Here is a 143729-nt window from a genome sequence, read left to right as displayed (position 1 = left end):
TTTGTCATTGGATTTAGGGACTACCTGGATAATCCAAGATTATGTCATCTCAAGATCCTTAATTACATTTGCAAAGAATCTTTTTTCCCAAATAATGTTACATTCATGGGTTCTGGGATGTAGTCATATCTCTTGCAGGACCTACCGTTCAACACACCATAGGACATATAATAGGCAGTTCAACCTGACCACAATGTGTAGTTGTCCTATCTGGGCGGTAAGTAATGACAGAGGCTACCAGACTATTGCAAAGTGGTAGGCAGTGATGCTCTGAAATAATTCTGTGACATAAAACAAGATGAAGAAAAGAGACTGACCTCAAGACACATTTATTAAGTAAAAAGTAGCATAATTTGAGGATCCATCCACTTCACAAGTTTTATTTCCTTTGGAAATTTTTTTATTTTATAATTGGCACCCACTAATCCTTCACCCTGCTATGAATGGCAGCAATGAGAGCAAACCTGGACAACTGGACGGAATGTAAAAAGTTTAGAAAAGAGTATCAGACAACCAGCACCACCAAAACCAGTCCATAGGTTTAGTCATATAAAAAATGTTTAAGATTGATGTTTCTTCTCTAGTCTACCTTCAGGCTACATGTCCATTAGTATATATTCCTTGCATAAACCCATTGTTTCATTTGTTTTTACATAGCATCACTTTTTGCTGTTATGAAAGCCCCTCGTTTATATTGAAGAAAATTTCATGAATACCAAAATGTTAAAAAGAAATAGCAGCATTAATATTACAGTCCCCAGAATGAACCAATATTTTTATTTATAAAAGTTAAAAGGAGGGGTATTTGAGTGGCTCAGTTGGTTAAGTGTCTGACTCTTGATTTTGGTTCAGGTCATGACCTAATTGTTCATGAATTTGAAGCCCACTTCAGACTCTGCACTGTCAGTTCAGCTTGGAATTCTCTCTTTCCCTCTCTCTCTGTCCCTCCCTGCTCACACTTTCTCTCTTTCTTTCAAAATAAATAAATAAACTTAAAAAAAAAAGGTAAGAAGGTAGTCAGTCTCTGTCCGTTATCTCTATTATCACACCATGCAAAAATGGCTGTAGAAATGGCACCAAACTTTAACTATTAGGGCATGTGTGAAATACATTGTGAGCCCCTCATGGCTAGGCCTTACCTTTCGGAGGCAAAAATTCATATACGATGAGGATGCTACACATTGTCAACCAAGAGAGACACCATTCAGAAGCCATAGAGAGGGGCGCCTGGGTGGCTCAGTTGGTTAAGTGGCCGACTTCAGCCGAGGTCATGATCTCATGGTCTGTGAGTTTGAGCCCTGCATCGGGCTCTGTGCTGATAGCTCAGAGCCTGGAGCCTGCTTCAGATTCCGTGTCTCCCTCTCTCTCTGCCCTTCCCTCACTCACGTTCTGTCTCTATCAAAAAATGAATAAACGTTAAAAATTTAAAAAAAGAAGCCATAGAGAAAATAAATATTTTATTTTTTTTTAATTTTATTGTAGAGAAAGAATGAGCAGGGAAGGAGGGAGATAGAGAGAGAGAGAGAGAGAGAGAGAGAAAGAGAAAGAGAGAGAGAATCTTAAGTAGGCTTCACTCTCAGCACAGACCCCAGTGTGGAGCTCAATCCACGGCCCAGGATCATTACCTGAACCAAAATCAAGAGTCCGACACTCCACTGACTGAGCCACACAATCACCCCAAGAAAATAGATGTTTTTAAAACATTGCTTTAAAATATATTCTGCATTTAATTCACCTGCCTTTGAATATGGGCTGGACTTAGTTGCTAATTTCCAATGAATAGAGTGCAGAAAAGGAAAAATAATAACTTTATAGTAGAGAAACCTGAATGCATCACCTTAACCATTGCCAGTAGTAAGTCATGTTGACTCCGTGTACTCCTTGATATCATGTAGTGAGCAGGGCACTTCTCCTCTGTAGAAGTCTTGCAACAAACAACAAACCTCAAAAACAAACGAAACAAAAAAGTAAATACCCTCAGTCTAATTATAAGGAAATACCACACAAACCTAAATTTAGAAACATTACAAAATGCCAGGACAGCGTTCTTCAAAAGTGTCAAGGTCATGAAAACCAGGAAAACATAGTACTGTCAAGACCGGAGTAGACAGAAGAAATACATTAAAAAAAAAAAATTGCAACTAAGTGCAATATGGTATCCTGGACCAGAAAAAGGACATGGGGGGGGGGGGGGCGGGGACCTAATGAAATCCAAATAAAATATGTAGTTTATTTAAATAGTGTTTTACCAATAATTTCTTCCTTTTGATAAGCGTGCCATCATTACATAAGATGTCCATATTAGGGGGATCTAGATGTAGGGTATATAAGAATTATTTGTATCTCATCTAAAATTATATCAAAATAAAAAGTTTAAAAAATTACATGTTTTCCACTTCCGTGTACAAAAATAGGACCTCAGACTTGTGAGTGTACATTTTCAGTTGAGCTGTTTTTTCTAATTGACTACTTAATGAAGTTTATATGCCAGGGTGACAAACTGTAGGAATTTTTAAATTTAAAATGTTTCTTGATTCTTTAAGGCAATTCTGGACAGAATAACTTTTTTTAATGTTTTACTTACTTTTGAGAGAGAGAGAGAGAGAGAGTGCACAAATGGCGTGGGGGCCAGAGAGAGAGGGAGACACAGAATCCCAAGCAAGCTCCAGGCTCTGAGCTGTCAGCACAGAGCCTGACACAGGGCTTGAATCCAGGAACCACAAGATCATGACCTGAGCCAAAGTAAGATGCCTCAGATACCTAACTGACTGGGCCAGCCAGACGCCCTCAGAATATTTATTTTGGATGTATCTCCTTTCATATCTATATTTATGTCTATCGATTTTTATCTTTCCATTGAGCATACTGAAAGTGTTTTCCATGTCATTAAATGTTCATACCATCTTGATAGCAGAAGAACATTCCACTGTTCATTAGATTATGATTATTTAATTCTGTTAACTTTGATGCATATTCATATTATTTCAGTTTGCGCTTGTCCTGGGAATTAGATGAAGTTTGTTTTTCTTTGTTATGATTTATTGGGAAGCAACAATTTACAGAGAGGAGTGATGTTGCTGTCTTGGATGTAGAATCTTCAAGGGTTTATCAGCACTCAGACTCTGTAAAAGGAAATAACCAACTAAGTCACACGGGAATAGACATGACATTGTCACAGTTGTTACCATTTACACTTTATAGAGCAGAGACGTGATAATTTAGAAAAATAGGTCACAAGGGACTGGTGTATCTGCAGAGCGTCTTTGGCGAAACAATAAAGGAAAGAATTCACTAATAATGAACCATAGTGTGAAACTCCATAATCTGCAAAGCATCCCTATACCTAATTTTAAAAACAACTATCATTCATATAGCTCTTTAGAATGTCTTCACATATCATTCATTTATTTAAAGTCAATATATATTCTTTAAAGAGAATCTTTAGGTTGAGAGAAAAATTGAATAGAAAGAATAGAAAGGTCCCAAATACCCCCTTCCTCCATTTCAAAGTATTACTGACATCCTGGGCAACTAATGTAGTACATTTGTTGCAATTTGTGAACCAATGTTGATACATTGTTATTAACTGGCATCCATAGTTTACATTAGAATTCACTCTTTGTGTTGCATAGTTCTATGGGTTTTGACAAATGTATTGTTCATTATTTGCCCCATAGAATAGAATAGAATAGAATAGAATAGAATAGAAGTCAAATGTGCTATCCACAAAGATAAAGATGCAGGAGTACAAGACTGAAAAACTCCTTGAGCAGTTATGCAGTAGGATACAGGATAGAATTCTCTTAATTACAGAGCTAAAGAAGATTGAAAATCACAATATTACAGACTTTGCCTCTAAAGCAGTATTACTATGGCATCCAGGAAGTCTATGGACTTCATTCTTCATGGAATGACTCCAAAATGTAGATAATCTAGACAAATAATGAAGTAGGAATAACAGCAATTTTTAATTGATGAATCTATGAATTTAGTATTATTAAAGAATAACTTTCCAATTCAGTGATTTAAGAACTTGATTCCATAAATACTGGTCCAGTTGGTTCCATGTTAGTGTAAACAAAATCTTGTTTTAAAAAATCTTGATTTTTTAATCTTGATTTAAAAAAAAATCAGTTTATTTTGCTACCTCATTCTATACAACCAAATAACTTCTGAATTGGTTAGAGAAGTTAATTATTAGAAGGTAGTTCAATTATAAAATAAGCTAACCAATTCTTTACAAACTCTTCCAAAAATAGAGGACTAGGGAACAGTTAGTTCCCAACTAATTGCATTAGTTGGTCAGTATTACCTTGATACCAAAGCCACATAATGCCATCACAAGAAAATTGAAGACCACTATCTCTTACAAATATTGATATAAAAATCCTCAACAAAATCCAGAAATATTAATACAGGTAGATAGTATAGTACACCATGACCAAATGAGTTTTGCTCTGATAGATTGGTTTAACATCTTGAACATCAATTAATGTGATACACCACATCAATAGAATAAAAGACAAAAATCACATGACTATATCAGGAAACACAAAAAAACACTTGAAAAATTCAGCATCCTTCATGAAAAAAATAAACAGGCTATTATGCCATAAGGGAACTTTCTCACCTGATAAACTGAATTCACAAAGACCCACAGGAGTTAATTTCAAACGAAATGATGAAAGACTGACTGTTTTTTCTCTAAGTGTCTCTCACAACATCTATACCACAATGTATTAGTAGTTCTAGTCAGGGCAGTTCAGCATAAAAATGAAATAAAAGGCATCCAGATTAGAAAAAAAAAAAAAAAAACTTTCCTTATTTGCAAGTAATATGACCTTGCATTTTAAAAAGTCCAAAGGAATATATTTAAAAATTATTAGATATAATGAGGTTAGAAAGGTCACTAGAATATATAGTCAACAAAAACAGGAAAGAATTGAGATCCAGAAGGAAACCCACACACTTAATAGTCCGTTGAATTTCTATAGGAGTATCCAGACAAATAAATGGAAAAAGAATGCTTTTTCAACAAATGGTATTGGAAAATAGATATCCACTATTGAAGGAATGAGGCTTGAACCTCTACCTCACACCATCTACAAAACAAAACAACAAAAATGGCTTCAAAATGGATCAAAAGCCTAAATGTATAAAACCCTTAGTAGAAAATGTAGGCATAAATTTCCGTAGTCCTAGATTAGCCAGTTTCTTAGATAAGACAATAAAAGAACAAGCAACACAAGAAACAATCAAAAAGATATCATCAAAATAATTTTTTAATTTTATTTTTATTATTTATTTATTTATTTATTTATTTATTTATTTATTTATAAATATGAAATTTATTGTCAAGTTGGTTTCCATACAACACCCAGTGCTCATCCCAACAGGTGCCCTCCTCAATACCCATCACCCATCCTCCCTTCCCTCCCACCCCCCATCAACCCTCAGTTTGTTCTCAGTTTTTAAGAGTCTCTTATGTTTTGGCTCCCTCCCTCTCTAACCTCTTTTTTTTTCCTTCCCCTCCCCCATGGTCTTCTGTTAAGTTTCTCAGGATCCACAGAAGAGTGAAAACATATGGTATCTGTCTTTCTCTGTATGACTTATTTCACTTAGCATAACACTCTCCAGTTCCATCCACATTGCTACAAAGGACCATATTTCATTCTTTCTCATTACCAAGTAGTATACCATTCTGTATATAAACCACAATGTCTTTATCCATTCATCAGTTGATGGACATTTAGACTCTTTCCATAATTTGGCTACTGTTGAAAGTGCTGCTGTAAACATTGGGGTACAAGTGCCCCTATGCATCAGCACTCCTGTATCCCTTGGGTAAATTCCTAGCAGTGCTATTGCTGGGTCATAGGGTAGATCTTTTTTTAATTTTTTGAGGAACCTCCACACTGTTTTCCAGAGTGGCTGCACCAATTTGCATTCCCACCAACAGTGCAAGAGGGTTCTCATTTCTCCACATCCTCTCCAGCATCTATAGTCTCCTGATTTGTTCATTTTGGCCACTCTGACTGGTGTGAGGTGGTATCTGAGTGTGGTTTTGATTTGTATTTCCCTGATGAAGAGCGACATTGAGCATCTTTTCATGTGCCTGTTGGCCATCTGGATGTCCTCTTTAGAGAAGTGTCTAGAGGAGAAAGCAAGAAAAAACCTCTCTGACCTCAGCTGCAGTAATTTCTTACTTGACACATCCCCAAAGGCAAGGGAATTAAAAGCAAAAATGAGCTATTGGGACCTCATGAAGATAAAAAGCTTCTGCACTGCAAAGGAAACAACCAACAAAACTAAAAGGCAACCAACGGAATGGGAAAAGATATTTGCAAATGACATACTGGACAAAGGGCTAGTATCCAAAATCTATAAAGAGCTCACCAAACCCCACACCCCCCCAAAAAAAAAATAATCCAGTGAAGAAATGGGAAGAAATCATCAAGATAATTTTTAAAAGGCTTTGTTCTTCAGAAGACAACATCAAGAAAGTGAAAAGACAATGCCCAGAATGGAAGAAAATTTTTGGAAAGTATCTATCTGATAAGGGACTTGTATCTATAAATAAAGCACTTTCACAAGCCAGTAATAAAGGTAAGTAATCTAATAAGAAAGATAAACAAAAAAGGAGCATGAAAGCATACTATGATTAAAATGTTCATAAAATGAAGTTCAATATTATTAGCTATAAAGAATGCAAATCAGAATATCACTATGATATACTTTCAGATCCATTAAGGTGGCTATAGTAAAAAATACAGAGAATAAGAAGTGTTGGCAAGAATGTGGAAATATTGGACCCTTTGCTCACTGATAGTGGGACTATAAAATGGTGCAGGTGCCTTGGAAAAATAGTCTGGATATTGCTTAAATGATTAAACATACAGTTACCATATGACTTAGTAATTCCACTCTGAGGTGTGTATCCAAGAGAACTGAAAACAAGCCATGTATATTTATAGAACTATAATTGTACATGGATGTTTATAGAACCGTTATTCATAACAGCTCAAAAAAGAAAACAATTCAGATACTCATCAACTGATGAACGGATAAGTAAAATGTGTGTTATTTATACGCATTGTGAAAAAATGCTCTAAGATTTTAAGCATTGAGGTGGGGTAGGAGGCTGGTTCATTTAGAACTAACTTTCCAAGTATTTTAAATGAAATGGACTTAATGCAGGGAGTTAGGTGCATATATAATGGTTACGAGGACTAGGGAAGCAAGTGTGAGGCACCTATTACTGGCTTTCAGTCACAGATGCAACTGTGATCCAGAAAATAGTGAAGCTACTGCCACTAGAGGTCAGGAAAATGCAAAAAATGACTGTTAGTGTCTCAGCTGCCCCCACACCCCCAAAGTGGATGATTGAAATGGATTCAGACTGCCCTTGTAAGAACTCCTATCTGCCAGAGCCTTTGTGGCTTTCACCTCTGGCAAAGAAAAATTGGGCTCTATGTTTTATCTTTCAAGTTACATACAAGACCATATTATTGGTAGAATCTAAACCATATCCAGAAACATGGAAACATGCTATATCCATTAAATAAACACTAGATAGATAGATAGATAGATAGATAGACAGATAGACAGAGTAAATTAAATAAGGCACTTGTCTAAAGGTCAGGATAGCACAGATGCCAGCAGAACTGTATATGGTAATTTAATTCCAAATTGAACTAAGACTATATTCATTTGAGTTATTCACAGCCTTGTCAGAGGATTACAAGCTAATTTTTCTGGGGCACAAAAGCCCTAGCTGCAATCTGGGAATGTCTTACTCCTGTTTTAGAAGAATGGATTTAAATGTCATTAATTTCCCCTGATGACTCAGAGTTGATTTTATTTAGGTCTCAGTTAGTGCTAAACAAACATCCACACTTTCCTCAAATCTGTTAGTCATGATTTGCATTGCTTTAAGTGGTGTTATCACCTGCAGTAAACTATTCTTTTTACTTCCTTGTGATGCCTGGGGGTGTTTGTGTCCCAGCTGCCATCTGGCAGCCATTGCTAAGCCGGTGGCCCCTTTTACTTTTCTTAGATTAGTCATCATAGGAAAGTGCAGTGTTCATATGAATGTCTGTTCTATAAATGAATGAAGAGGAGCCAGCTATGCTCAAAGTCAAAGATTTGAAAATAAATGAGATTATTTTCAGAAGAATTGAATAGGATTTGAATTGAAGAAGTTCTAGACTTACACATAACTTTCCAAGTTTTACGTAATCACCAGATTCCATGTGTGCTGTTTTATTTTCATTGCCTTTAGGTAATTCACTGGCTCTGAGTCACTTGATTTCTATTTACTTATTTCCTTTAATCACTTACCCCTCCACCCTCTGACCTCCCTTTTTTTATGTATCTCCTTCCTACTTGGGCACGTTTGGCTTGCCTATGTGGCTCTAATCTTCAGTAAGTGGATGATTTTCTCAATAGGATGCTTTTTAGTATTTCCCTGGCATTGTTTAGCATCCTATCCAGAGTGTCAGCTTGCATCCTCATAGCTCTAATACACAATAGAATATACTCTTAGGTGAAGTGGAAAGGAAACTCTTGTCTGGTAGGCAGAGACATAAATACCAGGGCAGACTTAAGGGTGGTTATGGAAGATAAGTAACTGGTGCGGCTTTTGATCCTACCTGTTTATGTCAGGAGGATCTTAAGACAAAAGAATGAGCAGAAGGAAAGTCAGAGTGAACTTTGTTTGTGAAGAGGTGTTAATTAATGGTTTCCTGAGTAGAGAAGAGGCACGCAAAACTTTTGATCTTGGCAGATCCTAAGAGTGGCACTGTGAATTAAAGTTTCAGTTTGTAAGCATCTGAACAACAAGAGCTACATCTGTGCAACTGGCTTTGTACAGCCTTAGTAATGCAGTAAAGGGCTTCTGGTAGACTCTAAGACTGCATCCAATGAGACCAATATCTGTGATGATTAGACAATGTGCTAGGTTTCTCTCTTTCAACCTGGGAGCAGGTGATGCTGTTTATATTTATGTAAAAATTTACTTATAACCTTCAATATACTTAAATAATAAATAAAAAATAAATTAAAAATTTTTTATTTATGAGATTAACATTAATAGGAATGATTCAAGCTGTTGCCCACATCCCAGTGACTAAAAATATTAATGGTAATAAAGAAAACCAAGAGGGGTGCCTGGGTGGTTCAGTCGGTTAAGTGTCTGACTTCGGCTCAGGTCATGATCTCATGGTTTGTGGGTTCGAGCCCCACATCAGGCTCTGAGCTGACAGCCTAGAGCCTGCAGCCTGCTTCAGATTCTGTGTCTCCCTCTCTGTCTGCCCCTCCCCCACTTGTGCTCTGTCTCCCTCTGCCTCAAAAATAAATAAACATTAAAAAAAAAGAAAAAGAAAACCAAGAAATTATTTGGGGATGGAAGTGGACCAAAATATTATGAGAAAAAGATTTTCCACTTGCTTATCCTATTCTTCCAACCCTGATTTATTTGTTCAGTGCCACATACTATTTTTGTTATGTACTTGCCAATCTCCCCTGCAAAACTGGAAACAACTCTACGTTGGAGGAAACTAGATCCAAATGCTACCATAATGACTAGGGCATTTTGACTAGAGTAGACTATTTTAAACATAACCTATGCCTAATACTAGTCGTGGGTCCACAGCAGGGAGCAGAACAGTGACAGGAATTTTGGATAGGACACATAGTTCATGCAGGGATTTGGTAACAGAGAAATCCACAGGAAACAGTCCCCAGTCTCTTTATCTTCATTTTTCTTCTGATTCTTACTTGCTTCAGCATTACTTCCAACATGCTGAACTCTTGAAGATAGGTCGTGAACAGTAGATAGGATTTTAACAGGCAGAAACAAAGCTGGAATGTTTTCAAGGGAACAGCCTGAATAAAATGAGGATTATGATTGGTGAAGTAGACTCAGTGAAGGAAAATATGCCTCTGACACAAAAATCATTTTGAGCTGAAGACAATAAGAAGGAAAAAATGCAGGGAAAGCTCTCTCTACCTTCCCCTTTCCTGCCTAAAAGCAGAATATAGTTTTTCTTTTTACTGGAGACAAACTCTTAGCAGCACAGAGGTACCAGAGGATATGCAAACAAACTTTACTCCATTACTCCCCTCCCACAATTGGCTGCTCTTGGAAGCATGAAACTTTCTTTTCTGCTTTCTTTTCTTCTTTTCTACTGTCATTTTCTACAAGTATGTTGTGTTTTTTTTTGTTTTTTTTGAAGATGCTATATAAGCTGGAGTTCTGACCACCACTCTGAGTTACTTTTGTCAAGATTTCTTCTGTGATTTGCATAGCATATATTAATAAACTGTTTTTCTCTTGTCAATCTTACTTTTTGTTAAAGAGCCCAGCTAAAAACCTAAGATGGGTAAAGTTTCCCTCCCTTAGAATGGTCGGAGGACAGAATATGTAAGCAAGAAGGGAAAGAGGTATAACCTTGGTAAAAGGTTGTGGGCTATGTTATGGGGAGGAAGTAAGTGATAGATTAATTTATCAGTTGAAGAGTTTAAGCTTAATTCAGTATGCAGTGAGAAATCATTAAAGGTTTTAATTGTAGGGAAGTGACTAGAAAGAGTTGTGCTTTAAGAAGTTTACTCTGGGGGCACCTGGGTGACTCAATTGGAGTCTTGATTTCAGCTCAGGTCATGATCTCACCATTTGCGGGATCAAGCCCCACATTGGGCTCTGTACTGACAGTGCAGAGCCTGCTTGGGATTCTCTCTTCCTCTCTCTCTGCTCTTCACCCACTCATTCTCTCTCTCTCTCTCTCTCTCTCTCTCTCTCTCTCTCTCTCTCAATATAAATAAACTTAAAAAAAATTTTTTTTAAAGTGTACTGTGGTATTGGTGTTCACTCACATATATTTACTAGCCAATTATTTTCATAATAATGAAATATACATTAAATGCCATGAGAAATAAAAAGGATAGCATGATAAACCTTCTACTTCAACAAGCATACAATTTAGAGACCCATTATAAAATGCACATTGGAGCTGTGCTACCTAACACCAGTAATAAATATCTTAAATGTATGGAAGAAATTGAGAGGAGGGACAAACTGCTTCTGGCCATTGGAAAGATCAATAAGGAGGATAAAACAAGAGGCCAAGCAAGAGGAATTTGAAATTTTAAACCGCCAAATAAATTGCAGTCAGAATAGAGAGTGCATAGAGAAGGAATGCTGTAAAAGTACTCAAGAGACTTGGCCACCATTTTGATTAGTGAGGTAGTAGGAAGAAGAGTTAAAAATGACTGAATTTCTCAAGCTTAGATAAGCAGGATTCATCCATTCATTTTCTCATTCATTAATTTGGCACATATTTATATACCAAGGACCATGTGCCAGCATTTTTTTAGTTGTTCGGAGAGCGGGATGAACAAACTAGTCCTCATGGAACTTACTGTTTAGTAGGGGGATGATAACATGAACAGAGAAACAGTGTTGAATGATCAAAACTGGAAACTAGAAGGAGAGGTTGATTTGGAAGGAAATTTCATTTATAATATTTTGTGTTTGAAGAGCTGATGAGGTATGAGTTTAGAAAAAGGGGAGGGCCGGAGAGATAGATGGTTATTGATTTGTTCAGTGGAAATAGTTCAAACCTTAAGGATAAAAGGACTCATCAAAGCAAATCACAGAAAGCAAAAATAGTGTTTAGCGTAGAAACTTAGGAAATACCAATCCTTAGGACACCGAACACTTGAATAAGAGTCAATTAAAGAGACAAAAAGAGGGATGGAAATTTTGGCAGCGGCAGCACATGCCACAAATATCAAAGAAGAAATGAACAAACAAACAAAAACAAGGAGCTCACACTGTTCAGTTGAACAGGGAGTGTGAGAATATAGACTGTCTAACATGGCAATTACAATATAGTAGTCAGGGCAGAGGCCAGGTGTTAAGTCAGTCTTCTGTGTGAAAGGAAGCAGAGACTGGATAAGAACTTAAGAGAGGAGTAAATTATGAGAAAGTTGTTTTATGACTATTGGTCATGCATGGTCACAAATAAAGGAATAGGAATTTTTAGAGCCAGAAAGAAGGAGAAAGCAACATGAGAAAACAGGTACCAGTGAAGAAGGAAGTGTGAGAAAATGAGATTGAGTACGCACACAGGGCCTTGGCAAGGAAGACGGGAACCTCTTCCTCAGAAGTGTGTCAGGCATGCAGAGATGGTAAGTCTAAAGTACGGGTGCACTGAGAGGGAACTCTGAGGAAACTGCTGTCAAATAGTCCTGATATTCTTGATAGCTTTGAGAGAGAGAGAGTGATTTGGAGGGTGTTGGATTAAGCATCTAAACATGAAAAATAGAGACAGTTTGAAATAACTACAGTAGCAAATGAAATTATGACTCAATGAATGATGGATCAAAGGATTACTCCCTAGCCAAGACGATCAGTTGAAATTAGAGAGTGTTTGTGTGGAATGGACTAATGTATATGATTTTATGATTTCTTTCAGTAAGCATTGGCTGCCTGGTGGCAGAAAAAAAGGTCTGGGTGATCCTAATTCCCCTTTCTCATATTCTACCAATCTTGCTATTGGCAGGGACTAGGGTGATCCATCTGGTGTCAGATGAGATACAAAGGGTTTTTCTCTTCATGTTCTCCATGGTTTGTTTTACTTCTTTGATGAAAAGACGCTGTATGCCAAAGTGAAGAAAGCAAAGTCACCAAAACATAAGCCCACTCATCTATCACTGACAGTGTTTCAGACTTATTTAGCCCAGTTGTCGTGCTGATGAGTTGGGATAGAATTGCCAGAAACCTGAGGAGAAAAGTTCTCAGAAAGTTAAACCAAGTGGGAGTAATTCATTTTCTCAAACATGGAGTGAAATGTCTCTCCAGTAGCAGTAGGAGATCACACTCCACCTTCAGAAACTCTCTGCATTGCATAGCAGGAACCCCGAGTACTTTCTGTCGCATTTCTAACTCCTCCTGTGGGAGCCTGGAAGACTTGTTGCCAGTCAATGTAGCTGATCCTTATGGACATTTCCACCTCCAGCATTCTGAAAATTTATATAATATAAAGATGTTGAGCTTTAATATGCATAATTGTGACTCACATCTTAAGCTCAACCTGAGAATCCAACTGGGAACGGGGTAAATATAGTTTCTGATCATCACAAGTGAATGAGTCAAAAATATGTAATGCACATAATAATAAAGACAGTAAAATAGCCCGGGAAAATAGTTTTTTTTTTTTTTTTTGAACTTTAAAGGAGACCATTTTGATAATACAGGCCTGAAGGGAGGCACATATTCATTGTAATCCATCCACTGAAAATTAGGAGAAATCTCTCACCAGAGAATTTTTAAACTACTCTAGTCTCTCTTTTCACAATTAATTTTGCTAATGGTCAAGTTCCTAAGTGAGGCAATATCATCCAAGTTCAGCTCTATTCTTTCCCAAGCAAAGGGTCTGTTGAAAGGATGCCGTAATAGAGCAAAGATAGGGCTTCTTTGTGCCTTTTGATGGAGTGAGACAGAATGGCATCAGATTGGGGATAACTTTAAGCACTATCACTGCTACATGAGGAGATAAAACAGAAAGCAGTCAGTGTCTCTGAGTTGTTTTGAAGCAGAAGCCCTGTACTTGAGCAAGGGATAGTTGTAACTAGAACCGGCTGTAGTCTGAACTAAGAACTGCTGTTGGCTGTGAGTAATGAATTCTGTGCCTGAGGTCTGTGTTATTACTTCTGTTATCCAATATCTTGCTTCCAAGGTATATGCTATTGGACTTGGGCACATTTATGAAAGAACAGCATAGTATAAATTTCTAGAACTGATGGAGACAAGGAAAAGGAAGGACTGCAGTATTAAGCACTCTCAGCGACTTCCCCGGAAGGGAGGAAAGGAAGCAATCTAATATGTATTAATGTCTTTTTATGTGGCTGGCTCTTTTTAATATATTATATCACCACCACTCAGCAACTTAAGTATATTAAGCTCATTTTTAAAATGACACTAAGGCTAAGTATTTAAGAACCTTGCTCACACAGCTGAACAGAACAAACCCAGTGATTAGACTTGTCAAATTTATCATTGCTTAGTGTGTCTCAAAGTATGGACTTTGGACCAGCAACATTAGCATCACCTGGAAACTTATTGGAAATGAAAATTCTCAGGCCCCCCAAAAAACCCAAAAAACGAAAGAAATAAAATAAAATTCTCAGGCCTTATGCCAGACCTACTGAATCAGAAACCCTGAGAGTGGGGCTCAGCAGCCTGTGGTTTAACAAGCTCTCTAAGTGATTCGGATAAATACTGAAGTTTGAGATCCACTGAACTAGTAAAAAGTCAGAGTTCCCTCCCAGTTTGCCACTCTATCCCCACTACATGAGAATTTTAAAAATTGGGATATTAAACCGGTATGTATCCATACTATGTGTCCATAGCTCCGTCATCCACTTGGATGCATTTACTTATGCACTCACTCATTCATTCATTCATTCCTTCAACAAGTACTATATAAAGTATTCAATACTGATAACAGATAAAGAAGTTAAGACAAATTATGTGGTGTTAGAGAAATATGGCGGGCACACATGAAACAGTTATATAACAACAAGAGGTAATATCCAGTAGCTGACAGAATGCAGAATTCAGAGAATTCCTCAAGATTTGGGATGAGAAGGATGTGATGGAACTGTCACAATAGACCTCATGGAGAATATAGGACTGCAGGATGATCTTGGGAGAATGAGAATATTAAAAGATAGTGGTGATGCTAGGGTGGTAGTGGGATATTTCATTGCTTAGAAAAATAATCTCTTTTCCTAGAAAAATATTTTTCATAATACCCAGAGCAATATCCTGTTCTCCTAGGTAAGGATAATTGCCACACTGTTTAAAGCATTCACAAGAGGAAGCTGAGGTATAAAGAGTCTTGGAACCTGAATGAAGAGACCTGGGTTCTATCCTCTCACAGCCAATGGCATTTGGCAAACTTTCCATTTCCTTATGTGTAAAACAGGAGTTTCTGCACAGCACTTGTTGACAGAATTGTTGTAAAGAGTAGAGGAGATAATACCCATCAGGGTTTCCCAGTGTGGCTTTTATGTATGTACTAGGAAAAAAAGTTCAATTTTCAAGTAAGTAATTTTGGAGAACAAGGAGTTAAATTATAAGTTCAAGAGATAATGACTCTCCTAGGGGAGAAATCGGTATGTGCTACACCCCAAACTAAGTGTTCTATAGAATTCCTTTATTTGAGGAGAACCTTTTAGCATCTTCTAGGTCAAATATTTCAGAGAGTATAGTCTGAAAAATGGTCACCCTTATGATAGTATCTGGGCACAGAGTGGTGATCCCTGAATGTTAATTTAACTAGATTTTATGCAGACCAGTTATAGTTCATCTTTGATCTCATCGTACAGTAATGGAAATGACGCAGGAATATGAACACATGGCCAGCCATTCTAAAGTCCCGTGACTATAGGTCAGCATAGACTCTCTGTATCTTAAGACTTTTGCCGACTTAAATTTTACACAGAATATATCGGTATCTGAAAGTGTTCAGCCTTTTAATATTTTGAAGCCTGAAAGATGCGATGACATTGCCAAAAAGTACTTTTCATGGTTGATATAATTTATAAATGTAACCTGAAGGTTTTATATGTAATAAGTATTTACATAGAAAAATTATATGCATATGCAATTATACGTATATATGTATACACACATAATATGTTTTATATGGGCAACTATATCCAAGTAAGTGTTGTGATTGGTGTACATAAATAGGACAGAAGTTACATATTGTATTTTATAGTCATCACATATTTTCCATTCCCACTCGGTATGTCAAACAGTGGGCAGGTAAGTTTGAAAAGCATGACAGAACATTTCCCACAAGATATTCGTGAACTGGTGGATATTCGTGAACACAGCAATGCCCATGTGTACTGTAGTGCTAAGAGAGGGGCAAACATCCCATGGAAGTCAGAAGAGAAAACAATTAATTCTGTTGGGAAGGAGCAACAATGGGAAGTTTCATCAAGAAGGCAATTCTTGACCTGGGCCTCAAAGAATTATTTTAATATGTTCAGGACAGAAAAAGGGGTAGGTTCCAGGGAGAAAAAAAAATGGTAATAATTTGGAGAAAGTACAAGAGTATCAAAGTGCAAGTCCCATTCAGAAATAATAAATAAATTGGTATAATGAGATAATAACATGAGAGTCAGCAGCAGGGGCTTTGGCTGGGCATCCAGGTCAAAGCAAAATTGTGAGGATTGATAGCGACAAGTTCAGGAATTAAGATTTATTCTGAAGAACACAAGGTGGTATCAGAAAGATTTGTAACAAGAAAAATCTTTACTTTTAAAAGATAAGTCAGTCAGTTGAGCATCTGCCTCTTGATTTCAGCTCAGGTCCTGATCCCAGGGTTGTGGGATCGAGCCCTGCATCAGGCTTTGCACTGAACGTGGAACCTGCTCAAGATTCTCTCTGTCCTTCGCCCCTCTCCCTCACTCGTGTTCTCTTTCTCTCTCTTCCTATCTCTCTCTCTCAAATAAAAAATAAACAAATTAAAAAATAAAAAGGTGTTTCTGACTTCTCAGGGAAATATTCTAGGTGAATCCAATATTTAAATGTAAGGGATAATAATAGTAAAATACCTATCTAGAGAGCACTCGTAATATGCTGGGCATATCACATTACTCCATGCCAAGTATTTCATAAATTTCTTTGCTTTAATACTATCATAACAAAAGGTAGAAATTCTCTTCCTCATTTTAGACATAAAGTAATGTGCTTAAATTCACATGGTTTAAAATTAAAGAGCAGAACTGAAATCCAAATTTGTGCAAATCGGTGTCCTTAACAACTCTTCTATGTCTCGTTAAAAAAATAATAAAATAAGTAGAAGGAAATATAGTGAAAGTTTTTTTTTAACTTCTTGAGTGTAAAAAAAGACTTTCTAAACTTATAACAAAGTCATAAAGATAAGTGATTAAGAAAAAAATAAGAGATGTGATTATATAAACATTGATTCCTTTTACATAGAATAATTATAAAAAGGTAGAAACATAAGCAACAAACTAGGAAAATGCTTGCAACTTTTATGACAGAAAAATAATTTTATAATATATAAATATCAAGTATTTCTAAAACATAAGTAAGAAAAATATGGGCTCCCCTTACAGAAAAACAGGCAAGGACAAAAACATAAACAAGGAATACTTAGAGATAGAATGTGAGGAAATAAGCACATTCATGCAAAATTGGTTGGGGTATGACTTTTTCCTCTTTTTGGAATAAGGTTTGACAATGTGCATCATAATGTAAAATGCATATTCTTTGACCTGATAATTTCATTTCAAGATATTTTTCTTAAATAAAGAAGAAGATACAGTTAGATAAATAGAGACAAAATAAACTACTTGGGAGAAGAGACTTTGCAGGATTAAATAAAAATCTTATGGACGTGACATAGCAATCCTGTTCCAAATATGTTTTTTTCTTTTAAATGTACTGAACGGACTCTGTGGACCTCGTTTTTCTTCTGAAATGGAACAAACTTCCAAGGAGAAGATGGGTATTATAGAGAACAATAGGCTAATGAGGGACCTTTGTAAAATTTGGCTTGGAGACGGAATTCAAAGTCATGGCCCCCTTTTCATATGGGATATATTCTGCAACCCTCGACTACTCAAAATGTTGAAGACTGCTTGGGACTGTAAAACTGCATGCATTTTTAAAATACCATCCTCGCCTACATTCAATGTTATTAACCCAAGGTCAGAACTTTGAAATTCAGATTTTTGGATGCATTTGTTTTCATTTCACAATTTAATGTTACAAGCATTAAAACTTTCAGTATGAAACTATTCAATAGCAAATACCAGATACTCAGTACCTGGTTTCCTGAATTTCAGCAACCAACTTGCTACATGAGTAGATATCCATCTAGCCATGTCACCTAGCCATCACTGTGAAATTTCAGAACTCTCTGGTCTTTTCTCAAAGACACAACTAAACAAAAAGTGAAGTCAAGAGATCCAAAGTATTTGAACTTGAAAGGAGTTAGAGTTTACAACCCCTATGGTGAAGGAGGTTGAGGAGCAAAGGCATTTAAATAACTGGAAATGTTTCATTCTCTTAAAACGCTATCTCAGTTGTTAAAAAATAAACACAACAAACACTTCTCCATAATTTAACATCCTTTTACTGTATCTCTTAGCATAATGTTCCCACTCTTTTGAATTTCTGCCAGTCACTGTCTTTGGCTCCTCATCTTTTCTATTGAACCAAGAGAAACTTGTAATCTTCGCTTTTCTCCAAGAAATACGAATATTGCACGATGGTTGTGTTTCCTCTGTATAGAGGATAGGGAACAAGGAGTCAGCAGTAAATACTTCTAATTAAAGCTTTACTCTGACATATAGGAAGCAGCCCTTTCCTGACTGTGTATCCAGAGTCATTTTTATCCAGACAAGACTGTAACCAAAATCTCATCAAGAATCTAATACAGATATCTACTCCCTACCTGAATCAGAGATGGTATTTTGGGTTTGGACATTTTAGATCCGGGCACTGTTGGACTGTGTTTGGAAGGCAAAAACTAAAATGAGAAAATATTAATAATATGAATGTACAACGTTCCTTTTTGTTTCAGTTTTGTGTTTTTAGTTCTAGAATGTCTCTTTCAAACAAAACAGATTAGTCAGGAATTACTTCGTGGAAACATAATTTAACTACTTCTTACTACCGGGAACTAACACAGGACACCAACCCAATTCAGAATCTTAACAGTTAATTCTGAGAAGTGTCAGGGGTGGCTCCTATATTCTCACCGACACGTCTGGTCAGCTGCCATATGGCTTCTACTGTTTCTTTCCTCTTTCTTTTGTCCAGATCACTTTTCCCTGGGAGAAGTTGTCACCACCGAAATGTTGCTACTTTTGCCATCTCTACTGGGCATCATTATTTTTTCGAACAAGATCTGCCATCCAATATTTATTTTCTTTTACTGTATATCAGCTTGTCTTTGAATCTTTACATCTTCTCTTTGAGCTTTTATTTCAAAGAGGAAACAGTTCCTCTCATTTCACAGAGAATGTACAGTCAAAAATTTAATCTATTTCATGAAGAATTTCCTCTTGTTTTCTCCTATTTCCTATGTCTCTCATCGTTGTTGTTTTTCTTTGCTTCTTGTTATATATGTTTTTTTTTGACATGTTTGCTTATAAGTCCCATTATCAATGTTTCTAGTATTCTGACTGTGACATTTATGGATTTTATTACAGGAACACCTATTGACTGGCAAAGAGCTAGTCCAGTAGAAAGCTTGGATATAGAGCTTTTGTCTCAGAATACTTCCTCATTAACTTTACTTGGCAATGTGGAGTAAAGATTTCTCAATGTAAGCAGATAGATGGATGCATGGCATATAGTAAAGCCAAGAATGCTACAAGTCCTTCTTGGAGAGATTTAGTGTTTACTTCCTTTTAGAAACTTTGGAAATTGTTCTCATGTACAATCACTCCTTTATCCTGCCTCACTAATAGTCTGCTTGTTGCAAAATGCTTCTCTGAATGAATAAATGAACAATGGTCCCTTGAGGATGGCAGTTTGATATATTCTTCACAGATACGGTTCTCTATTGTATTTCTCCTAATCTTTCAGTATTTATCTTGTCATTTTCTAACCTAAAGAGGCACCATATTTGTACCCCACCCAGTGTGGAAACTTTTAAACCTCATGTATTGCAAATTTAAAAACAAAACTTAAAAAGAACATGGAGCCACAGCAGCTTAAAGTAAAGGGGAAATGTTATTTGCCAAGATTTTTACCATTTTGACCATCTTGTATGGTTTAGGTTTTTCCATTAGCTACATGAGACGTTGCTAGGTCCTGTGTTCACATAGTCCATCAATAAGCATATTGAGTAACCTGAAACAAAACCTGAAACTTTGAATTCTAATTCAAATAAGAATCGCTAACATGTACAGAGTTTACTGCATGCCAGGCACCCAGCAAGTGCTTTAGGGGAGTTATCTTAATTTAATTCCCACAACAATTTTACAAATGGATATAATATGGAAAACTAAACTAAATGTCTAAGCCAGTAAGTGGTGAAGAACATAATTCCAGCTCAAGCAGTTTGATTACAGAGAAGTACCACATAGACCATTATAATATGGTACCTTAAGATGTTAAAAATAAGGACATTGGCCTCGTGCTAAGTAACAAATTTTCTAACAATACCTTGCATAGACCTGCAAGTTTTCCATACCTATAGTCAACTTTTCCTGGTTTATTTAGAGGCCTTTGTTTATGCTTACATTCCTTTATTAAATCATTTGTAAAGCATTATTTCAGACACACATCAACTAGCTTAATACCTATATTCAGGAGTAAATGTAACCATTAGATAATCTTTACCCAGTGCACATATTTTTACATTAAGAAAAGTAAGATAATACCAAAAAAAAAAAAAGTCCTTTCTGTGTCTAACATTTCAGTTTTGCCTCGTTAGTGTAGCCAGGGAATCACATACCTGAGTACATTTGGGCTCAGAATACTGTTTTAGTTAAATACCAGCAGTGTCCAACATTCACTTAAGACTAACTATGTGGAAAACGATGTATGAGGTATTATGAGAGAAAGAACTGTACTATGACTTGCCTTGTCATGCTCATACTCAGTCAAGAAAGACAGGCACATAGACAGACACAATACGACCTCATGTGATGTAGCCCTGTGACTCTTAAGTGTACTCCATGCCAGGAAGGTTCAGTCATGAAGGAAAGGATTTGTGCTATCTGGGCGTTGGTTCAGGGAAAGATTTTTAGGGGGGGGGATTTTGAGTTGGGCTAGGAGGAAGAATAGGAGTTTTAAAAGCACAGGGGTGCCTGGGTGGCTCAGTCGGTTAAGCATCTGACTTGGGCTCAGGTCATGATCTTGTGGTTCATGAGTTCAAGACCCACATCAGCTCTGTGCTGATGTTTTGGAGCCTGGAGCTTGCTTTGGATTCTGTGTCTCCCTTTCTCTCTGCCCCTCCCCTGATAGCGCATTCTCTCTCTCTCTCTCTCTCTCTCTCTCTCTCACTTTTTCCCTCTCTCTCTCTCTCTCTCACACACACACACACACAAATAAATAAAAACATTTAAAAAAACACAAAAGGAAAGTATTCTGAGTCCCCTTATGAAACACATTATTATATGAATTAGAATCACCTATTAGAAAATATGCCTTTAAACATAGCTATGTTGAGAAAAAGTTAGGTAAAACACAATTAAAAAATTGATTTATTAAGTTTATAAAACCTCTGTATTATTGTACCTGGTTGAACATTACTAGGTTTTCTTTTATTTTGATAAAACAATTGTTAAGTAGGAACCAATGTATAACTGTTCAGAGCACTATTCTAGAACCAGAGGGAGATGGCTTCACTTAAATCTTGGCTCTGTTACTTAAGTAGTAGTTGGGTGAGGTTATATAAATTGATTAATTTCTTTGAGTCTCTGTTTCTTCCATCATAAAAATTGGAGAATAATACTTGTCCTAGTGCATTGCTTTGTACATGCTTTGACATGATTTTGGTTCTCAAAATATATAAATTAATTATATTATTAATTGTTGATATATTAATTGGATTATAGTTATATATAGTTATATATTATATATAATATGTGAATATATATATAATTAGCTTACTAACTACCTAGCAGATATTTAGAATCTTCAAAATAGGGAAATATCTCACATTTTTCTAACCTCACTATACATAACAAAATTGTCAAAGAGTATTTGGTGTAAGAATAAATGAGTGCATAAATGAATAGAAGGCATGAAGGAGGGAGTGAATTTGGCAGTGCTTGAATTCTTCCAGTTATCTCCTTCAAAAAAGGAAAGCTGCCCTTCGAGTATTTCTATATAGTAAAATCAAAAATTTATTTTGGGAGCATTACATTTTTCTGTGCTGTAGCAGTGTGATATTATTCTGATACTATGAAAACATTTGGCCAAATGATCAGAACTACACAGATCCTGCCCTGCCCTGTCTGTTCTCTTTTGGATCTCCCTGAAATTTTACTATACTTGACTTTCTATGTCAAGAAAGTATACTATACTTTCTATGTATACTTGAATATACATAGAAATTAGAAGAATATTTTTCTTTAAAACTTTATATGGATTTAAAATGAGAAGGCAGTGAATGAAAATGAAAGGTGACATTTTGGGACAAAATTAGGCAACATTCTAAAGTGGCATATATTGGGGTGCCTGGGTGGCTCAGTTAGTTGAGCATCTGGCTCTTGATTTTGGCTCAGAGCATAATCCCAGGGTTGTGGGATCGAGCCCTGCATTAGGGTCATGTTGAGCACAGAGCCTGCTTGAGATTCTCTCTCTCTCTTCTTCTGCTCCTCTCCCCCACTAGCAGTGTTCTTTCTGTAAAATAAAAATAAAAATAAAAAATATATAAATAAATAAAGTGGCATATATATAAAAAAACATAATCTGTATTAGGACATTGAATCTGACAAAAGTCCCCCCCACACACACTCAAGGAAAAAGTGGAAAATTGCTTGTAGGGAACATAGCTGATACCTGGAAAGGCTCTTCTATAAATAGTCCTAAAACATAATTTTACAGTGTTTCCCAAGAAGCATTGAAATATTTGGATTAAGGTGTATAACTTCAGTGGAGAGCTTACGTTTATATTGTGCGTTTTGCTGTTATATATTATCTCTTTTTTAACCTTAGTGGTTCCCCCAACTCCAGGCACAAGCACGCGTGCGTGTGCGCGCGCGTGCGCACGCACACACACGCACACACGCGCGCGCGTGCACACACACACACACACACACACACACACATATCCCTTTCTCATTCCTATTGAAAGGAATGTAAGATAAGACTGATTCTATAAGCACCAGAGAGAAAGATAATGGGGAGAATATTGGCAGGAATGATAGGGCATAAGATTGATACTGAATATAAAGCTGCTTTCAAGAGGAAGATTAGAGCAGCTGTGGATTCCTTTAAGAAGAAAGTAACTAAAAGAATTAAAGATGTATGAAAATTAACGAAGTTAAAAGAGTGCAGAAATTGGTTAAAGAGACTATTCACAGAGGGGGTACTGAGTTTAGAATTGAAGGGAATAAGTGCAGATTTAGGTGACTGTGGAAAAATATTATGTTATAATGGGGGTAAATGTGGAGCCCTGGAAGAAAGGGCCAAGACTTGGAATTTATCTATAAATCAGGCCCGAAAACAAACTTGCCAAAATGAGAGCAGAAAAACAGACCATTAGCATTAAGCTTTGCCTGTGGAATTCAGTGAGTAAACCAGGCCTATAAAATTAACTTATTTGTATGAAGCATACACTGTAAAATTAAAAGTGCTTTAGCTGAATATATTTTGCCACCTAAAGAGTACGTGATATGCTGATGACACTTCCAAACCTGGATAACGTGTAAGAGTATGTGACTGTGCTGCCTTTGAAGCAATAGTGAATGAGTTCTTACCAAGGGTCAGTATCCTTCTACATGCTTTATATGTATTCTTGCATTTTCTCCCGGTTACAAACCTATGTCTCAGGCGCTATTATTTCCCCATTTTGCAGATAAAAATTGAATAACCAAGTTAAACATCCTAGCTATTTAGCTAAAGAGCTTATCTGATTCCAGGCTTCAGTTACCTTAACCACCAGCACAATGACTTTAAAGGGCTACCTCTCGAAGACAGCACAGCTCTCCTTTCATTTTTGTGGAATAAGAGACTGATCTTTGTACATTAATAAGGGTATCTACTTGTGCATGTGTGCAAATGAATGTGAACTCAGGACTTTTCTCTATGTTTTTTTTGTTTTTTAATCTAAAAGGAAGGCCATGACCCAATTATCCAGTGCCCAAAGCCAGAGAAGTAGCAGTCTTTGTAGATACCCTCCCTCTCAAATTTTTACATTCAATACATTACCAAATCTGATCAACATCACTTTCGATCTGAATCCACCCACTTCTGTTTCCACAGCCTCAAGAGACTTTTTTCTCACTAAGACTTCTGCAATAGCTTTTCTGTTTGTCTTTATTTTTTTCTCACCTAATTCTTTCTCACTCAGCCCAATATATTCTCCACTTTGCACACAAAAATCTTTTCAAAATGTTGATTTGATCATATATCTCTCCATGTAAAAATCTTTTAAAAACTTCCCATTACTTGTGATATCAGAACCAAATTCCCTAACATTGGTTAGGTTAAGCAATCTTAGCAAAGATCCCTCCAACTTTCAATGACTTAAAGCTGAAGTTTGTCCTTCTTCAATGTGACAATTGAGGATAGGGGCTCCGGGTTGGTAAAGGATCTTCCGCAAGCAATCATTTAGGGTCCTAGACCGAGAGTAGTACAACAGCCTCTATCACAGAGCTTCCAAAGTCACCCTGCTGTTACCATTGGAGCCCAGAGGATGGGAGGTGAGCATGTGGAGGAAGTGCACCCATTGACTTAAAATCCTGTCTGAGATATAGGGACATCACTTCTACTTGCATGCCATCAGAGAGAGATGTATCTTGTGGCTACCGTTAATGGAAAGGATAATGACAAGTGCAGTTTCTGGTTGGGCAGCTCCATGCTCTTAGTCTGGGGAGGAGAACAGATTGTGGCACCCTCTGGCCCACCTTTCCCCCAGTTTCATTCTCTACCATCATCCACGTTGCACTCTCTACTCCAGACACAACTTTGTATTTGCACATGAGCACATTATCTGTCCCTAATTTTCTCCTGCTCATCCTGCAGGTGTCAGTCAGGTCATATATTACTTTGTCAGAGAAATCATTTCTCAACTGGAGATTAGGTTACGTTCCCCCCATACATCACATGGCTCATGATCCTTCCTCTACCAGCACTTATCACCATCTTAATTTTTTTTCATCTTATATGTGGTTGCTTATTTAATGTATTTATATGGCACATGGATAGTAAGAGTGTGGTAAGAAACAGAAAAATGTGGTCCTTGATCTGAAAGGTTTTATTTTGTAGTTTGGGAAAAACACAAAAAGTCTTTGAATATAAGACACTTGAAGAAAAAAAAAAATGTTGCAGACTAGCATACGATTAAATGCTGAATGAGAATTATTGACAAAGTGTTATATAATCTCAGGTCAGCTGAGTGAGGGCTGCTGTATGGGTGGAAAATTTCCTGGAGGAAGTAAGGAATGGAGCTAGACCTTCACCTGTCATGCAAGAACAGTGCCCAGACATTTTGAATAAATGCGAGTCTTTGAAGATACTAGTTGGAGATACTCTCTGGAGCCTGAGCTAGTCTGCTATTTTCCAGTAAGTTCTTAGGCGTCAGTAGAGTCCTTAGGGAACATCCTTTACCCTCCTGTGACCTCTGCTAGGAAGCAGCTCAAAGTTTGGACTAGAGACAGGAAACACCAATTGTTCTGGCCTGTGCCCAAGTAATTGGATGCAGGATGGTTGGCATTCTGTGCTGTGTAGCTCAGAGGCCCACCCTCTTGGCCTTCGTGAGATATAAAATCTCCACAGTTTAGTGGATTTGTTATAACTTGGCCAAAGTCTGCAGCTCAAAGGAGCTTACATCAACATAAAAATGTCTGAAGTTTTTCAGACTCTGGAGGAAGATTTGTGGCAAGTGAAATTGCTGGAGAGTGAGAAAAAATGCAACACACAGATGGTGAAAACACAGATGTGCTCATATGAGTAAGTATACACCCAAAGAATGAAAATAAATAAATAAATAAATAAAGCTCTCACTCCATCAAACCAAGATTTAGAAAATAGATCACTAATTTTCCTTTCTCATAAAGGCTAATTGTGATGGAACTTGGTTGCTCACAATAGACCTATCCCCATGACTCCCCTCCATCTCTCCTGGCAGAACCCAACTCCCAGTTTAGAGGCTGAAAATGCCAGGCACAGACCCCGGGAAAGCTTACAGCAATGGTATGCCATGTGACCAATGCTGACCACACAATTAGCCTTTATGAGAAAGGAAAATTAGTTATCTATTTTCTAAATCTTGGTTTGATGGAGTGAGATCTTTATTTCTTAGTAACAAAAACAGAGACCCTGGAAGGGATCATCTCTTTGTCCTTCACTAGAGGGGTCATGTGCCTCATGGAACTATCACTGCTATATTGAAATCATGATGGGGGATGACGCAAACATGCTGACAATGGCAGGGAATTCAGATGAAAAAATGATAATGGCATCAGTGTGCCAGACCTACATCACTATGCTGTCCAGCCCCATCTGGAACTCTGTTAATGTGAGGTCACAAATGCTTATTATGATACGTATCATTTTCACTTGGGTGTCCTCGTACCGGTAGCCCAAAGCATCATATTTGATTATCTAGTGCATAAAATTTAGTTAGATAAAGATAAAAGGTAGTATAACAACAAAAGTAAAGCTTATAAACCTGATTTACAGAAACATCTATTTCACATTGTGTTTGCTTGTACACTAAGTTAAATCTATCCAATAGCCAACCATCAGAGGCTGACAGATTGCAATTATGGTTTTCTTCAACGATCTGAGCAACTGAAGTAAATATTCAGAAACTGTGTTGAATTTCAGTTTGCAGCATTTCAAGATTGTTTGACCAGTTTTCCTTATGAAATGCATTAAAATACCCTTTTCAGTTTTCTAGACATTTAGTTGATATGTCATATGCCCTCTTCACATTGAATGTAGAAATTTGGCCTCCATAGAGCTGGCAAGAAAGTGTTCCACCTACAAAATCTGTCAGTAATGCTGCAGTGACCCAAGTAGTCATCTGCCATCTTTATTAAAAAATTATCATTCATATTCTTTATGCAATTTGAAAAGGAATCAAAACTACAAATGCCAAATCAGGTACAGGGTCTTGTAAGGGCCAAAGTGAGGCAAACTAAAGTTTCAGCTGTTAATATTAGCTTCAGGGTATGTCTAACTCAGATAAGTTTTGAATGAAAAAAAAAATCAAAACTGTCAATCTAGGTCTTTAGATATTGATATCAAAATTCACATATTAGATTCCAGTCCCCCCCCAAACAGAATAAACATCATTAACCTCAAAACCTGATCTGCAGGAAAAGGCTATTAGGTGAAACAGACTCAAGGCAATCTTTCTTCTTTTTCTAAAACTCTGTGCCCCTAATTTTTCTTTCTACAATGTCTTCTGTCTGAAGTAGAGTCATAAAATCTGCTCCCAACAGAGGAGAAAAATGAAGACATAATGGTATGATCTGTGCTTCCTGCCAAGGTCGCCACTTCTGCGATGGAGGCGCTTTGTACCCTGTTGGTTATTGGATTACAGCCTCTGTTCCTGTCCGCATCCACCAGGGAACCCAGTGCCCTGCCTTTATTTCGTGACCTTTCTGTTTACACTATTTCCCCCTCTGTGCTATGTTTTCCTCTGAGCTATCAAATACTTCTAATTCCTATCCGCAGCCTCTGTGCTTCCTGCCAACTCCCAGAGGTAGCCAGGACACTCCTCACTTCTTTGGCTCTGAACGCCATACTTCCTGCTCAGCATTTAACTGTTTATATGTGTGCATAGAGAGAGAGATAGAGATCTCTATATCTCTATATCTTTCTCTCTGTATATTATATGCAATTTCTGTGTAACTACATAGGCTGTCTCTTCTAACATTGAGAAGCTTTGAAACCATGAAACGATTATCCTTTCTCTTAATTACAGAAGCCACCTCATTCTTCTCTCTCTCTCTCTCTCTCTCTTTTTAAATGCAACATCTTTTAATTCATCTAGAGCTAGCCTTGGTATCTGTATTCCTCCAACATGATTCATTTCAGAGTGGAAAGTTTTCAGGAAGCCCGGGTTTTACCTTCATATAAATTTAAACCTTACATTTTATTCATTTGGAATGGACTTCTACAAAATGAGGAGTTACTAATGTATTAGGCTGAAAGTGATTCAAACAACTATGTTTTTTCTGTTTGCTCCCCTAGAATCCCATGGATTTGTCACACTGTGTGTGAATTTCCGTTTTCTCACCTGTCATCCCACTAGAGTAGGTTCTTAGGACAGGACCAGGATCTGTGTACCTTACTTAGTACATGCTTAGTGCCTGGCCCAGGGGCTATAGCAGAGTCAATTCTTGATAATTCCTTGTGTTAGGAATGAAAAAATTACCCAGTTAAAATTGTTTTCTTAATTTTTAGAGCAATTCATATTATAGAGAAATTCTAAAAATATAGAAAATTTAAATCTGCATAATCAAAACTGTTATTTCTTCCATATATGATATCTGAAGCCATAAATATATTTTTAAACATGAGTTTAAATATTTTCTTTCATTTACTATCTAACATGTGTGAAATGCCGATGGCTCACTTTTACTAAGTTTTACTATCTTGGTTACTTTGTAAGTAAAATGCCAATTTATTTATTATGTCAGAGAGGTGGCAATTAATTTATGATTTAAATTTTCTTCTTTACATTTCTTTCTACACTTCCCCAATGCCTCTGCTCTTTTCTTTCTTCTCCTTTTAATTTTTATTACTAATATCACAGCATTGAAATAAAAGATAGGCATTTCTTCTTTCCAGCAAGTATCACTTGATGCATATTTAATTATTAAATTCAGTTCTAAGTAAAAAAGAGAATAGAGGCAAATAATGAATCTTTACTGTTTTTACATACACATCCATTATGAATGTCATTAAGGTAATTGATAAGCAGAGTAAGATAGTACGTTCCACACATGCCTTCTAAGACAGAGAGGAAGTGGAAAGTTTAAACACACTTGGCTTCAAATCCAGCTCTGACATTTTTTAGCTGGATGATGTGATGTTCAGCAGTTACTGCTTTGAACTTTAGTTTCCTCATTAGGAAAATGGACCATGTGAAGACCTCAGTTGGTGACTGAGAGGGCTAATGGTATTAAAATATATAAAGTGCCTAAGACATAGTCGATGATATTTTGTTATTAATTCCCTACTCTTCATTGCATGGAGTTTCGTTGTTTCTTTTTAAGTCAGACAGACAACTGACTGTAAACACTAGAACTTGATTTTAACATCAAAAAGGAAGCTATATTTAAATAATCTGTTTCAAATGGTTTGTTTGCCTATGAATATAGGATACTAAGACTGTTCACAACTTCGTGTTTTTGTGATAAAGTTTGGTATTTTACAGATAAAAAGTGAAACATACATGTTCTTGTGTGCATTAAGGTATTATTTCTATTTACAAAGGAATTTGTAAAACTGAGGAAAAGACTTAGGGAAAGCCAAAGGGAGAAATGCACTTCTACTTGCATTGGATAGATGGTACAGGAATAACCAAATCTAAGCGTAATCAGAACAGGCAGCGTCCGATACAGTATCTTTGAAGTTCTAGACAACTCGGATATTTTAGAAGAATTTTGCTCACACTATTGCTTTAAATTTGAGCCCGGATAATTGCGTTTTTACTTATGATATTTCAGTTCCATGAGTGTGGCCGGAACTATGGCCTGACTGTTCCAAAGCCATTTGAAATCTCTTTCTTACGTTCTGTTACTATGGAAGCTCCAAAGCTGGAGTTCAAATAGTCCTGTTCCCACACTCACTTCCAGTTAGGAATGACTGTGTGAACCAGTTCTACACAAAAAGATGAGTTTGAGGGGCGCCTGGGTGGCTCAGCCAGTTAAACATCTGACTTAGGCTTAGGTCATGATCTCACAGTTCCCAAGTTTGAGCTCTGTGCTGACAGCTCAGAGGCTGGAGCCTGCTTCAGATTCTGTGTCTCCCTCTCTCTCTTCCCCTCCCCCATTCTCTCTCTCTCTCTCTTCAAAAAATAAATAAATATTAAAAAAAAATTTTTTAAGTTAAAAAAAAAAAGATTAGTTTGAAGTCACTGTGCTTACCTGCCAAGAAACTTTTAAAAAGGGACATTTATAAACTGAGCTATCGTTTGGCTTTTCCTTACCCATATTTCTTCCTGCTTCCACCTGGAAAGCAGATGCGAGCTTGCTGAGGCAGCTGTCACAACTTAGAGACAACATCTGTAAGCACCTACCTGTACATGCTGAGAATAACTGAAGGAAAAAAAAGGTGAAAGTTCTTTGGAGCACTGAACTACTAAGCCCTGACTTCTGGCTGTCTGAAATAAGTAACCCTTATTTGTCTAAGTCCCTGAATAGACTTTTGGTTGCTTAAATCTGAATTCATTCCTAAATAATACAAGCTTCTACTTGAACACAGAAGACAAAAAGTGATTTAAAGACTATTTTTCTCAGTTCTCTCAAGGAAGGTGCATAACTAGCACATTCTAGAGATATTGAAGTGAATACATAATGGATAATTAGGTCATTAGGACATAAATGGATGATTAAGGCATTAGGACAGACTTCTCCTCCAGATCTAGTTGAGAAAGACTGCACAGAACACTTCTTACATGAGATATCATCTGCAGACCAACAGCATAAGCATCATCTGATAACTTATTTGAAATATAGGGTCTCAGAATTCTTCCTCTCCACCAATTCGGAATCTCCATTTTAATCATGATCCCCATGTGATTCATATGTATGTTCAAGTTTTAAAACTGTTGTATAAATTGGAATGAAAAGAACACTCTTTAAAAAAAAATTATTTTTATCTTTTATATCTCTAATTCCTAGTATAGTATCTAAATAGAATATAATAAGGTCAGCCAAATATTTGATGAATGACACATAATACTGGCTCAGTGTCAATCGTTAAATTTTATTATAGATTTGGTTATCAGAAATCTAACCATTTTTTGCAAAGCAGAGCTTATGGCTATGAGGAAATGAGTAATGGGACAAACATGATGTAAAACAGGAAAACTGGTTGAAAATTTACAAAGCTTAAGATGAAAAAAAAACAATAGGCTCTAGTTTTGCACTGAAATTAAAAGTTTTAAAGAATATAGGCACCTCTAAGAGAAAAAGTTAAAGGTAGAATATTGAGGAGCAAGTCATGGAGAGATGTCCTTGCCAACATTCATTATTTTTCCTTGAACCATCTTGATTTAGCTAATCTAGTCAGTGGTTCTCCTATTTGGAAGGATGATGAATCACTTCACTCTGAAGAAAGCTAGGAATTCTGTCCCAGGAAAATACATTTATGCACACACACAGACACACACACACACAAACACGCTTCATACAGTTTTAAGAAGTGCACAGAATATTCTGAAGTCTATCCATCAGAGGTACAGTGGACTTCAGATACACAGCCCTTCATGGAGTTTGAATTTTCTACATAACCAATTAGGTAGAATGATCTATTAAATCTAGAAAAAGGCTTAGAAAAATAGCTTGAGACTACCTCCTCACATATCCTAAATTTTAAATTAGTTTTCAGTTTAACTTTTGGCTAAATGGAAGCATGATCCTTCTACTAGATTCTGCCAGCTTTTTTCTGCAGGCCTATTGTCACTAAATGAATAAGCCAAGATTGTGTAATAAATGCTTGTAGATAACACTTACATGTTGGACCAAGGAACACTTAGACTCTGGCACAAATGAAGTGTAATCATTTTAAAAACTTATACAAGGATATGTTAGGGACTTACTTTTATTATTATAAGGATTTTAATGTTTGTGAGTATTATGGGTTGAATTGTGTCCCTCTCAAAATATATTAAAGTCACAAACCCTAGTTAGTACACAGAAGGTGACCTTATCTGGAAATAGAAATAGGGTTGATGTAGATGTAGGTGCACTTGAGTGGAGTGGGCCCTTAATCTTGTATGACTTATAAGAATTACAGAAGCTATAAGAGGGGAGAACATAACATGACTACAGGGCCGGGGATTTCAATCAGCCGCAAATAGCTGCAAGCTAAGGAATGCCTGGGGCTACCAGAATTTGGAAGATAAGGAAGGATCCTCTTCCAGAGGTTTAGGAGGGAGCTTGGCCCTGGTAATACCTTAGTTTCTGACTTCCAGCCTCCAGAACTAGGAGAGAGTAAATTTGTTGTTTCAAGCCATTCAAGTTTTGAAAATTTCTTATAGAAGCGCTAGGATACTATTAGAGTGGGAAAACCAAATGCTAAGTTATAAAAATCTATTTCAAAATGTCTGTCATGGTTATTAAGGAAAGAATTTATGCAGCAAGTATTCATTGATCTTCACTATGTGTAAGACACTTTGCCATTTAGGATATCAAAATAAATAAGAAATAGACTCTATGCATTTTTTTTTAAATCAATCATAAGCATGCTGGCTGTTCCTTTAAAAATCCTTGAAAGTATGTTTCTCTCTGGAGTTTAAATAAGGTCAAAACTACTCTTTCATATATGCACATGTGAGTGCATACTTACCTTCATTGTAGTACACTTAGATAAATATAGTCTATTTTTATTTAAAAGTTACTTAGCCAATGTGGGTCTCAGTTATTTCATCAATAGAATGGACATTAAATATTAAATGTCAAAATTTTCGCTGAGTTTTTTTTTTTTTAAGTTTACCTATTTATTTTGAGAGAGCGTAAGAGAATCCCAAGCAGGGATTCAAACACATGAACCACGAGATCATGACCTGAGCCAAAGTCGAAGGCTTAACCCACTGAGCCACCCAGGCACCCCTCTCTGAGTTTTAAATTTCTGTCAGGTTATAGATCATAAATGATTGGTACTTTATTTACTAGGGAATCATCTAAAATGGATTGTAGTATTTAACCTAAAGAAGAGAAAACTCAGGGGGAAAATAGCTCTTTTTAAATACCTGAAAAGCAATAAATTGCAAGTCATTGCTGTGTGTGGCTTCTTATAATAAATGGGGACCGGTAGAGATGGAGTTGGATTTCAATATATGAAAGAACTTGTTAACAGTTTTAGCTTAAATGCTATATTCTGATCCTTAAATTAATAAATTCTTTGCCATAGAATCGTTCACCTTAAAATTATACAGTGCTGTGTGTCAATTATATCTCAATGAAACTGGAAAAAAAAAATTAAGACCATATTTAAAAAAATAAATCATTTGCCAAAACAGCTTTAGGCCATTTCAAGCATTGCAAGTTTGTGGGCGGTTTCCTGGATCATTTTCCCCTGATACCAGAGGATCCAGAAGGGTGTATTTGAAAGATCATTTACTCTGGAGGTGGAATGGAATTCAAACTCTGTGTCTCTCCCTTAGTAACTGTGTAAACTTCGTTTTTGAATCTCATCTTCCCTGCCTATAAAATACAGATTATGAATACCCATACTAATGAAATAATTCTGAATTGCAAGTAAAATAATGCATATAAAGTATCTATCTAGTCACTAGTTAGCATTTAGTCCACACTGGTCTTTCCTTTGCTCTGTAACTCATTTGCTACTGTTCACTATTTTAGGATACAAAATAAACTCTTAAATAAAATGAGACCAACATTAAAAATATGTTTTTACAAATTATTAAAAAAAACAAATCTTATACACACACACATGCACACATACAATGGAATATTACTCAGCCATCAAAAAGAATGAAATTATGCCATTTGCAACAACATGGATGGAGCTAGAGTGTATTATGCTAAGCAAAATAAGCCAGTTACAGGAAGACAGATACCATATGATTTCACTTTTATGTGTAATTTAAGAAATAAAACAGATGAACATATGGGAGGGAAAAAAAAAGGGAGAAAAACCATGAGAAACTCTTATATATAGAGAACAAACTGAAGGCTGATGGAAGGAGGTGGGTGAGGCATGGGCCAGGTGAGTGATAGGCATTAACGAGGGCACTTGTTATGATGAGCCTTGGGTGTTGTAAGTGATGAATCACTGAATTCTACTCCTAAAACCAATATTGCATTGTGTGATAGCCAACTAGAATTGAAATAAAGATTTGAAAAGAAAAAAATAAGAAAGACAAGTAATAAAGTATAGTCTGCCACATGTTAATGTATCTAGTTGTAGAAATATAGAAGTTTGCCACCAGTCATTCAAATTTGCTCTACATTTCATCCTTAAAAGGAACTACAGGATTTACCAAAGCATTTATAATGATAAATCCCAACTAATCATTTGGGAGACTGGGAAAAAGAGCAAAGGCGAAAAAATATTGTGAAGTTCTGCTCCCGTGAGGTACTAAGAAGTTCAGAACAATTTAAGAGTAAAAATAGCCTCTGATTATTCTATCTTTCAAGGAAGTTACTTCTTCATGAAAATTATTCAAATATTAAATTTAAATAAACATTGTCTTCCTAGTGAGAATATCTGGAATGATATATTGAACCTCTTCAGGTTAACTACTATATGGTATAATTCCATAGCTATTTCATTTTCAGCTATCATGTTCCTGACACGGGTGTTTCTTTAAAATATTTTGCATTTCTTTGTTAGAGTTAGAATGCTTGTCTACACATTCCTGAAAGCAAAGTGAAAAAAATAAATTAAATGAAATTCCAATGAGGCTTCTTTGCAATATTTGCATATTTTCCCATCACTTTCCCTATGTAAAATAATGCCAATAGTAAAATCGTTTAAAAATCATTTTGACTCTTCTGAGAGTTTGTTTTATTTTGGTATAGTTACTAGAACCTTCTAATTAAACATATTTCCAGTATTGATTTAATAAGCTTTAATTTTCCTGTTACTATAACATTGACTTGAAAATAAGTTATTCCATAGTGAGTTTGTGAAAAGTGAAAGGAACATTGATTCAAAATCTTAAGATATGTGTTCAAACTTTAGCTCTCTAATGTACTAGTAGTGTGACTCTAGACAAATCACATTAATTCTCTGAACTTTTGTTTTCTTTTTTATAAAAAGGAAATTATATGTACTTTCTGCAAATCTGAGAGTGGTGAAATTCAAATTAAGCAAAAGACATTATTATTTACTGTGTTATTATATCTTGATCACCAACTACCATATTTGTATTTTTCTCCTATGCCTGTCTTTTCCATTTCTTACTTAGCACCTCTTACAGTATTAGACTTGGTCTATTTTATATTTGGCTCGTTGCCATTTTGATAGCCTAAAGAAAAGACCCCTTTTCCCCAAAAGAGAGCATCTACTTCATATTCAACAAATGCATTAATGCAACAAATAGCCATTAACTCCTAACTATGTTGCAAGAACTTTTCTACACCTTGGGTCCACAACAGTAGAAAATACAGACCAATTTTTTGCGCTAATTTACCTTATGTTCTACTGGATGAGATATAAAATAAACAATACAAATAAGTAAAACATTGCATGTGAGATGATGATAAAAGTTAAGGTGTAAAAGTAGAGCCTGAGTTTGTGCTTATGGATCTTATGCAGTCTTACATCAGATGACCAGGAAGGTCTCTCCAGCAAGGTCATAGTTGAGTAAAGATCTGACTGATGAAGTAAGTGTAGACAACCTACACACTTACCTGGAGCAGCAGGGTTACAGGCAGAAGGAACGGTGAGTACAGAAGCTCCAAGATAGGAATATATTGGCACATTAGAAGAAGAGAGGTGGCAAGTGTAGCTGGATAGAGCGAGTGAGAGAACAACAGGAGATGAGTTTGGAGAGGTAAATGGGGGAGGCAGATGATCCATAGGATGCGAGCCATCATAAGAATTTTGACTTCCTTGTGAGATGTGAGGTCATTGCGTGCTTTGGTGTAAAGGAAAAATATGATCTGACCTTTGTTTTAACATAATCCCATTTGGCCATTGTGTTGGGAACAGAGTAAAGAAGATCAAGGTGAGACAAAGATAAAGGGTAGGAGCCCATTCCAAAAATTATTGGCTTGGATGAAGTATGAGATATGGAAGTAGTAAATTGGTCAGATTCTGAATATGTTTTCAAGGTTTGCTGATAGACTAGGCATGCAGTGCAACATAAAGAATCAAGAATAGCTTTAAGAATCCTGACCTGAACAATCACAAGAATGGGGTTGCCATATTCTAAGAGATAACATGGGAGAAGACTGTTTTAGAGAAAGATCAGTCTTTGTTTTGGAATTAAAACTGATTATTAGACATCAATATCCACCCACCTCCTCCTGAGTTTTCATTATGAACCTAGAAATAAACATTCTGGTGAATTCTAATGAGTAGGAGAATTCTCAAAGCAATCCCAAATATTTTGCTGTAAGCCCAGGCTTTCACCTTTCACCATATGAATAATAATGTCAAAAATGATAGTTATTCCCTTCTCAAGCCTTCAACATACATTCTCTGACAACAGGAAGGATATTGCCAAAACCAACTATTCACATCCTTTGAGCCCAATACTTAATACCTCTAAGTCACTGATTTGAGGTAATCTTGGAAAAGTCATAAGATTCTCTGATCTCCTACTGTAAAGTAGAAACAATAACACTTACTATGATCACCTGCCTTTCTTACAGAAATATTGCAAGGACAAACTCAGATAAAGTATGCAATATAATATATGTGCAAAGTAACTATGCCTCTGTTTAATAACAAAGCCATAAGTAAGAAACTGTTTTGTTGCAAGTGGATTCTTTTCAACTATAGATGATAGAATTGGAAGAATGTAAGGTGTTTTGTAACATCAGACAATGAACAACTCCAAATAAGTTATTTTTACATAGTAAAGCCAAAGACAACTGATAACCTTTTCCCACTGCATAGAAGACATTAATAAGATGAACATCGCTGGGCAGCAGAACAATATGGTATTCAAGGATGTCTGCAGTGCATACATCTAGGCAAGTAGCAAATGGAAATCAAACAGCAAGAGCAAGAAAAACGTTTGCATGATATCTGTCCACCTGAACTTGGAGGACATGTGAAGAGGTTGAACTAACTGCAAGAGATATCAACCACAAAACAAGGAATAATATAGTCTCCTGTGGAGACTCCTCCTCCTCCCATTGTGTATCAGGGATATGTGAAAGTGTAGATTCATTGGACACATAGAAACTTATGGAAGTGGTGGGAGAGACACAAGATTGAGGTGAGGAAGGAAGAGCTTTTGGCCTTGGGGACTTATCCACAAGGGACTCATGTATTATATCAGCTTCCAAATAAAAAGGAATTTGTGGTAAATGTTAGAAACATAGGCAGAGGTATGTGTGGGTCGTGTGTGTGTGTATATGCATATACTGTATAGCACTGGTTCTTAGCCCCATCTAATATTGCTAGACACGTCATTCCTACAAGTGCCAAGTATTCAACATGTCCCCAGGAATGTTTCACTGGAATATAAATACATCATTCAGCTGATTCATAGCACCAGACGTTCTTTCCTGCTCTCCAGATATGGCCGTGTCACACTGTATCTTCTGGGAGCTGCTTCCACCTGTGCTGGTGTCCCCAGTAATCATGCCTGGTGTTTCTACCTCTGTCGTGCAGAATAGCCCCTCTTTGTGGATATTACTACGTCCACAGTTTAGCCTCCCCAACCTGCCACTGCCGTTCCTGTTGGGAGGGCTTGAAATAAGCAAGGTAGCAATTTTTCCACTGCATCTAAAGTGTTGTTTTCAAGATGGCAAGACAAGACTTTTCCAGAATCTCCATGTGATAAAATTGTACCACATTCTATGTAAAAGTAGCAGAGATGCCTCTAGGTCTGTCTTCTCATTCAAAGAACGAAATACTACAATTCACAAAATAGCGTTTGATGCAGTTCGCTTCAACTTCAATGATTTGCGCATCTCATAAAGTAAATCAAGGAAGAGATAGCATATAAATTAATCAAGCTCAAACTGGATGTTGAATTTTTTTTTTTAATGCTAGGAATTACCAAGCAATATAATATTACTATCTCCCATATTTATTTCTAACATCATAAAACATGAAAATAAAGTTTATAGTCAAGTCACAAGCTTTTAATAAATTCAGACTACATTTCAGAGTGCCACTGTGAGCGGGCTGCACCAGCTGTTTTACAGCTGCAATGAATTTGACATGCTCTGGAATCACCATGGAATGCTCCAAATCCTTTGGAGATAACCGAGTAAAGCCGAAGGAATAAAAATTGTAGTCTGCCGTGGTGGACAAAATAAAGGAAGACATATTTTAGAGAGTATGTGTGTATAATTATTTTAGAGAATTCCAAATATGAGTAGCCATAGTATTTAGAAGATATAATTTCGTGCATATGTATATATATCATACATGCTAATGATACCATTTTACAATGACTTATTACAACATTTTTCAAGTAGAGAAAAATTGAAATAATTTTACAGTGAGTACCTGTATATTTGTCACCTACTACTGACATCTTACTATACTTGCTTTATCACATCTTTCTATCAGTCCATCAATTTATCTTATTTTCTATATACTTTTGATACTTTTACACAATATGGAAACATATGATTTTAGAGTCCAGTGTATATCCCAGAATATAACTGTTAGTTCCCAATCTGAGTTATGGATATTTAATACTGGAAGAGACCTTTAAAACCCCTTTATTGTAAGCACCTTATTTTTCAGCTATAGAAATTCAGGCATACTGATTTGAAAGAGTTTGAGTAAGAACATCCATCTAATCACCTAATTAGTAACTAAACCAAGCTAGAATCCTTACTTTGTATTTTACATAAGCATGTACTTGGATAGTAAGAGAAAGCTGTGAAGTGTTAGTAAGATGAGGAGGATCATTGAAGTGTGCTCTTTGTTAGAAAATTGAAGCGATTTTAAATTAATAGACCAATGCCCAGTTGAATTAGCAGGGAGATTTCAGGAGGAAGTAGAGTTAAGAGCTGAACATCTATGAAAATCCTCCCATTGTGTTTAAAAAAAAAAAAAAAAAAAAGCCCTGCTAAAACAGCTGTATTCTAGCATCAATCTTATGTGTGTGCCCAGTTCTCAAAGTGATGGAATGTCATGGGGATGAAGGATTAAAGGCTAACTGAGTATTGGAAGCACAGAATTTGAGTGGGAGACAGGATCTGCTGCTTCAGTCCAGTTTGGCAAACTCACAGACTGTCACAACAGGAACAGTTTAGAGAGCAAGGAGGAACATGAACTGTAGCTTACACACCCTCTTGAATCCATTGCTGGAAGAGTGTTCAAAATTAACTTCCATATTACCCACAATCAATCTGCATTGTGTTCAGGCACATGCTGGCCTGAGTTGCAACTCTGTTTAGAGAATGAACGGGTCGCAGATTAACCTCTTTGTTGCTTTTATGTTTTGTGTTTTGACATAATTTTTTTATTTTTATTTATTTTTAGCATTTATTTATTATTGAGAGACAGAGAGACACAGAGTGTGAGCAGGGGAGGGATGGAGGGAGGGAGAGACACAGAATCTGAAGTAGGCTCCAGGCTCCGAGTTGTCAGCACAGAGCCCGACGCGGGGCTCGAACTCACAAACTGCAAGATCATGACCTGAGCCGAAGTCGGTCGGTTAACCAACTGAACCACCCAGGTGCCCCATGAAATAAATTTTTTAAAGGAAATTTGAGATCAGTGGGTGAACAAATGTTAGAAAATTGTTAACATTTAGAAAAGGTAAAGTTCTTTGCATTTCAATTCATACTTCAATGTTAGTAGAGCATCAAATGCCTCTCTCTCTTTTTCCCCCCTTCTTCCTTTTTCATCCTTTCAAACGTTTCTTCTCCAGGACTATTTCCTCAGGTTTCAGCTAAGTGACTAACACATTTTCCCCAAGACCACAGTTTTAGTGATTTAGAATGCTTAAGAATTTATTGGGAAACACATAAAATTTAGCTTGAGCTCTATCCTAAAAGATACTAGTGTTCTGTACTTTTTAAAGTTTATTTATTTTGAGAGAGAGAGAGAAAGAACAAGCAGGAGCAGGGGAAGGGCAGAGAGAGAGGGAGAGAGAGAATCTCAAACAGGCTCCACACTGTCCACACAGAGCCCTGTGTGGGGCTCAAACCCACAAACTGTGAGATCATGACCTGAGCTGAAACCAAGAGTCAGATGCTTAACTGACTGAGCTACCCAGGTGCCCCTCCAACCTTCTATATTTTTAACAAACTTTCTGGGTAATTCCTTAGGTGATCAACAATTAAAAACTACCAGTATGAAGAATTCTGTATTAGAAGTTAAGAGGTCTGACTTCTAGTTCTGGTGCTATAATAATTATTGATTTATTGAGTGGTCTTATGTAAATCACTTACATCTAGAATTTTTTCCCTGGGAAAATATTCCCTGGGAATATAAAACAAAATTGATGGAACTCTTCTTTAGCACTACAAATAATACAATAATGATCTTGTAGGACACTGGAAACATTTAAATCAAGTCATGTATTTAGAAACCTAATATACTATCTAATGCTTAGCAGTGCTTAATAAATGATAGTTATCATCATAATTATAAGAATTCTTTTTCAAGTATTTACTTAACTTCCAGTTAGTTAATATACAGTATAATATTAGCTTCAGGTATAGAATTTAGTAAGAATTTTTTATATTACTAAGAAACAGGCATTAAACTCATCTGCTATTCAAGACTGGCCACCTAAAGTGCTGAATTGATTAAAATATGTATGAATAGCAGGGTCATCCTCTCTCTAAATGTTCCATTGATCATAGTTTTAGACACAGTTTTGGGTATCATAAAGGAAGGGCATGTGGTCTACATAAGGAAAAAAAAAAGGTAGCAAAGAAAATGTTTGGGTTATAGGCACAGGAAAAAGACCACAGGAAATGAATACAGTTAGTCTTAAAAAGACAAAGTGAAGAGTATGTCAATCTCTGACTATCAGTTTACTATCTTGAAAGTTTGACTAACGATTCCTGTTCTCAAGTTCATGAATCAAAAACAATTTCTACCACAAACTAGTTGTATAAATTTGGTCCAACAAATTTACCTCTCTGAACCTAAATACCTTAATCTGTAAAATATAAATAAGGCTGGGAAATAACTCATAGACTGTGAGACTTCTTGGTGTATAATACACGTTTAGCACTGGGTGAATGTTAGCTAGTGCCATGGACTCCTTCCTCTGTTTGTTTCCTGAGGGCTGCCGTAACAAAGTACCACCATCTGGGTGACTTAAACCAAGAGGAATTTATTGTCTCAGAGTCCTGGAGACTAGAAGTCTGAAATCAAGGTGTGAAGAAGACCATTGTCCATCTGAAACCTGTAAGGGAATCTTTCTTTGCCTCTTCCTAGCTTCTAGTGGTTTGCCAGCAATCTTCATCATTCCTTGGCTTGCAGCTACACACCTCCGTCACATGGCATTCTCCCTGTGTGTCTCTGTCTTCACATGTCCATCTTCTTACAAGAACACCAATCATGCTGGATTCAATGCCCATTCTACTTCAGTATTCCTCACTTCAACTGATTATATCTGCAACAACCCTCATTCCAAATAAGGTCATTTTCTTGAACACGTAGGAAGTTAGGGCTTCAGTGTATCTTTTTTTGAGGGGGACACAATTCAACCCATAACAGTACATCGTTGTCTACTCTACCAGGGTCACAATGGGCATTATGTGAGATGACAAAGATGAGAGAACTCCATCTACAAAACATAAATGCTATATATAGTTTTTTCCATAAAAGCCTTCAGATAGATGGGGCACCTGGGTGGCTCAGTCGGTTAAGCATCCGACTTCGGCTCAGGTCATGAACTTGTGGTTTGTGAGTTCGAGCCCCGCGTCGGGCTCTGTTCTGAGAGCCTGGAGCATGCTTCAGATTCTGTGTCCCCCTCTTTCTTCGCCCCACCCCTGCTTGTGCTCTCTCTCTTTCAAAAATGAATAAACATAAAAAAAAACGTTTAAATCCTTCAGATAGATGAAGAGGAATTTTTGGACTGAGAGGGAACACCAAATGTAAACATATTTAAACCCGACCCAAAAGAATTTAAATGACACTAGAAAGACATGACAGCAATAATTTTTCTGAAATGACAGGATGAGCTGTTTAGTGGTTGTCTCTTTTGGAAATACATAATAAGGTGATGAAGATGAGTTTGAGAGATAATGTTGGTCTAGAAATATTAATGAGACTGTAATGTTTTAAATTGTAAGGTTTGTATCTTATCCTACTACCTACATGTAACAAATAATAAATAAATATTTTATAGGTATACAGCTTATTCTTGAACCATACGGGTTTGAACTGCATGGGTCCACTTATATGCAATTTTTTTTTATCAGTACAGTACTATAAATGTTATTTTCTCTTTCTTACGGTTTTCTTACTAAATTTCTTTCTTCTAGCTTACTTTACTTTAAGAATACAGCATATAATACGTATAACATACAAAATATGTTTTAGTTGACTCTATGTTTATCAGTAAGGCTTCCAGTCAATAGTAGGCTATTAGTAGTTAAGTTGGAGAGTCAAAAGTTATACATGGATTTTTTACTGGATGGGGTGGAGGGAATCAGCAGTCCTAACCCTCTCATTGTTCAAGGATTAACAGTACACCAATTGTTTTCCTTGTTAATGATATTAAAACAAAATTCCCTTTATGCCACAAAGAGTAACTATTAGTACCCCATCTTTCTCTTTTCTATAAGAATGGGAAAAAGGATATGAAATATCTTACCCACAAATCTATGGTTAGCAAATAAAAAGGCTGGCATTCAAGCCCATCATTTTGAATGAAAATCTTGTCTGTTTTGTTTTTGTTTTTGTTTTTGTTTGCTCATATATGTATATTTTAATTTTTGTTGTTGCTGGTTTGTTCTTTTCATAATACTGGTGTACTAGATGTGAAGTTCCATAATAGCAACAACAGAGGATGTAACCAAGACCTTCACTGTAATTGCCCTTTGAGCAGAACTCCCCATAAGAATATAAGACCACACACACTTTCCTCTCTGAAAACGTTTCCTGTCATTTTTTTGTTCTTTAGTACATTTTCTAAATTATATCCAATTACCTTATAAGAAATAGAGATGATTCTGTGATAACAATTTGTTCCATTGAAATGATTTCACACACACAGGCACTAACCATTTCATTTTTATGCAGTGACCAATTATCTATGACTTTGGATTTACTTGAATCCAAATATAAACTCAATGAGATATGAGCTAAAATCAATAAATATCAAGTGCAGGTAGAAGAAACAACATGTCAACTAAATTCTGCTTGTTTTATTGCTTCCCTAGAAAACACTCAACCAGATTTATGCCATAATTTTACTGTAGTGGGTTGGCTTACAAAAGATCTTTTCTATACCAAAACACAAAAATTATGTTCGTTTTGGGAAAACATAAAGATCTATCTCCAGAAGCTGTTTCCAGCTGGCTTTCCCTAACCAAATTTCAATGTTTAGACCAAAGATGCATGCTTTATGTGAAGATCCAGCAGAATCCAAACTTTCAAAGTAACATCTGCAGAGAAGTTGCAAGCCAACATAAAAACATGTTCATTGTTATTGAAATTTTGAAGCTTGCATTCTTTTGAATTTTTCTGCTTCAATGGGTATTCTTTATTCATAACCTCTCCAAGGCATTTTCTTTGGAACACAAAAGGATGGCTCCTATTCTGGTTTTTTTTGTTGTTGTTGTTCTCATAAATTATTTGTTAGTTGCCAAAGTCTCAAGTTCTAAAATGATACTTTATTTCCCTTTACACCTACTCACCTAAATCTCCAGTTCCAAACAGAATCAACTGGAAAATTTATACACCACACATTTTCTATGTTTCTAAAGAATTAACAAAACACTGATTGAATTTCTTAAGGGCCATGTGATATATATGACTGTATTTATGTGATTAAGGTAAATATATTTGGCTAAAATGTCAGAGATTAATGAATGTGACCCAGGGTGTCTTAATTTAGAAGAAACTTCCAGTTCCATAGAACTAGTTGATTGTCCTGTCTTCAGATGAGTTTCACGAAAGTTATTCCATTTGACCCACATTTATTCTTTCAACTGGTGTGGACTTTGTACTTACTGTATACCAGGAGTTATGGGGAGTGCAAAGGAAATAGAAGTGAAGGTCAATTTAGGAAACTTAAAATCTCTACAATGGATCCTTTTTTTTTCAACAGTTAAAACATGGGAAACATCTTGAAACAAACAAACGAATAAAAAACAATTCATACCCTCACGAATAGCAAACCCCATGATGAAATGCCAAAATACATGGTACAGAAAATAAATACAAAAGAAGGTTTATGTTCTTTAGTTCTAATCAAAAACTGTAGTGGTTTAAGTCCATTGTTTATGTTCTAAAACAATAAGTAAAACATGGTCTATATAATTCATTAGTTATCTTTACTAAAAAATGCTTCCTTAGCTAAATATTTAATTAGAAACTTCTTTGGGGAAAATTTTTCAGTGTTGAGTAATTAGGCAAAAAACATTTTATCCGGCCATTGAGAAACAAAAAGGACTTTTTTCTCTACTTCATAAATGTGTGCAATTTACGAGAGTGAAGGGGGAGAACATAGGCGGGATTAAATTAACTCATCTTGAATCTGTGATATTTATAGTTTTAAGGCTTTCGCCAGGTTTTCATTTTTCACAAGAGGACAAGTCTGAAATATAAATCATCTGTTTTTCCTAACCACATCTTAGCATGCCCATAATTTAGTCTCCTGATTTTTGATATTAGGAAATGGCTGAGAGATTGATCTGAGAGGTAGTAGGTAAGCAAATTGGTCTCTGGCTGTGTTTCTCAATAAGTCTTACATTTCCTTTTAAAAATATCCGTAAACTTTAAACATCTGTTTAGTTTTGCCACCTCCAATGTTCTGCTTTATTCATTCTCACTCAAGTCCAAAGTCAGTCTCTTTTATTGTGCTTGGCTTTTGTCAGGTAAGAATGACAAGTAAGGGAGGATTATCTCTAGACTTCAAATCTCCTTTGCCATAAATGCACACATGTACACATCCCTCATATACCAAGAGATGATTTTAGAAATTAATTTTTCAATTTCTCTTCTATACTACTGAAACTTCCTTAAGGAAAGGAGCTGATACATCACTGAAAAATCCAAATTCCTTTACTGTTCAATCATTAGATTTGAACTATGCTACTTTAGAACAGAGATCCTGTCCATTTTACTCACTGCTATATCTTCAGTACCTGGGGCAATGACTAGCGTTTAATATATGCTCAATACATGTTTGTTTAATGAATACATGCATGCAAGATAAAGTCTTTAGTGAAACTGAGCAACTGCAGGCATCAGGGAAATTTCCTTTTGTTGTCCCTGAAATACTTCTTTCAAGGCTGCTTCTAATTTTATGTAAGACCACACATGTCGTGAGTGTCCTTCTTTGCCAGCTGCTCGTCCCACTTCTCCATCCTCATATTAAAGAGTGTAAATCTTCATCTCTATCCTGAATCTAAACACAGACATGATAAGCCTTTCTGGGAATATTGGACATGCAGTATTTTAGGTGAGTCTTGGCAAAGAATGAATTGCTAATCCTCTGAGCTCCACAACCCCACCAAACCTTACAACTGCTGAAGATTAGGTCCTTCAGCAGCACAGAATAGATTTGTGTGGGGGTGCATTAGATTGATAAAGGAGAAGGGGCACTGTGTTTCTCCTACGATCACCTATATAGGGTCTTCTAAGTATTAAAATAGCTATATGCAAAGGGGCAACTCTGAGGCAGAAAATGTGGGATATAAGTGATTTAAATGTTTGGGTTTTTGTCATTGGCTCTTTACTTCTGAGTTGGAGAAGCCAATGAGAAGAAAGTATTAAGCAATCTCACAGATTGTATCCTCCCATATCGTAAGAACTTCTACTCTTGCTGCATAAATAGTAGGAAATAGTCACAGGACTGGCCGGTACTCACAAAATAGTCCTTTATTTCCATACTGACTGTTGGGACTGGGTCCACCCTCCTGCACCACTGTGAAGCCTGCCAGAAACAAAGATGCTAACATTAAAGTTCAGTATTGCCTGGCTCAGATTACAGCCACTTAAGCCAAATTTTCATAACAAATTCTAATCTTGAATATGTCTACTCCTCATACATATATGTATATGTATATGTATATGTATATGTATATGTATATGTATATAAGCCCAAAGAATTAAGCCTCCTGTGCAACCTAGCTTTTAGTCAGTCACTGACACTCCCTCTCTGTCCTCTGCACTGTCTGAGAAGTGACAGCAGCAGCTCTGAAATGAAACCATTTCACACACACAATGCAAATCCTTGAAGTCCCTGTGTGTCTGTGTCTGCCTTTGTCAAGGGGAACACAGCATGTATGTAAACATGTGGCATGGAAAGAAGACCCAAGCAATGACAGCAAGCTTATGGCCCACCAATTTCCTGTTTGTCTCTGAAATTATGTTACCCCTGGCAACTAATGGAGGAAATAATCTCCAAGAGAACAGCACTTCTTTTCCTTATTATAAGTTCAGAGTTTGGCAAGTAAAATAAATTAAAACCTTCTAACCGTCTTCTTAATTGCCAAATGCTTTTATGTCCCTATTCCTTTCTTCATTAACTTTCCTCCTTCCTTCTCTCTCGAAACAGGAGAAAAAGCAATAGAAATAGATTCCAAGATACAGATAGAGAGATGGAGGGACAGAAAGAGGGGATGCGGAGAGGGAGTTCTAGTTCAGTATTTTAATCTGCTGAAAACTATGATGCATTGAGTTTGTGCAGGTGAAATATTTTGTTTAGTTTTTTATTTATTATTTATTTTTTAAAAAGACAGAGTGTGAGCAGGGGAGGGGCAGAGAGAGAGGAAGAATCTCAGGCTCCATGCTGTCAGTGCAGAGGCTGATGTGGAGCTCGAACTCACAAAACCATGAGATCATAACCTGAGCTGAAATCAAAAGTTGGACACTTAACCGAGTTAACCATGCAGGTGCCCTGAGAAACGTCCAATAAAGTTCATACAATATCCGCAGAGTTGCAATGAATAAACTTTGTTGTCATATCATAAACAGTGACACAGCTGGGGAGATCAGTGTATCTTGGGTGACTTTTTCTATCATATAGACAGGCAAAACCAAGTCACATAAATCCATTCATTCATTTAGTTGGTGCTTGCTGCATAGAAGGCACTATGTGGGACGTGTCCATTCTTCCTTTATCCTCTTGTAAGTAGAGTTGAACCCACCAGAAAATGGAACACTGAAAAGGTGAGATAACTTGCCTTTGGTCACATTATGGTGGATTCAGGGCCTGTTCTATTTGATTCAGAGTTGGCATGGTCCCTGCACTATGCATTCTCTCCATACTGTGATGCTTGGTGTGTTAGGTAGTGCAGAGATAAGATAGAGAATTTGAGGAGAACAAGCCAAAATAAGGAAATTATCAGTAAGAAAACTGAGCAATTAAGTACTTAACTATCTTGTTCACTGTTCTTTTAATGATCAATGGGAGAAGGAAGGAAGGAAGGAAGGAAGGAAGGAAGGAAGGAAGGAAGGAAGGGAGAAAGAAAGAAAGAAAGAAAGAAAGAAAGAAAGAAAGAAAGAAAGAAAGAAAGAGAGAAAAGATAGAAAGAAAGAAAGAAAGAAAGAAAGAAAGAAAGAAAGAAAGAAGAAAGAGAAAGAAAGAAAAGAAAGAAAGAAAGAAAGAAAGAAAGAAAGAAAGAAAGAAGAAAGAGAAAGAAAGAAAGAAAGAAAGAAAGAAAGAAAGAAAGAAAGAAAGAAAGAAAGAAAGAAAAGAAGGAAGGGTGGAAGGAAGAAAACTTAGAGACTGATGACTAAAAATTATCTTTCAGAATCTAGCACATAGATTAATGAAAAATGGAAAGAATATTTAGTAAAAATAATTATCCGATCCATTTTTATGTTTATATTCATGTCACACAAAACAAGGAGCAAAATCTTATTTTGGAGTAGTGATTTTCAGGCAACTGTATCATTATAAACTGCATTTTTCACCTCATGGAAGTATTTCTTAATAAATTGTAGCCAAAAAGATTTCACCTACATATCAATTTCATCTTAGGATAGGTCATCCCATTGACAGAAGTCCCCAGACAATATTCCCTTAGATATTCAGACTTTTGATAACTATTTGTAATTTTTTTTTTTTTACCATCATGGGAATACCATCATATTCTGAAAAGTGCTCAGATTTCTCATTATACTAGTCAAACACTTAAGCATTGTATTAGTTAATCAGCCATTTGTTCCACAACCTCAACTGTAGGTAATGCCTTTTGAATCTTTTACATTATTGAAAATTCGATTTGGCAGACCTAGTCTTACATTAGAATCTACTGAACATCATAAAAGTGTTTTCTCAGTGTTAAGATTGCCATTCATCCTTCATATTGTTGTGGTACATATGTTACTAAAACAAACTCATTAATTGTTAATTATTTATGACATGGAAAAAGGATGCCTACCAAGAGATACCTTAATTTGTAAATTTTACATAAATTTTAGTACTCTAAATTTTATATAAATCTTTAGTTTCTTTAATTTGTTAAATTTAGCATAGACAAATTTACTATGATTTAGCCCCTTACTTATACAGGCTCCTTGACAGAAGGACCCTAGCAATGTTTACAGGGTCACAATAATTTTTGTGAAATTTATCATTATAAGACACTTTAACTGAAGTTGATTAAGACCACTGTCTTTCCGAGTGCCATAGTGGCTCAGTTGGTTGAACATCCTACTCTTGACTTCAATGCAGGTCATGATCTCATGGTTTTTTGTGAGATGGAACCTGTCAGGCTCTGTGCTGAATCAGTTGGGATTCTCTCTCCCTCTCCCCTGCTCGTGTGCACGCAGATGTACTCTCTCTCTCTCAAAATAAATAAGTAAATATTTTTTAAAAATTCTGCTATCTTTCCATCCCCACTTCCCCCAATGTCAAGCCATATTGGAGTGGCCACAAACATGTGTGGGAATCTGGATAAAGGTAGTTACTTATCCTGAGGATACTTTGAGTTTGGGTTTAGTGGGATACATTTATGTAGCTCACAATAACTTTCCTATACACGTAGAGTAATTGCCCACTGTCTGAATGCAGAGATGGCTATTCCAGGAATCTTAATCCTGACTCAAAAGACAGAGTAGAGGTCCTTTGTCATCAATTCAAAGACCATGTGATTACATTGCATAACAAAACTTAAAATACCCTAAAATCATAAGGTTCTCTGTGAAAGGCATTTGATAAAGATGTTCTCCTATATAGTAGTCCCCCTTATTTGCAGGGGATATGTCCCAAGCTCTGGTGGATGCCTGAAACTGTGGATAGTAGTGGACTCCACGTATACAGTTGGCTCTTAACAAGAGTTTACACTGCACAGGCCCACTTATACAGTACTATACTATAAAAAAATTCATGAAAGTGTATTTTCTCTTCCTTATAATTTTCTTCACATTTTTTTTTCTCTAGATCACTTCATTATAAGATGATAGTATATAACACATATGCAGAATATGTTTTATCGACTATTTGTGTTATCCGTAAGGTTTCTGTTCAACAGTAGGCTATTAGTAGTTAAGCTTTTGGGGAGTCAAAAGTTAAACTCAGTGGGGGTTTGGCACCCCTAATCCCTGCATTATTCAAGGACCAACTGTACTATTTTTTTTTCCTGAGGTTAAGATACCTACCTATCCTAAAGTTTAGTTTATAACTTAGGCATAGTAAGAGATTGACGATAATAAGTAATAATAAAATAGGGCACAAAGCAATATACTTTAATGCAAGTTATGTGAATGTGGTCTTTCTCTCTTTCTCTCTCTCAAAATACTTAATGTATTATATTCACCCTTCTTCTTAGAATGAATGGTATGAGATGATAAAATGCCCACGTGATGAGATGAAGTGAGGTGAATGATATAGGCATTATGATGTAGTGTTAGGCTACTGTTGACCTTCTGATGACATGTACAAGGAGGATCATCTGCTTCCAGGCCACAGTTGTCCATGGGTAACTGAAGCCACAGAAAGAAAACCACAGATAAAGGAGAGACTAATGTGTTTGACAGCTGTATAATGTTAATGGTCCTGTATAACATTATTGATGATGATGGGTAGAGGTAAGGGAGACTTTCTAAACTATTGGGGGAAAAAGTTGTGTTCACCAATACTAAAACAAAGACTAAATTCTCTTCCTATTATTCTCTCAACAGAAAATAGTACAAAATTATTATAATATAAAAGCGTACACAAAAAAATTAGGAAGACAATAAATTAATAAAACTATTATGATTTTTCTGGTATTTTGATGCTTACTATATTTATAACCTCAGAAAAATTTGGAATTTATTGCAATTCTTTTCTTGTTATATATATATATATATTTGTTATGAATTTTTAAGGGGTCCCCAATTATATAAACTTCTAAACTGACAAAACCTGGATTCAACCCTGTAGGCCAGGAAACCAAAATAATTCACCTTATTTTTATAAGAAGATTAAATGTTTATTTCATGTTAAATACAGTTATTTTTTTTTAAAAAATAAAGATTTGTTTAAATTTCTCCCTCTTTGTTTTCACTAGATTCTACCAAGGTGAAGGACATATTTAGATAGTTTTTCTTCATATGGCAATTCTGTTGCATTGCTCTGTGGCCTGACAAATTAAATCAAAGAAAGTGGTTTAGAAATTTGCAAGGATTCAGTTTTGCCATCTATTAAGTGACACTATGAATTAGATTGCCCACTTTCCCTTTCCTCTGGTCACTTTGGTTGTACATTTTGCTAAGTGAGAAAAAAAGAGACAGATACTCATCACAAATAGTACACAATAATTATATAGTGTGTATTTTTACTTAGGACAGACTTCCAACTTCTCTGTGGTTTAATTTCAGAAATAACGTGGTACCATTGATACATGCCTCACAGGAAAACTCAGAGGGTTGGTAATATAATACCAATAAAAGGTCCTGGAAGAAAAATGGCCCTTATGAGTGAGGTGGTATTATACATGATGTGTGCTGAGCAAATGGGATTATTCCAGAATGGCTGCAGTCCCTTGGTTTCATGAATAATCCTTTAAAAGCAAAGAGATAAACCCCTGAGGTTAAGTTACAGCCTGATGAAATACTTGAAATGACCAAAGTTGGAATTCAGACATTGTTGTACTTCAGAGATACGGAACTACTAGCATTTCTTACACTTGTCCAGAATAATGTCGTATTATTCTGCCCTCTCTCCATAAACTGGAGCTTATTAGGCTAAGCAACTTTCTGTCTAAGTTCTACAGGCATAACACGGTGGCTGCCACCAGATAAAAGGGGTGCTGAATATGTTTTCATGCAACACTGGCCACAGCCTTAATTTTTCATCACTTCTATTTCTTTCCTACCTGCCCAGTACCTTTTTTTAAAATAACAAAACACAGATGTTAACATTTAAACATTTCCTCGTATTACTTATATATCATAAAATGACAATACTGAGAACAAATGTTGAAGAAGTCAGAAATTTTAATACACTTGAATTCTTACTAGCCATTGCAAATTCAAATCTTATTCTAACTCATTCAAAGCATTTTCCTAAATGCAAAGTCATTGGAAGACACACTATGGACTCCCAGTACTTTGGTGTTTTGGAACCACCTTGATAAAAATAGCCCTCACAGAAAGTTGACTCTGAACTTACTTGAGAGGTTTTTAAGCACTGCTCACAGCTGATCAGAGACGAGACATTAAGTTGCCTCCTTAGGACTTCTGATTAGCTATTAGCTCACCTGGCTGGGATTTCCAGATTTGTACAGCTTTTTGCTCCATGTGGCCCGAGGTAGAAAAGAAATATCCACCTCAGTATATAAATATTTTCAGGAGGCATCAGTGCCCAGATTTACCCAAACCTCTCAGAGACTTTCTTTCTGGTAAAGTGTTTATTTCCTGTTTCTTCTAATTTCTCTACTTTTCTAAGAGATTCTGTCCTTTAAAATGACCAACTGGCATAAAAAGCTAATGTACACTAAAATTTTTTTATAAGCTATTCAAGCCTTTTCTTTTTATAAGTATTTATTCCTAGAAGCTTCTAGCACCAACTTACTTCTTAAAGAGAACTTAGATTTTTATCATAGCTTTTATTTAAAAAAATGAACAACATACTCAAGTTTTGAATAGTTTATAGAAGTTCCCTCTCTTAACTAAAGAGCCCGTTGTCTAAACAAAAACTCAAATATCCAGATTTTCTTGATAACCAGAAAAACCATATTGCTGCAAACTGTTTAAGTTCTACTGATAATGGAACTCATTCAAGCAAAATAAAATGAATATTCTTACAGATATCTGTTATGAAAATAGGTTTTCTTTTGTCTTTCCTGGTAAGCATGTATTGTTTTGAACGTTAGTGGTAAGAAAAACTAAGCTACATATATGGATATAATTTTCTTTGATGTAAATTTCTCTTCTGTTACTTTCCTCACCTCCCATTCGCAATTATGTGTTGCTTTATGAAGCACCTGTGACACTGTTAACTTTATGTCTTCAAATAAATATGGTCATTTACTCTAGTTCTGCTCCAATAGCTTGAAAAGTTCCCATTAAACATCCAGGTATCTTCCTAATTAAAGCAAATGCTAAACTCGTAAAGGCCCATTGGAAAATTCCTCTGATGTTTGACACAGTCGGCAAATCAGCAACGAAGGCTTCTGTTTAAGCTTCCTTAAACTACAAAGGCATTTCTTCAACTGTGAGCCAGCTATCTAGCCGGTGTAACTTTTCCAAAGAATTTCAGAAGTAACCCTTAGCTTCTTGGGTTGGAAAAATATCTCTTATTTATACAGAGAATCAAAAGCTTTAAATGAAACCTTATCTTAGGAAACTATCCCTGGAAGCTTACTGCACAACGTTTTGTTATACAAAAACCCAGTTTCAAAGCAAATGCATCCATAGTTGAAAAAAAAAAAAATCTTAGTGTGGATAGTGAAAATGGTCTAGCCTGAACTCTTAAAAGGGCGGCATCTCAACTGGTTATTTTTTAATTGACTCAAATAGCTATGACTGGGGTGCCTGGGTAGCTCCGTTGGTTAAGCGTCTGACTTCGGCTCAGGTCATGATCTTGAGGTCTGTGAGTTTAAGCCCTGCATGGGGCTCTGTGCTGACAGCATGGAGCCTGGAGCCTGCTTGAGATTCTGTGTCTCCCTCTCTCTCTGCCCCTCCTCTGTTCATGCTCTGTCTCTCTCTGTCTCTTAAAAATAAATAAAAGTCAAAAACAAAATAAAAAAAAAATAGCTATGACCTTGGCATAATTCCGGTTAACAGAGCCAGGCAATTGCTTTTGAATTACCTCGCCACTTAAGGTAATCACGAATAATGCCAGACATGTGTTTCTTTTCAGGATGTTAACAAAGATTCCAGATTCAAAAATATGTGAAAAGAGGCATGGGATGTATCTGCTTTGGAGCTGTCTTTGCAGGCCAGCCCACAGTTTAATATTTCTGCTCTGGCAGTTAGAGCCAAGGTTCGTGTACCCTCCCTGTCTCACCGTCCTAAGTGTCTTCTCATGCCAATCCAGCCTCTAAACACCCATAGAAGTATCTTCTGAACATGTAAACATGGGTAGAAGATCTTCAAATTTTCTCAATTTTTTTTTTATAGAAAAAAGTTTAAAATCCCTAGCACGATGTCCAAATCCTGATCTGGTTTGGCTTTTTCTTGACTAGGTCTCTTCTCCGAACGTGCTGTCCTTTTCTTGGTGCCCCAGCACCCCACCCAGCCTTAACACACCCTGAGCTCTCCAGACACTGCCTTGTAACTCAAGCTGATCTCATTGTCTAAATGGCCTTTCAATCCATAGATACCCTTCAGGTATCTGTTCTTATAACACCTTCCCCAAAGACACCTTCTCAAATATTCCTACACGCAAAATATCTTTCCTTCTTCTACTTCATATAGCATGTATAAATGTCATGTGCACTTACAAAATCTATCACATGATGCCTTATGTTGTTTAAGTATGTTTCTGTCTTCTCCACTACATCATAATCTGGAGCACAGAGAGCTCTCTGTATCTTAGCCATATCTATAGAATCTTTTATGACTTCTTCCCGTTGCTTCCCCATCCAATGACTAGAAAGGGGGTTTGCATATAGACTTTTTAAAATATTTGCTATTTAGTTGAAGTATTGCATAGCTGCTTGTGATGGTAGTTTTCTATTTATAAATAAAAAATTAGTTTACTTGAATACGTGAGGCATGTTTTGACTCCTATAAAAAAACGAAAAATATGCTTAACAAACTTTTCTACTTTCATTTGATTCCCTATAGAGAAGTTTCTTTTCTTTCTTTCTTTTTTTTTTTTTTGGAAGTTTCTATCCAAATATAGAAGAACTGATTGTTGGGAATGCAACTGTGGCAATGTACTTAAATGCTATTTCTCTTCAATTTCTATTTATTTCAAAATAACAAAGTAATTGTAACAAAAATATGTACACACACAATACCAAAATACAAATATATAAAAAGGAGTTTCTTCATCAGTTTGGGCTTCTATAACAAAGTAATATAGACTGAGTGACATTTATTCCTTACATATCTAGAGTTTGGAACTCTCAGATGAGGGTGCCAGCATGGTCCAATTCTGGTGAGAGCCTTCTCAAGGTTGCAGACTGCTGACTTTTCTTTGTATCCTCACATGGCAGAAAGCAGAAGGGAGAAGCAAGTTTTCTCATGACTCTTGTAAAGGGCACTAACCCCATTCATGAAGGCTTCATTGTGACCTCATCTCATCCTAATTACCTCCCAAAGGTCCCACAATAGGGTATAGCATTCCACCATGTGAATTTTGGGGGGATACAAACATTCCATCCATAACAGAGGAAAAAGTGAAAATTATGTCTTCTCCCACTTTTGTCCACCATTTCTCCTTCCTAGAGGCGACCTTACCAGTTTCTTATATAGATTCCCTCCCCCCACCCCGCCCTGTCTGTCTCTATTGATCATGGTGTTTTGTTTCAAGGTTAGAATGTTTGCTTGATTTGGAAGAAGTGCCAGTTTCCATTAGTTCATGTAACTACCAGTAAATTCCTAAAATCCTTCAAATAACTATCTGCAAAACAAGTTCTCAGAGTGATTCTCTACATCTTAGTCTTCGCCATCTATGCTTGCACATGCAAAGTTACAGGATATTTGCGCTTTTGCACAAAAATTATCTTTCGAATATCTACAATTTATCCAAAACAGCACTGTATCAGACAATCTCATTTGTTATATCCATTAATCCTCACAACAAAGATATAAATTTTTGCCTCTCATCCACAGGCACAGATGCAGATTGAGGTTTAAGATTCTAGGGCTGGCCGGTAACCAGAATGCAATTCAGCACAGGTTTATCAGACTCCAAATTCAAGTAGAATCTCCAATCATGGGACTGTATGACTCCATTATTTGGCTGTATCGCTTTATAATTACTTTCTTTCTTCCTTCCTTTAGCAGTCAGTATCAAGTTATGTCATTTATATGTGTTTCATGTTGCTACAGGATTATTATAAAAATAACTCTTTTAAATAATAAAATTATAAAATGATCCAAGAAGTGGTTCTAAGTAGTTTGGGGGGGGCGGGAACCCTAAAAGTCATTTTAATACCCTACTCCTTAATTTCAAAGTTTCTAGAGACAAATTAAAAAGTCTACTGGAAATTGATCTGCTACAAATTCATCCTAAGAATTTCAGGGTTGTAGGCTTGTCACAAGAGTAGCATGATAGCCGATTCCTTGTGAATAACAAAACTTGATGAAGTTAATGAACATGCTTTGAAAATAAAGACTACAGTGCAATGCAGTCAAGTTTTTTATTTGCCTGAGTAATTGTCCTGCCGTCCTTTTGAGCTTGTCTCCATCCCTTCCATTTTTTCTGTTATTATATTGAGATATACTTCACATTTTGTTTCCCTGATTTGAAACATAACAGCCATTAACTCAAGCACACACTTAATATTGATGTCTTTCTTTTGTCTCTCTTTTTAAATACGAGGTTATAATTAAACAATTAAATGTTGATTTAACAAATTATTCAAGAGACTAAAAACAAGATAGTATACTAGAAAACATACTAAGTTCAGTCTCATTTTGAGACATGGATTAAGGCTTTCTTTTTTTCTTTCTTTAATCTGCTTATTTGTTCGTTGAATAGACTAAATCTACTTAGAATGACAACAGAATAAGTCACTATTGTGTATTATTATTACTGTCATTATTATTTTGCACCTTGGTCTCTTTGTGGAGAGCATTAAGCCAGCTGAGAAATCTCCAAGGTCATTTCAAGGACTGATATTCCACTCTGTTGCTTTCCTTGAGAACTTTTGACTTTCGACGCTGTACAGCCTGAGACTGCTGGAAAGAGAGGGTTTTGTGACAGGAGCACCTGGAGCTCCCTAGAGGGTAATCTTTTTGGCTTTACTGCTTCCTTGACTTCTTAAATTGTGGTGGTGACTGAGTCCTCCGCACTGCCTGGGCTTTAATTAAAATAGGACCTTTGATACCAGAGGAAATGAAGTACTGAGAGTTCTGGCATGGAAAGCATTTCACATTTCCTTTGGACGTTTGGGAGTTGGAGTGCCATGTTGCTTCTAGGGATTTGATGACACCATCCATTTAAAAATTTTTTTAATATCTGTTTAATTTATTTTTGAGGGAGAGAGAGAGAGTGTGTGTGTGCACAAGTGGGGGAGGGGCAGAGAGAGAGGAAGACACAGAATCCGAAGCAGGCTCCAGGCTCTGAACTGTCAGCACAGAACCCGACTAGGGGCTCAAACTCACAGACTGCGAGATCATGACCTGAGCCAAAGTTGAACACTTAACCGACTGAGCTATCCATCGGTGCCCCGATGATACCATCCATTTTAAACCATATCCTTCTCCCTACTTCATAGCACAGGGTACAGTTTATGATCTTATTGTCTTACATGCAAGATAACAATGAATACCAATATTAGCTCTGCTTTTTTATAGCACTTATATAAAGTGTTTTAAATATTTAAATTCAGATACAATGGAGGGATTCCTATAATCACCGTATCTGGTTAATAATCAACTCAAAAACGCTGATGGCAAAATATATAAAACGAACTACTATTAGTTTATTCTTCTGCATAGTTTGCACAAAAGCTGTTAATTAGGAGAGGAAACAAGACATGAATTTAAAAAACTAAAAAGATATTTGATCTTCATGGTTCTTTAAGCTGGCGAAACAGGTCATCCAGGTATATGCTTATTCAGGAAGAGTTAGAACGTCCATGGGAGAAATCACTTCCTTGAGAATAAGGTTGATTTGCAACACCTTAAATTCTAACCCTGCAACTTTGCTACAGGTGTGGGATCATTCTTCATGTATTTTATACGATCTTTTATCCATAGTCTGAATGTTCTGCCAAGCATTGATTCATTATCATTAAACTGATAAATGGTCTTCAAGATTCCCCACAATCATTCTGTGATGAATCATTCCCCACAATCATTCAACCCTGCTGAAATAGCCCTTTCCAGAATGGATAGCTATGAAAGGGATTGGAATGCCAGTCAAATTTTAAGATTTAATCAAAAGGGAGTTACATACATTTATGGCTGTAAATTCTGTTTGCCAAAGACAATTTATTTTTACCTTTTCCTTTGGATTTCATAGTTGTTTTTGCTGAAAGATACATATATTAAAGCAGTACAAACATAATGGAAATATCCTTTAAATTTAATAATTTACTGTTCTTCATGGAGTTACCAGGACATACATAAGTTAGAAAGCTGTGTTTGTTTTTTTTTTTTTTTTCTGTTATGTTTCACTGTGTTTTCTCCAGTGCAGTTTGATTTTTATCAGTAGGGTGTTGACATCATTTCCTTTATAAGTGGCCATTGTTTAACACTGGTCAAGAAGGACAGGAAAGGGGCAATATATTTATTTATATAAAAGGCTCTAATCAGGAAAATGTTTTCTTGGGTACTTCATTTCCTCATTGTCAAAAGTGAGGTTCTTATAAAAAAATAGTGATGGTATTTTATATCTAACACAAAAGCATGGTAGTTTGTTTTTGTTCATGAAGCTTTTACTTACCTCTACATCACTTTTGATAGACAGTTTTTATTTTAGATATTACTTTTTATCCTCTCATAAATTCCAGAAAGAGATTTTGACATTAGGATCCCCTGAAATTAAAAAAAAAAAAGAAAAGAAAAGCAAAAATCAAATACATTAATGCTTAGCAAAGATTGAGTTGTCTTCTATAATTTAACAGTCTCTTCTTAGTGCAAATCCAGCTAAAATGGAAAGGATTAAACTCTGAGTTGATCAAAAGATTGGAGGAGGCTTGGGGTTTCAGTTCAACTTAGAGGCTGAATTAGAAAGCAGGGAGAATGGAATAATAATGAGAAAGTATATGATTCCCCGAAGTATGCTTTAATCCCCTTTTCTTCTTCTGGCCATAGTTTCTTTTTCAAAAGTAGAGTTCAGAAAATAAGGGCAAAATATGATCTTTTAGATCAAGCTAAAAATATTTCTTCTCCATATCTTTAATGATAGTGCACTATGAGACACTTCTTTGCACATTAGTGAATCTACAGCTAATTTTTTCACTCAATAATATGTATTTATTGATACTTACTATGTCTTAAGTCACTTAACTGAATGCTTTGCATCAGTCATTTTTTCCTCACAGAAAGAGGTTGGTTCAGTTATCGACTATCACAGGGTAAGGAACACTGAGGCCTGCCTAAGATCATGGAGCTGGTAAATCACAGAGCAGGGTTAATCAGCAGTTAGCCTGACCAGAGCCTACACTCTTAAAACTGTTATGATGATTGCCTAAGGTGAGATGATATTCACTACGCATATTGTTCTCAATGGACATTGTTTTAAATATATTTAAAAGAAATTGATATATAAATATATGTATCCTCAAAATATTAGGGGTGCCTGGGTGGCTCAGTTGGTTGCGTGTCCAACTTCAGCTCAGGTCATGATGTCGCGGTTCGTGAGTTTGAGCCCTGCGTCGGGTTCTGCGCTGACAGCTCAGATCCTAGAGCCTGCTTAGGATTCTGTCTCCCTCTCCCTCTGCCCCTCCCCCACTCACTCTCTATCTCTCTCAAGAGTAAATAAACATTAAAAATTTTTTAAAAATAACAAAATATTTATCACCAGGATTTCAGGGCTAAGTCTTAGAGACATAGAGATGAATCATCTAGAGATTTGTCTCTCGTCCATCTTAGAATCTGGTGATGGAGGAAACCACTTTATATACTTACTTAGTGGACAGTATAGTTATAAAAACAACAACTGTGGGCTCATTTAAGATAATAAATTGTAGTAAGTTTAAAAATAATTGTTTAGGGTGCCTGGGTGGCTCAGTCAGTTGAGCATCTGACTTCGGCTCAGGTCATGATCTCGCGTTCCGTGAGTTCGAGCCCTGAGTCGGGCTCTGTGTTGACAGCTCGGAGCCCAGAGCCTGCTTCAGATTCTGTGTCTCCCTCTCTCTCTTCCCCTCCCCCCACTCATGCTCTGTCTCTCTCTGTCTGTCAAAAATAAATAAACATTTAAATTTTTTTAATAATTGTTAAATAACTTACATGTGGCTAATATAAAAATCTTATTTTTTATTCAATAACATATATATCTATATGATTGCATAACAATAGATTGTTCATATTGTTCCATAAAGAAAGTGTGCCATTTCGTCAAGCAAACTATAATATCTGACTGACAGGTGCATAATAGTTTTAATCCCCATAGCATCCTAATGAACTTTCCCTTTAGCTCATAGTCTCTATGATACTACAGGTGGGACAAGGTATCTTTATTATGTGAAAAGCATTGTAATGGAATGGGAAAAAACAAAAACACAAACAAACAAACAGATAAACATAATATTGAGGGTCAGCAGGTAGTCTTCCTATACCACATCTGACTTCATTTTTCATTTTTTGTTGTTGTTGTTGTTTTGTTTGTGTGTTTATTTATTTTTTATTTTTTATGATTTACATCCGAATTAGTTAGCATACAATGAAACAATGATTTCGGGAGTAGATTCCTCAGTGCCCCTTATCCATTTAGCCCATCCCCTCTCCCACAACCCCTCCAGTAACCCTCAGTTTGTTCTCCACATTTATGAGTCTCTTCTGTTTTGTCCCTCTCTCTGTTTTTATATTATTTTTGTTTCCCTTCCCTTATGTTCATCTGTTTTGTCTCTTGAAGTCCTCATATGGGTGAAGTCATATGATTTTTGTTTTTCTCTGACTGACTAATTTCACTTAGCATAATACCCTCCAGTTCCATCCGCGTAGTTGCAAATGGCAAGATTTCATTCTTTCTGATTGCCGAGTAATACTCCATTGTATAGATATACCACATCTTCTTTATCCATGCACTACTAGGCATTTATCCACAGGATACAGGTGTGCTGTTTCGAAGGGACACATGCACCCCCATGTTTATAGCAGCACTATCAACAATAGCCGGAGTATGGAAAGAACCCACATCTGACTTTATAAGCACTGGGACTTTAGGCTGTGTCCTCATCTGTCAAAATATAGATACATGTCTCCTATCTCATGGATTGGGTAGTTTTAAGGATTAAATGAAATGTAGGTAAAGCATCTTACAGTTTAAATAGCTAAAACGATGTCTATCATAACATGGGCTCTTAATGAACACGAGTCTCTGTTGCTAAACCTCAGATCTTTCCGTTTCATGACAACATGAAGAGTACAGTTGTTACTGTCATGGTGGAAATGTATCTGGTGGGGAATACAGAGTCAGAGTAAAGCAGACTAGGCTCAAGTCTTTCTCTGGTTTGTGTTCTTTCCATGTGCCTGGAGGAGAGGCTGTCCTCCACCCTCCTGCCTGTCCTGTCTTCCTACTGGAATTTCATGATGGACAAATGGCTATTTGGTGAGCCCTTCCTAGCTTCCAGGGCACATAGGCACAGATTCTATTTGGGCATTTCCTGTGCTGATATGGTGCTTATAGGGAGAGCATTTCAGAAGATTAAAATTAAACACACACACACACACACACACACACACACACACCAGAGAAACCCTGACTGTGTTCCCCAGCAATCATTCTTTCTCCTTATCTATGACAACTGAAGTGTTCTTTAGAGGTTTTAAAGTCCTACTTCTCAAGAGAATACAAACCCAGAATGAGAAAATGGCTTGCTTAGAATTTGGTATGTGACTCACATGTCCACTTCCAAACCATTATTCTTCCCAGGCAATAGAATATCGTAAGTGTCTGTGTAACCAACTGCATAGAGCTAAGCAGACCTGTGGCCTAATATCTGTACTGATTTACCTTCGGGAAATGTCAATCCAATGAGTTTGAACAATCATATATATCTTTACTGTGGGTTTTTCTTTGGGAGAAATATGAAGGATTTAGAGGGCACTTAATTCAGCCTGACTTCTTGAAATTCATCTGGGGACATTTCTTCCATCTCCAAAGTTTAATTTCTTACCAGCCAAGATTGTACCCAACCTCTGTGCACAATTTCCATGCACACTGTCTTCCATGCCTTTCCATCTACTCCTCACACACAACTGTCCCATCTTGTCTAATGGGAAAGGTCATCCTTCTCTGCCTCTGATTCTTCTTTAGCAAGGCATATCTCTGCTAAAATTAGGGGAGTGATGTCCTCCATCATCTTGTTATGTTGATGATTATGACACATGTCACCTTTATTTTACAATCTTCTAAATATTAAAATGAAAGATCAAACTTGTCAGATAACTATTTTCTCAGGCAATGGTCAGGAAAATGTATGCTGTTCCAAGGAAACTGCCTAATAACCTGGAGCCACTAACACCTCCCTCTGAATCATTGTTGACAAAGAAATAAAATATAGGGGGACTGTATAGTGAGGGCTTCTAGGGAACATGGGGTTGGGAGTCAGTGTGGCTTATTGCATTTTCTCTATTTTTTTATTGTGTTTTTGTATGTGTGTTTTCTTTACTAGATTGGGGGCCAGATTGTTTTGTTCCCCAGGGCTAGTATTTTACCTCGAAAAGACTGGCCACTCAATAAGTGTTCAGGAAAGAATGGATGAACAAATGAAAATATCTATGAAAACTATTTTTTGTTTTTTGGTAGGCACTGAGTACAGGGGAGAGCAAAGGGAGAAAGAATTGCCCAATTCCACAGCTTCTAGCCTAAGATGGTGGCAGAAGTCTGACTTGAGCTGTATTAAAGATATCCCTCCCTCCTGCTTTAAACATCCATGCAAGGCCTGCAGCCCCAGAAGCCATCTTGGTTGCTGTCTGGGAACACAGAGGCGGCTTCCCGTGTGGTCTCTTGCGGGAGTCCATGGGGGCTAACAGACCCCATCTGCCTGGAGCAGTGCTCTAATCCCTTCCCTGGGCTCTCCGCTGTGAGGACACCACTCCACAGTGCCAGGTTGAGAGCCGTCACGCTCTCTCTGTTCTCAGCTGCTCCTTTCCTGCAGAACCTGCCAGGTTCCCATCGTCTCTCTCTGAATAGATAGCTAGTCTACCAGGCCAGCAAAATTTTTAGATTTTGCACTTTTAGGTTTTGACCGTTAGAGTCAAGAATAGCATAAATCTGAGTCCCCTACAGCTGACCTCCCCCCTCCTCCACCTCCACTTCCACCATCACCTGACACAGGGCCTTTCTTTACATTGAGAGCCTCCAGTTGTCCAAAGGGAGATAAATTAGCAGCTCTCCCAGACAGCAGTTCAATAAGGTGAGAGCATATTGATGACATGGGCTGTGGCTGCAGCACCGAGCTTAGAAAGCCAGTTTTGAAATTGCAAAGGTGCTTTAATAGCATAAATAAGCACTATAAACATTTTAAAAATTCCATCTCCCTTATCTGATTGAGACTGATCCAGGTTATCTCAGCAGCTAAATGGAAGTGCATTTTAAATGAAACAGGAGGCAAACCTAAATACTTTAAGCACAAGAACAGAATTGGCGGCGGGGGGGGGGGGGGGGCGACCTCTAGTGCCTTATCTCATTTACATAGTCCCTATAAAAAATGGTGTTATTCTTAAAGAAAAATTTTCACTGACAGAGTGGCCTGTTGATAGTTCTATGGATTTTAATAATTCACGTACCAAATGTTAGCTTTAAAAATTCCATGAGATAAATTTGATTTTAAAGTTAAGTATTATTTGAGTCAAGATAAATTGATAAAAAATTGCAAAATGACTCATTGCTCTCAAAATTGCTTTTCACTGATATAAAAATAAAAGTGAGATTGAACATGGATGAACTAATTTGAATTTATAACATTTTACTCCCAAAGGGGCATTCTCCTTTTTTAGATAAAGGGCTGACAGCTGCACATTTACATTGTGATATGCACTCATGTGATTTCAAACATTTCTCACCTAGATGTTTAGCAGACATACCTGACCAATGGGAATTCCCAAGAAACAGACTTTCCGTTTCTTATTTTTTTCTTAGTCCAAAGTTAACAATGCTGCATTTTATACAAAGGCAGTGGCTCAATGAATTAGCAATTACCTACATCCAAAGAAAACTGCCATTGAATAATTATATGCATCACACAGTCATTATTGAAGAGATAGAATCCAAAAGCCAAAAATTATTTTAAACATTTTAGAACAGATCTTTATTTTTTTAAGTGATTTATTTATTTGTGTGTCTGAGAGAGAAAGCATAAGCAGGGGAACGGCAGAGAGAGAGAGGGAGGGAGACATAGAATTCAAAGCAGGCTTCAGGCTCCAAGCTGTCCGCACAGAGCCAATGCAAGGTTTGAACTCACGAACCATGAGATCATGACCTAAGCCAAAGCCAGAGGTTCGACTGACTGAGCCACCCAGGTGCCCCTAAAAGCCAATAATTTTTAACACTAGCATATTTGTGCCCTAATATGGACTGGCTTATAATCACCTGCTATGATTCATAATCATTTAGATAGCATCTCGCATTCCTAATAAATCATCAAATGTACAGCATAAGGAATAAGGTAAAAGCCAATTAAAAATAGAATTAATAAAAACCAAAAGTATTTTTACATGTTAGTTCAAAGAAATTGTGATCATTTTATGTTTTTCTGACCCTTACTGGTCATTTATAGGAGCAACTTGGTGCCATACTCAGTGAACATGAATAAAAAGAAAGACACTTGATGTGCATGCAGTGTTGATCACTGCATAATTTTAGACAACTGCTAGTCTCTGAAATATAAGTATAATAGGATAATGAGTGTTACAGTCTTGAATAAAATTCACAGAAGTGGTGTCAAGATATTAAATTGTCTACAGACTCTTGCATTGTGGAAAGCAGTCCAAAATGCTAAATGACATCCAAGAAATGTGTATATAACTGGAGTTATCCACCCACAAGTCTAAAATTCTTTTAATCAGTGTCATAATTCTTTTATTTGATGAGAGATCTCTTTTCACATTCACTCTTATCTCTTCACATCTTTTCACCTCTATATGTTATGATTTCTTGTAAGACAGTTTTTTCAACCCGTATCCCTGTTGTATTGTGCTAAATCCAATAACTCTATACCATCCTGCTGTGTGACATTGAATGATGTAGTTCCTATCTGGACTAATGTTTCTTTAGGCCACTGCCACCCCCCAAATCATCAACTAGCAGTTCTCTGGCTTTTCAGTAATATTATTATTCACAGCAATATTCTCACAAATGTTTTCATTCCTTCTCCATTAAACATTTGCCAATTGTCTGATATGTAAAGGCATAATATTGGTATTATCATAGAAGGAGTAAGTTATTTTTAAATTAATGATTAAATACATCTTCTATTACGACTTACAGAAAAATGAAGCCGAAAACATGGGAATGCATCTTGAATCCTGATATTAATCAGATACGTGCAAATTTAAAAGATAAGCTACCGCTGTTTAAATATTTCTAGTGCTTAAACAAAATGTTGTGTCGAGGTGCATCTGGGATTATTATAATTGGCCCAACTTTCTTAGTGGACCACTTGGTCTTATGTTTTAAAAGCACTAAAATGTGTGCTATCCTAATGAACAAACCCCATCTCTAAGAATATTTTCTTTTTTTTTTTCCTTTTTTTTTTTCCCTAGGGATATTTTCTAAAGCAGTATTAACAGGCATGCAAATATTTATTTATAAGATTTTCATTACAGTTTTATTAAAAATGCACAAAAATGGCTGTATACGTAAATTGTTTCATTCAAGTAATAAAGTGATATGATGAGTTTAAGATAACAATCTGAAAATATATCTATTACTGGTAAGGAAGGGTGTTTATGTTTTATTGTGAGTTAAGCTACTGGTCAATTATAAACAACTTGTATAACAATTGTTATATGTATTTGGGGGAGAGGTCTAAAATATATACACCAAAAATAGTTTACAATGGTTTTCGCTAAACAATGAATTATAGAAGATCCCATTTTTTCATTTCCATTTAACAGTATTTTCTGATTATCTATAGTAACTATGGATGGCACAATTTTTCAAAACTTCCTAAGATAAAAATTCGCTTACAAAGTGAGAATTTATTATCGGAATATTTATTCTACTATGTACTCATCAAAGATAATAAGCAAAAATACTTCATTCCCTAGCTAAGCTTGAAATAAACTCTGTAAATATACAGGATGTTGTGTAACAACCACATCACCTCACTTCTAACAATCATCCTTAAATTCCCCTCTTCCAGGTAGTCTGTGTGAAACTATTTATAGGGATTTCCATTTATAATCAGACAAGGAGGCAACAAAGTAGATCAAGTCCAAGGAATTATGACTGATTAGAAGGGATCAGCACAGGAAAGAGAACACATATTTTGGGGGGCCCCTGAAGAAACCTTTCAAGTCTGCCATCAGTGCTACAGTGACTCTCTGACACAATTCAGTAGGAGAAGAGTCATTGTCACTATGGGATATGATGAAGAAAAACAGTCCAATCATCTTAGAAATAAGAGTCCCTGGTTGATTAGTCCAAATCCATCATCTTCATTAGTAAAATGAAAGTACTCATTCTGCATGTTGTCAGCAAGACAAGTGCTTTATTCTTTAATTATTGTTCCTACTGTTCCATACTCTGAGTGGAGACCCATGATGGACATTTTCTCATGGTAAGACGTTTTTTCCCAAACAGAATACATGGAAAACTGATATGTAAATGCTGAGTTTCTACGTCATGGTACTCCTTGTTCAAGGTCATGTCCTGTGGATTGTAATCTGTATACTTAGTTTATTCATCTGAAAATAAAATAACTTCTACCAGAAGCAGAACGGTTTTATCTACCACTTTATACCTAGCATTAGCTTACAAAGAAGACATTCAGTTAATACTTACTGAATGAATGAATGACTCAAGAATGAAGAATGAATGAGCACATGATTTAAACAATTCCAATTGAATGTGAAGTGTTTATACGTGAAAAGTCATGAAGAACTATTGAGTTATAAAGCCCCAAAGAGACTCAATTCTACATAAACATTTAATTCATGATGAATATGACATAAGAAAATGACAAAAAATACTAAAATCATTTTCTAAAGGTTGTTGAGTTAACCCAAAAGCAATTAGATAAAGCAATTTGACCCACATTATACACCATGCAACAAAATTCCATATGATCTAAAGTGCCACAGAAAAAAAGACAATTAAGTATCCATCAACTGTCTGAAGGAAGGGCTAATGAAAATGTAAGCTGATAAATACCTAAGTTTCCTAAGCAAAGAAACACTAGAAGAAATGCTAAAGAAAATAATCTTTAGCTATATAGAAATTTTAATCTATTATAAGATTTTTAAATAGTAAAAATATCTAGAAAAATATTTACAAAAAACATGAAAAAAGTTTGCATTTTTAAATATAAGTTTATTGTAAAGTTGGAAAAAAGTACTCCAATGCCTAGGTAAAAAAAAAAAAAAAAAAAAAAAAAACATGATTAGTCACTCCCCTCAGGAGGAAATGCATTTAGTAAACCAACATATTGAAAAGGCTGCACTTTCAATAATAATAAATTGAAATAAATAAATTATATTTATAAGCAATAAATAGAATTAGAAAAAAAGTGGCGTAGTACCATTTTTCACCTATTAAATTGACCATTAATAGCTGTACTATCTAGGGGAGCCTGGGTAGCTCAGTTGGTTAAGCCTCTGACTGGCTCAGGTCATGATCTTGGGGTTTGTGAGTTTGAGCTCTGCACTGGGCTTTATGCTGACAGCTCAGAATCTGGAGCCTGCTTTGGATTCTGTGTCTCCCTCTCTCTCTCTGCCCTCCCCTGTTCATGCTCTGTTTCTCTCTCTCTCAAAAATAAATAAACATAAAAAAAAAAAAACCTGTACCATCTAATGTTCTTCAAGAGCATGATAACAATGATAAAGTAAGTCATACTTAGCTGATAGCAAAGTAAATTAGCACTATCATTTTGACAAATAATTTGCCAATATGTTTTAAGTACGATACTACAATAATGCTTGCATTTTTTGTTCTAATATTCCGATTTTGTAAGATTCATCCATTTGAAAGTAACATGTAAGAAACAACTCTCGGGTGAAGACATTGCATTTTATTTGTAGAAGCAAAAACAGTCAAAAAATGTCCAAAAATAGGGAACAAGTTGAATAATTGGGGACACCCATTCAAAAGAGTATGAAGGGGCAGTGGGAATGGATATGAAAAACATTACAGATAAAAAAGCATAGCATTACATGCATAATATGATTGCAACTATATAAAATGTATGCACCTGGGACAGGTGGCATGAAAATATTTTCATATGAGAAGAGGAGAAGCTATCTCATGTCTTGCTTCTTCTATCCTGTTGTCGGGAATATTTATGAGTTCCAGAGGCTTCCTGAAGGGAAGGGGAGCACTTGAGGGACAGCCGTGCCTGGAGCTTGAATGAGATCTGAGGTCCCAAAGACCTAATGGAGCTGCCACTCTCGCCATGTGCCGCTTACGTTGGACAACATATCTAGGCTTTTATTTATTTAGGTCTCAGCTGCCTGGGTTTTTCTGTTTCTGTTTGTTTGTTTTTCTGTAATCATCTGAACCCAATCCTAACCAATATGTAATAAAAAATAATCTAGGATGGATTCTATATGTAGCATAAATAAGAATTTGAAGTTTTAATTTTTAAACTGAATAGTAATATCTTTATTTAGAACATAGTCCTATGTCCTACATCCTTGAATATCACACACAATTTTTAAAATGCCCTAAACATGTTATTTATCAAGGTATTTACTAAAATAAAAGTAGTACACTGCAATATTTTACCATTATTAATAATCATTCAATTCAAAAGTTTTGGGGGAAAATGTTTTGAAAGTAGTTAAACTGGCCCGATTCATATTTTTTTCTTGTGTTTCCAGTTCATTTCCCACCCTCACAATGACAATTGTCCTCTATTTTCAGTTTTCTCCCTTTTGTTTCAGGACCATCATGTTCCTCTCACGGGAACTGGCTAACTCCGTTTAGTTTTGGCAGTCACAAAATATGTTCCCAGGACAAATGGCCCATGTATACTCTGAAGTGTACAGAATTCCCAGCTCAGAATAATGCTACACGCTAACAAGCAGATGCATACAGCTGGCTTTTCAGAAGACTTGGCAAAGTTCACTCTTTGTTCAGCTTTCTTATGATTAATCCGTACAGGACTTTTTGGAATATTTTACACCGATCTTATTTGATACAAGAACATTTCAATTGAAAAAAACAATTAAATACATATACAAAAATTAAGTTTTGACTTGGCCCACCGAAACCATAGTATCACTATTTATAGAATTAAATATTGCACATTCTACATATAACAAATTAAGTATAATGAGTCATTAAAAATATCAAAAATGCTTATTAAAATAAGTGCTAAGTTGATGGCATAAAAAACAAAAAGTAGATTCTATTTTTGGCCAGCAAGCTAAAAAATATGAACATGAGGAAAAGCAAACTTTGCAAAGTTTCCATTTGACTATACACAAAAAGAATAGCATGTAGTTTTAATTATTACTTTGCACCAATTCTGGGCTACGTGGTCAAAACAAACTAGCTTCTCCTTAAGGATTTGTGATCTAATTGGTCACAGCTCAAAGAGACAGAAAGAAGGAGAGAAAGAAAGAAGGGACAGAGGGAGGAAAAGAGAAAACAGACACAATGCTATGTTCAAGTTATGTTTTGGTTAATTTCTCTAGCAAACATATATAAATGTCCAGCAAATTCTAAAGACAAGAATATTATATATACATATACACCCATACATATGTGTATACATATACATATGTTATGTACATATGTGTGTTATGTATATATAATTTTATAAGCTAAAAAAATCACCTTGAAAGAACCATAAAGGTATCCCTCACCACTTTTACATTATTTATGAACAATTAAAAAATGAGTTTCAGTATTAAAAATCATCATGAAGTATTTATTTTTTATTGGGTGAATTTTATCAAAATTTTATTTAAGTGCGTGAGTCAATTGATTCTGAACCGTTTTTTTGTGATACAATTCTCAGTGAGAAATTATTCACTAAAAAGATTGATTATTCCATAGTTATTATTTATATAAAGCCAGTAGTGTGGCAAATTTTTTTTCAAAACTACGATGAGAAACACAGTTTAAAAAAAGTAATAAATATGATAGTAAATATGAGTTAAAGTTCATAGGTTCAGCTCAAATGGCATTTCCCCTAAAAAGCCTATCTTAATAGTCTGACCTGTTCCTCTGAACAAATATGGCAGTTGGTCTGTGCCTCTGCTGTCACCTGAATCTTCTAGCTCACCTTGTAATTATTTGTGTAATCTTACATAGGTTTTTGCCCCCGTCTCTTAAACAGTCTCTTCCTCCAGTCTTGTTCTTCTTTAATCTAGTGACTGTCAAACATGAGGCGTGCAAGTTCAAGTTCAGGTGGAACTGCCTGAAAGGCTTGTGAAACCATGTATTGGTGAGTCCCCATCTCCACAGTTTTTGATTCAGTAGCTTTGGGGTGGAGTCTGAAAATGTGCATTTTTAACAAGTTTCCAGGGGATACTCATTCCGCTCGTCCTGAGACTATTTGGAGAACCACTGGTCTTTTCTCAACAAGGAGATGGAGAAAGTTTTAAAAACAAACACCCAAGCATGTTTAAAAAACTCTAATATCTTAACCAGTCTGTACTACAAGGTGCTTCCATTCATTCATACCACACTTCTCTACTGAAGCCTATTTCTTACCAGTCCCCTTCTTCACACTGCTGAGACTGTCTTACTAAACTTCGTTGAGATTCTCAAATGCGATAAGCTTTCTTCTCTTCAGGACCTTTATGTTTCTTCCTCCTAGAATACTCCTTTCTTCCTCTACCTGGCTAACTCATACTCATGTTTCAGGTACCAGATAATTCTTTCGAGAAGCCTGTCTCCCTAGAAGGTGGTGCTTGTATGTATTTGCTGAATACTCTTCCTGTTTCAGTCTAGCAATAATACAATAGCTCCTCACTCATTCAGGAAGTCTATGATGGACAAAGACAGCATTTATTGTGTTCTCTACTATCTCGCACAGGACTTGTGTTCCAGCTGCTCATTAAAAAAATTGTGGAATGAGTGAAAAACGTAATAAATGAATGTCCTGACTAACCTATCATACTGTAAGTTTATGGGATAAAGAATTTGGTGACTGAATCTTTATCTTCTTCATAGCATCCACAATAGTGCCTTACACCTGGTAAGCACTAGAGAGTGATTATTTGACTAAAGGAAGAGATAAATGGATATAGGGATGGGTGGAAAAAATGTTAGTGGGTGGAGGGAAAGGAGAAGCATGGGAACAAAACACACAGTCCAACACCAGAAAGTAGGTAGTATTTGAAAAAGCTGAGTAGAAATCCTCTTATATTTACTGAAACAAACAAAGCAAACAAACTCTCTGACATGGATTCACTGATGCAAGCCTATAAAAGGAAAGCGATGGCAAATATCTGTCATAGAGAATTGAAAAATAATTTTTGTAATGTTTGTTTGTGTTGAGAGAGAGAGGCGCGGAGGGGCAGAGAGAGGGAGACAGAATTCCAAGCAGGCTCCACACTGTCAGTGCAGAGCGTGACATGGGGTTCTAACCCACGAATCATGAGATCATGACCTAAGCAGAAATCAAGGGTAGGACACTTAACCGATTGAGCCACCCAGGTGCCCCGAAAAGTAGATTTCTGAGGGAGTATTCCATCATCTGAAAGTTCAGGATTACAAAACGTTATATCTTACCAGAAAAGTACTCCTGGAAGATGGATAAAGAGAGATGTTCCCAACAGAAACACATCCATATTAATAGAGGAAATGGCAATATCGCATTACATTTATGTAAGTCAAGAGCCATAACACAAGGATATTCAGACATTGACTTCAGCTGTGGCTGCCATCTGGTAGGTCACAGTGTGGGAAAAACAGAGCTGTGACACAGGGGAATAAATCATGAGCCTGGGAACTGGAAAATCAGAATTCTGTTCTTGATTTTAGCTGCTGAATTGCTGTAAGAACTTGAACATGCTGAATGCTTTAGTTTCCTCATCTATGAAGTGGGGCTAATAAAGTCTTCAGTAACACAATGCAGGGATGAACGAGTATCTGTGAATACTAAAAGCCCTCTGGACATTTTACTATTTTGAGGCAGCCTCAGACACTGTTTTTTTCCCCCCGGTCTCAGTTTTTCCTGTATTGAAGTACATCCAAATTTCCTGTAATTTTGCAGTTTTATGGAGCCTGTGTTTTATATAAGACTGCATTTCCCAAGCTGCTGAGTACAGTGATTATTCTTGCCTTCAGTAAGAAATTCTGCAGATAACAGAAATAATTGGAATTGAGCAGCTGCTAGCTTTCCCATTTTTTAAACAATTATGAATGGTTTCATTTTGTGTATTATTTGCTGCTCTTACATTCTCTCTTCTCACAGCCTAGAGCCAAAGACTTTCTGTTATAAGCCTATAGAGATTAAGAATATAATTAAGAAGCAGCAGAACTGTATTTGGCACAACCTCCAGCAAAGATAGCAAGAAAAAAAAATACCATTGAGCAACTTAAACCAGCAACCATCCCCAAAAATGCAGAACTAAAGTCGAGGGAAAGGAAACCCAGAGAAAAACATTTGATACACATGAAAGACTTTCCAGCTCTCGGGGGAAACTCAGCAACAGAAACAAGCAAATACAGCTTATAGCAGGGAAGGTACACGTAGGCTTTTCCATACACCTTTAGCAACTATAGGATTGTCTTTGGCTTCGCTGCTATTTACTTTGGGTGAGTCGTGCAGAGCATTTGCTTTCTACCAGACAGAACTTTTTCAATGGTAGTTTTGCTCACATGATTCCCTCCGCCTGAAATGCCATTTCTTTCCATTGCCTTTCCCCAGTTTCTTCCGCACCTCACTGGAGATGTCTCAAGCCCTTCCCAGGTAGAAATATCTGTTCTAACTATTCATGTCTATAAGACAACAAAAATCTCATTATCAAAATTAACTTATTTTATGTCTCTAGATTTACAAGAGCTTCTTTTGAATAGGGATCTTCTCCTTCATGTCTGCACTGTCTGTTCTTTGTCCCATGCCCGTCACATAGCAGATACTTTATAAATGTGGCATGGCCTCTAGGCTTCTGGATAGGAAGATCGTTTTTAAGAAGTGAAAACTGTATGACTCAGGGTCATCTGACAACATAAGTGCCACCATCTTTACCTGACTTAAGACTAAGCACATTTCCATTTTATCAGGAACATCATCTGTGTTTATGGAAGCTTACTTACTGCCTTCTTCAGAATTCATTAGTAGCTGTTCTTTCCTCATATTACTACAAAGTCAAAGCAATAAAAGCATCTTACATCACAGACTTGGCATTAGATTAACTCAGTGAGAGCATTTTCCATATAAAGATGAATGAAGAAAAATACAGAGCAGTTACTAATTAAATGGAAAGAATTTTTTTTTTTTCTGATTCAGAGCCAATTGATGATTTTCATTGAGGAGATGTTCCAGCATCTTCTTCCACATAGTGCCCTAATTTTTATGAAACTAAGAATGTAAACATTTTTTAAAGATCTTATTTTTAAGTAATGTCTGCACCCAACGTGGGGCTTGAACCTACAACTCTGAGATCAAGAGCTACATGCTCTACCAACTGAGCCAACCAGGTGCCCCCAAGAATGTTAAATTTTTAAAAAGACTTGGGTTACCCTCCTCTAGGAAGTGGACTTGGGCAGGTAGATGTCCAGTACTAGAGAAATACAGTACTTTACTTTTTATAGTAGGTACTCAACAGACTCTTAGCAAATAATTGTGAGATCTAGAGGATACAAATGCTAGAAAAAAAAATATGCTTGGGCTATACTAAAATAATCTGGGTGATTTCAAAGTGAAGCTACCAGATATATTACATTCTTCAGTGAAGTCACTAATGCAGTGTACCATGTGAAATATTGAGCTGTAGAAATTATGATGCTCATTTATGAAATGATACCCACTAAATGGCACCCTGGTTTTCATGAATGACTGAAAATGTAATAACATTGGAAGCTTTACCAAAATTGTATCTTGTCACAATTTGTTGACATTGAGACAAAAATTTATAGAAGTAAAACAAAGATTTTGTGTTTTGTTTTTACATTTTTCTTACTTTATCACTTTCTCAAACTGCTTTTTGTTCTGTGCCTTATGCTATTTGGGCCTCATTACTCTCATTTAAGTAATGATGAGTAATAATTTAAATAGATGATATCAGTTAGTGTCTAAACTACTTAGCTCATTGTCTCTCCAGGTGATTTCTGGAGAAATTCAGATTTCTCCAGGACATTTTTAAAGACTTAGGTCAAAGCGAGTGCATGGGAATGATGATTAATGATTGATGATTGACGGTCATGCCACGAGATTGGCCCACGTAGCTGCTGGTTTCCTAGAGAGGTGCTTACTTCTTCACCAAGGAGTAGAATGTGCAAAGACTGATTAGGTTCTGTGGTTAAAGGAATGCCTGAGAGGTAGATGGGTAAAATACAGCATCTGTACCTTAACAGCCATTTTGACTATAACATCAAGGCCAATGATGAAGGGAGCCATCTGCAAGTGTTATATCTTATACTTGCCGTTTTCCTAATGTAATGAAGCCTCTTGCAAAAATTGTATCACATCATACATACTGCTTCATACATCTATCATATCATATGCAGATAGACAGACATAGACATACATAGACATACTCATGTAATTAAATATTCTTTGATGATGTGATTATAAATGAATATATACTTTCCATTGTAGACTTTATCATCATTTGTTTAATCCTTCTGTGGAGGGTCATTTAACTAAATTCCATTTTTATCCATTATAAACAATGCTCTGTAATATATCTTGTGAGATAAATATTTGCCTTCATACTCAATTAGTTCCTTAAGGAAGATTTCAAGGAATGTAATTTTTGGAGGGCAATGGAATGCTTACTGTTAGAGATTTTGGTAAATACTGCTAATTTTCTCTCCAGAAAAAAAAAAAAAAAAAAAAAAGAAAAGAAAGAAACCATGTGCTTCTGTTCCAGTTCAAGTTAGGCATTTCCTTTCTTTCTTTTTTTTTTTCTTTTTTTTGTCTTCATACTGTATTTTAAAATTGCTTTTATTTGTTATGTTTATTTGTGAGTTTCAAGAAAGGGTAGAGTTAAATTTGCTCATGATATTTAGATACTTAGCAAGCCTATTCTCCACATATATGCAAAGTAATTCAAAATTGATTTTTAAAACTGGTTGTTTATCCTAATATACATAAAATAACAGTTTATTTAATTTTTATCCATTGGATATTAGTGTAGTTAACATGATTTCTATGAGTGTATGATATCTTTGTATTTCTTCTGTTAGAAATCCCTGTCCTGCCCTTTGCCTATTCTTCTGTTAGTACACTTACAGTTTTCTTATTGATTGACAAAGCTCCTGTATATTAAAACCATTAATTCTTTAATGTCATATATTCAATAATTTTTACTAGTTTTCCATGATGTATTTTTTATGAAAAAAATAAGAATTGGTGCTAAGTAGTATACAACTTTCCCAATAATTTTAAGCATATTTTTATTATGTACTAATATAAGCATTATTATATACTACCCATACCTGGTTCAATTTTAGGACTTTATGAATGTTTTATTTTATTCTCTGTTTGTTTTGATAGTAGTCCCATAAAATGAAATTTTTTTTGTTTTATAAAATAGTCCCAATGTATTCTACTGATTTTTTAGATGTATCATATATTTTATTATCTATTAGTGCAATTTCCACCTACTACCTTATTACATAATTAAAATTTTTATTTATGCTTGCTCACTTATTATTTCAAATAAATGTTTTAATAATTTTATAAAGACAAAAGTCTTGTTAAAATGTTGATTTGGTTTGTATTATATTGTAAAATAGTTTAAACAGAATTAATATCTATAAAACAGTATTGCTTATTATTCATGTTGTTTCTTTATTCAAATAAACTTTTATATCATTAATAAAGTTTACAGTCTAAGATTTTCATAGATTTTGTTTTAATATTCTCATACAATCAAAGTTTATTATATGGTGTTTCTACCATTGTACTAAAATAATCTATACAAATGTTCAAGATTGTTAACAAAGTTGAGTAATTTGATATTGTGAATATATCACTGCTAAACACAATAAGACCTCAAGGGCTATTGGTAAATCTAATCTGATTATCATGTGTGAACATCCACATATACACAATAGCCATAGAAAGTCCTCTATTTCTAAAAATGCTTTTTAGAAATGCCATTGAAAAACTACTTATAGATAACTGTTACATTTTCTTTTTAAGTTTATTTATTCATTTTGAGGGATAGAATACAAGTGGGAGAGGAACAGAGAGAGAGAGGCAGAGAGAATCCCAAGCAGGTTCTGCACTCTTCCAGCGTGGGGCTTGATCCCACGAACCATGAAATCCTGACCTGAACCGAAACCAAGATTTGGACACTTAACTGATTGAGCCACCCAGCCGCCTCTCAATGTTACATTTTCAATGCAAATAATTTATTGTGTGAACATTATTGAACATAATTATTAGGTATTAGGATTAGTGCTGATGATATAGATAGGATAAGAACTTAACTCTTATCCTGAATAAGTTAAAGTAAAGAAGACAGGCAGCTTCTGGGTGGCTCAGTCAGTTAAGTGACTTCAGCTCAGGTCATGATCTCACCATTTGTGGGTTCGAGCCCTGCATGGGACTCTACACTGAAAGCTTGGAGCCTGGAAGCTGCTTCAGATTCTGGGTCTCCCGCTCTCTCTGCCTCTCACTCGCTCACACTCGGTCTCTGTCTCTCTCTTTCTCAAAAATAAACATTTATAAATAAATAAATAAATAAATAAATAAATAAAGTAAAGAATACATAAGGTGAGCATTCAACTTACAAAAGAGGTGGAGTAAATGCTGTTTTAAGAAGTAAGAGCAAAATGCTGAGAGAATAGAGGTTGTTTTCCACGTTAGGTAAGTAAAGCTGATTTAACCCTTCAGATGTTCTAAATATTCCAGGATATTTGGAAATTATTCTATTTTTATAACAAAAAACTGATGAAAATCATCATATTGCAATACCAATAAATTTTGTAAAAAAAATATAATTGGAAATCTAATGCATGTGGAAGTGCTGTTTTAATTAGACTCAAATATGGATAAATAGGAAGAAATATATTTGAAGATTCTAAGATTTGAGATCTCCACTGCACCAAAAGTCATATTTTAATTTTATTTTCATTATTAAGCCCGTGATTAGGTCTATCGGTCACAATTAATATCGAATTTTGACTTACAAATATAATGAAGAGAAATGGAGAAGGAATAGGGCAGGTAGCAGGTATCAATTAAGAAAATTAACTAAACATTAGAGGAAAGGGCAAAACAGAAAAAAGTTTAAAGAGGAATATTTGTGCATTGTTAAAGATTGTGGAAACAGAAAGATGTGCTCATATATATACAATATCCTCAAATTGGTTGTCTATTAATATTAACAATGCTTTTAATTTTAGGGCTTACAAAGTGTTTTCACTTGCTGGATTTCACATCCTTATTCCTGTGATTTAGGAAATTTTATTGTGGCTATTAAAAAAAAAGTCTGAAACTCAGATTCAAAGTAATATGACATTGCACATCAAAAGTCTCCTAGCTAGTAAATGGTGGAGTCAGGCCTTAGAGTTGCACCTGCGTTTTTCAGTGTCTCACAGCAGCCCGTGGTTCTGGAGGGTGAATTCTTAGGGTAATAGAATTATATAAACTCCTAAACACAATCAGTTCATTGACCTCTCTCTTTCACTAATCTTCTTTTACATACTTATGATACCTGCTTATATTCTGCACTTAATACTCAACACGATAAAAATAAAAGTGCCATCCCATTTACTATTCCACTTTTCTCCCCATCTAGCTCTGTTATAATACCTCATAAAAAACTAAGTTGACTTCAAGGAAGGTATTGCCTAATTGCTAGAATTGTTGTTTATTATTGCCTGATCAGAAAGATCTAATCACTTTGAGAACTGAAATCGTTCGGCTGTTATTTCGATCTTTCGATTAATTCACCAGTGTTATAAAAAAAGACTTTAAGCCTATTGAGGATAAAGGGTGGGTGGGCCATTTTATTCAGATGTCTATCCCTATTATGTAGCTCCATACCTGGCATGGAGTGAACACTCAGTGATTATTGAATGACTGCATATGTTAATTAATAACTGATAGAGGCACATGGGTGGCTCAGTCGTTAAGCATCCAACTTTAGCTCAGGTCATGGTCTCACAGTTTATGGGTTCAAGCCCCACATCAGGCTCTGTGCTGACAGTTCAGAGCCTGGAGCCTGCTTCTGATCCTGTGTCTCCCTCTCTCTCCCTCCCCCTCTCATACTCTCTCTCTGTCTTTCAAAAATGAATAAATGTTAAATTAAAAAAAAAATTAAAAATAATAACTGATAAATGTCAATAGACTATAATCAGATTATTTTGCAACTATAGCTATAATATTAGTGATAGTCTTCTTAGAATTACATTACTTTTTCTGTGATTATATTCTCTGAACATTAAAATAAACAAAGAAACAAAAATAACATCCAGGGTAGATGGTGAAATGTGGAGGGAACCCAGGATTTGGATCTAATTTTCTGACATTTTCACCGGGTAAAACAAATTTTAAGTTATAGCCCTTCTCTTCCTCCCTTTCTCTTTCATTTGGGTTTTGACTTTCTAACTTATTAATTACTACTTAGGTCATAGAAATCTTCCCACAAATCTACATTCTTATTTCCAAGTCTATGATTATTTTAAAAATTATTTTTAATATTTTTATTTATTTTTCAGAGAGAGAGACAGAGACAGAGACAGAGCATGAACGGGGGAGGGACACAGAGAGAGGGAGACACAGAATCTGAAGCAAGCTCCAGGCTCTGAGCTGTCAGCACAGAGCCTGACGTGAGGCTTGAACTTGTGAAATGTGAGATCATGACCTGAGCTGAAGTCAGACACTTAACCGCTTAACTGACTGAGACAGGCGGTGCCCCAAGTCTATGATTATTTTAATTTTTGAATTGGAATAGATGTTTTCATCAGAGACGAAGAAAGAAAGAAAGAAAGAAAGAAAGAAAGAAAGAAAGAAAGAAAGAAAGAAAGAAAGAAAGGAAGGAGGAAGGGAGAGGGGAGAGAGAGAGAACATAACCCTAAACTTTTCATCAAAAAAGTATAACTCTCTTAAAATAATAGATGATCCCAAACATAAATCCCAAACTACCCATTTTGCCAATTATGGTAAGTGTTTTCTGACTCAGATTTTATACAGTGCATCTTTCTTTCCATACTCTTGCTGCCAAGCAGTTTCTTGTTCTGGACAAGAAGGGTGAAGAAACCTCCACACATACTTTATATATTTAAATCACAATCATACAAAAAGAGAGAGAGAGAGAAGGAGAGGAAGGGAGAGAGGGAGGGAGGAAGGAAGGGAGGAAGGAAGGAAGGAAGGAAGGAAGGAAGGAAGGAAGGAAGGAAGGAAGGAAAAGCTGGTTTTTCTCTAAAAGAATAGGGTGGGGGGGCATGTGGGTGGTTCAGTCAGTTAAGCATCCAACTTTGGCTCAGGTCATTATCTCACAGTTTGTGGGTTCGATCCCCATGTCAGGCTCTGTGCTGACAGCTCAGAGCCTGAAGCCTGCTTCAAGACTCTGTGTCTCCCTCTCTCTCTGCACCTCCCCTGTTTGTGCTCTCTCTCTCTCTCCCTGCTGCTTCTCAAAAATAAATAAACATTTAAAAATTAAAAAAAAAAAAGAATAGGGAAGACTTCCATGGCAGTCTATATGTTTTTCCAACCTCTTCCCCAGTTTATACCTTAACTCCACATATGTGTGGTATAGCAGACACTAAAAGACCATGCCATCTAAATTCGCAGCCCACAGTCCTAAAACCCTAGTGAATTTTGACTTAGCTTTCTTTAGGTCTCCCATGGCTAAAAACAATACAGCACAAAACAAAAAACTGTCCTGCCATGGATACTCCCTTTATAACTCCTTTCCTTGCCACTGATTCCCATTTTCTTCATCTTTACCAGCACAATAAAAACTTGAGGAAAATTCAAGGGAATACAAGAGAAAAAATAAGCAGTATCTGCTTTCCTTCTCCTTAGACTGCCGAACAGGATACGTTGGGAAATTAATTTAACATCAGTTAACTCATGTGATCATTGCTTTTGGGAAGCTGTAGCCTAGAAACAAATCACTTCCCCTAAATGTAATGTGACAAGATTCCACTGAGAGACAAAATGCCACTATTAGAATGGCAAGGAGCACAAGGGTGTCTGGATGAAACCTGTCCAGAATCCCTAATGTGTCTAAGAAGCCCGAGTGCTATTCAGCAGCCTGAGCGGATGGCTAACCTGGAAGAAAGATTAAAGCTTGCATTCGAAGCTCCCAGAAATCACCTTCTGGATGTGACATTGTTTAAAACATTTTCTTTCCATTCTGCAATTTCAAAAAGAGCTGGCAAACAACAAGAAACACGTCATAAATCAAAGCCACAGGCAGGGCACAAGTTAGAGTCAGGCCATTGTGATAAGAATTTCCACCGCAAAAACCCAGTTCATCAGAATTCAAATGGATGAATGTAATCATTAACAGGAGCACTTAAAGACAAAATTCTTCTGATTTTTCAATTAGTTCTTTCACTCAGCATTAGACCTATTGTGGGAATAAACATCATACTCCCAGCAACTCCATTCACGTTGTGATGCATGCATAATCCAGCAGGAGTGAGAGGTGGGAACTTTGCAGCTCAGTAAAGAGCACTGAGTTCTTGTCTGTTTGATTTTAAACTCTGTTACTCACTGACAGAGATTAGGGAAAGCAGTTTTCTTCATGTTGCCCTTCCTCAAAACATAGGAAAACACAAGAATTTCAAAATTAAAGGATTAAGAGTAGCAAACTCGGCATTGTCTCCCAACTCAATTGAAAAGTTGTTCCATTCTGCCTGCAGGTTTAGTCTTGATCAAGGGCAAGAGAACCCTTGGGGCAGCCAGAGACTGAGCAGCAGGGATTCAGACAACTCTTGGCAACTGTAAGGAGCTGGCTGCAGCATTGAAGGTGAGGGAGGTAAGCTAGAGAAGTCCTTGGGGACCTACCTTTCTGTCCGGGCACTATAGTCACCTGCTAAAGAGAGACTAACAGAACCTTTCACTACTAGACCTCAGGCATATACATAATGCTATTCTAAACCAGAGATCAGTAAATATTTTCTGTTGAGAGTCAGACAGTAAATTGCAACCCATGTGATCTCTGTCATGACCATTCACCTCTGCCATAGACAATACATAAATGAATGACTGTGGTTATGTTCCAATAAAGTTTTATTGAGAAAAGCAAGTGGCAGGCCAGGTTTAGCCCATGGGTTATAGTTTGCCAACATTTGATCTAGATTGTTTTGTCCATAGTTCTACTGAAGGGGATTCTATATGCATCTTCTCCATGTAATAAAAAAATAGAAGAGTGGGGAGTTTTACACAACAAATACTAGGGATGAAGAGACCATGGATGTATACAAAAATCAAAAACTAAAGAGACAGAGAGCTACAGTAGCTCAGAGCCATTTCCAAGTTATTGAACAGATAATAAGAACATTCTGTAATAACTAATAAGGTTTTGGAGGCAAAAAGCCACCATCTTAGACCAAATATAACAACAAATTAGAATGCACAGTAGACTGTTTATTCTGTTCCATACGTATTCCCTTAAATTCATGGATTGAAGTTTTTCGACAGTTTAGATTCAGAAGAAATTGCAGGCTGATCAGCATGTATTATCCATCATTCATAATTCATTGTGTATGTCATAAAACATAGAACTTATTAGAAGTTTCTTTTTTGCTATTCTCATTTTGCTATTTAAAAAGAAACTCTGAGGTCAAGATCCCCTTTAGATGTTGTTAAACATACCCCTCTATCAGCCATATCCTACCCATGTAATAGAGGGAAAATTTTGAAGCTCAGATGAGCAAAATTGAAAAGTGTTTTTAAAATGGTTCAGTAATGTTTCACTTTCCTTCTCATTTAGCTCATTTTTCATGACTCTCCACTATAACTACTTCCATAGAAACACCCTTGTTTACTACCCCTCTTTCTGATGGACTCACTTTGGAAAGCTCCATAGTAATTAAATCCAACCATTTTTGCTTACTCTGTAACTGTACATACTAAATCACGGGACCTGGCTGAAGAAAAGTTTGTGTTTTGACTCCCTTCAAATTAAAGAGCGAAATCTCAAATAAGCACTTAAGACTCTGAGAAAGACTACCTACCTAGTAAACTCACTTTTTTGCTGTCTAAACCAACTACTGTTTTGCCTTCTCTGTGTACCTCCAACATCCCTCCTACCTTCATTCACCTTACTGTATACAAAAAAAAAAGATGCAAGCAGCTGACAAAGGATTCATCTTTTCATAACCACCCCCCACCGTCTCTGGCCACAAAATCTCATCTTCTCTCCTGTTATAATCAAAGCACAGCTCCTGCACCTATCTCTGTCAACACCTTCACTTGTGACCTACAGCCGTCTTCCTCTTACCTCTTCAAAGAGTTTGATCCTTCAATCACCTCCTTTTTATTGTGCATTATCCGTTGTCTTTCCATCTTCACAAAAATCTAATTTCTGATCACCCAACTTACCCTCCCTAGACCCTGTTAGGATATAATTTCTCTGCCATTTCCCACCACAAAACTCCTCAAAGAGTTGTCTACAATCTGTCTCTACTTCTTCACCTCCTGTCAACAACTAACACAATGTCTAATTCTTATTTGGCACACGTTAATTATTTATCCAATAAATAATAAATAATACCCTTTCTCTGGGTTTTATAACATAATAGTATTCAAGACATAGCTTCATTACAGTACATGTTATCTTTTTCTAGAGACTCCCCTCTGGGGGATAAGCTCTAAAGTAAAGGACCAGATTCTGTTTTCTAACTTTTTTGCTCTAGAACCTAGCACATATTGGACAGTTGATACATGCAAAAATAAAAGGGGGGGGAATCAGGGAGAAAGGAAAGGAGGCAGGAACTCATTATGTATTTCAACTGGACAAAATCTGCACAGTGAATTTTACTTTCACTGTATAAAACATAAGCAAGATGTTACTAAGACTGAATAGGGAGTGACTTTTCTGAAGTTTCTACCTGGTCCAGTATAGTGATGATGGTATGTAAAGGATCAGTAAAAACTTTGGTGATTAGGAAACCATATGACAAACCAATATAGATCTATATACAAGATTGCATCAAAAGCTTAGGCAATACCTGGAGGAAGATAGACTTGTGGACAAGCATGTACTTAAGAGTAAGCCTTTAATATGCAAGCTGCCTTTTTAAAAATCTGTATACATAGATGAATTCTGCTCTGCTCCTGTGAAGTACTTGAATTACCAAAGGAAACAGCTTTAGTTTTATGGGCTATGTCCAGCAGCTAGGCATAATATAAGCATGAAAAATAAACAGCCCTTATGGTCTTCTAATGGAAGCTATTTGAGAGTTTTAATTTTATACATGAGCAATATATTTTGTAAAAATGGCCACAGTACCTGAAGAATATTCTTTGTGGGCATTAGATAATTTTGGTTTTTTTATAAGATTGCATTTCTGACTCAGCATTCTCTCCCATCCTGCTTTTCCTCTTGTTCTTGCTCCTCCATTTCTTTAACCCAGTACTTAGGCTGGAGTTAAGCAGAGTTCTGAATTTCCACTTTGCAGTTATACTAAGATCTGTCAGACTCTTATCCAACAAATACCTCCCGGAACTCAGAAGGTTGATGTGGTTTTCAGACTCAGTACTCTCATGGGATGGCTTCCCTTGAAAGAGACTTTCTGGGTAATGTAAGTAAGATCAGAGAAAGGAGGGAAGGAAAGGGAAAACATTTCCATCTAAACTAATAGAAACTTCACTCAACTTCTTGTGATTATGAACAGGAATTCTAGAGCTAGACTACTTGTATTTGAATCCTGGTTCTGGCACTTTTGGTAGTCTTGGGTAAGTTATTGAATTTCTTTGGTCTCAGTTTTCTGATCAGTAATATGGAAGTAATAATAGAACCTATTTTGTAGACATGTCACTAGCATTAAATAATCTAGTATCTGTAAAGATTTCCTAGTATTTGTAAAGATTTACTTAGAACAGTACCTACCAAGTAGTATCACTTAAGTGTGTAATAAATATCTTTAAACAGTACAAAATAGTAGCCTACTGTGAATATTATCCTTCTTATACAAGAAGTGGTTAAGAAAATAAGGTGCATCCAAGATGCTTCCCAGACTCAGATCAGTTATGAACAATAAACATTGCTATATCCCTGGGTCCTGGAATAATGCCTGATAGATAGTAGGTGATCAATGCATGTTTTGTTGCATGAGTAAATATGATCACAGGGTTGGATTTGAGCCAGGTATCTACTATATAGTCTAAGGCCAGAATTATAATCATTCAGATAAAATAATTAAAGTACTATTGCATCTAAGATCAAAGATAGATGTCAGGATAGGGTAATTAGAACTTGTGCTGTGTGCCACAAAAGCAGACAGATCCAAGGGTGGGAACAGAGGAAATAAAAGCTGGAAAACAATCAGCGCAAAACAAAGTCTGGTGTTAGATGAGTGGTGGTCAGTATCAGAATTTGTAGGGACTCAAAATTCATCTAAAGTACAATTCTTCTTGTTCCTCAGACAATGTATATTGATTCCAAAAAGCAGACATAGCTGTCAGTCTTGATTCTTTCCACAAATGGGAATCTACTTTTTATTTTCAGATAATTATCATCGGTAGATTATTCTTTGTCATAATATGCTAAACCTTAACTCTATATATTTCATTAACCCATTTTCCCCAGCTCTCTGAAGCTTGAGAATATAGCAAATAACTCTTCTACATAATTATCTTTCATCTATTTAAAACAAGAATAGCTATCTTGATTTCATTTTCTCTCCTTTAAGCTAATTATTTCCAATGTATTTAACTACTCGTCTTCAACATGGCTTCTTTGCAGCCCCTTTACCTGTCTTCTGGGTAGTTGTTAATGTCCCTAGCAAAACATGGAGCCCAGGACTGAAATTTTTAATAAAGACAAAACTAGGAAATAGCGCAGAAAACACCGGGGGCTATTATCCCCCCGTACATGGACACTCTATGTTTATTAACAAAAACTGTCTGCATTAGGTTAGGGGTCAGCACAGTCTTTCCATAAAGGGCCAGGTAGTAAATATTTTAGGTGTTGAGGTACATGAAGTTCTGTTGCAATACTCAATGCTGTTGTGGCATGAAAACAAACACAATATGTAAATGAATGAACACGGCTGGATGAAATACAGTAAAGTAAAACTTTATTTACAAAAACAGACTGGGTTTTAGTGTGCTAATCCCTGCATTAGCTATTCATATGCTTTTAGTCACCTACAACTCCTAGATTTTCTTCATATGCTTGTAAGCTATAGACCTCCACTGTTTAAGACTTTTTTTTTTCTCTGTTAAAATTTTAGAGAATTAGGTTTGGCCCATACATCTAATGTGCCATAATCATGTGGATTCTGACTCTGTTAGCTATTACATGTAAGAGCTCCTCTTCTCTATGTCATGCCATCTACATGTAAATAAATATGCTTTTCATCATTCTAATGCAAAATATTGACAAAATTGTTGAATGAGACAAGCTCAAGGAAATGCTCTTTCACAATGAAACTCCAAGTTAACAGAAATCCATTAATAAACATTCTTTGGGGGACATTTCTTCACTCAACTATTATAGATTAATTTTACCGCCCCCCCCCTTTTTTTAAGTTTACTTATGTTGAGAGAGAGAGAGAAAGCAGGGGGTGGGGCAGAGAGAGGGAGAGAGAGAATCCCAAGCAGGCTCTGCACTGTCAGCACAGAGCCCAATGCAGGGCTTGAACTCACCAACCCTAAGATCATGACCTGAGCCGAAATCAAGAGTTGGATGCTTGACTGACTGAGCCACTGAGGCACCCCACCACCCAGTCCTTATTTTCTCATCATCATAATAAAAAACTGTCAAATATCTTAATGGACTATAATAGCAATATCTTTATCAGTCTTCTAATATTATAGTTCATTAACTCAATGAAAGAATCTAAATTGAATTATTTCTTTGTAACCTAGTATGAAATTTCTCAATAGTATGGTATGTAAGTCTTTCAATTTTCCCTACCTATCTGGGGCAAAACTAAGTGCAGTGTTTGAAATCTGAAGTCAAACTGCAGCTTATACAACAAACAAGTTTCTAGAAGGTATTTGGAATTGGAATGGCTTGTGTCATTAGGAAATCAGGATTCCAGTCATTGACTATATTCTAAAGATGAAGGATAACATTTGAAGATGACTGAGAGAAATTCATGTATCAATTAAATCGTGGACTGGGTGACAAGCAAAACCATGTCTATCTCTGAGAGTCTTTGAAATCTAAAATTTTGTTCAGCCGAATAAGGACCTGGCAAGGAAACAACCTCTGTCTACTGCTGAGAGTGTCTAGTTGCAAGGGAGGTTAAATACACAGCAAATAGCTGTAGTTCATACCTCACTTTCATTATCAGTTCCTTGTTATCTGTAGCTCCAAAGAGTATACTGGCAATGACCCCAAAACACAAGAGTATACCGGCAATGACCCCAGGATATAGAATAATATTGAATTTCTAACAGTCTTAAAGTTATGAAATATTTATTTCTACACAGGAAAGGACCAGAATAATTATTTTACTATTCCTATTGGATATCCAGACATTTAAGTTATACCCTTAGACTTAAATAGGATCAGCCACAAAGGACATCAAAAATCCCCTTCTCTACTTCATTTGGAATATTTATCCAATCATAACTTGTTTCAAGGATATTGCACTGTTTTAATTGATAGCACTATTGTCTGAATTATGTATAACATTTTTGAACTAAGAGAATGGACAGAGGGAAATCTTTTATTGAAATGTAAGAGTGGCTTATGGTTATGTATAAGAATCTCACTTAGACAATCATTTCTCAAAGCTATTTTTATCAAAATCCATACATTAGGTGAAAAGAGCTTTTCCTAAAAGCAAAATAAACAAAAAATATATGAAAATCTTTAAGCCTTGGCATTATGACAACATTCAACAGAAACATAGCTACTGATTAAAATGCAGCCATGAATATGTTTTATCAAAATTTCTAACCAAAAACAAACAAACCAACATTCTGCTTGCTGGATTATTTTTGAATTCATGTAATATAGTAGACACTTGGCGGCTTATCTTCTGCCATTATTTTTCTTATCTGTGAAAAATCATAGTATGCAATTTCTGATAAGTAGAATGCTATTTATTTTGTTCTTAGTATTTCCTCCTCTTCCCAACAGAATCCCTTATATCAAAGCCTTTCACTGTGCCTACAGATCAGGGAAGTCATAGTTCACAGTTGAAGTTCATGAATAGAATTTGAGATTTGAAGTTTATTTATTTATTTATTTATATTAATTTTTTTTCAACATTTATTTATTTTTGGGACAGAGAGAGACAGAGCATGAACGGGAGAGGGGCAGAGAGAGAGGGAGACACAGAATCGGAAACAGGCTCCAGGCTCTGAGCCATCAGCCCAGAGCCCGACGCGGGGCTCGAACTCACGGACCGCGAGATCGTGACCTGGCTGAAGTCGGATGCTTAACCGACTGCGCCACCCAGGCGCCCCGATTTGAAGTTTATTTTAATAACAAACATGGAGTATGGAACGTGGAAGAAACCAAAGCAGAATGACAAGACTATATAGCTTCTCTTCTGATTTTGCCATGTTGTGAATGACCAGAACATCATAGTTTCTCATTTCGCATTCTCTATGTTCAGAACAACATCACTTTACTTTGAGGAAACTGTTTCTCCCTGCTCTAATAATGTGGCCCAGGTGGGGCCTGCCAGCACAGTTTCACTTCGGTTTTCATCTGACAACTCAGCTGGTACAACTGAGGGATGACCAACACTCTCTTGTCTTAGTGACTGTACAGGACATGGAGAGACATCTCAGGTTCTGTCAATCTGAATTTATCCCGAGATTTTATTAATTACGAGCTAGCTCTTCAAAAAGACATCTAAAGTCAGAACTGGAGGCCATAAATTATACTGAGTGGAGAAGGGTATCAGTGGAGATGCTCTTGGTTGTAATCCAGAAGAAAATATAAACTCAAATTCTCACACATTAGGTGGCAGATGGCAGATGACATGAGTGGAAAGAGCAGAGTAAGAACCCCCAAATATTCTCTGCTCAATAAAAGCAACCAGAACATTGGCAAACATTTTCAAAATCAATTTTTAAATTAACAAAAATAAATTAACAGAAATTAGCAGAAATTAAATTAGCAGAAATGAACAAAGAGTTTGGAACAATCTGGAAAGTATTTATTTAAAAGAAATGCCTGGATCTCAGTAGCATCAGTGAGCCTTGTGGAATTTTAATTTTTCATATTCCTAGACCCCTCTCACAAATTTCATGGTAGCCTTAAAAATTATCAGTCCCACAATCATGGTGATAACTAGCAGACTAGCAGCCATGATAGGGAGCAGAATGGAATGAGAGCTCTTTCAAAGCCCCATGCCCAGATTACTGCCATTATTTAATCCATCTGGAAGCTCCCTGGAAAAGCCCAAAGCTTTCCTTTATTTGACTAGAGTCAGAGTTCATCCAGTATGAACATCTTTTCCCTGGGAGCATTTTAAAAGGAATTGGCAGCAGTTGTTTAACATTAGAGTTGTCATATGTAGCAATAACAATTGGGGAAAACAACAAGGTAACTGAAAAACTTAAAAGATAAAAACCTGGAGAATGAAATGTCTACAAGGTAACTGAAAAACTTAAAAGATAAAAACCTGGAGAATGAAATGTCTACAAGGTAACTGAAAAACTTAAAAGATAAAAACCTGGAGAATGAAATGTCTACAGGGTGCTTTTAAAATCTCCAAGATATTTCTGGGAATCTAGAAGTCTATGTGCATGCATAGGTCTCTGTGCCTGCCCAGGAAAGATGAAGAAAAGCTGTAAGCATTGACCCGTGGCTGTCCTTGAAACTGCACATGAGCAGGAAATGAAGACTAAGGCAGAATTGCTAACTGCCTGTATGGATATTGAAGGTTGTCCCCAAATTCATACACAGCCACTCAGCAAGATGGGACATTTATTGATTCAAGGCATTAAGGAAATCTCTCTCCAAGTATTAGCTAACCATCAAGCTTACTATGCAAAGACTTCAGAGGCCGCATACAATAAACAGTACCAATGTTAAAGAGCTAGTTCAGGAAAGTCACTAAACAAATAGCTACAACAATAAGCAGCAACAGCAATAAATCCTATGGATGGGAGAGAATCTAGTTTCCAGGGTTGCCACACTGTATTATCTAAATTGTCCAATTTTAGAATGAAGATTATGAAACATGCAGATAAATAACAAAGTATGACCTATACACAAGAAAAATATGTGATAGATCAATAGAAACTATATTGAGGTGGGGCGCCTGGGTGGCGCAGTCAGTTGAGCATCCGACTTCAGCCAGGTCACGATCTCGCGGTCCGTGGGTTCGAGCCCCGCGTCGGGCTCTGGGCTGATGGCTCAGAGCCTGGAGCCTGTTTCCGATTCTGTGTCTCCCTCTCTCTCTGCCCCTCTCCCGTTCATGCTCTGTCTCTCTCTGTCCCAAAAATAAATTAAAAAAAAAAAAAAAAAACGTTGAAAAAAGAAACTATATTGAGGAAATAAGACATCAGTTTTACTAAATAAAGATTTTAAATCATTATTTTAAATTTACCCAATGAACTAAAGAAAACCATGTCTAAAGAGTTAAAGGAAAATGTGGGAACAGTATCTCACCAAACTGAGAACATTAATAAATGGATAAAAATTTTAAAGATAGGTCAATTGAGATTATCCAGTCTGAGTGTCTCAGTCCCTTAGGACTGTACCACAGACTAAGTAGCTTATAAACAACAGAAATTTTTTCCTCACAGTTCTGAAGCTGGAAGTCCAGGATTAAGGTGCCAGGATGGTCAGGTGAGGGCCCTCTTTCAGTTGCAGACATCTCATTGTGTCCTCACAGGGTGGAATCGGCTAAGAAGTTCTGTGGGGTCTGTTTTATAAAGCACTAATCCCATTCATGAGAGCACTACTGTCATGACCTAGGCTCTTCCCAAAGACCCCACCACCCAATACCATCATATTGGACATTAGAATTTCAACATGTGAATTGTGGAGAGACACAAATATTCAGGCCAATGCACTGAGAAACATAAATAATAATAATAATAATAATAATAATAATAATAAAGAAAAGTGAACTGGGCCTCAGACCTGTGGGATACCATGAGGTATATCAGCATATGTATAATGGGAGTACTAGAAGGAAAGGAAAGACAGAAAGAGGCAGAAAGTGTATTTGGAGAAATAATGCCCAACACTTCTCAAATTTCATGAAAAAATATTAATCTGCACTTCTTGTATGTGCCCAACAGCCGCTAAACTGTATATATTCACAGAGATCTGCACTTAATCACATCACATTCAAGCTGTTGAAAGTCAAAGACAAGCTGACAAGAGCATAAGAGAAGCAATGCATTGAGCACAAGAAATCCTCTGTAAGATTAACAGGTGGTTTATCATCAGAAATCATGGATACCAGAATATGACATATTCAAAACGCTGAAAGAAAAAGTTTGTCAACCAAAGAGTCCATATCCAACAAAACTATCCTTAAAATATCAAAAAAAAAAAAAAAAAATTAAGGCATTCTTGGATACATAAAAACAGAAAGAATTTGTTGCTAGAAAACTTATCCTACAAGAAATATGAAGAGAGCCCTTTATGGTGAAGTAAGAGGACACTAGACAAAACACTTGAATCAGTGTAAAGAAACAAAGGACACTGGTAAAAGTACTACAGGGGTAAATATAAAGGATGGTTTACATTTCATCTTTTAGGTGACTCTTTTTTTCACTTGTCTCATCTTAAAGAAAACTGCATAAAACAATACTTATAAATCTTTGTTGATGGGCATTCAATGTATAAAAATGAAATATATTATAAAAATAACAGCATAAAGAATGGGAGAAAGAGCAATATAGGAGCAAATTTTTTGGAAACTATTTAAATCAAGTGTATATTGATCCAAATTAGTTCGTTATAACACGTTAATTGTGACCACCTGGGGCAAGCATTAAGAAAATATCTCAAAAATGTATTTAAAGAAACAACAGAATCAAAGTTATACACAAGAAAATACACATTTAATACAACAGAAGGCAGTGATGGGGAACTACAGAATCAAAAAGAGATATATAGAAAATAGCAAAATGACACACATAAATTCTACCTTGTCAGTAATTACATCCAATGTAAATATATTAAAAACTCCAATCAAAAGCAGAGACTGGCAGAATAGATAAAAAAGAAACATTGTTCAACTATATGCTGTCTATAAAAGACACACTTTAAATTCAAAGACACAAATAGATTGAAAATAAAAGGATAGGAAAAGTTTGTCAACCGCAGTCCCTACTGTTATGTATACAATACATACATCGATTCATCGAATGAAAAAATGGGCAGTTAAACAATCATCGATGAAATCTTCAATACCATACTTCTGTAACTGAACGGACAACTAGACAGAAGAATAGGAAGGAAATAAGAGAGTTGAACAACACTATAAACCAACTAGAGCTACATAGTCATTTATAGAACAATCCGTCCAATGCCAACAGACTACACCTTCTTCTCAAGTGCACGTGGAATTTTTGCAAACCATAAATGTGATAAAGGTCTATTCTCTATAGTATGTACAGTTTTTACACAATTCAATAATAAAAAGACAAATAACCCAATAAATGGGCAAAGCATAAGAACAGATATTTCTCTAAAGAAGATATACAATGGGCAATAAGCATATGACAAAAGCTCAGCATCATCAGCCACAGGAAGATGCAAATCAAAACCACAACGAGATACCAGTTCATATCTACTAGGATGGCTAGAATAAAAAAATGGACAATAACCATGTTGAGGAGAATGTGGAGAAATTAGAACCCTCATACATTGCTAATGGGAGTATAAAATAGTACAGTAGATTTAGAAACAGTTTGGCAATTCCTCAAAAGTTGTACACAGAATTACTATGTGATCCAGCAGTTTGACTCTTTGACCTATACCCAAGAGAAATAAAACATGTGTCCACTTAAAAACTTGCACACAAATATTTATAGTGGAATTATTCTTAATAGCCAAAAAAAAATAGAAACAACTAATAAATCGATAAACAAAAGTAGTCTCTCCATACAGTGGAATGTTATATAGCCACACAAGTGTTGATGCATGCTACAACATGGATGAAAACATTATGCTAAACACAAGGTCAGACACAAAATATCCCATATATTATATAACTCCATTTCATTTCTTTCTTTCTTTGTTTCTTTGTTTTTTTTCCCTTCCTTTCTTCCCTTCTTTCCTTCCTTCTTTCTCTTTTTAGAGAGAGTGAGAAAGGGGAGGGGCAGAGAGAGAGGGGGAGAGAGAGAGAGAGAGAGAGAGAGAGAGAGAGAGAGAGTCATAAACAGGCTCCACGATCACTATGGAGCCCATTGTTCGGGGCTCAATCTCATGACCCTGAGATCACGACTTCAGCTGAAATCAAGAGTCGGACACCTAACTGAGTACGCCACCCAGGAGCTCCTGTATAATTCCATTTATACCAAAGGTCCAGAATAGGCAAATCCATAGAGACAGAAAGTAGTTTAGTGATTTCCAGGGGCTGAGGAAAGAAAGGGGGTGGGAATGGGGATTGACTGCTAGTTTATAAACGATTTCTTTTCAAGACAAGCTAATGTTATCAAATTAGATAGTGGTAATGGTTGTACAACTGAGTGAATATATTAAAAAGCACTGAATTTTATACATTAAAAGATGAATTTTTTGCTACGCAAATTCTATCTCAATTTAAAAAAGGAAAAATAATCTTATACCTAAAAGGTCAGTGATCCAATAGGCCTGTAGTACAGTCTGGAGCTTTCTATGTTGTGAAGTATGTAACTTTGAAACCAAGGGTACAGTTGGCATCTGCAGAACCACGCAAGCAAATCTGGAAGAAGGTGACACAGTCACTAGTGAAAACAAGATACTAAGAGACTGAAGAGGATTTACAGTTAGAAACAGAGGAAGGGATATGGTGAGGAAATCTGACACTGAGACGGGGTTCAGCTATTGCATTCTTTTTCATGGTTTAGTTATCAGAGCCAAAAAGTCTCCTTTTTTTTTTTTTTCCATTTAAAGCCATGGAGTTAGATTTCTGTCACTGTCTGGCAAAACTCTGGAATAATAGCTGTATTTAAAGAAAAACACTCCTCAAAATGGCTCAGCCCATTTTAACACTAAATAGGAGCATATTGCATGGTGATGAGTGAAAGTGAAGATACAAGAGTGTTGTATTTCAATATCATCAGCCAGAAAGTTGTTAATGGATAATTTAAACTCAAATCCTTAATACGATGATTCTGAAACTTGACTAAAAAATATTGATGGTATCAAAGCTCAGAATGTTCAGGAAGAATGTGATTGTGAGTTATCAAGCCTAATTGTTAGGAGCAACCTGTGCTTGACTAATCTCTATGTTTTAATGCAGTGAGCAAGCTCTTATGTTACTGCTGCTGAATTATTTCCTAGACTTCAGAAGAAAGTAGGCCAAACAGTAGTTTTTTTCCCATATATAAATATGGCTTATATTTTTTGAGAAGTGGAAATTCATCTTCTGTTATTATTTTCTTTACTAAATGATTTAATTTGGCATAATTTAAAAAATTCTTTAGTTTTGCTATTAATCCGTTAATCCAGTGAAATAATGCTAAGAATTTTCATTACGTTTTCTCAAACAATATACTTTAGGGGTCATGGTTATCAAATTCATGATTATAGTATGTATTGAAATGTGTCTGAGGAATTAAATTGTCAATTATTTCTCTATAGAATAATTCTTTTAATGCTACATAGGTATAATTAAGGGATAAAATAATTGACTTGATTTGTATGCCCCTACCTTCCAAAAGGAACCCACAATGTATTAAATTGACTTGATTAATTTTCTAGTGACAAATAGGTATATAATGATTTCCTATCCCTAAACAAGTAGACAACAAATGCAATGTAAGAGACGAGTGAATTGTCTTAGATGACAAAAGAATATGCAGAGCACACGCACTGTTGACCTGATTCTAGGTGGTAGCCAGAAGAAGCAATCACTGATGAGTGAATAGATAAATGCACAGGTAAACACACACACACACACAAAAACAGACAGATCTGTTGTTCATAAAATTTTACTGAACTATGGAAGTTCAATTAAAGAGGATTGTCATCCAGCAATATCTGAGTTAACTAGAGATTGAAATCTGATTGACAAAGAAGATATGTATGTAAGTGTTTGAGAAAGAGACAAAGAGGTAAGAGAAGAGAGGTGTTTTTTGAGAAGTAAAGTTTGCACCCTGGGCTCGATAGGAAAAAACCACAGGATTCCTAGTTGGCATCAGGGAGTTCCTGATAATAATAGTCTTACAATAGTATGAATGATCATTTACTTTTTGTAGGCAGAATGTACTATAATGTGAGGTAAATGCATTATTATATTTTTTAAAACATATATGAACACTTCCTGAAGTAAAGTTGCACAGAAAATAGAATGATTCATCCCATATACATGCTGCAAGTGCTTACTGTGTTCCACATAAGGTAATTTACCAGTATCTTTTTTTAAAGTTTATTTATTTATTATAAGGGACAGAGCACAAGCAGGGGAGGGGCAGAGAGAGAGAGTGAGAGAGAGAATCCCAAGCAGGCTCCGCACTCTCAGCACAGAGCCCAGCATGGGGCTCGAACTCACAAACCATGAGATCATGACCTGAGAGGAAACCAAGAGTCAGCCACTTAACCAACTGAGCCACCCAGGTGCCCCAATTTACTGAACCTTAGGAGTTCTATTCCTATCTAAGTGGCGACTGAATCTATGTATATTGGTTGGTTCATACTGATTATTTAGGATTTGACCAATTTTTCTGAAACTAATGGATCAGTCTTGTGGTCAGTTGGAGTCAGTCTTTAACACACAATTTAGAACATTTTTATATAGTTGGATTTTTTTCAAGAAATAGATTTAGTTTATGAGTTTTGACCCCACGATTAGCCTACTCACCCTAGATATCCAATAATTAAGCTGATTATGTTTGCGTGCCCATAGTAATAGGCCTAATGCAGCAGTAAGAAATTAAACAGTACCTGTGGCATAGAAAGAATTGTCTTATATACTGGTAAAAGAGGAGCTTAGTGCCAAGGTGGCCCCTGTCCCAATCTAATGGATAAAATACCTTCATTTGTCAGCTATTATCTATCACTGGGCAGGATTCTCAATACCTATAGGCTTCCAACTCCTAAACCATAGGCATGTCTCCTTAAGAAATGCAGGGTGGCTTTGCCAAGCTCTTTGCAGTCAATTATTTGTATCCTCAATTCATGGAACCTTTGTACTGCTTGTTTACTGTTTCAGTGGTAAGCTGAAATGAGACACTACTGAAGCCAGTCAGAATTAACATGTGCCAGTCTTCCAATCCAGCCCAACACTTTGTGGTCTAACTCAGCTCATTTGCCATCCCACAAAGTAAACAGGATTGGTTAAAACCGTTTTATAGTCCCACTGCATGTGTCACGATGAAGTTCAAATAAACAATCACAGCCCTTGTTAAGAAAAATAATCACATAAATCTAAATACACTTTAATGGAACAAATGATATAAGAAATTTAGGGGAGGGACACCTGGGTGGCTTAGTCGGTTAAGTGTCCATCTCTTGATTTCGTCTCAGGTCATGATCTCATGGTTTGTAAGATTGAGCCCCGCGTCAGGCTCTGTGCTGACAGCTTGGGATTCTCTCTCCCCCTCTCTCTGCCTATCTCGCCTCTCAAAATAAATTAAAGACATTTTAAAAATTAAAAAAAAATGTAGAAGAAAATGTATACCCAAGAAGTCTTTAGTCCGCTAAATGTATCTACCAGTGGAAAACAGTTCTGTAGCTCTAACATGATTTAATGACCAAAGAAAGTCAAACTTTTCTCAATTTTGCCCCTGTAATTTAATAAACATAAAAATACTCATAGAAAATCTAGCTCCCTCAGATTATCAACTACCTCACGCATAAAGGGTAGGGATGGCTAATGATGCCTACTTTGCATTTCACAAACGTAGGTATAAATATCCCCAAGTGCCTAAAGTAAGCCACAGACAAATCGTGTGTGGGGTGTTAACAGTAGCCACTGGGCAATGGCCAACTGCTAGGAAAGGATCAGTTCTGAGGTAGGATTCAGGTTCCAGGACTGCCTCTGAGGTCATGCTGAAGCTGCCTTCCAGCTGAGACCAAACTCATGCTTACTTAACTTCCTCCTGCCACCCTGCTTCCCTCACTCCCTTTCTCCTGAGACAATTCTCTAAATAAGTCATTTGCACAAAAATTCCGCTCAGGCTGTGCCTCTAAAGAAACAGCCATAGGCATCATATGTCCTATGTCTGTGTCCACACCGCTTCTCCCACTAATAGTGTGAAATGCTTAAAACCCTTGTCATTTGTCCTTTTTGTGCCCAGCCAGTGCTTTCTGAACTTTTGCCTTCCCCTTCGTTGCATTCCTCTGAACTTATCCTCTCCATGTATTCCTGGATCCTTTAGCATTTCCCTGTGTTTAACCTTCCCATTAGCCTTGGATTGGATTGAGAGAGGCATTATCCTCATAGGCCCAGAAAAGAACTTCAGAAATGAGTGTCTAAGCATACTGAAAGTCAACTCAATTAAAATTAGCACAATTTTTCTTTATGTCCAATTAAAATCTGCCCTTTTCTTAAATTTATTATTTATTTTGAGGCAGGAGGAGGGGCAGAGAGAGAGGGAGAGGGAGAGAATCCCAAGCAGGCTCCAAGCTGTCTGTGTGGAACCCAATGCCGAGTCTGACGCTTAGCCGACTGAGCCACCCAGATACACACCCCCTTTCCCAAATCTGCCCTTCTTTATTTCATGCCCATTTCTTGGTTTTGGAGTTGGTATTTTGTGGGCTAGTAAAGTCTCATAAACAAAGACTGTTCATATAATCTAAGACAGTAAAATTTGACCCACTGGATCTGGGTCTAGGTCATTTTGTTGAAAGTCAGTTCTTCAGAAGTCAATTCACCAAACAGATAATCCTCCAAATGACCAATTTGCTAAAGTTGTAATTTCTCTAACTATTTAGTTTTAATTGGATGGTTCTCATTTGGCTTTTAAAATAGGCCTAGGGGCCCAACCAAATAAAATAATCCTTATACCACTATTATGAGGCAAAATGTAAAACAGTCAACTAAAATTAAATACATAGAAAAAAATAAGTACATTCTACAATATATATGGCTTCTGGGAACTTTTTTTAATTGCCTAATATCTTAAAACTGATTTCCATCCATTCATAATCATTTAAATATCCTTAATGTTGAGAACACTGAGAGTTAATCAGTCCCCAGATGGGTTCATTTTTTTCCCCATATACTAATATGTAAATCACTCCCAACTTAAAAGTTAGTAACATCCTGTAAGCAACTAGTGGAAGAATGTAAGGTAAAGATTTTATTTTCTCCCTTAGATTTTGTTTTTCTTTGAATTTGGAAGGGTACTCTCACCTCTTAAAAACAACTTGGAAGCATGTATCAGAAGATTTAAAAACAATCTTGCCGTTTGAAACATTAACTCAATTCCTGGAAGAAACAGATATATTAGAAAAACTCAGTTCAGTCTACCTCTTATGTCTTTCTTTCTTGAGGGTGTCCTTTACTCTCATACCACTACCACAAATGCACAACAATGACACCAGATGTGTGGAGATTGTTCCCACACCAAACAGTTCTCTGTGATACCAGCTGAGTGTCCTACAATTTAGCTCAATTCTAACCCTGTCTACCTGGAGATGGTGTCAGATCCCAGAAGTTAAGGGCTCAGTCCCACAAAACGGCCTCCACCCTTTTTTAGATGTCAATTGCAAGTAGTAGGTCCCCAGGTTACCCACAACTTCTGTCTGACTTGGCTACCGATCTCGATTTCCAAGGTACTCTCACCCTTCGCTAAAGTGACTCACAGAACCCAGGGCAACACGTTTACCAGTTTATTAAAGGATATGATAAAAATACAGATGAGCAGCCAAATGAGGAGATGCATAAGCTGAGGTCTGGGAGGGTCCTGAGCACAGGAGCTTCTTTCCTTATGGAGTTGGGGAGTGTCACCCTCCTGATATGCAAATGTGTTGGTCAACCTGGCAGCTCTCCAAGCCCCACACAATGGGGATTTTTATATAGGGCTTCATCATGTAGGCATGATCAATCCCTAACTCTATTTTCAGTCCCTCTTCCCTTCTCAAGAGAATGGGGGACAGGGGGCCGAAAATTCCAAGCTTCAAATCATGGCTTGGTCTTTCTAGGGATCAGCCCTCATCCAGGAGTCATTTAGAAGCCCACCCAGAGTCACCTCACTGTAGCCCAGGAAATTAAAGGGTTTCAGGAACTCTGTATCAAGAACTAAGGGCAAGATCAAATATTAGAAAAAAAGATGCTTCTAATATTTTTATCACTTAGGAAATTGCAAAGGTTTTAGGAATTCCGTGCCAGGAACCAGGGGCATAAATAAATTAAATAAATGAATGAATGAATAAATAAATAAATAAAATATTTTATCTCACATCAGGCATGAGGACAAAGGTAGATTGCTGAGATATTGGATGTAAAATTTTAAGAAATTTGAAATGAAAAAATCAGAATTAGAGCTAGTTTCATAAATGGATGGACTCAGAATGCCAACCTTTCTTTGCCTGTAGATTCTATTCTTCTTCTTCTTTTCTTCTTTTCTTTTCTTTTTTTTTTTTATAATAATAGGGGCCTTCAGGGCAATATTCCCGGTGTCTGCCACTGATTAACTCAAATTGACTCAGAGTTTAAGCTAAGTAGAATCTACCTCTGGTACTTAGAGCAGAAACAGCTCTACCCAAATCATGAGTTCAAAGCAAAAGAAAATTGATGGTTAAAGAGAAATTTATCCCAACAAGGGAAAGTATTTTTTAGCTGAGAGAAACTAAAGTTAGCCCTTCAAAATGATGTAAAATGTGATGTATTTCTATGTTGCTACTACAAATCGTTTTGTTAAAAATATTTAATTATATAAGAAAACGCTTATGATAAAATGTTACATTGAAAAATCTGGGGGGGGGGAGAAACTTAACAGAAACCCATGGGGGAGGGGAAGGAAAAAAAAAAAAAAAGAGGTTAGAGTGGGAGAGAGCCAAAGCATGAGAGACTCTTAAAAACTGAGAACAAACTGAGGGTTGATGGGGGGTGGGAGGGAGGGGAAGGTGGGTAATGGGTATTGAGGAGGGCACCTTTTGGGATGAGCACTGGGTGTTGTATGGAAATCAGTTTGACAATAAATATCATATATTAAAAAGAAAAAAAGAAAAAGAAAAAGCTGGGGGTGGGGGGTGGAGAGCAACTGTGAGACTGAATCAGTTTTGACCTGTGAAGACAGAAGAGTCATATGAGCTCAGGTCTGATGAAGGAGGCCGTGGCGGTGGGGAGACACTTTATAAATAAAACAGGAGAGATGGGCAGAGCTCAGACCATAAGACATTTTATAGAGCATAGTACTCATTTTAGTCTTTTTCCCAAGTTCAGTGGAAGACATCATAGGGTTTTTAGCAAGAAGTTTGAAAGATACAATAAATATTTTTAAAGAACCTTATGTTACCGTGTGTAGAGACCCAGTGGGTAGAGAATGAATTAGAGGGACACGAGTATAGAAGTAGGAATTAACAAGATTTCTTTGGGAAAACCAGCACCTTTTTATCTGTGTAGTTCTGTATTTAATCCATACCCAATGACCTCACCACTACATATTACCTATGTTATGCCATTTGGCACTCCACTATGTGCACATCAATTTTTCTGAGGGTGGGGACCATAACTCTTCATACTTGGCACCTCTTTCTGTACTAAAGATAGACTAGGCTTGTAAAATGTGTATGAGCTTCAATCAAGACAAAGTTCAAGACTGCAAAGTCTTTGTAAACTTTCCACGTTTTATTAAAACCACATACAATAGATCTAAATTTTTCTCTACTAGCAAATCATAATCCATTAAATAAAAAAGCGATTCCATCTTATTAAACAGACCATTTGGATTGTAAACTATTGATTCTATAGTTTTTGAGAAATTACAGAGCTCAGACTATATTTGTGAGAAAACCATTATGAATAGCTTAAAAATAATAGCATTCAAGTAAAAATGGCCTTGAGCTACAATGTCATCCGTGATGTTTTTCCATGATTTACAAAATTTTCCATCAGATCCTAAATAAAATCACTCAAAAGATAAATAAAACTTTATTTTCCATCCCATTATGTTAACATAATTTCCCTGATACTTAAGCATATATACAGTTGATTTTTATTAACTCCATGTACAAATCTGAGAACAAAAATTGAATTTCTTCTAAACCAAACACACTGGACCCTTAATATTTAGTAAAGTACTTTGTAATTGATACTATTATTCCTATTTTAAACACAAAAATGAAGTGAGGAAATTGCTCAAGGACATCTAGCTAATTGGTGAATTTACTCCTGACTAGACAGACATTTATTACAAATCATAATTTAAAATTTTAATGTTCTGGTTATAGTTTCAGATATTTTTAGTGAGCGTTAAGCATCTTTTATCTCTAACACTAGATTAGATGCTTCTCTTCTGAACCCTTGTATAGTATTTTGTTCATACAGTTGTCACCATACTCATTCTATTGCACTTTAGTTATTTTCTTACATTTATTTTTATTTAGTTTGAGAGACAGAGAACAAGCAGGAGAGGGGCAGAGAGAGAGAGAGAGAGACAGAATTCAAGCAGGCTCCGTGCCATCAGCTCAGAGCCTGATGCGGGGCTCGAGGTCATGAACCATGAGATCATGACCTGAGCCAAAATCAAGAATCAGACACTTAACCAACAGAGCCTCCCAGGTGCCCTTCTATTGCACTTTAATAACCTATTTACTGTCAGTCTCCCAATAAAATATAAAGTCCTCAAGAATAGGGATTGTTTCTTAATTATTAAGCACATAGTAGAAACTTAATAAATGTTTTATGTCATTTTTTTTCCATAGTAGTAGATGGGAACGGAAATCATCAGTGAATTAGAATAATATAATTTGCTAATACTACTCCACAGAAAGAAGAATGTGGAACATATTTAAATACCAATGGGGAATATCTGACATATTGATTTTGAAACGTGACTCTTATGATATTACTTTAAGGAAGCTTTCTTGCGATGGATCTCAGTACATGTTCATGAAGGGGAAAAAAAAGTGGGGTTTGGAGGATGAAGTACCTATAGGCAAATTGGCATCATTTGTCTTTGGATAGCATTTCAGCCAAAAGAGACTCAAGGCTGCACTGACATAGCCAAATATCATTTAATGCCACTTGTGGCATTTCAAAAATTTCATGGAAAATACAGTTCTCAGGTTTCTTATTTAATAACATGGGTAGTTTCCAGTGATGAGAAAATGCCAAACCTATTTCAATTTTGAGGTTTCAAAATCTAATTTACTCAAAATCAGGTTTTATCATAGTCCCTAAAAATAGTTGCTACTAAAGACTTACAGAAGTATGTTACTTTTACACATGATTATACTTGCAGAAATAATGCTAAAAGCTTATTTCAACCTCTATTGTTTTGTTTATGCAATCTAATTTAATTTCAATGTGTTTTGGTTTCTTAGCAAAAATATATTTAGACAAAAGAAAAGTAGATCCAAGAAAACTCAACGTTTAAGTTAGAAAGCACAAAATTAATTTAATTCGTTCAATAAATACTGCAAAGTATTTACTTGACTACCTTGTAAATTGTTGCATTTCTAATTTAGTCAACATATGCCTTTTATTTATTTTTTTTTCAACGTTTATTTATTTTTGGGACAGAGAGAGACAGAGCATGAACGGGGGAGGGGCAGAGAGAGAGGGAGACACAGAATTGGAACCAGGCTCCAGGCTCTGAGCCATCAGCCCAGAGCCTGACGCGGGGCTCGCACCCACGGACCGCGAGACCGTGTCCTGGCTGAAGTCGGACGCTTAACCAACTGCGCCACCCAGGCGCCCCAACATATGCCTTTTAAATACTCACCTGGTTGTGTGATTACTCAACTAAAGAGATGCGGTAATTCTAGAACTATGTTGTCATAATTTTTTTATTTATTGGTGATTTTGACTGCTTTTAGTTTTTATCTGTTGGAATACAATTGGATAGATGGTTGTTTAAATGATGTAATATTTTTCTTCATAAAATAGCAATCAGTTACATTTATTGCTCAAACTGCTCTATGCCAGAAAGGAATCTTGTTTAAAGGTTTCCTAGTGGCCTCTGAGGAAATAATTTGTAGCTTTCAACTTCTCCCTAACATCCAAGTTACTTTACTCTCTCTCGTTTTTTTGTTTTATTTCCCCTTTCTTATCCCTTTTCTTCTCCTAGCTTTCAAAGGTCTTTTGATTGTTTTCAGTATTTGCCTTTTCTCCTCCATTGTATATTAAAATTTCTGGGGAATCTTGGATTAATGTAATTGAATGCTTCCTATAAGGTATTGTAAACAGCATGGAAGACAAAAATCATAGTCATTCAACAGGTGAAGTCTATATCTGGAACACTTCCATTTCCCTGGTGTTACCATGAGCTATCAGTCCTAGGGGTAGGGCCCCATAATCCTCATGTGTTTTTTTTAGATTTTTGTCATTTCTGAGAGTTTCTCTGAACTAATCCCATTTAACAAGGCTCACAGACTGAATTTCAGAACAGTCCTCTTCAGAACTGACTACAGGAGAAAAGCTTAGGTAGAAGAAAAGTGCAGAAAATAAAGCTAATGGCACTTCTGTCTCTCTCTGTCTGTCTCTGTCTCTGTATCTCTTTCATGTTTACTCTTCAATATTCATAGCCCCTTCACTGGTAGAGCTGGCCTCAAATTTCTTCTAACCTCATCCTAAAATGAACACTGGGTCTTTTAACTACATAACTTAGTTTTTGTCAAATCAGGCCATTTTTTCTGAATCAAAAGTCTCTCATCAGGACACAATTTCCACCATTATTTGTTGGATGGCATCTCTTTTTAATAATTTAATACCCTCTGCCCTAATGTTTCCACTCTTAAGGCAACCCACTGCTACACGCACCAGTAACTAAAGTGTTTTACAATTGTAAGCAGTGGTCTCTGTTCCCTTGAAGTGTCAGGGCCACTGGGATCTTCGAGGAAGAGAGATTCTGTGGGTTCTCCCACAGCGCTTTCAAGGCGTGTCTCAACCTCTAGGGATTGCCACACACATCTATTCTCGTGTATTTGGCAGTTCGTTCTGTCAGCTTCCATAATGTCAGCTACAATCATGCTTACTACTCTGGCTAGTATAGTTCAATGTGCTTTAACTGCTGCCTTCTGGAGATAAAAATCTAACTTTTTACTTTGACACCAAAAGAGAGGTGTTTGTTTGTTTGTTTGTTTTAAATTTAGTACATTGGAAGAGAATTTAAAGATAAGCAGAGTTCATCTGTATCTTTTTAAATCGTATCACATAGGTAGAATTCAGGTCAGCTATAAATTACTAACAGGCATAAAAGTAATAAGTGTATTTATCATTATTTTAAAGTTCTCTAAAAGGTTAAGAAAGAGTAAGATGACAAATATGAATAAAAATACTGAACTGCAAGATGAAAATGGAACATCTCTAAGATGGATGCCATAACAGTAGACTCTTGCCACCTTTTGAAAGGAAGTCACATAACTCTTCAGAGCCTATGTTTGCTTAACTGTAAAATGGGAATAATAGCTCTGAAGTTTAAAAGAAAAACGTTTTATCAAAAACCTCACATTAACATAAAAGTGGTCTGTTGTTATTTAACAAATACGTTTAAATGTCTAGTACACACAATGCTAGGCCTTGCTAGCAAAAAGAGTAAGAGAAAGAAAACCAAGCCTTCCTCTATGTACACAGTACATTCAACTAGTGAAAGAGACAGAGTATATAAGATTTCTCACGTATAAGGCAAGACAGATGATAAAAGGAGCTCTTTCAGAGATACCAGAAGCTGCTATAGGAACTGAGCCTTGGAGAAAGTAATACAGTAGTTAACCCCTTATCTGTAGAGGATACATTCCAAGACTTCCGGTGGATGGATGCCTGAAACTGTGGATAATACCAAACACTATATATATATACTATGTTTTTCCCTAGACATACGTACCTATAAGAAACTTAAACTTATAAATTAGGCACAGTAAGAGAATAACAAGAATAGCTAATCATGAAATGCAAAAAATGTAACAATATCCTGTAACAAAAATTTTGTGAATGTGGTCTTTTTCTCTGTCTCTCTCTCTCTGTGTCTCTCAAAATACCTTATTGTACTGTACTCACCCTTCTTCTTGTGATGATGTGAGATGGTAGAATGCCTACCACGATGAGATGAAGTGAGGTGAATGACGTAGGCTTGTAACATACCATGAGGCTACTGTGGACCTTCTGACCATGATTCTGAAGAGGATCGTCTGTTTCCGGAGGATGACTGGCAGTGGATAACTGCAACCGCGAAAAGTGAAACCGCGGATAAGCGGGGAACACTGTACTACTTGGGATTCTGGGAAGGTTCGTGAAAGAGCTAATTTTTTATCTGAGCCTTAAAGGGGAAGGAAGCATGGGGTGGAAAATTTACTTACATAATGACAATTACAACCGGCAAGCCAATAAGATCAACGATGCAGTCAGCTAGCGACTAGCTCAGGCAGCACATGCCATCTTTATTATTTCAGATAGCATGGGTAAAGACTGACTGAAAAGAAAAAAAAACTGTTCAGCCACAGTATAGATCCACACAACATTTTTAGAGGATCAACCAATTTTGATAGAGTTAGTAGAAGTTAGCTTGCAAAATTTAAAAGGAATTCTTAGAGAAATTATTTACCATAGTAAAAATATCATGTCATTAGGTCATACAGAAGAACAATTAAATAAAAAGTAGGTGAATATGTATGTGTACCTACATGTTGTATAATAGATCTATCTGTATATCTATCTGAATATGTATATGTGCTTACATGTTGTGTAACAGATCTATCTGTAGCCCCTGCTTGGTGTCCACAGACATAATTTAGGTTACCATGTCTTTATAGCCAATGGAATAAATTTGTTTAAAATTGCTTTGATTATTTAAACTAATTTCCCAATTGCAGTATGCGTACAGATTTCCCTTTCTTCCATGCTGAACTTTTCTCCAAGTGGTTTGCTAAGAATCAGCCTTATTCAGATTCCCTGAAAGTCTTGTCCTGGCTCATATACAATATCTCTCCTAACAGTCCTTGAGTTCAGACAATTTGAATCCCACATGTGAAGAAAACATTTATAAGTGAAAGTTGATCTGCCCCCTAAACGAAGCAAACAACGTAGGCAAGGTCCTCAGCGGAAGAAGGAAAGGCCAGGTCCAGAAAATGGAGGTGGGACACTAGGAGGTCATTTCCACGGGCAGCTGCCTGTTGATTCCAGAATGTACATGTGTACTTTGATGCTTGCTCTTATCTTAGGTTAGTATATCCTATGTATATATGACATGAATATGTGAAATTTGAAATTTGACACACACACACAGAAGTTTCCTGAATCAATTACCACATTTTACTTTGAGGAGACAGGAAACACTGCAATTTAAAGTTGCACCATCCTCTTTCTTGGCTGAATGGAGTCCACATGGAGCCAGGTGTCTACGTGGAGGCTATTCTCTTTCCCTTTGTGATGTTGGTCAAATTATTTAAAATGTTCAAGTCCTCAGTGTTCTTATATTATTATAAGAGTGATACCAATACAATAGAGCTGTTTTGAATATGAAATGGAATAATCTGTGTAAAGCACTTAGCATAGCTTCTGGTAAAATAAATATAAGCTAGCATTATAAAATTTAATTGTTGAATATAAATACCATCTTAACAACAGTGCTAAATTCAGGATCCCAGTTGGGGAAGACAGGACAAGAGATATAACGTTGGGGAAGGTATATGGGGAATGATATATGGGGAAGATACCCAGTAATGCTACTATCAGGGTAGATATTATACACCAGTAATTTACCAGAAAGGTATTTGTCATGCTTTAATTTTCTCTTTCTCATCACAAAAATTATATACATTTTTGTTACCAATTAAATAAATTATTTTATTTGCAAAGACTTTTTAAACTAAACTCTAGAGAAATATGAGCTAGGTCCCTAGAAAGGAGTTACAGAAATGAAGCCACTAACTCTCTCTTTGACTTTGAGAAAGTAACTGTCTTTAAGTTTCTTAAGTTTCTTAAGTGTCTTAAGTTTCTTAAGTGTCTAGTTCTTATGCAGAGAAATAACTAATTCTAATAATTAATAACAATTATGATATTTCAGTAAATTTTGTTATTGTTCTGGCTTAAAACTGTATAGTGCCTTCAGTTAGCTATGACTTATTAAAGGCCTTAGACTTCTCAATGAACTTACTCCAAAAAAAATGTGCCCACAATAAAAATGTTAATCCAGCACGATTAACGTCTAAAATTCTTCTTGAGAATTAGGAGAGACAGTATGTTGAAAGTACATTACCCAGGTACACCTCACTCATTGTTGCTTAGCGGACATCTCAAGGAAAAAAAAAATACTGGCAAAAGACCTGGCTGACTGAAACATTGAGAGAAATCATACACAGAGGAAGTGTTCTATTTCCTTTGTTCTTTATGTGTTCTATAAATATTTCATGTATTTATTAAAGCTGTGTTATTGCTGGAAGCCAGCCTTCTCCCTTGTTTAATTCTTCCCCCATCCTTGAAGGTTAGAAATGTTTGAAATATAGAGCGTCTGCATTCCATGTGCATGTTTTGTTAATAGACAACACATGAAAATTACGGATGAAGATTTCTTTAAAGGAGGAGAAAGGGAAATATTTAGGATGGCTAGGAAGAAAGAAGTCTCACAATACCCTGGAGGTGACCTTGGAGCAATAGCATTTATCAAAATTCTATGAATTAAAAACTGAGAAATTCCAATAAAAATGAGAGTCAGCTTTTTCTTCTCAAAGCTGTGTTTGTCTTCCTTGGCCCATGTAGCAGGAAAGTCATGGTTTGAGGGGCTTCATTAGAAAATTGCCTGCGGGTGGTTCATCACTAGTTGTATTTATTTCAGTGCTAAAAGGGCAGATTTCCTGTTTAAATAGTATGCATCTTTGAGGGCAAGAGACCACTATTGGAAACATCAACAAAATCATTCCGTTCACTAACATTTTAAACCCAGGAGATAGAATAATGGAAGGAATCAATAAATCAGAAGTCAACATGGAGTTCTCTTCCTTTGGGGACCCTGAAGATCCTGTTGTTTCAGTCTCATCTGGGCTGTAAAATGAACAGAAACAAGTGGAAATATCCCATCTGGTCTTTGGAGGACATAGGCTTCAGCCTTCCTTTTTTACTCATGAACATCACCGTGGGACTATGTGCCATTTTATTTCATCTCAACATAGTATCACGTGTGTTCTAAAACAGAGTATTAATAAATTGAAAGGTGCAATTTGTTGCACATTGAGGGAAAAATAGTACACTATGAAAGTGGATACCAAAACCCATCTGCACAAGTTAAAAAGTGCCAAAATCTACAGTGAATTCCATGCTACGTTGTGTCTTCTGCAGAAAGCATCTATGCTGCTGCAACATGTGCTTATCACAGTGTGATAAGCATTGGACATATGTTATCTCATTTATCTTCAAAGGGTTTGATGACTATCCATTTTACTGAGAAAGAAACCAATGCTCAGAGAGATTGAGTGCTTGTCCAAGTTCACAGAACTGGTATACCTGGAAACCTGAATTTCAACCTATGCTTGCCCAATTGGGTAGCTGAACACTTAGCTACTACAGATCCTCCAGTATGCAGTTATATGGCTATACTCATTTAATGAACAAGGCTGGTTCAATGCTTATTACCAAAGTTCCAAGAAAGGCAGTTATCTCCACTGATTGGCATACCTATATCCTGGATCATAGTATCACAGAAGCTCGGGGGTATTTAATGCTAGCATTATTATACAATGCCCAGTCTTCCAAACTGGGATACTTTTGTGAATTGAAGACTGTGCCAATGATACTTTGCTAGGAAAACGGCTATAAACTAGTATTGGTCAAGTAAACTGGAATGTTTGTTTATTCTGTTTATAGACAATTTTGGTCAATCATCATATGATGTGTGAATTTTCTAGCATTACACTAATATTAAGAACTGCAATTTAATACTTGCTTCTAAGACTCAGATTTGTTTATAGGTGTTATCTTTATCATCTGCACTTAACTCTTCAGGTAGAAATTATTATCTCTACTTTAAAATGTGAGAACAGTTGCAGAGTAAACAGGTGAGTTGAAAAAAGGTATTTAATTATTAACAGGCAAAGCTGGGATTCAGTGCCAGGTTTTTGATATTACCCCTTGTCACTTTTCTTTTGTCTTTCTTATCTCCTATACCCCCAGAAAAAGCTAGTCAACAGATGGCTGTGCAACCTATTTCACAGTTATTTTAGTCATGTAAAACTCATCAGTTTTTAAGGAGGAACTTTAGTAGATAATCCATTTAAGACATCGTAGCAAGATGGCAGAATAAGCAAATATGACTATCTTCCTTCCCACTTCAAATTCTTAGAAATGACCAAATGTGGAATTTTAAAAGAAATATCATTATTATCACTAGAAAACTACAAACGCTGGCAGACTAAAATTCTGGGAGAATTATGAAAGAAGATAAAGTTGATGGGACCAGATTGTCAAAAGATCCATAGTTCAAACCATTTTTGGGAAAGCCTGCTGAAGATGCAGGAGGGAATCTAAGGCACACCATGTTCACAGACAAAGAATGTAAAGTAGAAGAGTTCCTTTTGGCAATTGTCAGGATGAATCAGTGGGGCTCTGATTCAGAAAAGTTGATAGGTGTTTATTAACTTGTTAATAGGTGCTTCCTCTTTTGTTTTTGCTGATAAATAGGCATCAGGGATTCTTCTCCAGGCTAAAGCAGTGAAGGTGTGGCCATCTAGGACAAAGGACTGTGGCAGGGCTAATATGCAGCTGGAACAGACTAGCTGAACCAATTGTTAAAATATTGTAAGACTTCTTTTTGAGAATGGACAAATGGACAAATGGACACTGCTCTTAGGCCCCTATGTGCTGCTCACTGCTTCAGCCCACAAACATCTCTTCCAGGACCCTTAGATTTCCTCTCAACTCAACAACCAAAGGGTAGTAGTTTGGCATTACCAGGGACTGCAAGATTCCAGTCTGAGGCTCTGGCCAGTATCCATTCTGGCTGTTTGCTACCTGTGCCATGCAAAGTAGAGCAGATGGTAACAGGCTTCTCAGATGTTTGCTTTCTCCCCCTTTTTAACACACGTTCTTTTATGCTTACAAGTGGCTGTATAACTTGCTTCAAGCCAATAAAATGTGGAAGGAAATTTGAGTATTTTACTAAAGAGGATAGAGGCTTGTATCTTTGTATGACTATTATTTTATTTATTTATTTATTTATTTATTTATTTATTTATTTTACATGTATTTATTTTTGAAAGACAGTAAGACAGAGCATGAGCAGGGGAGGGGCAGACAGAGAAGGAGACACAGAATCCAAAGCAGGCTCCAGACTCTGAGCAAGTGTTCAGCACAGAGCCCGACGCAGGGCTCGAACCCATGAACTGTGAGATCATGACCTGAGCTAAAGTTGGGTGCTCAACCAACTGAGCCACCCAGGCGGCTGTATAACTGTATAACTATTTTTTAAATACAAAATGACAAACACACAAGCATTTTCTTTTACTAGGTATGAATCAACAGCTTTTTTCACCATCTCATCTATTTCAGTCATACAATCTAATATCAGATCAAAACAATCTAATGTGTTTTGTAAATGGTCTTTCTTCAAATATTAGATAAACACAATTATAATGTCATTCTTATAATGTCACTCCAAAATGGAAACATTCAGAAAATGTATTCTTCACCTTCCATGGTGAATCCTGAAGCTTCATGTTGAAATGTTAGACTCCAAACCGAATAGATTTCCTGTCAGCCTAGGTGCCCTAGGGACTACAATAAATATTTGTTTGGTATCATTAAGATCTGTAGAATGACTATTAAAACACCAAAACAAAGCCTGACTTAATCTACCAGCAGTTAAGTACTTTATAGTTCTCCTTTGGTAGTATCTCCTACCTGGTAACATCTAAGAAGAACGGGATCCCACTCACCTGGAAGCTAAGGTCAGTAAATCACCACCCCACTCTGCCTTTCCATAAAATAACTCTCAGAAATGGCATCCACCACTGATCAAGATTTCTCTAATATAAAGATGGCCAATAAATAAACAACAACGAAAATGGAAAGAGGCTTAATAGACATTGAGGATAAATTTTAAAATTCAAACATCTGCTTAAAAGATCCAGGAAGGTTGGATAAAGGATATAAAGGGGAAAAATATTTCTCAGAGCTTATGACCTGCTAAAAGCCACACAATATAAACTATCAAAGACAAACTCACACATTCTCAAATTTCAAAATAATGATAAAGAGAAAAATTTATTTTTATTTATTTTATTTTATTTTCAATATATGAAATTTATTGTCAAATTGGTTTCCATACAACACCCCGTGCTCATCCCAAAAGGTGCCCTCCTCAATACCCATCACCGACCCTCCCCTCCCTCCCACCCCCCATCAACCCTCAGTTTGTTCTCAGTTTTTAAGTCTCCTATGCTTTGGCTCTCTCCCACTCTAACCTCTTTTTTTTTTTCTTCCCCTCCCCCATGGGTTTCTGTTAAGTTTCTCAGGATCCACATAAGAGTGAAAACATATGGTATCTATCTTTCTCTGTATGGCTTATTTCACTTAGCATCACACTCTTCAGTTCCGTCCACGTTGCTACAAAGGGCCATATTTCGTTCTTTCTCATTGCCACGTAGTATTCCATTGTGTATATAAACCACAATGTCTTTATCCATTCATCAGTTGATGGACATTTAGGCTCTTTCCATAATTTGGCTATTGTTGAGAGTGCTGCTATAAACATTGGGGTACAAGTGCCCCTGTGCATCAGTACTCCTGTATCCCTTGGGTAAATTCCTAGCAGTGCTATTGCTGGGTCATAGGGTAGGTCTATTTTTAATTTTCTGAGGAACCTCCACACTGTTTTCCAGAGTGGCTGCACCAGTTTGCATTCCCACCAACAGTGCAAGAAGGTTTCCATTTCTCCACATCCTCGCCAGCATCTATAGTCTCCTGATTTGTTCATTTTGGCCACTCTGACTGGTGTGAGGTGATATCTGAGTGTGGTTTTGATTTGTATTTCCCTGAAGAGGAGCGACATTGAGCACCTTTTCATGTGCCTGTTGGCCATCCGGATGTCTTCTTTAGAGAAGTGTCTATTCATGTTTTCTGCCCATTTCTTCACTGGGTTATTTGTTTCTCGGGTGTGGAGTTTGGTGAGCTCTTTATAGATTTTGGATACTAGCCCTTTGTCCGATAGGTCATTTGCAAATATCTTTTCCCATTCCGTTGGTTGCCTTTTAGTTTTGTGGATTGTTTCCTTTGCTGTGCAGAAGCTTTTTATCTTCATAAGGTCCCAGTAATTCACTTTTGCTTTTAATTCCCTTGCCTTTGGGGATGTGTCGAGTAAGAGATTGCTACGGCTGAGGTCAGAGAGGTCTTTTCCTGCTTTCTCCTCTAGGGTTTTGATGGTTTCCTATCTCACATTCAGGTCCTGATAAAGAGAAAAATTTAAATGCAATTGAGGAGGCTGAAAAAAGTTACAGGCTCAATAAACAAGAGTAAGTTGTTGTTATTGTTTTAATAAAAACTCTGGATCTAAAAGACAATGGAATATTGGTTTTCAATTTTTGATAAAATTTTTTCCATCCTGGAAATCTATCCCCTGTGGTGATTGCTGGAGATAATGAATTCAGCAGAACTATTATTCCACTGGCATAAATGAATTTTTCACTTAATAAGATGTGTCATAGTAAGGAAACAACTATTTGATACCATTTATATCCCATGTTCCTTCAATCTAAAGACCGCTGTCTTTTGGATGTAATTTGCCACCTTTATAGGCATCCCAGTTGTAAGATGGCTGTTCATTCTTGACTCATATCTATATTACAGAAGAAGAAATTAAAAAAAGAAAAAGGCCGGGGGCGAGGGGGGGAAAGCCTATCCTATATGGGAAATTCTACTCAATATGGTGCCCTTTCCTAGCCATACCCAGAAGATTTAACCTACAACTCTGTGGCCAGATCTGTGCTATATGCTTTGGGGAAGAGGAAAATTTTCTTCTATCCTTCTAAATTATTTGGCTGGTCTAATAATAAAATTAACAGAATAACAGGAGAAAAACACATTTAATAATATATGGAAGGGGCCCATAAAAATAAGAGTCAGAGAGTTGAGACTTCTAGGCAGTCCTGAGCTAAGGAGAAAGGGATAGGGGTTTGGGACTTCAAAGGAAAGGAAATCAATTCACAAGGAAAGGGGAAGACAAATGTTTGGTAAACAAGCTATGTGGAAAAGTATTTCTTGTATAAAAAGTTACTTTAGTAATAGTTCTCTTCTTGGTACAGGCTCCATATCTAAATTATTGTAGGCAATTAATGGGGGAAGTAAAAAAAGACTCTTCTTGAGTCTTGTTGGCCTTGATTGTCTTCAGCTCAAAATAATCTTCATGCTAAAGTGGCACAGTCTGGGGTAGCCTGGCCTGGACCCCATCATGTGCCACCCCTAATTTCAGTAAAGGCTGGGACATTAAGAAGAGACATTTCTACTTTAAACACAGTTGGGGTTACAATAACAAGGAGAAATGACAGAATGGATAACGTGAGTAGGAAATTAGCCGAGTCTGCCTGTGATTTTCCTTAGTGTGACTCAACAATTCTGGTCTTCCTCTCCTTTAAGGTCCACACCATTCAATGTGTGTAGAAAGGATGACCCGTGCATCTGGAAGTAAAGATACATGACAATCTCACAAAATATGTGTAAATAACTCCTTTTGAAACATCGAGCTAAACATACAATTATGAAATTACTATAGTTTTAACAGTAAGGATTTTACTTAAAAGACCCCAACCCCAGAATGCTCAAGTAAAAGGATTGACATTTACAGATATAAATTTCATTTAAAACTCAAAAATCTTAAACTTCAGGATTATATTCTGAATTCTGTCAGTCCCCAAATATTAATGTGTGGTAGGTTTTATTAGACAGGAAGAGTACCTAGCTCCAAATTGAATGGGAACGAACTTTAAGAACTAAATTTGCCCATTTTATGATAATATTCTGCTCCTTTAAACTCTAAAATATTGATTAAAAATGGACTATATTTTTAATGGAACTTTTCCAATCATTTGAAGAAAATTGATTAGAACTTTATACTTACCCACATCAGAAATTTCCTGTCAACTGGTAAAAAATAATCAGTATATTAATTTTATTTTTATTTTTTTAACATTTATTTATTTTTGAGAGAGAGAGACAGACAGAGTGCAAGTGGGGTAGGGGCAGAGACAGAGACACCGAATCCTAGGCAGGCTCCAGGCTCTGAGCTGACAGCACAGAGCCCAAAGCAGGACTCGAACTTATGAACCCAAGATCATGACCTGAGCAGAAGTCAGATGCCTAACTGACTGAGACACCCAGGAGTCCCATAATTTTCATTTTATTTTAACTAACCAGTTTTTGGTTTTGGTTTTGGTTTTTTTTGCTGTTACATAGGCATAGCTAGATTTACTTTATATGTACATTTGGAGTGCTTAATATAATTAGCTACTTGCTTTATTTTGTTTAATGCTCACAAAAACATACAATGAAACAAATAACTCAGTGAGATAAAGTAATTTCTCTAAAGTCACACAACTTGTGAGGGAAAAACTGACGTTTGAACTGAGGTGAGCTGACACCAGAACATAATTAATCACTAAACAATTGGCCTTTTCTATACATTATTTCTATTAATCTTTAGAACAATTAAAGTGGGATTTTGTTATTGGTTTCACTTTTCGAGCCTTTAAGAGACTTTCTCTGTTGGGAGAATCCCTCACCCTCTGAGTCTTGCTGGAAACAAGATAGGTTCTTGGCCTAGAGGAGCTAAACAAGCCAGAGCTCTCTTTTCCAGCCTTCCTTGTCAACTCCCTCCCCACTTTCCTACTAACATCCAGTCTCACCGGAGCCTGGCTTGCGATGGGGAGCTTTGCCTCTCATACTCTGGGGATGGCAGCAGCAACAGGCTGCTGACGACAGGCAGGCCTCAGAGGTGGAAATTGCATAGAAGTTACCCTGGGAGAGCTCATTGGCTCATAGCTGGGGTGTGATGGCAGCGGGCAATTTCCTCATTAACATGGTTTTGATCATTGCTTTTGACTGCTTGCCTCCAGGCTAATATCTCTGTAAGTCACCCAGTATTATTTTAATAAGCTGAAGACTCAAAGACAAACAAACAAAGAAACAAACAAAAGACTCAGTTTAGAGTACAAGTTATGAGCACAGGCCCAGATCTGCCACATCCTAGCTGTGTGACCCTGGGCAAGTAACTTAATCCCTATGCTCTTCACTTTCCTCATCTGTCACAGAGAATAACAATAATAATGTGGGGGTTAAATGTGTTTGCAGTATTTTGAAGATTCCGTGGCACAGAGGAATTTCCATAATGGTCCACTGTATTATTGGACCAGTTTTCTCATTAATTAGGAAAAGCCTGTTTCTTGCAACCAGGAGGTATGACCGCTAATTATTAATAGTTTTGATTTTCATGAGAAACTGAGGCTCAGAGGAGCTACTTAAGATTATAAATTTAGAGGAAGTGAATGCAGCAATTTTAGAATAAACTTAGACCTGAACTACAAACTTAGTAGTTCTTTGTATTGTCCTTAATATAGGATGGCTTAAAATATCCTTATACCAAACAAGTAGAAGTATCCTCATTTAAATGCAGTTGGCTGGGAAAGGGGAAAGAGTTTGACTAGAAAAATTTCCTTTAACTCTATTATTATTACATTTAGGAGACCTTCTACCAGACTGAAATCCCAATCCCCAATTAAGCCACAAGAAAAATGTGCCTGTGTATATAAGATATAGCATGAACCCAATAACTTAATAATTCTGTTTATTAAAACTGTCTTGAAGTTAATCCTATTATAGCTATCTAGTACTCTGAAAGCATACGAGATTACTAAAACAGAATGTGTGTAGTTTTTCTTTAATTTTTTTTTTCCATCGCATTTTCTTGGCTTCAGAATTCAGTAAGCCGCAAATCTCCACTCTCTTTCTGATACTAAATGTAGCAAGGTTAGCAGAAATTCTTGACATAAGGGCTTATCTTTCCCCCTACACTCACCAGCCAGAATTTCATCAATCTTGCCATGGCTGCAAAATAGAAATGTGTGTTCCAAACAAAACAGTCAAGCATTTCACATTGGAGCTAGGCTTCTTTGCCATAGTAGAAACTCTTTATACCTTCATCAAGGAAATCATCAGAAAAAGGGTTGCTTTCAACTTGATATTTCCTTTTGTACAAAGCCAGACTTAAATAAATGCATTTCTCTTCCTTAAACGATGCTGTAATATCTTTCCTGTCTCCAAAGCTAAATGTGATGATTTGATGGGAAACCCAGGAAATAGTCTTTGATAGTACACATTGTAATTGCATGATTTACATACTTTTATGCAGAGCTAATCATCAAGAATCATATAGTGAATATTATTTAAATTGTTTCTTTTATAAATTGGGGCATTGTTTTATTCTTTTCTATTTTAAGTTAACGTTTGAATTTTAACAGAATACCAAAATATAGCATTTCTTTTGTAGGGAACTTTAAATATGTTTTAAATGGGAATGCATGTCATTATTTGCAATTTCTCAGTGTCGTGTTGTATTATTTTTTTATTTATTCTTATGATCACCAGTAAGGCATACATTTGATGAGCAAAACTAATGAATTCTCAGCTTATTAAATCAAGCCAATGTAAGTTATTGAAGATATTAATCTTTAAAATACGTTTGTGCAATATTTGATTAAGTGATATTTCTGAAATAGAAGCTATTCTCTTTTATGACCTGGAATAATAACTTTGTTGTTTGCAGTGTATTTAAAACGTATAAAGTGCTTTTACATTGATTTTCTCCTTGAAATCTAACAACCTTATAAGCTTCCTATAGAGGTCTTATTGTTACATTATCAGTGGAGAAGGTGAGGCCTAGAGAGGTTAAATTGCATCCACTACAGGAGGGGACAGGTGGAGGACCGGGGGCGGAAGAAGTCGAGCAATAAATGGCAGAGCTGGAACTTGAATCCATTATTCTAAAATGAGGATTCAGTGTCCTTCCCATTACAGACATTTCTCTCGTTCTCCCAGTGAGTTCATGTGACAGTTTGAAAGGGAAATAAGTTGCTTTATCTCAGGAAACTTACTCTGGCTGCCAGCCTTGCGGCAGAATATGCAAAGCTTTGTCTCAGCCCCACCTGGAGACAAACAGGATCCCGGGGTCCCTGACAGCTGCCCCCCCCCTTCTCTGGCCGGGCCTGAGGGCATGGAGTGCCCGGCACCGGCACCGTGCTAATGCCAAGGACACGTCTGATATCTGGTTGTTAAAGAGTGAGTGATGGATGCCTGGATGTGCTTGTGATCTCTTGGAAAGAACGCTCACCTAACATCCAAGACGTGTGCCAGAGATTCAAGGGGGAGCCTTCTGAGTTCTGCATCACAGCGACATTCTTTTTCTTTGAGAGGTTTTTTCATACATAAATGAGGGGTTGACAGAGACAATTAAATATGTCCTAATGTCTATAATTGTTGTGAGGCAACATTTTACCCTGGAGGTGACCTCTCTTTTACCTTTCAGTTTTCAGGTACTTTTTTGTTTGTTTGTTGTTTGTTTTCATGCTTCTCTCCCTCTCACCTAAGCAGTGTGGAGTTTACTTTGTGATCATCCTTTCTCTGTGAGAACTAAAAGCCTCTCATCCATGTAGATCAGCTCTTATTACTTTTATCAAAGGAACACTATACGCTAATTTGTAGGCTGGGTTTACCTGACTCAGTGAAATCATTTCTGTACCAGAAAATTGGTATTTTATTAAAAGGTGGTATTTTAAAAATGTACTTAGTCGAAACAGGCAAACCATAAGAGACTCTTAAAAACTGAGAATAAACTGTGGGTTGATGGGGGGTGGGAGGGAGGGAAGAGTGGGTGATGGGTATTGAGGAGGGCACCTGTTGGGATGAGCACTGGGTGTTGCATGGAAACCAACTTGACAATAAATCTCGTATTTAAAAAAAATGTACTTACTGATCTTGGCTCTGTTTTGGGGTTTAAAAACAAGAAAAGAAAAAAAACCACCAAAACACCAACAAACAGAACAAAATAACCCTTTCCCTCAATTTTGGGATGAGTGATACAATTTTTTTCCCATAGTTTAAGAAAAGTCCACATTTCATGCTTGTAGCATAAAGAAGTAAGAGAGGTGCTGTTCCTATTAAGCCTCTGAGGTATGAAGTTGCTTCTGTGTTTTGAGTGGCGTCAGCACATAGATTGGGCACAATAGTATCAGAGTTGAGCAGGATTCGAGGTTAACTTTGTAATGTATCTGACACTCTGTTGGCATGGCAGTTACATGTACAGATAATAAGGACAGATTTCTTATTCCTGGAAAAAATGGTTTTCATTGCCTGTGTCTTTATCCCTATAAACCAGCTAGGATTTTATTTCCTCAACCTGTTTTCTTTTCATGAGGTGAATCTTCATGTGACATATATGAAATATTGACTTTTAAGTTAGGTTTGCATTGTCCTTACAAAACAGAATCTTCAGAAACAAAACATTTAAACCTTTTTCAGAAGAAAAACATGGAATCAGAAATTATTTTCCTCCTTCAGAAAGAAAATAGCTTATAACCAATAAATTGTCTCAACAGCTAGATTTATGATTACCAAGGATAAAAAGATAAGAAACTTCGAATAACATGTAGAGTTCATATACATCTATTACAAGACACACATTTAAATGACTTATGCTTATTTGAAAATTTGTTTCAAGTGATTTACAAAGTCATAGAATGATAGCTAGTTATCTAATATGAAAATCAGTGATGAATTATGTATTGATTCCAGTTTTATCTATAACATAAAACTTTAAACTAGATGATCTGATTGTCCCTTTCCAATTCCAAACTACAGTGATTTATCTCTCTTCCAAAGAGGCATATTAATTTTATAAGTAAGTTACTTTCTTCTATAGTTTCTTAAATGCTTTCATGAAAGTGTCTCCTGTACTCTTGAAAACCTCATAAAGCCTATCATTAGTATAATAATCAACAAATATTAATAGTATGTTAATTATGTTCAAGACACCACAAACTATAAAAGATCCAAAGAAAAATAAGATCATTAATAACTTTAAGGAACATACAACATTGAGAGACAATGAATACAGGAAAAATCAAATAAAACCATACAAACATTAGATAAATGATATCATGACGGATGGCATGCCTGATTTAATTGTATGTGCCACAAGAGCTGAGTCCATAGGAAGAAGAGCTATTTGGGTCTGAATGGAACTAGGGATTCTTACGAACAAGCCATTTGATTTGTATCTTGAAGGATGGGGAAAATTTGAAGAAGTAAAGGGAAGATCCATGGCAATCATAGCTACTACACTTAGAGCTTTTAGAGTATGTTAGATGTTTTTATACAGCAACTTGACAAGACATTATGACAGTATTCTTATTCCTATTTTAAGTGAAGAAAATAGAACTCTTAGAACCTGCACTCATATTCTGATCTTTTGATTTCCAATCGTATGTTCTTACCTATGCTTTAACTGGGATTCTAAAAATGTATTATTTCTTAATTCTATTACTTTGTATTGTTTTAGTTTTGTTTGGAAACAGATTAGAGGATTAATAAATACTGCAATTGCTAACTCTTATTCTGAATTATACCTTTCATATAAGTGACTGTGGTTTTGCTATTCTTATTAACAGAAGAGGATGCTGAAGCCAAAAAACTTTCTAAGTAGGGATTAAAATCAAGAATGTAGAAGACTGCACGTCACTAGACTACAAATTTTGTCTTAAATAGTTTATAGAAAGAAAAACTTCCAGAAATGTTGATCGTACAGCTTTTCTTTCACAGATGGCCAATTATTATCCTTTTCACCCCAAAGAGTTCATGAACCTTTATAAATCCTTAACATACATATAGAAACTAATGTACCTAACAAGAAACTCTAATTGCTATTATTATTTAGAAATCAATATGTAATTTTTAAGTGTTAGCCCTGTGCCAGATATCAAGCCCATTGCCCTCACGTTATCAAAAAAAGAAAGAAAGAAAACAAGAAAGAAAAGAAAAGAGAAAAGAGAAAAGAAATCAGTAGTTGAATATTTTTGATAATGATTTATCCATATGTGCTTTAATTACTTCACTCTTACATCATTTAGAAATTCTGAAGGTCAAATTGCTAGTTGAGTGTCTGCTTTCCTGGAGGAGGATGTGTTAGGAGCTATTGTATACATTTACAGAAAAATACAGGAAAGGAATTTTATGAAATCAATAGCTGAACTTTTTGAAAGCCCTAATGAGGGACTAATGAAATTTCCAGGCCTCTCCTCACTCAAAAGAAACAAGGGAAGTGTCACTTTGACATCAAAAAGTAGCTTCTACATCCTTGAAGTGGTGTTCTTTAAAAAGAACACAAAGCAGGAAATGGAGGGGAGGCTGGGGAAATGGATAACAAAATTTCTGCAGCAGCATGTGATCCATGTTAACCCTTCCAGGTGTTTATGATGCCAAAATTTCATAACATGTTATTTCTTTGATACTAAAAATTCAATAATGTACTTTTATAATTTCACTTTGAAGAATTCTCTCATAGTATACTTTTTCTTTCTCAAATCAGCAATTTCTTTCTCTAATAGAAAACACATTTTCTCCTGTCTGTTCTTAGGTCTACATACCAGTGAAAGTTTTGTTCTTAGGTTTAATCAAATGATATAAAAGAACCAGCACAAAGTAGATAAGCCAATGAGAAAGGCTCTTGAGTACAAGGATCTTTTTAATACCCTTACTTTTGTTTTAGCAGCACAGAATCTGGTACCCAGGACCCAGCTTTCATACTTAACACATAATGGACACAAATAAGAATAGCATCTCCTTGTGTGTGATTGGATTGGCATTACGGGGCTGTGCTCAGACATGCATGTGAACTTGAAAGGAGACTGTTTCATCAAAGACCCTTTTACACCAAGTGTTCCATCGCCCTTTGCCAAACATACATAGGTATGGATAGGAACTTCCAAACACCTAAACTGATTTCTCCTTCGTATGCTCTGGCAATGCTGACTGCACCGTTTGTTTACGGCAGCAGTTCTCAAATGTACTGGTCTCAGGACCCTTTTATACTCTTAAAAATTGGTGAGGATTCCCAAAGAGCTTTTGTTTATGTGGTTTACACAGGTCAATATTCAGTATGTAGCAATTTAAAGAGAAAAATCAATTTTTAAGTTTATTTTGAGAAAGAGAGAAGGGGGGGGCAGAGAAAGAGGGAGAGAGAGAGAATTTCAAGCAGACTCTGCTGCACTGTCAGCATGGAGCCCGACGTGGGGCCTGAACTCATGAACGGTGAGATCATGACCTGAGCTGAAACCAAGAGCCAGATGCTCAACGAATTGATACCCAAAGAGAAGGGTCAATTTTAAAATAGCAATAATACCACCACTATATGTGAGTATAAATAACATAGTTTTATGAAAAGTATCTATATTTTCCAAACCAAAAAAGAATATTTGGCAAGAATAGTTACTTTTTACACCGTTAAGTGTTTTTACATGTTTAAAAATCCTTTTAAATGTCTACCTTAGTGAAGGATAACTGGTTTCTTAAATCTGTCCTTGCATTTCATCTATTGAAATATATTATTTTTGTTGAAGTGTATGAAGAAAATATGACCTCCTACAGATTTTTAGTTGGAAAAGGAAGGCATATTTTAACAGTTTTTTTTAAAATACTTGCATATTTTCTTCTTTGCTACTTCACCAGTATTTGACAGGTGGTAGTTTCTCAAAGGTGAGCTGCACTATGAAATCTGTAATTATATCAATCAAATTTTTGAACTGTTATATTAAAACCCATTAGTTTAACTTGTACTTTGAATATTTTGCCGTGCATGATTTTATAAAATTATATGCTGGTTATATGGAAAATTTACTGAGGTATGCAGACCTTCCTGGTGTTGACACATTTCAGTATACAATATAAAAAAAATAATTTATTAATATTATCAACAACCTCATCAGGAAAGTCTTTAGGTATTAGAAACTGTGGAGCTCCTAATGATGAACACAAGTTTTCTAAAATTCGAATTTTTACTTGATAGCTTGAGTTCCTTCACTGGCAACAAGTGCTGTCAGTTTTTCTTTAAAGTGACAGGCTCACTTACTCATTTTCGAGAAAATATCTGCCAGATATAGATATACAAGTCTGAATAATCAGAGTGCGTCTACCTGTCATTCATTCAAGAAAAAATGGCATTTGATGAAAAAAAAAAAAAAAGCAGCTAGCTTGACCTGCAAGTCAAGCAATTGCACTAGTCCCTTTACTTGTCCAACAATTTTTTGTATGTACCCAACAGAAGTGTGCTGAATGCATACTCCAGTTTTATCACACATGTTCTGATGGGTTAAGGTTTTTAAAAAAATCCTACTTACTGTTTCATCAAGGACATCCTTAAGTGAAGCTAGTATTTTTTTTTTTTTGAATTTTGCTTGCGTGGTGATGAAGAATACAATCACTACAGTACAAATAGGTGCCACTGCGTTGGCTTGCCCTAAGGCACATCACTTTCACACATCATTGCTTTTGCACCATCCCTAAAATGTCAACACAATGAAATAGGAGAATAATGTCATATTATTATGAAAATAGTTTTGCACTCACTCTTGAAAATGTGTCAGAAGCGTCTAGAGGCCCACAGATCATGCTTTCGGACTGCTGATCTATAACATGAAAAGATTATAGCCTCAATTCTTACATTTGCAGTTCATTCAAGGAAGTGTATGAATGATACATGAGTTAGAAGTTTTCTATTTATATTTATACTTAGATACATGATAACCACATTAATAATAGCTCACAAAATTGCATAGGGATTGAAATTTTTATGAGCCAAAATGCAGCTAGACTTACTTAAATTTGAATATATCTGTTTGTTGTTAGCAAGGTATTTTTTGTCTACAGATAATATTTCCTGAAATTTATCTGCAGATTTTAAAAAATAAACAGGAAAGATGTGTGTTATAAGACACCCATGGTTGTTCACACTAGAGAGTTAAATAAAATATTATTCACTACTAAGTGAACAGAAGTGCTTCAGATACTAACTGAATACCTGGAAAAGCTAGACCATTCCATATCAATGACATTACATTTATTTTTCAGGTATTAATGAGGAGTAGTTTCATAATCTCATTTTAATTCATTTACTAACAATATTTTGAGATTCTGAACTACTGGAAGGGAATGTGGTAACAGTACAAAGGTAAGGTACAACCTCTGTTCACAACTCTACACTGTTGGGTGTAATTTAAGGTGATAGGTGCTATAATAAAACTAAAATATAAAGAATTGTGGGACTACAGAAGTAAAGGGACTAACTTAATTCCACACGGAGAATCAGAGACAACTATACAGCAAAGGATAAACCTAAAGGTAATTCTTGGAAGACAAGTCATTAAAATAATAATAACTACTGTTCCACTTATTATGTGCTAGGCCCTATTCCAAGCAGTCTATACTCATTTACTCACTTAGTCCTCATAATCACCTAAGGAGTAGGAACGATTATTATCCCAATTTTACAGATAATGAATCTGAGTTGCAAGTGGTTAAAAAAAATCTGCCCGTGGTCAGACAGGAAACAACATTTGGAACCATATTTGAACCCAAGAAGTTCAGTTTCAGAGTTTGTGCTTTTGATCATAGCCTGTTCTGGAATCTAAAACCACATTGAATGTAGTTTATATTAGCATCCGTTGTGTGCACAGGGGGAAAGGGCATGCTAAACAAGAAATATGTAGAAGCTGGTGACAGAGTGCCATATTTCACTCTATTCCTCTTTGAAGTGGGAAGCGAGGTCATCTTCCTCAGGTGGGAGAGGTGGGGAAATAGAGAACTGTGGGACTTGAGCAAGTACTTCAAGCAGTAAGAATAGCCACAGCATTGTATGCAGAAAGAACTACTTAGAAATACAGCTAAAATTTTAAACCTTACATTTCCAGTGGTCTAAGTCCATATTGTTATTGCTTGTTTCCCAGCAGATCTCAGAAATTGAGATACTAGAAAATATTTGTTTTGGTCCAGGGTTAACAATAAAATAGGATTTTACGATATTTTTGAAGGAGTGGCTAAAATTGTGGACTTTGTAGTATAGACTGATTAGCAAAAGAAAAATCCTGACAGAGAAAAAACAGAGCTCTGCTATTATATTTCGACCTTTTCTACCTATGAGAAATAGTCTGGAAATAGCAGAATAGTGTGATTAAGAAAGATCCTGAAGCCCTAGATTAATGGGAAGATGGTTATGAATGAATAGAGTTTCCATATGAATGTATGTTGCCTGTTCCAGAAAGTAAGACAAAATGAGAATCAGTTCATATCTGGAGTCTGACTGCTTGTGTTGAAATGCCAGTTCTTAGGAAAGTGGGAAAATTATTTTAACTCTCTGTGCCTGTGCTTCGCTATCCATGAAGTAAGGATGATAAGTGTAATCTATATGAGAATGTTACAAGAATTAACTGAGTTAAACCATGAAATGAACAGATGCCTTCCCAGAATAAGTACTTAAATGCCCACTCCTACTACTAATATTGGTATTGTTATTATTATCATACCCTAATGTAGCAAAGATACAGAGTGTCTGGATGAAGAGTTCACTATACGAACAAAATCCTTAGTTTTGTTTCTTAAAAATATTTATTCAGAATCTGAATCCTTTAATATATTTTAAATACATTACTCAGGATTCCTGATTTCTAGGATCTTATAATTTGGAGTTGGAGAGGAACATACTTTATAATTTCGCTGAGTGAGTTTGTATGAGTAAATTTTAATCTTATATGTAATTTGTTGGTTGTGTCCCCAAATAGAAATACCAGTATATATTGCTGTAATTTTCAAAGTGTATAAAGTTTTTTTTTTTAAACAATCAGAAAGCACAGTGATCAGGTACCAAGTCTGATGAGACTGCCCAAGCAAATCTAATCCGAGTATTCTGGAACTCTGTTCCATAACCACCAAAATGCCCTATGTCCTGAGAACTTTACCTGACTAATCGCCTCTTATCCTGGCCTTAACTAAAATCTGGGACTACCCAGATTTGTCAGAAACTTAATTAACCCCCAGGACAATTATGAATACATGTATTAATGTGCAGTCTAATAATGTTTGTGTTTGTTCATCCAAATTCCACAATATTAGTAGAATAGACAAATTCTTTATCTATTTGGCTGACTTTTTTTAAGTTGTGTAAAATAGTTAATGCTTATAATTGCAGAGTGGCTAAGACAGAAACCTGAAAGTGAATAGTAACAACAAAACCCATTATTGAATGTTTACAGTGTACCAGGTATTATTCAAAGTAATTTATATGTGTTGCCACCTATTAGTAAGCAGGTGTTACCCATTTTTCTCACCTTAAAAATGAGAAAGCTGAATCTGATAGAGAGTGTATAACCATCTATGGGCACACATCTAGGTAGAGGAAACTGTGAGGATTCTAAAATGTGATTATAGTTACATCCCTTGGGGTAATCTTCTTGTAGCATAAATTCCTGCTATCAAAATGGGACCCAAGCTATGATGTATTTTTGGTTTTACATTAAAATATGGGCGGTATAAAATCTGAACAAAAATTAATAACTTCTATTTTTTAATGACCTCACAAGTATCCCAACACAAAAAGTTTACTGCCTTTTGCTTTTGACAGACTTCTTACTATACCATAAATGACCTAAATCTTTTTTTCTTTGGATCAGATCATCAGGGTACATTCCACATGGAGTGTTTAAGACACAATCGGTTACCAAAATCTACCCATTTGCAGACTGTTTTTAAGGAGATATTTTGTAGGCAAATATTAAATGTCATCACTTTATCAGTTCTATCACTCTGGCAGAATTCTGGTCTATCAGTAGCCTAATCAGTAGGCTAACTCACTCCTCTCACGTGACAGACTTTTCTACATAGTCCTTACTACAGGAGAATCAGTCCATCCTTAGTTGGAAGTAAAACTGTGCCCTCAGCAGCTACATGGATCCAAACTTAATTCTCTCTCACCCTATGGGTCCCTGACAGAATTATTTTATTATTTTATTAAACTTTCTGACTCTGTTTCGATAAATTATCTTCAGGAGCAGTTTTTCGTTTCCAAATTTAGCTGGTGTTGCAATGATTAGCAAAGAGAAGCCTCCTTACTGAATCCTACAGTGCTTCAACCTTCATAAAACCAGACTACTGTTAAAAATCTAGGTTTCCATATCAGTGCGTTGCCCTCCAGAAAATCGAGTTGCCAGTAAAACCAGATAAGCCAAATATCTTTATATCTGTGGTCATATATGGACCGTATTCCTGAACAGCAAGTTTCTTCTGTTTATTATGTAAAGTCAACACTTTAATCTTTATTTATTTATTTATTTATTTATTTATTTATTTTTTTTGAGACAGAGAGATTGAGCCAGGGAGAGGGGCAGAGGGAAAGAGAGAGACAGAGAGAGAGCAGAGAGAGGGAGAGGGAGAATCTTAAGCAAGCTCCATGCTCAGCCTGGAGCCTGACGCAGGGCTCCATCCCATGACCCTGGGATCGTGACTTGAGCCGATATCAAGAGTCATATGCTCAGCCAACGAAGCCACCCAGGCGTACCGAAACTCAACACTTTAAATAGTCATTAGAGGGGTGCTTGGGTGGCTCAGTCGGTTGGGCGTCCGACTTCAGCTCAGGTCACGATCTCGCGGTCCGTGAGTTCGAGACCAGCGTCGGGCTCTGGGCTGATGGCTCAGAGCCTGGAGCCTGCTTCCGATTCTGTGTCTCCCTCTCTCTCTGCCCCTCCCCCGTTCATGCTCTGTCTCTCTCTGTCTCAAAAATAAAAGTTAAAAAAAATTAAAAAAAATAATAATAAATAAATAAATAGTCATTAGATTTCCTAAATGTGGTAAGTAAGCCTGTGACTGTTTAGGAGTTTCTCACGAATATCTAGACTTTAAACAAACAAGTTGAAGTAAATAAGCCAACTTTCAAACTTATACAATCTTTCTTACCGCTAATATCTGATGACATATGGGGAAATTGTTCATTCATTTGTAGGATCTTCATCCTTTTAAATAATAATTGGAAACATTTTTTATTTCCCTTTCTTGAGTTTTATTCTGTATTCGTTGATATGATAAAATTAATGGAGAATCCAAACCATAATAGTAATTAATGACTAAAATATAACGTGTATGAAAAGTTAGAATTAAAGTTCAACTGTCTTCCACTTTTTTTTTAATTTTGTAAATGTTTATTCATTTTTGAGGGAGCACAAGTGGGGGTAGGAACAGAGAGAGAGGAGACACAGAACCCAAAGCAAGCTCCAGGCTCTGAGCTGTGGGCACAGAGCCCAATGCAGGGCTGGAACCCATGAACCATGACATCATGACCTGAGCCAAAGTCAGATGCTTAACTGACTGAGCCACCCAGGCGCCCCTACCTTTTGACAAAGTATAAATCCTCAAACCTCTCCTTTTTGACAAAATAGAAATTATCTTTACAAATATAATTTTATATTATAAAATATTTTAATATAAAATATATTATAAATAGAATAATATAAAACATGTTATAAAATATAATTTACATTATAAATATACTATGGGATATTATATTCAATAATAACCTAATAACCAATAGAAACAATTTGATATTGGATGCTATGAGTGTGAAATTTGGAAAAACTGCAATCAAGAATCTTTCTGTGTTTACTTATTTTTCAATAGAATTGACTTTGAGCCTGGAAAATACAATTCCTATGTACAGCTAATGAATATCAAATTAGCAGATGTTAGCATAGTGTGAAGAGGATGGGCAGTATACAATTGTTATTCCCATTATTGCTTTCTATAAAACTAGGAATCCAGTGATTCATAAAAGAAACAATTAATATGCTTATTAAATTATCAAAATAAAGAATTTTGTTTGAAAAACCTTTTAAGACAATAAAAAGATAAACAACAACAACCTCTTCAATAAGTAATGGTAGGAAAACTGAACAGCTATATGCAAAAGAGTGACATTGAACCCCTTTCTTACACATAGACAAAAATAAACTCAAAATGAATTAAAGACCTAAATGTGAGACCTGAAACCACAAGACTCCTAGAAGGAAACACGCAGTCATTTCTCCTATATCTGCCAAAGCAACATTTCTCTCGATATGTTTCCTGAGGCAAGGGAAACAAAAGCAAAAATAAACTACTACACAAATAAAAGCTTTTGCAATTTGCAGTAAACCACTAATAAAACCAAAGAGAACCTACTGAATGGAAGAAGATATTTATAAATGATGTACCCAATAAGGGGTTATTACCCAAAATATATTAAAAAGGTACACAACTTCAAAGCACACAAATAGTTCAATTAAAAATGGGCAGAGGACCTGAAGAGACATTTTTGCAAAGAAGACATACAGATGGCCAACAGAAACATGAAAAGATGCTCAACATCACTCATCATCAGAGAAACGTAAATCAAAACCACAAGGACGTATCACCTCCCACCTGTTAGAATAGCTGGAATCGAAAAGACAAGAACTGAATAGTGTTGGTGAGTATGCAGAGAAAAGGAATCTTCATGAACTGTTGATGGGAATGTAAATTAGCGTGGCCACTGTGGAAAACCTATGCAACTTCCACAAAAAATTAAAACTAGAGACACCGCATGATCCAGTAATTCCACTACTGAGTTATTTACCCCTCAAAAGTGAAAATGCTAATTCAAAAAGATATATGCATCCTTATGTTTGTTACAACATTATTTACAATAGCCAAGGTATGAAAGCAACCCAAGCGTCCATCGATCAATGAATGGATAAAGAAGATCAATGAATGGGTAAAGAAGATATCACATATCTATGTGTGTGTGTGAGTGTGTGTGTGTGAGTGTGTGTGTGTGTGTGTGTGTGTGAGAGAGAGAGAGGCTCTGCACTGACAGCACAGAGGTGGCTTGGGATTCTCTCTCTGCTCTTCCCTTACTCTCTCTCTGTCTCTCTAAATAAATAAACTTTAAGCAATAAAATAAAAATTAAAAATTACAGAAGAAAAAGTGGCAGGCCACAGGGTGGGAAAAAATATGTGAATCATTTATCCGATAAAGAATTTGTACCCAGAATAAAAAAAAAGAGCCCTCAAATATCAATAATGAGAGCAAAACAACAGAAACATCTAAAAATGGGTATAAAATTTGAAAGTCACTTCTCTAAGATTTGTCAATGGCAAATAGGCACATGAAAAGATCTGTAGCATTATTAGTCATTGAAGACATAAGTGAAAAACACAAGAAGATACCACCTATTAGAATGACGTGTGTGTGTGTGTGTGTGTGTGTGTGTGTGTGTGTGTGAAAAGGAAAGAAAGACACTGACAATACTAAATGTATTGGAAAAGATGAAAATGAAAAGATGAAAATCATTTCATTGTCGTTTGGAATTCAAAATGGTACAACCACTTTGGCAGTTTCTTTTAAAATTATCAAATTTACCATTATCAAATGACCCAGTAATATTATTCTTCATTGTTTACTCAGTGAAATCAAAACTGATGTTCACAGTTTTGTATGTGAAAGTTTGTAGCAGATTTGTTCACAATTTCCCCACACTAGGAACAACCCAAATGTTCTTCAACTTGTGAGTGAATGAACAACCTCTGATACATCCATATCATGCCATGTCACTCAGCAGTGAAAAGGAACAAACTATGAATACATGCAACAGCATGGATGAATCTCAAATGCATACACTGAGGGAAAGAAGCCAAATTCAAAGGCTCCATGCTGTTTGAAAGCCTTTATATGACATTCTGGAAAAGGCCAACCTCTAATGACACAAAACTGATCACTAGTTGCCAGGGTCTGAAGGTAGGTGGCGGAGTCAGAGGGAAATTGTGGCGTGAACAGAATAATTCTTGTGTGCCTTGATTTTGGTGATGGTTACATGACTGTATGTATTTATCAAAACTCATGGAACTATACACTAAAAGGGTGATTTCAGTATATGTAAATTATACCTCAGTTTTTAAAAGTCAAATAAGACACCAGAATCACAACTACCAAACTCTCTAACACATTGGACAGTCTAAATAAATTTACAGAGTGCAATTTTTTTATTATCAAAATCTATTATTCCATTGCCTTCTATTATTTAAAACTAAAGAACATGCTTTGGTGAATCAAAACCAAAACCTTAGTCCTTTTTAAGGTGCTGAGACAAAAGCTGTTAATTTGCTTTAAATACTATTAATGTGATTATAAAAATGTTAATGAAATGTTATAAAAATGTTAAATAAATCTTTCATTGGATATAGTTTTTTTCATAATAAAAGCTTTCAAAGGTTTACCTTTTGGGGGTGCCTGGGTGACTAGGTCAGTTAAGCATTCGACTCTTGATCTTGGCTCAGATCATGATATCATAGTTCTTGGGATTCGAGCCCTGCATGGGGCTCTGTGTGGAGCCTGCTTTGGATTCCCTCCCTCTCTTGCTCTCTGCCTCTCCCCTGCTCATGCTCTGTCTCTCTTTCAAAATATATAAATAAATTTTTAAAAAGGTTTGCCTTTTTTTAAAGTTTTGACTTAAATTCCAGTTAGTTGACATACGATGTTATATTAGTTTCAGGTGTACACTATACTGATTCAGCGCTTCCAGACATCACCAATGCTCATCACAACAAATGCACTCTTTCACTCCCACCACCTAATTCACCCATCCCCCCCAGCCTCCTGTCTGGTATCAAAAGTTTACCTTTTAAGGTAAAATTGACCCCCTGCCTAGAACCATTCCAAGCACAGGTTAGATGACACTTTGTTGGGATCCATTTTAGAGACCTGTCATCTCATACCAGTATGTAAACTAGATTTTCTTCCCCCAGTTCTCTTCTATACTTTTTTGGGATGATCCAAGCCAATGGCTATCTCAACCTGATGATCAAAGAGTTTCTTTAGAAATTTTTTAAAAAGGTATCTTTTCTTATACCAATAAAACCCACATTCTTTTGTGTTGCCTATTGTTTCACTGTGTGATGAAAATATCACAAAATGGCATTTGTATCACTTCTTTTAGTGAAAATAATTTAGACATGTAGAACTTTAATTATGTGGGGATAAAAATGGAGAAATTGAAGCAACATTTCAGATTAGACCTTTACTGAAACTTGGCATTTCTTTTCTATCCAGCACAAGTGACACTTCTAACCAATAGCCTTCACTTTTTTTTTTTTAACTTCTTACCAAGTATTCTGGTGTTGTTTAGACATAATGTAATTTAAAAAAATTAATAGATCATTTTCTGTAAACTTAGTGGAGAAAGTAATGCTTAATACAATTTCACTTATCTTTATGATCAAGATGGATTTCTCATGAAGAAGGTCAAGAAATTATGCTGTAGAATAAGAACTTGGTTTATGACCTTAGTTTCATCCTTTATCTATATTGAAAAAGGTGCTCAAGATCTGAGTCATGGGGCTTTCTCTCATTCCTAATAAACTTGAGCAGTGTTGTGAAAGGTATCAGTTGAATAGCCAGAAGAAAGCTGAGCCTGACAACTTTTTGTCTAGAAACAAATAGCTCTTTTATGAATCACAGGAGAAATCTCACACACATGTGCATGCACACACACACACACACACACACACACCTCTTACAGAAAACTTCTGAGAGTTGAGTTGGGATGGCAATAAAGTACATTGGATATTTGGATCGATATTGTTTTCAGCTTTAAAATAGTACCAAATAACATCTATCCTTACATCTGCCAGCTTCAGGAGGAAAAAAAATGTGCATGCACAAGACATATTTCTTGGGAGGAAAGAAAAAGCACAGCCCATGATTTGGATGCATGAAGGACCTTGTATGATGCATCATTCACTGAGAAAAATGGTGCACCCTCTATCCAGAGATTTCAAATAACCAAGCAGAAATTTAAGAGGACTGAAAAATAAAATGCCAGCTTAATGAAAATGGATAGGTAGATAAGTAAGTAGGTAGGCAGGTAGAGAAGAGGTAGGTTGATTGATTGATTGATTGATTGATTGTTAGATGACAGATAGAAAAAGTAATTTGAGCCTATACATGTAAGTTTAAAATGTCTCATAAGTGATAGTTTTTCTTAAACAGCCAATTAACAACTGATACATATCAGAATAAAGTTGCTTCTGTGGTATCAGAAAGAATTTCTAGCTTTCTTCTTTTCTATAAGTTTCTTACACAGTATAAGCCAAAGAAAATTATACTGTTATTCTAGATACTAACCCAGCGTCTAAATAGCTCCATTCTCACAGCCTAAAGAACAGCAGGGAATACCTTAATGGAACATGGACTGCTTCCATGTATTCTGTCCTTTCTCTGAATCAAATCCTCTGTTTCATAATAAATAAGAGAATTTGTATGGCCATTGGTATGAAGAAATATTTTTGTTTGTGTTAGTCACAAGTATTTTTCCCTGAAGGAGAACTATCTCAAATAATCTCCTCTTTTTTCCCTTGTTCAATGCTATATTCTCTTAATCTTTTCTGTTATTTTCATTGTTATAAAGACAGCAGAAGATGAAAAACCACTTCTGTAGAATCTATAGGATATATAGGAGACAAGGAATCTGGCTAACTCATCTTCAGTATTTCCTAAAGATATTCACCAAAAGTCTTGGAAATCTAATAGAAGTAGTAATCCTTGTACATTTATTTACATACATATATATATATTTGCTGGAATTACATCAACTCAGAATGGCCATCCTGAGGATAAAAAACTAGATTGACAGTAAAGAAAAAAAAATTTTTGAAAAAGAAAAATGACGAAACTAAGTTTAATCAAGTAAAGGCATTTTATTAGATAGACCAGGTCTTTCAACACATGGAGTATGTATGGGAAAACAAAATAATAAGGCAATCATTGATGGTAAAAAGTTTGGGAACCATGATTTAGAGGCAGGCCATCTTCCTCTTCCACAGAGGAAGTGTTAAGAGATGGTGTTTACAATGTTGAATAGAGATAAGAAATAGAACTTGAATCATCTACGCCTTTAAATCAACAGCTTTATGGAAAACTTTAGACTGTAGTATTATATTTTTAAAGGCTTATTGAAACATTACCTCAAATTTGATAATTTCAGCAAAGGGCTTAATTATTTTAGTTATTTCTAAAAAGTTTGAGGCTTTTGGGTATTTCAGTTGGTTGTACATGATACATTCAATACCATTTTGAAAGTTTTAGATAAGTTGGAAATGTCATTAATCAAATTATCTAAACTGTATTTTATGGAAAGTAAAATATGACATATTTGTATACATTTTATTCAGAAGTCTTGGATATATAGCCAGGATTCATACATCATATATTTTCTTTTAGCTTCAAAAATAAATGCAATTAATATGCATAATTTCTTTGACACTCAGGCTTTTTATTTTTTAAATTTTCTCAAACAAAAGCTATATCATATGATAGTAATATTTAACGTCTTTATTGAGGTAAAATTTACTTTCAATAAACTATTCATATTTAAAGTATAAACTATAAGTTTTGCTATATGTATGCCCTTGTGAAATTACCCCCACAATCAAAATAACAACTACACCCTACCATTCCCAAAGGTTTTCTCTTATGTTTTTGAAATCCCTCCCTCCCACTATTCCTTGTGCCCCATCATTCCTGAGCAACCATTGTTTGACTTAAGGGACAGATACATAATTTGCAAGACCCAATGCAAAATGAAAGTATGAGATCCCTTATTTGAAAAGCAGAGAAAATTTTATTTTAAAGGTACAAAATTACAAAGCTTTTTCTTTTCATCCGTAATCTCTCTCATAGCTAGTCATGGTGTTTTTCATTTGCTATTCAATGGCTTTCTAAATAAAGAAAAAATAAACTTTAAAATTATTAGCATGAATTTTGCCATTTGTCTTTATGTTATTCAAAGCCAATTCTAAATACAAATATATGAGCATTTAAATGATATACAAAATTACTACAATTACACCATTCATATTTAGTAGCTCATACATGCATATATATCTTGTTCCTACCAGAAGAGTGGAAATGGGGCACAAAATTTGCAGAATTATTTTTATCTCGTGTCTTGATACATGAATGTTCTACCAGCATTGTTGACCTTCAGGTAAGGTTTGGTAAGGAAGGATTAAAAGGAAATGGAACTATGGGTTGCCTTGTCTTTCCTTTTCCTTCTGTGTCATCATTTTCTCCATAGTGTTGGCTAATATAAGAAAGTAATAGGAATAATAAAGGATATGATAGGGTTCCTTGATTGCTTGTGTTTCTTGGAATGTCATTGCCTGCTTTTTGCCTCTGGTCTTTTTTACAGTTTCTGTTTATCTTTTAAATATGTTTAATTTTTTCTAGCTCCTTAAACATATAGAATATAATAATAATAGCTTTACTGTCCTTGTATATTTATTCTTTCTTTTGTGTCATGTCTGAATCACTGTTGACGAATTGGTTTTTCTGTTCATTATAGAGTGTGTTCCTCTAATACTTTGCACGCCAAGTGATTTTGATTGGATACCAGGCATCGTGAGTTTCACCTTTTTAGGTGCAGGGTATTCTTGTATTTCTACAAATATTTTTTATATTTCTTGAGCTTTGTGGTGGGACCCAGTTATTTTAAAAGCCCGACCTCGTTGAGTCTTGCTTTTAAGTTTTGTTAGGTAAGGTGAGAGCTGCGTTTATCCTAAGACTGAATTATCCCACTAGTGAGGCAAGACCCTCCTCTGTACCAGAAGTGATATCTCTGGATTTTAAAGTCTGCTGCTCTGGCCCTGGCTGTTAGGACAGCCCTGGGAGAACTGCAGCTCCTGTTTCTGATCTCTGAGGTTCTGTCTTCATGAACTGTGTCCTGTCTGGTGTTCTGCCCTACAAACTCTAGGTAAAAGGGATCTATCTCCATTGGTCTTCAAATAAGGAGAACACCGAGCTCCTCCTGGGGTTTTCCTTCCTGAGCCTTGGTCTGGACGTTTGGTAGTAAGCTAGGACAATCATTTGTTTTCCAGCTCTCAGAAATCATTGCCCTTGTCGAACTGCTTAAATATCATTGTTTCATATATTTTTTTTCTGGATTTTTAGTTATTTCAGACAGAAGGTAAATCAAGTCCCTGCTACCTCATCTTGACTAAAAGCAGACGTTCAGGCAAATTTGACTGTTTACTTTATAGATACACTTCTTTGTTGTTTCTTAATTTCCTAATAAACATATGACTGTGAAAAATTATAGCTATTATGTCTTAAGCTTGTAGAAATTAACTGATTTATAACATCTTGAAATTTCAAGTTTATCATTTTTATTCTGTGTCTTGCTCTTCTTTGTTCAAAGTCCCCTAAGACCTTATTACTCCATATTATGTCCTGACTAAAAGCCTTGGGATCACTAGAGAACATGTGAGAAAGGCAAAATCTCAGCCTTTACTAATACCTACTGAATAAAAATCTTCATTTGAACAAGATCCTTAGGTTAAACATGTTGAATTTTAAGAAGCACTGCATTAATGGGGTACCTCTTCAGAAGACACATAAATCTCATTTTTAGTTCCTTGATAAAGGGGTTCCTAGTCAAGGTTAAAGACTTTAACCTTGTACACCAGGGAACCCCTGTTGGAATCCAACCATTATGCATTTGCACTCCAGCTCTGACAATTTCTAGATGTGTACATTTGGATAAGGTAATTTATAGTCTCAGCTTCTTTATCCACAATGCAGAACTAATAACACCTACTTTATAGGAATACTATAAAATCAAATTAGATATTACATCTAATATCTGGCATATAATAACTTCCAAACAAATGGTAATTATGATTATTCTTAGATCATTATCCTGGAAGTTTCTGGAATGAAAGGGTCATGTCAAATTTTACTGAATTTCTCACAACACCTAAGAGAGTAGATACTTAATAAAGGTTGACTGATTGTAATGACATTTGAATATTTCTCTAGGTAATTAAGAGAAGAAATAGAAGTTAATTAAACTGCTTCTAATGAGTAGATTATATGCCTCACTGAGCAGTCATAATCATTGAAGGAGAAAATAGACTCTCTCTACTTCATTCATGTTTTAAGATAGAGTGTGTTCAACCTATTGATTTTCAATGTTCATCAAAACAACTTCACATGAATTTTTACCTATTTCTTATTCCATTTTAAGCAGCAAAGTCACCCTGCCTTAATAAAATGTTTTATTTAAATACTCCAGCCAAACTTTAATTGAATGTGCAATGACCTGCATTGTAGTGCCATAATTCACCTTGATTATATTGTCCGAGTGATTTTTTTGAAGGAAATGACCATCTACATAAGAGAGAAAAAAAATTCACCCAAACACAGCATGATTCACTGTGCTGCTTTTTAAATACAAAGGTGAGGGCGCCTGGGTGGCTCAGTCGGTTGAGTGTCCAACTTCGGCTCAGGTCATGATCTCACAGTTGGTGAGTTCCAGCCCCCCACTGGCTCTGTGTTGGCATCTCGGAGCCTGGAGCCTGCTTCGGATTCTGTGTCTCCCTCTCTCTCTGCCCCTCCCCCTCTCATGCTCTCTCTCTCTCTCTCTCTCTCTCTCTTAAAAATAAACATTCAAAAAAATTTTTTTAATAAAAAATAAATAAATACAAAGGTGATGTGACTGTCCTGAAATCTCTACAACATTAATTTAAAGACTTTTTTTCCCTAAACTTCCCCTCCATAACCAAATTTTGATAAAATATTAGAACTAATCTACCAGCACTCTGTCAGGTTGTCCCTCTTTTATGATATGTGAGACGCATTTTTGAAAGCTTATGAAAAATATGGTGTCATTAGACCACAGTGGACTGAAATGGTATTGCAACCACTTTAAGAGAATAATCTAACAAATGACCATTTTAGGTCAGTGGGGGGGAAAAAAAACCTTTCTAAACATGATTCAAAAGCCATGTACAAAATAACATACAAGAAATAAAAATGATTTTTTAAATTAATTTAATCTTTAAAGACAAACACCATTATAAAACTACTTTAAGGTTATGACATACTTGTTTAATTGATATGTTATAAATAAAAATTATATCTTAGAATTGATGTTGAGAGTGTTTTCCTTCATCTGACAAGTTATAGGCTTTGAAAAGAAGATATAATATAGAATTTATTGACTTTAAAAGAATCAGTTGGCAAAATAATTAGTAACTACAGGTATACCTTGGAGATATCATAGGTTTGGTTCTGGACTACCACAATACAGCGAAAATTGCAATAAAGCAAGTCAAATGATTTTTTTGGTTTCCCCTGTCATATAAAAGTTATTTTTACATGCTATTAAATACAATAGCATTATGTCTAAGAAACAATGTACCCCCCTTAATTAAAAAATGTTTTATTGCCAAAAAATGCTAATCATCATCTGAGCTTTCAGTGAGTCATAATCTCTTTGATGGTGGAGTCTTGCCGCCATGTTAATGGCTGCTGACTGATCAGGGGAGTTGGTGGCCAAACGCTGGAGTGGCCATGGCAATGTCTTAAAATAAGACAACAATGAAGTTTGCTGCATTGGTTGACTCTTTTCATGAACAATTTCTTTATAACATGTGATACTGTTTGATAGCATTTTACCCACGGTAGAACTTCCTTCAAAATTCTCAAAGCCTGTAGCTACTTTATCAGCTAAGTTTATGTAATATTCTAAATCTTTTGTTGTCATTTCAACAATTTTCAAGGCATCTTCCCCAGGAGTAGATTTCATCTCAAAAAATGACCCATGGATCATGTGACCCAAAAATAAATAAGATTTTAGAGAAATAAATGTTGTTTGTATATAGCTCAATGGATAAAAACATGGACCCAGAAGCCAGACTTCTCAGAGTTAATTCTGATACCTCTACCAATAAGCTTTTGGACCAAGGGCATTTTTAAAAAATTTTTCTGTGCCTTAGTTTGCTCATTTATAAAAACTGTGGTAATAGTAAGAGTACTTTTTTAATTTGGTGATGATTAGCAAAAGTACTTTGAACAATGTCTGAAACATAGCACATACCAGATAAATATTAGTGAATACTATTATTACAAATATTAAATTCTGCCTAAACTGAAAAAGATCACTGTTTTATTTATAAGGACATACCTATGCTCCTTATGGTAATATCCATTAATGTTCCAATTGATAGTCTTAACTCTCAGTCATATATCAAAATATTTAACAATGCAATTAGAAATGAGGAAAGAATAATACAAAAGGTAGGCAGTTCGGTGGTGATTAAAAACACAGCTTTGGAAGTCTGGCAGATTGTGAAATCGGGTCTATCATTCATTAGCATAATAGCTTTGGTCAATCTGTACTTCGCTTTGTGAGTGTCAGTTCCCAAATTCAGAAAATGAAATTATTAGTAATTATCACAAAGAACTATTATGAAGATTTAGTTACAGAAATTTAGGCTTTTTGATACATAAAATCCAGAGTGTATTTAATTTCAGTTATATTTAGAATATAAATATTTATTGGATTTGCCTTTTGTCCTCACAAGAAAATTCAACTATATTGTGTTAAGAATATATATACCCTAAAAATATCCAAGATTGCAAAGCAGCTTATATATAATGATAAATAAGTAGCACAGCCAAAAATGACACTTAGAAAAGTAGTTTATTTTGGCCTCAAAGGCTTTTATCTTGTTCATTTCTCTTCTTCCAGGTTCCCAGGTGCAGTAGTCCTCCCTTATCCACAGGGGGATATGTTCCAAGGCCCTCAGTGGATGCCTGAAACCATAGATAATCCCAAATCCTGCATGCACTGTTTTTTCATATATATATATATATATATATATATATATATATATATATATATGACTGATCAGATATATATATATCTCCATGATAGAGTGCAATTTATAAATTAGACATAGTAAGAGATTAATAATAGCTGATAGTAAAATGGGAAAATTATAGTAATATGCTGTAATAAAAGCTGTGTGAATGTGGTCTCTCTCTCTCAAAATATCTTACTGTACTGTTCTCATCCTAATTCTTGTGATGATGTAAGAATGATGACAAGAAGGAGGTGAGTGACCCAAATATGGTGATGTAGCATTAGGCTACTCTTGACCTTCTCAAGGTCAGGAGGAGGGACATATGCATCCAGACTATGGTAGACCATAGATAACTGATAACTGAGACCTTGGAAAATGAAACCATGGATAAGGGGGCGAGGAGGACTACTGTACTTCTTGGCCATCACTAGGAGATGGGAAGAGAATTTAGAAACACATACAGAAGAGAAAATCATCTGCAGTCCAGATTGCTCATTCTAATTATGTTTCTCCTTTACTGAAAGTTAAGTTCCCAACTACAAATAAGACACATAAGGTGTTGGTGTTAAAACTAAAAATTTTTAAATACCGCATTACACTGCAGATAGATTCTTATAACAAGCAAACACAGAAAAGTCTTCGAGGGAGGATTAGGATACACGGCCACCTGAATGCAGATCCCTTTCCCTGTACTCCCAATTTCTCTGCATCACCAAAGTCAGAATGCTGTTAGGGCCTATGGACTGTTGAGAAATAGGAGACTCTGAATTGGAAAGAGTTCTCCAGATGATAATTAGTAACTAGTATGGTGCTTTTGCCTTTATGGATGATTGAGACCTTATAGACCAGTTTTACAGGGATCCTAGACAGATACCAGAAAGAAGCACATCCTGAGAAGATCCAAGCTTTCTTGTCCCTTGTCCTGAGAGAGTATTAGAAGCCTGGGGAAGAATGATCGTTCTTCTAAGTAACCTAGCAGTAGCACTGGCAAGCTTCCGGCCCAAGATGGACTTATTTCAAATACCTGTGGGGCTTGTGCCATTAGAGTCTTCCAATAACCAGCCCTCATATTCGGTGGGTTAACAAAGGAAAAAACCCAGCCATTTAAGGAATCCCAGCAAACAGAATGATCACTCAGGGTTCAGTTAAGATACAGTCATCACATCAATTATTTTAATAGAAAATGTAAAATAAAGAATGGTTAATGATATGTAAAATCAATATGAATTAGGAAAGTGAAAGGCAAAGGTGATCAGGGAGGTAGCAACTACAGAGAGCAGGTGTTACCCTCAAGGCTGGGGGAGCAAAGGAAAGAACTTAGAAATATTGACACTTGGGACGCCTGGGTGGCTGAGTCCCTTAAGCCTCGGACTTGGACTCAGGTCATGATCTTGCCGTTGGTGGGTTTGAGCCCCGCAGCAGGCTCTGTGCTGACAGCTGAGAGCCTGGAGCCTACTTCAGATTCTGTGTCTCTGCCTCTCTCTCTCTCTCTCTCTCTGTCTCTCTCTCTCTCTCTCAAAAATAAATAACATTTAAAAAATTTTTAAAAAGAAAAAAGAAATATTGACACTTGGAAGAGAGGCCCCACAGAGCTAAATTCAGCCCTCTGAGGGAGAAGCCCTGCTGGGCTAGTAGCGACATCTTTGAGGTGGAGCAGGTGTCACATGGGGCAGGGGCCCAGACTCCTGCGGAAGGCTGGCAGCTGTCTGCTGCTGGTGAATCTGAGCCATGGTGATAAGGCTGGTCTTGTCAGAGCTGGAAGACTACAAACAAGATCCAGCCACTGCTGTGGGTGAGCACAGCTGCTGTCAGGGTGAAGAAGCATTGCTAGGGCGGCACAGGAAAAAGAAACCCAGAAGGCAGCAGGAAGCCCACAGGAGGTAAACAGAAAATAACAAGTCTCTTCAACTCCAACTGCCTGTAGCCTCTCCCTCCCTCTCTCTTTCTCCCTCTCCCTCTTCTTACCCGCCCAGGAGTCACTGGGCAGTGGAGTCACCGTCCCTGCATCACAAAGCCAAAAGTAGAAGGGTAGTTTTCTTAGCTGCAATAACTTAATAACTGGCACAGTCTGACAAAAAATTGAAAACACACAAAAATAAAGTAGCAGGGAGAGACAAGTGGAGATGGAAAATAATGGAAACAATAAGTTGATTCAAGGATAGGAAAATAAAATATCTTTCTAGAGATTGAAGAAATAATGAAAACACATGATTTTCTAACCAAATTAACAGGTGAGTTGAAAGGGAGCAGTCGCCACTGGGATCTAAATTAGTGGCACTGGGATCTAAATCAAATGAAATAAGTACCACAAAGCATAAAACACAGTAAAATAGATTGATACATGACCAAAACAAAGGAAACGTAAGATGTGTAAAGTAGAGATCCAAGAGAGCTAATGAAATAGGAATGTTAGGAGATTGTTAGGAGGAATAATAGCAGAAGAAATAATTAGACAAATAATAAAAGAAGGCGTACTTGATCTGAGGAACTCAGTTCTGCACACTCCAAGTTTCATTTAGTTCCATAGTCCACTGATAGTAAAACCCAGGGAGAAAAGTACTAAACTTAAGAAAAAAGGGGTCCCGGGTGGCTCAGTCGGTTAAGCATCCGACTTCAGCTCAGGTCATGATCTTGAGGTTTGTGAGTTCAAGCCCCACATCGGACTCTCTGCTGTCAGCTTGGAGCCCATTTCGGATCCTCTGCCTCCCTCTCTCTGCCCCTCCCCCACTCATTCATTTTCTCTCTCTCTCTCTCTCTCTGTCTCAAAAATAAACATTAAAAAAAAGAAAAATCGTACAAGTTTCCAGACCTATAGAAAAATTACCATCAAGAGAAAAAGAATGGGGAGGGGAGGAGGAGAGAGCGAGAGAGAGAAAGAGTGTGCATGCACTGGACTGGCATCAGAATTCTAATCCAAAATATAGGAAGATGGAAGCTAGGAAGAGTAAGATCCTATCTGTTAATTATGAAGGAAAAGGACTGTAACTGAAATCAAATCAAATAATTGAAAAGTTAATATAAACTCATTTCTTCATAATAAAAAATCTATGACAAATATAAACAAATTTATATAGATATAAATAAATATAAATATAAATATATATTATGCTTCAGCATCAAAAGCGTAAATAAACAAGATACAGTTATCTAACAGTAAATTATTTTAACTAAGGTGGATTCTCACAGACTAGTTGGAATTCAATTTCTCATAAGATAAGGAGTAGGAGAAAATCTAAGAAGGAAAACAAAAGCACGAATTATACCACAAAGGCTAGTGTTATATATTCTTAGTGTCTTCAGTGTATTAATATCACAAATGTTAAGAAAGGAAATCCTAGAATTTATAAAAATTAATGTTTATCAGAAATGGGTGAATCTTTTAATAACAGAAACTCTGAATTTAGAAAAATGTAAACAAACACTCTTACGTGAATATCTTCTTTCTAAATAAGAAATGGAAAACAATGCATATAGAGTCCCCATTTGGATGTAGAGCTATTTATATAAGCCTTTTTACAGCAAATATTCTCAGACTTAAAACCTCAGGATTAATCTCTAAATAAGCAAAATTTGAAGAGCATAAAATGAACCCTAGCAAGTTTGGCTCTTGCAAGGCCTTTTATGAGAAAACAGATTATCTTTGTCATCTGTTATTTCCAGTTAATTTACAAGCTAAATAGAAACCCTCACTGCTAATTCATCCTAAACAATTCTGGAATAAAAGCATGCCATTTGTATATAGTAGAACAATCATGAATCCAGGCCAAAAGATCTTCCTAGCAATGAAGACATAAATATAAATAATCACGGACAATGCAGAAGAACGAACCAAGCCATTTTTAAGAATGTGCCGAGATTGTGAACTTTATTTCAGATGCAAGATCTGCACCTCCCATGCCTTGCATTGTAGGTGCTCGTTAAAAGTTTGTTGCTGATAATAGGTTCTGGGTTTTTTTTCCCTTTTGTACTTGAGGACTTTGGTTAGCATCACATTCACTAGCTACAATATATTACCATTGAATATTTATCAAATTATTGAATGGAGGAAACAAGGATTCCAAAACCAAAATGATTGACTGACCATAAGAATCATGATTATTTTATGATTATGGATTATTAGGTGTCACTTTATGTTTTTATCTTGAGCCGGAAAAAATCAGATTTGTGTGTGTGTTTTCACTTTTCCCTTTGAATAATGACACCGAACCCCAACCTCAGCTGTTGTTGTTGTTGTTGTTGTTGTTGTTGTTGTGTTGTCGTCATCGTCGTTATTGTTTCCTTCCCAGGTCTGTGAATGTTTTTAAGTAAGTTACTATTCTGTTTTACATTTTCCAATGTCTTTCTTATTTTGTTCACCATTGTTCAGTTGTCTAAACATGTGTAGAAACAGGAACCTGGGAACTAGGTTTTCCTGCTGTATTCAGGAACGTAAATACTTTGAAGGAAGAGACTATTCATTGACAATTGCTCGTTGCTGACTCCAGTATGCCAAGGAAAACATTGTCACTTTGTTTTTTGAAACGTTCTTGTATGAGGTTTGTTTGTTTTGTTATAAATGGTAAGGGATGCCTGTTTACTTAGAAAGATTGTGCACACACCCACAAAAATAATTCACAATTTTATTAATACAAAACTCAAGAAATTATATTTTTTCTTTAGATATTTTGTTTTTTTCAATAAAGAAAAAAAGCGTTACAAGTGGAGTTGAAAACTTCTGCATGCCTCACCTGCTTCCATTACCTTCCCTCCCTTCCAGAGTTTACCACAACCCCAAGATTCATGTGTACCAATCCCATGCTTGTTTCTGTTAATTGTATGTTTTTCTGCATGAGGTTGTTTTTATTTGAGTATAGTTGATACAATATGTTACATTAGTTTTAAGTGTACAACTTAGTGATTTGATAAGTTTATATATTAAATTATGTTCACCACAGGTGTAGCTACCATCTGTCCCATTGCATCACTATCACAGTTTCATTGACTGTATTTCTTGTGTTGTGCCTTTTATTCCTGTGACTTATTCATTCCATAACTGGAATCCTGTATCTCCCTCTCCCTCTCCCCTTCACACATTTTGTCCATCCCCAGATCCCCTCCCCCTGGCAACCATGAGTTTGATAGGTCTGATTCTGCTTCATTTGTTTATTCATTTTTGTAGATTCCATTCATGTGTAGAATTACATTGTATTTGTCTTTCTCCATATGACTTATTTTTGCTTAACATGATACCCTTTAGGTATATCCATGTTGCCTCAAATGGCACAGCCTCATCCTTTTTATGGCTGCATAATATTCCTCTGTGTCTGTGTGTGTGTAACACATTTTCCTTATCCATTGATCTATTGATGGATATTTAGGTTGCTTCCATACCTTGGCTACTGTAAATAATGCTGTGGTAAGCATGGGGTGCATAAATCTTTTCAAATTAGTGTTTCCGCTTTCTTTGGGTAAATACCCAGTAGTGGAATTATTGGATTATATGGTATTTCTATTTATAACTTTTTGAGAGATCTCTATAATGTTTTCCACCATGACTATACCAATTTACATTCCCACCAACAGCGCATGAGACTTCTTTTTTCTCCTACTTGCCACTTGTTATTTCTTGTCATTTTGATTTTAGCCATTTTGACAGGTGTAAGATAGTATCTGATTGTTATTTTGATATGCATTTCCCTGATGATTAGTGATGCTGAGCATCTTTTCATGTTTCTGTGGGTCATCTGTAGGTCTTCCTTGTAAAAATGTCAATTCAGGTCCTCTGCCCATAGATTTTAAGTTAGGTTGTTTATGCGTTTTTTGGTGTTCAGTTGTAGAAGTATCCAATATTTTGGATATTAATCCCTCATCAGATATACCATTTGCAAATATTTTCTCCCATTCAGTAGGTTGTCTCTTTGTTTTGTTGATGGTTTCCTTTGCTGTGCAAGAGCTTTTTATTTTGATGTAGTCCCAACAGTTTTTGTTCTTACCTTTGTTTCCCTTCCCTCAGGAGACATACCTAGTAACATTTTTCTAGGGCAATGTCAAAGAAATTACTGCCTATGTTTCCTTCTAGGAGTGTTATGGTTTTGTGTTTCACATTTAGGTCTTTAATCCATTTTGAGTTTATTTTTAAATTTGATATAAGAAGGTGGTTCAGGTTTATTCTTTTGCATGTCTCTGTCCAGTTTCCCCAGTACCACTTATTAAAGATACCGTCTTTTCTCCATTGTATATTCTTGCCTCCTTTGTCATAGGTTAATTGACCATATAATCGTGGGTTTATTTCTAGGGTCTCTATTCTTCTCCATTGATCTATTTGTCTATTTTTGTGCCAGTGCCATACGTTTTTGATTACTACAG

The 143729-nt window shown here is 36.1% G+C and overlaps 1 long non-coding RNA gene across 2 annotated transcripts; it reads right to left on the bottom strand.

The window, feature by feature from the left end:
- Positions 1 to 22109: 22109 nt before the first annotated feature.
- LOC128314466 (uncharacterized) lies at positions 22110 to 103874 on the bottom strand. 2 transcript variants are annotated; one of them, XR_008296142.1, is made up of 4 exons: positions 103662 to 103874; positions 57717 to 57808; positions 45585 to 45650; positions 22110 to 22411 (listed from the first exon to the last, which is right to left on the bottom strand). It is a non-coding gene; the product is annotated as an uncharacterized LOC128314466 (long non-coding RNA). The 2 variants fall into 2 exon arrangements; XR_008296143.1 differs by lacking the exon at positions 57717 to 57808 and having other exon boundaries at positions 103662 to 103871.
- Positions 103875 to 143729: the final 39855 nt, after the last annotated feature.

The sequence above is a fragment of the Acinonyx jubatus genome, chromosome B1, assembly GCF_027475565.1.
Source record: "Acinonyx jubatus isolate Ajub_Pintada_27869175 chromosome B1, VMU_Ajub_asm_v1.0, whole genome shotgun sequence".
NCBI lineage: Eukaryota > Metazoa > Chordata > Mammalia > Carnivora > Felidae > Acinonyx > Acinonyx jubatus.
This window is presented reverse-complemented; position numbering and strand designations above follow the sequence as displayed.